This window comes from Sprattus sprattus (assembly GCF_963457725.1).
Source record: "Sprattus sprattus genome assembly, chromosome: 2".
NCBI lineage: Eukaryota > Metazoa > Chordata > Actinopteri > Clupeiformes > Clupeidae > Sprattus > Sprattus sprattus.
In genome coordinates, this window is record NC_137921.1 from 42,781,857 (window position 1) to 42,907,480 (window position 125,624).

Here is a 125,624-nt window from a genome sequence, read left to right on the forward strand (position 1 = left end):
TTCTCAGCTCCTTCAAGGCTCCTTCAGGGGAGGAACTTACTAAAACTGGTGTTAAAGCAGAAGTGTGGGAGAAGGTATCACCAGCAGCTTCCAAAAGCTCACTTAATGATGCCAGCCTTTCAGATAAGACTGCTTTGGATGCTCAGAAGTCAGGTAGTGACACTGCTGTTGTAGCGCCACCTGAATCAGCTGAGCAAAGAGTTGCTTACGTAAGGACACCCAGCAAAGATGAAATCAGGGCAGAGGTTTCACAAGTGAGAATCAGATCCCCAAGATTGTCTCCTCAGCATTCAAGTGGAGATGTCTCTGAAAAAGCTTCTGCAGAGCACCTTCAGGTGTCAACTTCTGTCCTGGTCTTAACCCCTAAGGTGTCACCAGTAGATGTTTCGGAACCGTTACTGAAACTTGAGAAGGTGCCCTCAGAGACAGCATCAGATGTAGTTAAATGTTCTAGCAACATTAACCTGGAGAAGAAATCATCTGAAAAGACAACAAATGGGGCATCCTCAACTATTACACCAAGTGGTAAGTGCATTTTTGCCCCACTGAAGTCAATCCACTGACAGTTTTATGTAAAGTTGAATCCACAGATAGTTTGAGGTGCAGTTTACCAAAATCTTGCCAGTTTCAGTGAAGGTGTGATTTGACATACAGTTTACCTTTTAAGCAATTTCATTACTAAATAAACTTTTTGTTTCAGAAAACTCAAATGAAACTCCATTTGATGGCAAAGTTGAAGTAAAAATTGCATCAGCACAATCAAGTTTAGAAAGAATTCAGTGCAGTTACATTTCAAAAGCAGTTGAAGTGGCAGAAATGCCTATTCCTGTGGTGTTAATTCACAAGGCTCCTTCTGGGGAGGAACTTACTGAAACTGGCGTTAAAACAGAAGTGTGGGAGAAGGTATCACCAGCAGCTTCCAAAAGCTCATTTAATGATGTAAGCCTCTCAGATACGAATGCTTTGGATGCTCAGAAGTCAGGAAGTGACACTGCTGTTGTAGCGCTACCTGAATCTGCAGAGAAAACAGTTGCTTATATAAGGACACCCAGCAAAGATGAAATCAGGGCAGAAGTTTCACAAGTGAGAATCAGATCCCCAAGATTGTCTCCTCAGCATTCAAGTGGAGATGTCTCTGAAAAAGCTTCTGCAGAGCACCTTCAGGTGTCAACTTCTGTCCTGGTCTTAACCCCCAAAGTGTCAACAGAAGATTTTTCTGAACCGTTGCTGAATCTTGAGAAGGTACCTTCAGAGACAACATCAGATGTAGTTAAATGTTCAAACAACATTAACCTGGAGAGGAACTCATCTGAAATGACAACAAACGGGGCATCCTCAACTATTACAACAAGTGGTAAGTGCATTGTTGCCCCACTGAAGTCAATACACTGACAGTTTTAGGTAAAGTTGAATCCACAGACAATTTGATGTGCAGTTTACGAAAATCTTGCCAGTTTCAGTGAAGGTGTGATTTGATATACAGTTTACCTTTTTAGCCATTTAATTACCATTAACATAATCTTTTTGTTTCAGAAAACTCAAATGAAACTCCATTTGATGACAAAGTTGAAGTACAAATTGCATCAGCACACTCAAGTTTAGAAAGAATTCAGTGCAGTTACATTTCAAAGGCAGTTGAAGTGGCAGAAATGCCTATTCCTGTGGTGATAATTCACAAGGCTCCTTCTGGGGAGGAACTTACTGAAACTGGCGTTAAAACAGAAGTGTGGGAGAAGGTATCACCAGCAGCTTCCAAAACCTCATTTAATGATGTAAGCCTCTCAGATATGAATGCTTTGGATGCTCAGAAGTCAGGAAGTGACACTGCTGTTGTAGCACCACCTGAATCTGCAGAGAAAACAGTTGCTTATATAAGGACACCCAGCAAAGATGAAATAAGTGCAGAAGTTTCACAAGTGAGAATCAGATCCCCAAGATTGTCTCCTCAGCATTCAAGTGGAGATGTCTCTGAAAAATCTTCTGTAGAGCACCTTCAGGTGTCAACACTTGTCCTGGTCTTAACCCCCAAAGTGTCAACAGAAGATGTTTCTGAACCGTTGCTGAATCTTGAGAAGGTGCCTTCAGAGACAACATCAGATGTAGTTAAATGTTCAAGCAACATTAACCTGGAGAGGAAACCATCTGAAATGGCAACAAACGGGGCATCCTCAACTTTTACAACAAGTGGTAAGTGCATTGTTGCCCCACTGAAGTCAATCCACTGACAGTTTTAGGTAAAGTTTACAAAAATCTTGCCAGTTTCAGTGAAGGTGTGATTTGATATACAGTTTACCTTTTTAGCCATTTAATTACCATTAACATAATCTTTTTGTTTCAGAAAACTCAAATGAAACTCCATTTGATGACAAAGTTGAAGTACAAATTGCATCAGCACAATCAAGTTTAGAAAGAATTCAGTGCAGTTACATTTCAAAGTCAGTTGAAGTGGCAGAAATGACTCTTCCTTTGGTGATAATTCACAAGGCTCCTTCTGGGGAGGAACTTACTGAAACTGGCGTTAAAACAGAAGTGTGGGAGAAGGTATCACCAGCAGCTTCCAAAAGCTCACTTAATGATGTCAGCCTTTCAGATACGAATGCTTTGGATGCTCAGAAGTCAGGAAGTGACACTGCTGTTGTATTACCACCTGAGTCAGCTGAGCAAAGAGTTGCTTACATAAGGACACCCAGCAAAGATGAAATCAGGGCAGAAGTTTCACAAGTGAGAATCAGATCCCTAAGATTGTCTCCTCAGCATTCAAGTGGAGATGTCTCTGAAAAAGATTCTGCAGAGCACCTTCAGGTGTCAACTCCTTGCCTGGTCTTAACCCCCAAAGTGTCAACAGAAGATGTTTCTGAACCGTTGCTGAATCTTGAGAAGGTGCCTTCAGAGACAACATCAGATGTAATTAAATGTTCAAGCAACATTAACCTGGAGAGGAAACCATCTGAAATGACAACAAATGGGGCATCCTCAACTATAACACCAAGTGGTAAGTGCATTGTTGCCCCACTGAAGTCAATCCACTGACGGTTTTATGTAAAGTTAAATCCACAGACAGTTTGAGGTGCAGTTTACAAACATCTTGCCAGTTTCAGTGAAGGTGTGATTTGATATAATGTACACTTTACTTTTTTAGCCATTTAATCACCATTTACATACTATTTCTTTTTCAGAAAACTCAAATGAAACTCCATTTGATGACATAGCTGACGTTAAAATTGCATCGGCACAATCAACTTCAGAAATAATTCAGTGCAGTTACATTTCAGAGGCAGTTGAAGTGGCAGAAATGACTCTTCCTGTGGTGATAATTCACAAGGCACCTTCTTGGGAGGAACTTACTGAAACTGGTGTTAAAACAGGAGTGTTGGAGATGGTATCACCAATAGCTTCCAAAAGCTCACTTATTGATGCCAGCCTTTCAGACACTAATGCTTTGGCAATGCTAAGCAATACAGAGGTAGAAAGGCTGTCTGATACAGCTGTGCTCAATGTTTCCGCAAGTGAGGATGCGCACGATACATCTGCAATGCTGAATGACACTTATGAGCAGACAGGACTGAATGAAGAATGGAATTATGCTAATCAAAAACCTGATGCTGAACAAGCAGCTCAAATTATGTCTGCGGTCGAGACATTAAGTGCAGAAGACTTTGTAGAGATAGAAACGGCTCTTTCAATAGAAGGAATGGGATCTCCCAAACTATCTCACAAAACATCCCCGGCATCAAGTGAAGCATTTCTTCACCTAGATCCATCACAAGGTTTCAGTGTGGTCAGGAGTCCCTCTGCTACCCTTCTGATACCAACAGATCATCTAAAACAAGCTAAAATATCTTGTAAGGAGATGCTGGCACAGGGAACTCCATTTTCAAAGGAAAGCATTCCATCACCAGGATTGTCCCCTATGGTCTCTGAAATTATAGGTATCTGGTGTGGTAAGTATTTTTCTTGTCTGTCCAATTGTACAGTCACTGCATGCATGAATTATCCACACAGTCATGTTTTACACATTATTTACTCTGCTTTGATGAACAACCAGTGTAAGTTATCATGTGTGTACATTCATTAATTGGTATCCCTTTCCCAATATAAAAGCTGATTTATCTCAAGAGCAGCTGGATGAAACTGATGAACCACTGGAAGACATATCTATTTCACGTTCTAAAACAACACGTGTGGCAGGTATTTGATAACAAACCATCCAAGAGCATCACTGTGTAAAGATTAAAAAGCCTGTAGCACAGTGGTAGTTGTAGTTGGGGTAGAGCTAGTTGGCTAACTGTGTTTTATTAGAACATGTTATGAAGCAGCATGGCTGTTCTCGTTGCTGTTTTTAAAAGAAGGCACAGATTTGTCGTGTGGCTCTTGCCAGGTCAATGTTGAATTTGATTTAATGTTTGACACTCAACAGGTTCATTGGATTTGGACTTGGAATCTGAGGCTGACATTTATGAAGTAATATCAGTAGAGGAACTGCATCAACAAGCAATGTCTTCGCCCACAAAATGCTTAAGGAGTGACTGTGCTGAGCGTGTAGCAGACACCATACCTGCTGGAACAAGAGTATCTGTCACAGCCTTAGCAGAACCTTCTGCCAGAATACTAAGTAAAGAGAGTACTGGCGTGACACCATCACTATCAAGGCAGAAAATCACATCTCCTAGATTGTCTCCTAAATCATCCTATGTTCTCCGTAAGTAAACATGTTAGGTTGACCCTGGATGAAAGTGTATTAATTAATTCATTAAAGCTTGATTCATTTTTTAAATATTTATTTTCCTGTCCCTAGAGAGTTCATCCCCTCATGCACAACCTGCCAGATCTCCGTCACCAAAAACAACTTTAAGAGGCCATTCTAAACCTCAAGTCATCTTTAGCTCGGAAGCTTTCCATGGTCAAGAAATTGTGGACATCAGAGCAATGACTTCCTCAGAGAGACTGGAATCTCCTCGGTTGTCACCAAAGCCATCTTCTGTCACAGGTGAGTGGACCAGAACCTGCCACTGGTAGCCAACCAATGCTTGTTTTTTTAAGTGTGTTTTGTCAAATCTTTGCTGGTCTTGATTTCTTTCTTCAGTTGAATGGGCAACACAAACCTCCAGATTATCACTCCCGAGGATTGATAAAGCCACACAGATGTCTAGAACTTCACTCTTTTCAATCAGTCAAGCCTCCCAGACATCAAGAACATTGCTACCGGTAGTTAAACAAGAATCAAGACCATTGCTTCCTTCTATTGACCAGGAGACTCAGATATCCTTGATGTTGCCAAAGGGCATCCATATGGGAACTCAGATGTCAAGAACATCAGTGGCATCATCTGACCAGGGCTCACAGATGTCATCAGTTAATCTGCAGGATCAGGGCACACAGATGATTACTCCTTCTGGGATGTCAGTAACTGATAAAACACTTGATCCAAAGAGGTCTCAAGTGATTTGCCAATCCTCATCAGTTGGTAATCATGGTGCGTCTGTCTGACTTAGACTTCAATTTTAGTTAAATTGTTTTGAACATTTGTGACTAAAAGTTTTATACTGCTGCATACCTGCTTGTATGAGGTAGTGTTTTAAAGAATATTTAATATACATACAATAACCCAACTGCATAATGGGATTCACATACCTGTGATAAATTCTTCTGTTTTAGATGATGAAAAACAAACTGAACATGATATCAGTCATGGAGGTCTTTTGGCTAACGTGGCTGAAGAACCTGAAAAGGATAAGATGTGGACTCTCTACCACTTAAGGCAAAAGACAGACGAAGGGCTGTTCTCTGGACAAGTACTATCTGGACCTCCATTCAATGGAGAGGCCTACATCCAAAACTTTGGGCCAGGGGCTGTGCTTCTAGCGGAGCGACCTAAACGGAGAACGAAATCACTTTCAGCTCCCATTAAGGGGAGGCTAGTTTCAGCCAGTGCTTTTAAGCCTGGGCAGAGGCCGTCCTCCCTCGGACCCAGTGAGATGGTCATCCGGCCCCCTCATCCACCAAGTAGGTCCTCCTCAAATCTGCCAGACTATGTGTTGGTGGTGGACACTGAGGATGTAAATCGGGAACATTTCTCTAATGCAGCAGGAACAAGCCATCCTTGTCCCAAGGCTTTCCATTCGAAGAGCTAACTTTACTGGTGACCAACTTCAGCCTGGCATTGACAGTGATCATACATTTTCATATGCTTAGAGGCTTTGAAATAAACACCATTGAACTAGTTTCAATAAATAGTATGTTCATTGAAAATGCAATTGTCAGTGAGATTTTCTACTCACTTCAGACAGTAACAGTACTGTACCAACAGTTTTAATGTTGACAGATGGACAGATCCTCAAAACATGCTGGGTTTAATTGCGGAAGGTATCATATTGCCAACATTTTTTAAATCATATATTACCACATATACCATTATCATTGATCAGTGAAAGGACTTGAATACATTTTCTGTCTGGGAGTTATGAAAGAGTCTTCAAATTGTTAAATGGTTTATTAAGTGATGTGTACATGAAGACAGTCCATATTCACAAACATGCCAAACAAATATAAAGACAAGACCTTAGACATCTCCCAATATCTGTACATAAAGTAGAAGGTGGACTTCATAAACATATTCATGGGTCGCCAGTAACATTATGTATATCAGCAGACCAATGGTGACTTAAACTTATTGTGGTTAAAAGGCAAGACCATTTCCAAACTAGAGTAATTTCTATCTGGCTTTTTTCTACATTTGTTCAGTAGGTCACTTTAAGGGTAAGCCGTTTCCACTCATACTCTCTCCATTACAAACAGACACTCATATCTAGGCAGCACAACACAAATATGTACTTTATGTACAGAAAAGACAAAGTACTGACTATCTGAGGTTAGTAAATTACAGACTCACATTTTCACACTTTTTACAAAGTAAAGTGACATGATACATTTTACTTAGCAACAGCTTTAGCAAAAACGTAACCTCTAGTTTGAAATACTGGGCCCTTTATTGTTAATAAGTAATCTGTGTAGGGCCAAAGTAAGGCAAATCTACAGATCCACGGTGTTACTTAGTTTCTTTCCTTAAATAAAAGATGACCACGTTCAAATCCTTATCAACACCTTGGTGCAACTGCCATTCATCAAAGAAAAGTGTTGTTCGGTGTCCATAAATTACATGATAAAGGACAGAAATACATGAATATGAACACAGAAATACAACTCAGAGGAAAGCAAAGACCACTAAAACGAAGAAAAGGCGGATGTTCCTAAACATTCGTGAAGCCATGTATCAAGAGATTATTCCTGCACATGTCCGAGAGCACTAATCTGGCCACATGGTGGTGACAGACTCATTATAAAGTGAAAGCAGCTTTCAAACACAGACGCTCTGACTGCATCCCAGAACGAACTGGGATAACCCCAGCACTTGAGAGGATGAACCTCGAGGTCTGTTTGCATATACTAAGTGTTTTTCCAGAAATAGATACGTAGCGTAGAGCTGTAGCATTGAGTGAGAATAACAACTCAAGATCTTGTCTCAAGTCTTGCTGACTAAAGTCCCAAACAAAACCACAACCCTGATGACATTAACCCTGCTCACTTGCCACAGTCTTCTAAAGGCTGGTAGAACACTCCCAGAAGCGTTCAATGTTTTACTCCCCTGATGTAATAATTGTGCTGCATTTTAAACAGCATTTGGAATGGCTTGGAAAGATTGTTTCTGCTTAACAGGATATTGCTATTTTCGAGTACAGTACAGTTTTTTATATAATCGTATAACTGTAAGGCCATTGGATGCATGCATTTTTAAGTCACAATCCTCATCTTTGTCATATAAAAAAAAAACTAACGAAAAAAGTAAAACAAAAGTCCAAACACTGGGTCAGGAAACAGCCACAGCAACATGATAGCCGGATAAAAAGTTAAATATGGGACATCTGAGGATTGCTTTCACAATGCTGCTGTTATTTCCATACACAACAACATCTATTGGAGAGCAGCACGGACAGGTTTGGAATGTTATGGGGTACGTCAAAATCACTGTGCCTTGCATGCACAGTTCCCCAGCTAGGACGAACAAACAAGACACAGAATACAAACAGAATTTGAGGACACACCTTGGAGTCTGTGTTTGTTAGTAAATGTCAGGCATCTGGCTGTAGTTTCTGTCCCAGTAACCACTGGAGAAGATCCAGTCCTGAGCTCCGTTATGGGGATTCGGACTCTGTTGGAACCATCTGTTGACAGAAAGGGCCAAACATGTAAGAATCCAAACTAACACATAAGGCCCCATCACAGCTGTCACCAAATGATGCTTTTACAGTATATCATCATAGCTTTTTGATGTCACTTAAGTGTACATGTTGACCATTAGATGGCGCTATTGTTTTAGCTGAACAGGAGTAGATCAGAGTAGAGCCTTTTGCTCATTCTATCAGGTGCAAATATGATACACACCTCCACAAACCATGTGGACTGTACATCAATGTATATGTGTAAGCATTATTTTAAAGGATCATGTAGAATTGTGTGGAAAAATCCTGTAAATTGATGCATTGATGTTTCTGTAACTTCTAAGAAACTGAGAGCATTAGTCGATGATGCAGTAAAACAAATGTTTTAACGTCTTTTGTGACTGAAGCAGTGGTCAGCATTTTATTTGAAAACCTGGAGAGGAGCTTTCCATTCTCACTTAAACTTCATTCAAAGACTACCATCACTAGCTCAATGGAAGCATGCCCAGACCAGGAAGCAGAGAGGCAGAGGGAAAGAGAGAGAGAGAGAGAGTCAAACCTGGGACCGAGGGGCGGGCCTCTGTGTTCGCCACGGCGAGTGGGAGGCAGGGCAAGCAGATAGACGGCGAGAGAGAAAACCAGAGATGAGCTTTCAGTTGAATGAAATGCAGGTTCCACATACCAACTTTATGACATTAGTAAGCATGAAACGATGGCCCTCGGGCGTGCCACCACAGCTGAAGGCTGGTAATAGCATAGCAATGGTCTCTTAACTTCCCCGGCCGTTGGTATCCACAGCTCAAGAGATGAACATTGCATGACACTAATCACAGCTAATTTTGCAATTAAATGAAAGTTTCAACATGTCGCCATCTTGTATTCAGACATGGGTGATCAGGGTTTTGTCTTTATCATTATCTCAACAGCAGGTTCACTTTCCAAGCACAGATAATGCAGGACATTTTGTTGCAATAAAACTTGTTGCAATAAATCTGCACTGATGAATAATTAACTAATAAATAACACTTATTTCAAGTAGTCCAAAAATAAATTGTCTAAATCTGAGTACAAGAGACGGACACTTGTTGAGGTCTGCTTTGTTTTTGCTGTAGGGTAGAGGGATGGGGCACTCACTTAGTCTTCCATTCCTCGTTTGTCGGGGAGCGTTTCTTACGGGCTACCCTCTGTTTCTCCTCTAACCTCTTCTTCTCCTCACTTGCCAAGTCTGTGATGAGGAAAATTGATTGTTTAGGATGACCTTGACCCAAAAATCTGAAAACTTTCAGCATTTTGGAATAAAGCAGCGCGATTGGAACAGCATTGCTGACAGCCCTAAAGAGACAAGGTTAACATTTTTGGGGAAAATGGGTTTTTAAGCCCACACCACCTGTAATTAAAAGTTGCATTAATTCAAGAGTGTACAGAAGCCCAAACAATCCAAATAATAATATCAAGCAGCCCGTAGCTTGACTGTTCTCTCCCTTGTATGTCACTTTGGACAAAGGCACCTGCTAAATCACTAAATGTAAATGTAAAATTAAGTGCAGAATAAAACAGCAGAAGCCAACCAATGTCTCCTTTTTCCATGGCCCGTATGTCTGGTCTCAGTCTGCAGTCAGTCTTGGGGATAACTTCCTCAATCTCCTTATCCAACTCATTCAGCTGCATGGCAAACGTAGTGAAGCTGTACATCTGCAAGCCAGACAGAAAGACAGAATGTGTGAGAAAACAGAGAAGATGCAATGTGTGTTATAGAACCAGGAAAAACTGACAGCCTTTACAGGCTTGTGTCAAAATAAATGTCCACTCTGTGCAAGGATACCTCTGTGTCTATTTTTAATCAACCTCATGATGGATTAGATAGCGGATAGGTTATCTTTTACATTTGTAATTGAATATATTGGGAAAAAATAGACAACAGTGAAGGCTATATTAACCCCCTTGAAGCTTGTTTTTGATCAGAGGAACTGGATGGATTGGATATGTTATTCATTCAGCTCACCAGTAATGGAATAACTTCATAAAACAAGCTTATACCACATTTTCAGTAAATATTTTCTAGTTCTAGCGCCCTCCTTGACAGGAGCCCAAGGAGTCCATCAGCAGAGCAAAAGCACCTCTCTTCCCTTTTGTTGCCATTTGATAACACGCAGAATATAACCCCTCCTATCCCATGTGCCTGTAGAATGGCAGGACCATGTCATAGTGTGAAACTGCTGCGGGTGGTCTAGGTTGAGAGTGACCTCTGGCTGACCTCTGTGGAGTTGGGAGGCCTGGCTGCTATCCTCCAGAGGAGCTGGCTGCCAGGGATCACCTCCACAGTGTCATTCTCAGGTAACGGGCCGGCATCAGACTCCCCTCCTCCGCCCGGGCACTGAGGGGACAGTGGGACACAGGTCAAAGGTCACCCAGCACTAAAACCTTGGGTTCAGTTTAGTTGCTATTCCTTGCTAGCCAAAAATCATTATGATATTAATATTGAAACAGCAGTCAAAAACACACCGATCTATTGCTCTTTTCCTCTGCAGCCTTCTTGTCATTAGTCTTATGGGCTTCAAATGCTGCAGGGTCCACTGTGTACAAGCATTCTGTCCACTTTCCATACAGCATACACAGCTTCTTTTTACTGCATTGAACATAATTACACAGCTTCTTTTCACTGCATTCAACATAATAACATAGCTTCTTTTTACTGCATTAAACATAATTTGGTGCATAATCAACCAAAAACATGAAAATGGCCAAATACAAACACATTTTTTTAATTTAACAGAAAATGGTTAAAGAATATGAAAAAACGGATGAAATGGTAGAATGAATAAGGGAAGTTGTGGGAGGACATGTCATGTGCTACACAGTTGCTCCACAGATTTCCAAACTCAGTCAGCCAGTCAGTCATGACGTACCTTTTGTCTAAGATGTAGCCTTCAACCTTGTGCAACTCTTTACCAAAGAGTCCACAAGGTTTGAAATTTAGATGACATCTTTCCCCAGTTCTGCGAAAACATTGCAAACCTTCAACTTATCACATTATTTCATAAGTTACTTAATTATTATTATTATTAAAATTGCTATTTAAATCTGGTGGTACAAAGTAGCCTTGAGAAAGAAACATGTCAAATGAAACAAATTCGAAATCGAGCAGCACTCTTCAATATTTTGTGTAGTATTTGCAGATAACTGTATATTTGGAAGAAAACATCCTCAGGGCAAAATCCAACTCCCAGACATAAAATCAAACAACATAATTTGTTAAAACTGCCACAATAAAAACACAACACAAACGAAGTTAAGATTTTGGTAAAGTAGTATGACTCACTGGTGGTTGATTATCTCCATAGTACCATACTGCTCGATCCACAGCTGACCCACGATGATGTTGTGCACACAACACGTGGGGTTTGTCCATGTGAAGGCTTCATTAGATCTGTGAGAAGGCACGCGTATGCGTTTGTTTACTTACTCAACAGACAGGTTGTGAGGGAAATGTGGTGGTACAGAGATGTTTGACGATGTTTATGACAGAAGAACACTGAACAATCTGTTCTAAATTACACATAGTGCAAATGCAGGGCATGTTTCAAAATTAATGTGAGCGTTACATTTTCTGTTCTAAATTGCAGTTTTACTATTTCGACTACACAGCATTTTTGTAAGTTGACTTAATTTCTGTTGTCTTACATTTCCTGCTTTTTAATTGTGGTTTGTTCATTTGCAAATCTAACTTTGTGTTTGTGTATATCATAATAATAATAATACTACTACTACTACTACTACTACTAATAATAATAATAATAATAATAATAATAATTGCGGTCATTATTATTATCATTAGTGTGCAATATGAAGGACTATTAATATGTCTGCTTACTTGGGAAGCTCTAGGGTGATGATGCCTTTGGGCTCAGCCTCCACACTCTTGCCCCAGAACTTCAGCTTGGGGTAGATGGAGCCGTGGAACACAAAGTCGTTCTTGAGCCCCTCTGCATGGAAGGCACTCACTGGAGGGTGGTGGCTCACCTGCTCCGAGACCAGTCTGAATCCCAGGTCCTCTCTGTGAGGAGGTGGGAGAAAGAGAGAGAGATGAAGAACAAGAGAGAAGAACGAAAAAAAAGTGTCACAGGCGGGGGACAGGAGGATGATGAGAAAGAATAAAAAGCAAGAAGTCGACCAAGAACAAATAAACAACCAAAAACCCAATCTGCAATGAAAATACAAGTGAGTGACAGTGGCTGCTCTTACCTGACTAGCTCATAGGTCTCCCCTAGCAGGGGGTTGAATGGTTTCCCTGTCCTCTCCCACTGAGAGGCCACAGCAGACACAGCAAACGCTGCCACACACTGCATCAAACCAGGACGTCAAAACACACACAGCAGAGATCAGACGTTCAACTGAGAGATTGGTCTTTAAATGAGGCATTCACACAAAATGCTGCCATTCCAACATAGCAGAGTGATATCTGAAGAATTTAAAATATGGTGGCAAAAAGAATACATTGCTGAACCTGTGTATGATGCTTTGAAAAGGCAATGTGAGCTGTCTAGATATACACACTACCCCAATTTACCCTAGTTATATCTTTCTCACCATTTGTTTTTACATGACTCAATATAAGAGGTATAGCCACGCCTCAAACCCAGCCTGGGAATAATGGAATTGAAAATGACGAAAAAAGAGTTAGTGCAGTTTTAAGACAAAGGAGCCTTCGGAGTGTTCTCTCCTCACCTTCATTCTCTCGATGGAGTCTGTGGAGACGTTGGCTTGGTGAATAAGGTACGTGTGCTCCATGTACTCGGACAGCCTCTGAAGGAAGCTGAGGGGCTCATTAAAGATGACGGGCATCGTGATCTTAGACAGCTCCTGAAGGTGGCAAGAGAGAGACGGATGGAGAGAGATGGACAGTCAGAGATAGAGAGAAGGAACAGAGAGAAAGAAAGGACAAAGGGAGAAGAGATGGAGAGAAAGAGAGAGAGCTTGAGTCCAATCAGCACCGGCCTTCTGACGTGTCCTATATGAACATAAGTGTGAGCGTTTCAAATTTGAAATTAGAGAGCTATCCCAATGGAATCTCACCATTCCAATGCACTTCCGCAGAATACTCCAGATGCTGAAGTCATTTCTGGAGAACATGGGTGCTGGCAAAGTTGTTCTGCAGAAAAACGTGCACCGCACACACACACACGCACACGCACACACACACACACACACGCACACACACAAAAACAAACACATGCATATATGTTCAAACACAAATACAGGGGATTGGTCACAGAAGCTACTCATAGAGACTTTAGAAATGGCAGAAAGAAAACAACTGTCTGTGAGCCCATCCCACATTGGCGACAGAAAGCCCATTTAATAGACTATTTACTGAAGGAGAGGAGTTCCTGTGGTTCACCACAACGCTCTCTTAAGTGTTAGCAGTTGTCTAGACAGCATCCTTGGTCCGACAGGTAAAAGGATGCTTTATCTCTTATTCAGATGAACCATGCCTCTAGTCAGATCACGTTCAGGTAAGGGGCCCATGGGATCCTGCTCTTTTAACTCAGGGCAATCATCGTAAGCACATGCAGTTCTGCTATGCACACTTGCAGCAGTGTTGGTGTCAGGGGAAAGGTCAGAGGTCAGAGTTGGAAGGTCAGTTTGGAAGTACTGATGTTCATTTCTACAGTGCAACTGTCTACAACTATTGTCTCAAAAGGCGCTTCAAGTGACATTGTTGGGGAAAAACTGCCATCTTAAAACAGAACTTTTAGCATAGGCCAACTTTTAAGGGGGACGATTAGATAAAGAGAGAAACTCAAAGAGAAAGAATTAAAGCTCAAATCAAATGGCAGCTAAGAATATCTGGCATGATTGTCTAGACTTTAGATTTCAGAATGTCCAGGTGCCACTGTATTGCATGGGCCTTTCTCGGTCAGTCAAGCTACGTAGGCAACAGTACTGAAGTGGAGGATTATCATAGATTTTTTTCATTATCATTGATTTATTTGGCTCCATGCAATAGCCCTACACTTCTAATTACTGAATGACACATCTTTATGCTGAAACTTATTTTAGGGAAAATACTGGTTGCATAGTATTTCATTATGACTGAAATGCATCTAAATGTAATAGCTTTGCTAAGTTATACTCAAAATGTGTAAAGCCTTTGATTCCAAGGTTTTATAAAACAAAAGAAGAGTGGCCAGCAGTACAGAATTAATACTTTTCATGAAACTGCTCCAGCCATCAATCACTCAGTAACAGACTCTAAGCATGTCAGTCAACACAGGGTGCTTTCACAGTTCAAATTACGGCGTTACACGGTAAGCTCATCAATCTTTAAGCTCACCGTTTCATTGTTAGACCCTCCTCTGCCTGATCCAGCCTAAATTATTCACTCGCAAGATTTGAATAGCAACAACAATGCCGCCAGGGGTGCAGATGCTGTTTAACAATCAAGCTCAGACTTAAAGAGTTGGGGGAAAAAGATCAATTAGACTTGTGAATAATAGATTGCGAGTTTAGCCTAGCCAAAACCTGTAACTCGTGACTAAACAGGCCATTAAAGTTGGTTTTCCACTGTACACCACACACCACTGAGAGCAAAAGCAGGGTTTTAGTACAGTCATTGTGTGTGAGCAAGTTAAGGAATGTGTGTTGCATGCACGAGTGTGTGGCGTGAAGCACTGTGACGCACTTTACCTGTGCTTCTTCACGCCATTTGGCCTGGCCTCCTCCTCGTCCTCCTCATCACCACGGCGATCCTCCTGCGACATTCTGGTGACGGGGCGGCTGCGAGTACTGCGGAAGAGTTCAGAGCGTTCCTCCTCTTCCCCGCTGATGTCCTCCTCTTCGTCGACGGAGCGGCTGGCCAGTGTCTCGAAGCCGCTCAACGAGCGCTCGGACTCGGAGTCTAGTAGGGGAGAGGCGCAGTGGCATGTGTTTAGAGGGATGGGGTGTCCTTGGCTGCATCCAACACCTTTGGAAACCTGAGCGGGGTATCGCGTGGCATTTAAAGGGCGCTCGCACCACGCATTTTTCTGGGTTAAAGTCTTGGATGCAGACCTGCTGGTCACTATTAGGTAATATCAAGCTTTTTCACACAACTTTAAAGCAGATCGACGGGTCCTCCATTTAGTAGATGCTAGGTCTGTCTCTCGTATTGGGAAGTCTGACTTCACCATCTGACAACAACAGCCTGTCATTGAACCTGTCATTACTATTGCAATGTGAGGACATGCTGTCCAAATACTGGGAAATAACTGAAGACTATACACTACAGTGCTGTGTACCCTCTGCAAAACTAACATAAAAACTGATCTCATCACAATATAAAGGCCAGCAATGAATGGCAGTTCACATATTTCCTAGTATAGTTCTCAGTGTAACCATCATCATCTCTGTCTCCCTGATAGATCCCCCTGTGTGCTTATAGTAATCTTCCTAACCAGCACAATCATGACAAATACAACCCAGATGTGCTCCATCAAAACATCCCCCATCCTTGACCCGTCGAACCCACAATGCCACCACCACAGCCACCCATTCTCACCAGAGAGGGCGTCATAAAACTCGTCTTCACTGAGGGCACTGCGCTGTGACGAGCCCTTGTGGACGGACTGCTCCAGCTCATGGTGCTCTGTGGCCAGAGTCTGTAGAGCCTCCGATAGAATCTTATTCTTCTCCACTTCATGGACCAGCTTCTGGCTCCGTGCCTAGCATATGTGCGGACACACACACACACACAATAATTGGCATAGGGTAAGAGATGGGATGCAACAGGTAAAACACGATAACTTTTATCAAACTTTCAAATCTGTAATGGATGACTTTTGGGAACCAGATAATAGTGATCTAGTCTACTTGCCAAATATTCAAGATGATTTTCTGATAGCACATGAGGTCTTAAAATTATATCATATCAACAAAGTTTGCCGAGTTGGACTAACAGAAACACTGGAACATAAACATTCACACACACACAATGAAATAGAGTCAAAGACAAACACACAGACACATTCACATACACACTTGTACAAACCTACACACATACAAATGAGACTGAGGAAAAGTCTAAAGGCCAGTGCATCAAATGTCCACAGTCATCCAATACCACCTGCTATGGGGGAAGATCATGTGACAGCGATGAATAGGGAAATGAGCCAGCGACACACACATAAACAGCCTGCTGAACTACAAGGCCTGCCGCGGGCCAAAACGCAACGGCCTCATGACCCCCCGCCCCCGCCAGTGACCATGGCCTCGTCAAACATCACTTAACACTCTCCGAGCTTAAAGGTGCCTAACATGCTACAGACATTTCCCTGTCTGCTCCCAGCCAACACCACTTTGTAACTCTGCCCATGGTGTTTGCTTGCAGACGCCACAACACAGCTGTCTTTTAATGACAAAGTGTGATGATTGATGTTTATCCTTTTACTGTTCTGTTAACTACAGTGAGAAAATAACGTTATCTGGTTTAGACTACTGAGGAAACATCCATAAATATGCTCTGTTTGCTGACAAACAAACTAAGGAAAGATAGCATTGTTTATGTTTTTTGCAAACTGAACTGGCAATTAAGAAATCCTTCCCCAACTAAAGAAGTTATGAGTGCTTTCCCATATGTACACGAGATTGTGCCACATACCCCTTCCTGTTTGGAGAAGAGATTGACGCACTGCTGCAGGGCGGTACACGTCTCGTTGGAGAGCTCGCAAACGTCCCTTACTTTTTGCACCATGTCCACAGGAAGCCCTAGGGAAAACAAAAGCACCCCGTCAGTCGATGGGCCGCTCGGCTCTTGAATTTCCTGAAGATGTCACCAGAGAGTCGCCAATGACAGCATGCTGCTTATTAAAAGATAAACCATCACTTAACAGATAAACGATGATGCTTTTTTGCTTCACTTGTTCTGCAGTGCAGAGTGATCATTGTTCATCCTGGGTTCTGTTTGGGCACTGATGCACTGATGCGCAAAGCAAGATAATTCCACTGAGTGGCTCACTGATATACGCTTTTAATATCCAATGCAAAACACTGCCATACACTCATGTTTGACTATTAATAAAATATTATTTGCATACAAACAGATATGATGAACTCCCATCTTATATGGTGATAGCAATGATCTACATATTCTCTTGCTTGTAGTCAGCAAGTGCTTGTCAGTGCAGTACAACATGAGTTATCCAACTAAATGTCAGTGTCCAGAGAGAGAAAAGACTATCATCCACCCCCCTGGTGGCACTTTGCTGTGTAAGTCCTTCTCTTTCGAAAACTAAATGTAATACAGGGTTCTTCTAGCAAGGGGATGAATAGATAACGGCAAATCTGTAATTTCCAGGTTAATGTCCCTTTAGCAATGCAATGAGAAAAAGAGAGATGAAATGGGCAAGCAGAGATAAGTGTTAATATTCACCTGTTCACTAATTTTCAGTTTTTGTTTCAAGAGTCATTGTTTTTTTGGTGAGTGTGAAGCTGGATAATTTGTCACCACTTAAATAATAGTAGACACTGTACCGATGATGTAATGTTTTTGCACCAGCTATATATGTGTTCATGGCATGCTCTGGTAATTCAATTGCAAAGAAAAAAATATATTTAAGGCCCGGAGCTAATGGTGGTGCGGTCTACTCGAGCTTAAATGAAGAGGTTGACAGTGCGTACCATAACAGGTCTCTCAAAGGTCTACTAAGATAACTTTGGTGCAAATCAACCAAGCTTTTGTTTACATTCCCACTGGGAACACAGCTAGCTACCTGTTTTCCAAAACCCTTTAGAAAACTGCATGGCTATTAGTACAAAAAGACCAGAACCCAATGTTAGCATCTAGTGACATATTATACTTTTTACCGCCTTCTGGCCAAATAAACAGGACGCCATTAACAGGTTAACAAAATGGGATGTACTTAGATTTTGGCTCCATCTTGCACTTAATATCAACAACGCTGGAAATAATATGACATTGTTAAGAACCATTATATACAGCATTTGACAGGGATTTATGTGTGTGCACACACATTATTTTCAAGCTCAGTCCTAAATTAAGTAAAACATTCCAGATCCTTGTCACTAAATATAATAATAGTTGTATTACTTATTTCTCATTGTTGTTTTTACTGTTTTTTTTTACGTAATATTTTGTTGGTCGTTTGCTAAATACCTTTACTATGACTATAAAAGTCACCTGATAAATCAACAGAACATCCTACTTGTTAGATTTATACCACAGGGCCAGAGTTGTTGTATCATAAGTGGAAGTCCCTTAACTCTCAAAAGACAGCCATTTCCCCTTCAAAGACATAAATTGACATAAGCTGTGTTTTTTCTCCTTCAGAGCTACACACTTTGACCTGTCAGTGTTACCTCCAGGCATGGGGAGTACCTGCCACTGAGATAGGATCATATTTCTACCTTTGAAAAATACTGAAAACACATTCAGGTCACTATGACAGACTGATGTGACACACACACACATATATATATATATAAAAACAAACTTTCATGTCTCATTATTCCCTGGGAAATTTTTCAGTTGTCAAATATCATAATACAGTTTCTCCCAGACTGATCCCCAAGCCCCTGACTGACAGTATCCCGGAGCTGCCACTCCACATTTTTCCACTGGCTTTACTGTGGTCTGGAAGGATTCCGCTGAACCTTTGTTTGGTTTGGTGCATTGCCAATGGATGTTGATAAAAATGACACCAAAATTGATGGGATGAGTTCGTAGCTATTAGATTTTAACAGACAGATAAGCAGAGCAAGACAGTAGATCAGAGTTCATGAACCTGTGGGTGTGAAGACCCAAAACATCCCCTTCCTCATCAAGAGAGGTCTTTGTATTTTTATGCTTGTTTATTTTTTTTTCAATACACATTTCTGATACAATTAAAAAACAAATCAAATTATTTGTCCCCGCTCAATCTCTTTGACTGCACACCATACTGTCAGTGAAAGATTTGAAATAACACATCACCATTCTCATCACCTATACTCATCTCGACTTGTTGATTTGATGGGGGGCACCAGACTGCCAGCCCAGCAAAAGCTAAACATTTACAAAATATAAATGCTCATTGTAAAATGAATTAATGATTATAGCTTCAGGCAGTACTTTACGGGACCGTAATGAAGGATACTGACACTTATCAAACAAATAAATTACACTGTTGTTGTTGTTGTTTCCTCAGATTCATGCCTTAAAGCATGTCTTTCTACATCTCATGGCCATCAGTTGAAAATATGCTTTAAAAAACTGACTATCGAGTGCTATGCAATCATACTCTGAAAATGGCCACTCTGTCTGCTTCTCATCAGTCAAAAACATTCTCCCCCAAGATGGCATGTGTGTGCCCTGTTCTCACACTGAGTTAAAGAGTGGAAAGGGGATTGGGAGGGTTTAGGTGGAGGTCAGAGAGGTCAGAGGGGTAGTGGTGACTTCATGACCACATTTAAGCTTGTGCTAACCTTTTGTTTTAGTTTGGCATTAAACATGATCTACTCATTGCCTAATAAACATTGCCTGGGGAGGGAAGGGAGCCAACAGTAGAGTGAGGATAGTGGATAGTGAATTGTCTTACTTTCAGCCAGCCCATTCTCTTTCACCATAGAGAGGAAGGTTAGCACCTCTGTCTCCAGCCTCTTATGATATGTCTCAGCTCTCTGTGAAGGAGGAGAAAGAGAGAAAGAGAGACAGAGAAAGAGAGAGAGGCAGAAAGGGTATGTTCACAGGTTCCTCTTTTGTTTTCATGGTATCAAACACAAACACACACAAACATACACACACACATGTTTTCATTTCACTATTTTCAGTAGCCTCTTGTTCATAACCTGTCAGCTGCTGAGAATGCTGAGAGAGGCTGTCAATCACACCTCACAACAACAAACATTAGCACAGACTCCTGAGTAGATAAGGGCAACCTGAGCCAGGCCAAAATCTTGTCAGTCTGAATCAGTGGAGGCTGACACATTCCCTGGGGAGACTTGGCTCTGTAAACCCAAAATCAAAGCCAGGATGATAAATGAGCAATCAGACAGCCTTTTCAGGGATGAACGGGACTATACAGATGTCTAGGTGGGAATTACAGCGGTCTCGCAGCACGGCAAGAAGAACTGTGCTCCTCAAATTCTCAGAGCGCAGCCAGCTAAAAAATCTGATCAAGCCATGCACCGTAACGCTGCCATTTATAATCAGAGAGAGAGAGAGATAAAAAATAACAATGACCGGCTTTAAAGGAAAACGACACCACGATGCAACTCAGAATCTCAATATGGCCTTCTTTTGTGTCTCTTTCCCCAGTTGGAGGGGGTACTGACATTTAGCTGTGCTCTGTAGACTGGGAAAAGTGACTGACAAGGAGTGAGTATGCAATTGAGACAGAGAATGGGAGAGTGACAAACAAAGAGGGAGAGGAGCAGAGGAGGGGGTGGGGGTGAACAGAGTGTGCCTGCTGCTTACCTGCAGTGAGTCGTTGAGATCGATCAGGGACACAACCTCTTCCTCCTCCTCCTCCTCGCAGGCCTGCTCCTGGGTGTGGTAGTGCGTGCTGTAAGCGGCATGCTCCTCCATTGCATTAAGCCACCGCTGTGGAGAGTGTGCGCGCACACACACACACAAACACACACACACACACACAAAGAGTTGGTCAGTCTGGGACAACTTAATGAGACTCTAAGCCAGTGTTTGTAGGCACACACTTCACTTATACACACATAAGCTCTCATATACAGCCGCGGAAAAAATTAAGAGACCACTTCAAAATTATCAGTTTCTCTGGTTTTACTATTTATTGGTATGTGTTAAAGTAAAATGTACATTTTTGTTTTATTCTATAACCTACTGGCAACATTCCTACCAAATTTCAAATAAAAATATTGTCATTTAGATCATTTATTTGCAGAAAAATGACAATTGGTCAAAATAGCAAAAAAGATGCAGTGTCTTCAGATCTCGAATAATGCAAAGAAAACAAGCTCATATTCATTTTTAAGCTACACAATACTAATGCTTTAACTTAGGAAGAGTTCAGAAATCAATATTTGGTGGAATAACCTTGATTTAAAATCACAACTTTCATGTGTCTTGGCATGCTCTCCACCAGTCTTTCACATTGCCGTTGGGTGACTTTATGCTACTCCTGGCGCAAGAATTCAAGCAGCTCGGCTTCTTTTCATGGCTTGTGACCATCCATCTTCCTCTTGATCACATTTCAGAGTTTTTTTTATGGGATTCAGGTCTCGAAATTGGGCTGGCCATGACAGGGTCCTGATCTGGTGATACTCCATCCACACCTTTACTGGCCTGGCTGTGTGGCATGGAGCATTGCCCTGCTGGAAAAAACACTTCTCAGAGTTGGGGAACATTGTCAGAGCAAAAGGAAGCAAGTTTTTCTCCTGGGACAACGTTGTACTTTGCCTGGCTGAGGTTTGTAAAAGACCATAAGGATTGAACCAAAGCGGACTGGAGGGTCTCCTAGTTCGTCTTCTCTGATGAGTCCAATTTTCAGCTTTGCCCAACACATGGTCGTCTGATGGTTAGACGGAGACCTGGAGAGGCCTACAAGCCACAGAGTCTTGCACCTACTGTGAAATTGGACTCATCAGAGAAGACGAACTAGGAGACCCTCCAGTCCGCTTTGGTTCAATCCTTATGGTCTTTTACAAACCTCAGCCAGGCAAAGTACAACGTTGTCCCGGAAGAAAAACTTGCTTCCTTTTGCTCTGACAATGTTCCCCAACTCTGAGAAGTGTTTTTTCCAGCAGGGCAATGCTCCATGCCACACAGCCAGGCCAGTAAAGGTGTGGATGGAGTATCACCAGATCAGGACCCTGTCATGGCCAGCCCAATTTCGAGACCTGAATCCCATAAAAAAAACTCTGAAATGTGATCAAGAGGAAGATGGATGGTCACAAGCCATGAAAAGAAGCCGAGCTGCTTGAATTCTTGCGCCAGGAGTAGCATTAAGTCACCCAACGGCAATGTGAAAGACTGGTGGAGAGCATGCCAAGACACATGAAAGTTGTGATTTTAAATCAAGGTTATTCCACCAAATATTGATTACTGAACTCTTCCTAAGTTAAAGCATTAGTATTGTGTAGTTTAAAAATGAATATGAGCTTGTTTTCTTTGCATTATTCGAGATCTGAAGACACTGCATCTTTTTTGCTATTTTGACCAATTGTCTTTTTTCTGCAAATAAATGATCTAAATGACAATATTTTTATTTGAAATTTGGTAGGAATGTTGCCAGTAGGTTATAGAATAAAACAAAAATGTACATTTTACTTTAACACATACCAATAAATAGTAAAACCAGAGAAACTGATAATTTTGAAGTGGTCTCTTAATTTTTTCTGCGGCTGTATATGGTGGAGTGTGAAGTCTTAGGGGAAGATCTTTGTTTTTGAGATGGGCAGTCACACACACACACACACACACACACACACACACACACACACACACACACACACACACACACACACACACACACACACACTGTGGATTGCTTGCACACATTCCACTCCTTCCACCGATGGACATGATGAGACCCATGTGAGTGTCCTTTTTCAAAGTTCCTCCAGCAGTGCTGATCACATTTCCTCAATCACCCAACTCAATCACATCAAAGTCAACAGCCAGTACTCCAGTAGTGTGTATGTTTGTCTTTGTATGCGTGTTTGTGTGTGTGAGCAAGAGAGAGTGTGTGTGTGTGTGTGTTTGTGCATAGTGTATTCATGAGCGTGTATGGAGGGTAACTATCTGTCTGGTCGATCTAGGCAACACCATTTTAAGTCATATGGTCTCATTAACAGGCAACTTAAGGGGGGTAAAGTCACATTCTATTTGACACATAAACATCAATAAAACTCCATCCCCCCACCAAACAAATGCTCACACACAAAAAATGTTAAATGTCGCAAGCAGACAGGCTCTCTTGGCATTCCTAATCATTTCTCACTGCAACTACTTAAACATTGTGCAGGTAACCGTGGTAACAAGCATTTTCTCACTTTTCTGGTTGCTTCTGGGTTGTGCTTTGGAAGCACTTTAAAATGATGGAGACTGTCATCAAAACACTTCACGGTAAAGTAGCAGGTATCCTTGGCTTTGATCTAAATGAGAGAGAAAAAAAACATTACAAATAATACAATGAAGTACCAATAATGCAACTGATTCCATTTTTACATATAGAACACAATATAATAAATAAATATCACTTTAGCTGGCAAAATCTAGACAACCAGCTAGACCAATTTTCCTTTCCTCTGGATAGTATCTGGTAGTGTAAAAATAAGATAACAAATCATGATTAGAACAGATGATGCTCACATTTCCCAGTCAATCGGTTTATGGATTAACCACGCAAATTAGTTAATCCCAACTGACACATTAGAAAACTTTCCACAAGAACTAAAACCATGCCTTAACCTCTCTATTGTCTAGAAACAATTCTCACCCATTTTTATATTCTCTCACCAACTTTCTATAACATAGATCGATAGATAGAATCCTTTATTGATCCCCAAAGGGAAATAACATACTGAGTAAATCAATGCACTGGTCAAAATATTCTACTACGGCTTCTTGGACTGTGCTATATTTCACCTCAACAGCATAATGTTTGGAATGAATTGTTAAATTAGTGCAACCCCCACCCTCCCCAAAAAAACCTCATGAATAAACCTACCATGCAATGGGCTTGTGTTAAGGGCTTGCAGCCTTGCCTATTGTGTGAGGTTTTTGCATCTGACCTTGACAGAGGTAAAACTGTGAGTAAAAAATTCAAACTACTACATATACACAAGCATATAATACAAAACTAGATACTACACAAGCATTTAATAAAGGTTAAATCTATGATCGGTATTCGTCCAATAAAAACCATGTAGTGGGATAAATCTACAACCAACCAATCATGAGCATATGAAAGAAACGTGTATGTTTGAATATTAAACGCACATTTTGTTTGCATTGTACATTTTAGGCTCGTGGCACATAAAGTGCATTTATCAATACTATTATGGTGCTATTAATGGTGCTTAAAGAATGAACAAAAACGCAAGCATTGAAAGTGCTTTCCAATACACAAAAACCTGATCAGATCCGGCATAAATAAAATACATACTGTTTGGGATACCATGACAACACTCCATCCTGAAGAACCACCCAATAGCTACGCCACCCAAAGAAACGAGAGCTCTGCACGAACCAGCGGGACAGAGAGGAGAGTTGCTTTCACTTTTGGAATTTCACATGAGATTTTGTGAGAAAATTATATGGCAGGAGAGCGGCTATGAGCTACTACAGGAGATCTGTGAAAAATGTAATGATACCACAGATATGTGGTAACAAATATTTTTCACAAAAATCTGCTTCACCATGACTCCACTAAAAATGTGAATAATAATAATAATAATAATAATAATAATTTAAACGAATTTGCATATTTCGCTCTTCTTTAAAAGCCTACAGTAATGCAGCCACCGGGTGAAACTCTTACCTTTAAAAGCATCCCTTCAAACATTTGAATATGTCGCGTCATGCCCTGAAAGATGCCAAGTGCAAAGAGAGGTTAATTAATAATTTGCCACCTAACGGTACTGTTGATGGAACACAGTCTATTTTGTGATTAAACTATGATTACAGTCTGCAAAATGAACAAGTCGAGAGTAAACATGAATCTCATTAAAAGGGAACAGGTCTAAATGCAGCTTTAGCATAAGTTTGACAGAGAAGAGGCTACACAAGAGGCAATAATTACAAACTGCCTCTATTTCCTTTAATAAGGTCAGACAACTTGGCTAATGGGGGCTTGATAAAATTGAAGCATTTCCACTACAGCACGTAAATACTGACTTTTTTCCTGTTGCCCTCCAAGATCTGTCTCATCTCTTGATCACTGACGAGGTCAAACACAGTTTGATCTGTCAGAAACAAACAAACAAACAAACAACATAAACTCAGCAACAAACTGACTGCACTGACTTCTCACTGTGCACTGTAATTTGTCAAACAATATGTGGATAAAGTGACAACTGGATCAACATTGACAATACATGCTATGGTAATGTGACTGCTTTTAACAACAGAGGGTGTCATTCCTTCAGTCACACCTACACAGATTATGTTCTAAATTGCCACAAGTTGTCAAAGTTGTCAAAATGTCCATCTTTCATCATGTCCATGATATCAAATGTAAACAATCCCCTCCTGTTTATTCTACTGATCCAACCCTAGCATATAGATGTATGGAAATTTTAGATTATGATTCATGGGCCTATTTACCATTTTTGTTCTTGAGGTTGGGGTTGGCTCCACTCTGCAAAAGCCGCAGGGCACACTGCTTTTCCCCACGGTAAGCTGAACAGTGCAGGGGCGTGTTACCAAGCAAGTCTGTGCAATCAATGTCAGGTGGCTTCTTCCTGTTCAACTGAAACGAGAGGTTAGGGGTTGATAAATAGCATGTCATTGTAAAGAAATGTCATGGGAAAAATGTTTTCACGTGAGTGTTTCAGTTTGACAGTATATTCAAGGAGTGTGGTATCCATGATGACATGTGCAAAACATGTCTCTCATAGCAGACGCCATCCATTGTGATAGACAGTTTCATTGCCGGACGACAAACTGGAACAACTAGTGTAACGCACCTATTATATGAGAAAAGCTGCGCTTAAATGCCCTTCACAGAGCGGAGGGTGTGGCAACAAGGGGTTAATTCACACACTAGCCTTAACCTGGAGTGAATGTTCTCGAGCATGACTGTTGCCATGGTGAGAGATTTAAGAGCAATACATACTGTGGGATTTGAAAAGCATGCTCTAAAGCCTCAAGCATTTCAGAAAGAGAGATTAGCCCCGAGATAAACTGCAACACAGTTTATGTACACATACACACATTGCTCAATGACTTAAAGGCAGTTGTAAGAAACCTCACAAGTGACTTTGTAAAAACAATTATCTGTGTGACCATTCATGATATTTTTAACAGTGTAGTTTGATTTCCTGACTTCAATAAATATCAGTTATGGTAGCCCATAGTGCTGAGGACACAAGTTTTGACAAATAAAAACTATTATCTCATGAGTGAGTGTCTGCAAGACAGAGCAGCGAGTCTGAAAGGTGTAGTAAGTGCACAGCATGTGACCTCACCAGTTGGATTAGCCCAGACAAGGCCCCCTCTCTCGCTGCATCCAAGAGCTGCTCTTCCAGTTTTCTCTCCTCCGTCCTCTCCGCAGCTGAGACAAAAACAAACATATCAGGGAGAGTTCATCTGGGGATTGTTATCACTTTTAAAAAAACAAGAATAGCAAAGCTTATCTGTCTTATAGGTACTCACAAATGACACAACAGACAGCAATTTACATAACGGCTCCTACAATAAAATACAATGGTCTGATAAAACTAAGTGTTAAATTGGAGCTAACATCAGATGTACGTACTGAGACTGGCTAGGCAATGGAGATTTGACACAAGCTAATTGCTGCTCTCTCTCAGTCACTACATGTATAGCTAACACAGTGAAGGCGTCTGATTGTATACTGCAAATCTCCATAATTACAGCTTTAGTAACAAAAAGACCAAGCCATAAAGACCAACGGTTAGACATGAAATGATTTAAGACATGCAAATCAACAGCATACCATCATCCTCATGACAGTGTCCTTAAAAAAATGTGAGTTGGAAAATAGTTTGATCAAATTTCTTATGAACAGTTAAATTATGTTCACCTCGCAGTATATTAACTGTGTGCTGGATGATGACTAATGATGATGTGCAAGCTGACTGTTTCAGCTCTTCCTACCACTTTTTATGCTGCTTGAGAGAGTGTATCTCCTCAAATAGACGAGCTTTCTGCATGAGGTTATCTAGACTCAAGACTCAACACCCAAACATATCCCTGCTTTACCTTCCAACATGCTTTTGACCTCCTCATTCTGGGTGACGTCTTTGGGAATCTGAGCAGTCCCATTGATGATCGTAGGACAAGCATTGTACTTTAACAATAACATCACCACCTCCTATAAAGACAAACCAAAATCCATCAGTGAAAGACCCCATGAGATAAGGATACGATTTCAAAGGGAAATCGGAATGCATGGTGATACCACACTACCTTCCTCCCGGTAAAGGCTGCTTTGTGAAGAGGGGAGTCTCCAACATTGTTGGGCAAATCTACTTCGGCTCCCGCCTAAATAAACAAAAACACTCCAATTATAACCACATCACCAATGGCCACTAAATACATGTTGCCTCAACTCAACTGTTGTTCAAATTACTGTACACACCCTCAACAGTTCCTCCACCACATCTTTGTGTCCAAAGTAGCAGGCCAGATGAAGAGGTGTCCAGCCCAGGTTGGCCTTGCTCTTCCCTACAAGCATGATAAGCACATGGTGGTACAGGTGTCCATACTGACACAAGGATCGGCTTCAAAATAAAATATGTGACATTTACTGAGACATACTTATAGAGACAAACTGAACTTGAGTCAAACAATTGATGTCATATTATTTAATTACAGTTATTTTATTTATCTCCTCTCAGCAAGAAAGGAGCAAGCCATGCTCTTCTCTATTGTGCCAAAACAGAAAACTCAACACACATGTTTGAATATTACATTATGTCTCTCACATGAAAGGGTGAAAGAACATTTACGGGATTTTCTCTTAACACTAGAAGAATTGCCAACATTTTTGTCTGATCACAAATAAAGCCAGACCTTTGCAATTGATGTCAATCTTGGCCTCCTCCTTGATCTTGGACATGAGGAGTCGCTGAATGCCTTGCAGGTTCCCATTCCTGGCATCTCGGAGGAACTGTTCCTCTGGGTCCACCTCCTCCATCGCTCTGAAGAGGAGAACACCAATGAGCACACACATCGGTGAACAATAACTGCCATGACAAGCAATTACAATAATTAAAGTCATAAGACACAGAACAGAAGTCATGGCTACTCCAAACCACCTAGATGCCTTGGTCACATGAGTTTCTTTTTTTTTGCTGTTTTGGTATGACATGCTGGACTGATTTGTGAGATTACTGTCAGAACATATCGTGTTCTCCGTAGAATCTACGCAGTTAAAGTCCCAATTTCCTTCTGTCTGTACTGCCACAACAATAATAAAACCATCACTTCAAATAGCAAACATGAGGAACAGGCTGTCCTCCTAGTTACACAAAATATCTGTGAATTGCTGGATAAAAACACAACTCACAGATAGCAAAGATACAAACGACAGCTCTCATTTACTGTATCCCACAACATTGCAGTCCCCACTTTTCCAGTTATTTGACCAGGAGGACATCAGCATACATGAGGGGAAAAGTCATTTAGATATCTGTTAAAATCGGTCTTGGATGTGTTGCTAATCTAGCTGAAATGAGGAACCTCATGCCAGAGACCAGCAAACACAGAGCTGGCTTTGTGAGGCCTCATGAAGTTTGACTGGAATGTTGGTGGCGATCTTCCAAGGAACAACCTGGTATGGAGTAGATTATGTAGGCAAATATTATGTGGCTGTAGATGCACTTGTTCAGTAAAATTCAATTAAGTGTCAAATCTTTACAAACATCTGTCAGTCTTAGACAAAACGCCGTCAGAAAAACCTCTGTCATTCGCAGACAAATCGCCCTCAAATCAAACAACGTCAGTTTGAGTCTGAGATCTGAGGATGACTAGAAGTTCATTTTAGGACATGGTGGAGTTTGTTTGTATTATCCATGGCAACCGGAGGACTAGATATGAGTTTACCTTACACGAGTGAAATAGTTTGCATAAAACAACTATATCGTATTATATCATAAGTAAGTTTTCTTGCTGTACCAGATTACAGAAACACCACAGCGGTATTCACTGTAAAAGCTGCTACTTTAGCTAATTCAGAAAGCTAGTCAACAGCTCCCTCATATAGCTCTGACAACTTTTTTTCTGACAAAGTTTTGTCTGAGGATGACAGAGGTTTTTCTGACGGCGTTTGGTTTGAGATCGTTTTGTCTGAGACTGACAGGAGACATAAGCCGTTTCGCCTGAGTCTCACGACTTTTGGTCTGAGACCTGACGCCTTTTTGTTTGAGTCTGACACTTGAGTCTGAGATCTGAGGATGTCCTAAAATGAATTCCATACTGCTGTTTACTTCTCATCTTCTGTTCTGTCTCAAATACAATGTGAAACCAGAATAGATATTCCCAATGCACTAATGCTTTTAGTAACAGGTTTGCCCTGTTCTCAACACTTTGATCTGTGTTGATGGACACTATTTTGTGTCAAGCCTCTGTGGTACAAAGACTAGTATAGTTCCCACCCTCAAGGAAACATTAATTCAAATAACATTCATTTTCTGGGTTTTAATCAGCGGTTCCTATGAGGCGAACTAGAAGTAAGTAGTTCCTGCACTCAATCTTTATTTGGTCATGATGACTTTAAAAAAAAGGGTTAGATAGTAAATGAAACAACAGCAAAAACCACAAAGCATTGTGGTATGCGTGCAAGTCCTCTAAGGGGGGAAATCCTTACAGCATCTTGTGACCACTTTCAGCAGCCAAGTGCTTTCAGGAAGTTGTGAAAATATTCATAATAAACACCCCTCACATGATTCCTTATTCTCATATGAAGAAATACTGAGAGAGACCCAGTTAGTTTTGATAAAGCGGACAGACAGACAACTCTATTGTCAACAAACACACAATTTTACTTTGACTTTCAAGTTATGTCAATACACCACCAGTTCCATTTGTTTATAATTAGACCATTTTGTTCTACAATGCTTTTGGAGCTACCTTGCATAAAGCAGGCAAATAAGAGCCTACGACTAAAGGTTAGGTCTTAGCCTGGTGACATTTAGATGTTCCTTTTGATGGGTTAAAGTTAAAGTACATAACATATATAAATTAAGAAACCAACTTTATACGACACGCCCACCATACAATGTGTAATCTTGTGTGATATATAGGCCTAATCAATAAAGAAAAGGCTGCTGAAATTTTGTTTTGAAAACAGATTACAAATGACGTTTCAAAAACGTGGAGCCCAGAAAACTTCTTCAAGCTTATTCAGTTCCCAACAAACCCATTTACGTAGATAACAGGTAAATAGTGCACCGATAGGCTACAAAAGCCGGGTTCGACCCATAATTACAAAACCCAAAATAGAGTAAAGTCACAATGTGTCTTACATAAAACAGTAGCGTTGATGACACAAGCATTGTCCGCACATCCCTTACTATCCTCAACACCCAGCGAGAGAAAGTGGCTCCAATCGAAACTTCCATGAGTCACTGCACAAGGGAGGGTGAGTGACTAACAACTCACTTTCTATGTGGGATAGGCTACGTCTGGTGACAGCACCCAGTTTGGCATTTACGTTGCATTCACGGGTGGACTTACCATTCACAACAGCATGTCACTGACGTTTGACAGATACGAAGCGCTCAGTTCATGTCAGTCGAAGGACCAGCTGGCTTCGCTGTCTGGAGAGTGGAGGGGGAACTTGCTCCCTCCCTCTTGGGTCAGCATGTGATGTCCTAAGCCACGCAGTCTGTTCCTGTTTATTAAAAAAATAGAGTGGACGGCCACTCTAAATCAGGTTTCACAATTACCAAAGCCACATTCCAAAGGTAGCTTTGAGTAACGGTCTATCAAGGCGTGATCTCTGGAAACGACGATTTAATCAATCAGCCAAAATGTCTGAATAAACCCTCGATAGAGAACAGGCCAGTAGGTTTATCTTCGTGCACGCGCATATTTCAATTACAAGCCTGGGATGGACTGCAAGTTCACGAGAACTCGGATCAAATCAGACACGGAGTGCACTCGTTATTATGCAAACAAACAAATAAATAAATGTAATAATAGTTAGACGACTGAAAGTTCATGCAAAGCTCACACAAAACGTAACATGTTTGAGAATGATGCAAAACTATGATTTGTCAAGTCACACAAAATGAAAAATCAGCTGGCTCTAAACCACATTACGTTGCAAATGGGAAGACAACAATTTGAGGCATTTTAGTTGTTAACGCGCTAGCAAAACAGTGCCCCGGAAGTAAAATGTGCACGCGCACTCGAGAGTAAACGATTGGAAAAGTTTGTTATTGGTTAGAATTAGAAAACGTCATGGTTATCTTTCTGTTTATTGGTTAAGGGGCGGGGCCATACGTAACACACATGATAGCCACTGTGTGTGTTAACAACACATGCACTATGACTTACTTCTGTTGATAACTGTCAGTTGACATTTTGTATTTATTAGCTGTTGATGGCTAGAAGTACTTTCTGTCCTTTGAGTTCAGGCATTTGCTTGGTTAGAGTAGCAGAAACGGACACTGTAAATCGATTGATTAAAACTGCTGGCGGAGGCTGGTGTCACCACAGTTTGCATGAAAGCAACGTGGACTCTTCCAGCTTTCTTTACAGCATGAATCGGTAATCAGTTAGCACAACCATGGCTTATCAGGATATGGGCGATCTGCAGTCTCAGGTATGCTACTAGTGCAGCTACAGAAAAAAGTACTTAAGATAGACGGAATGATATGAATAAAGCTAATGTTATGTGACGTCTAAACTTTTAGAGAGATCTCGTCATACATACGACCGAAATAGCTAGCCAATGTAGTTAACTAACGTCATGTCTCATTTTATTACTTTAGAAATTGTTTGTAGCCTGCTGTGCATTATTCATCAACATGTCAATACGAAACGTAACAGCTTGCAAACACCTAGGCTATTAAGTGGCAGCGACATAACGTCGCCTCCTGTGTAAGAGAGTGTTAGCAAGGAATTACTGCTCTAAGTCAAATAACGTGTATGTGATTCACTGCAGCCAGAACCAAAACCTTGCCATCAAAGTTGTTCATTGATTTTCACTATTCTTTGTGTTCTGTTCAGGTTGATGAGATTGAAGCTCTGTCATCCATATATGGTGACGAATGGTGTGTGATTGATGAAGCTTCAAGAATATTTTGCATCAAAATATCTGACAGTTCAGACCATCCAAAATGGACGGCTTGTTTACAGGTAAGGCTTGTCTTCAGGGGCCGGTATTTCAAAATGATCCAACAGGATTAATCCTCCTGGATTGGATTAAATCCTGATCAGATCCTAAAAACGGGTATTTCAAAGCAAATCTGATCCTGAAGATTCAGATTCAGATTTGGGAATCCAATCCTGCCTTTGATCTGGATTAAACACTGCTGTTGAGTATTTCAAAACTTTAGCGGGAAATCTGGATCAGTTTGATCCTAAAAATCAGGATTACCCTGATCCCACCTCAGAGGTGGATTTGAGGGAGATTACATGTAAATGTTTAAACAGCGTAAGTGTAACTGCTCCTAAAGTTCTTTGTTTGATACAGTGGCTACACTTTACTGCTGTTTGATCAATGTTTATTTATTTGCACGTTCCTTTTTTTCCAGCAAACACAGGGAAAGTTTGAATATGAATGCCTTATTTAAGTAACAGTTTTTTGTTAAATTATACCCACTGATAAAAGCCTCCACTGAAAATCAGTCAAATGTATTTATTAACATGCATTCAGCACACACAATTAAATTTCATAGCCAAAGCTCAAAAGGTTATGCCATTTACAGCAGGTCTGTGTTAACTGCCTGACTTGTCTTTCCACAAACATCTGTAAAGTAAAGCAAATATTAAGGTTTTAAGGCTGTCCCTTTTGTTGACAACTGTTTCCTAAAAATATATGTACAACACATTTTAAAATCTACACACAATGCCTTGATGCATTAGAATGTGGTCTGTGGACCGCGACATACAGACGCTAGCCTATTTACCAACTGTTTAGCTCCTTAACACAGGAGTCAATGGAGCAGCGTTAGCTCGTATTAGCGCGAACTCTGCTTAATTAGAGATCGCCGAGCTCTTCTTTCAACTTTGTGCTGATTTACGTAATTGGATAACTCAATATAATGATTGCATTTCATCTAGTCTAAGGACGCATCAACACTGACCAAGATTATACTTTAATTTAGTGACAAAAGTTGTGTTAGCTTCTCCTTTTTCTGCTAAAAAGTTCGGTCCATTTCCTGTTTCCTGTCTGTGATCCAGGGGGCGGGACGGATTTGGACATCCCAATCTGCCGGTATCAGGATCACTCTGATCCAATCCAGCAAAGTTTTGAAATACCGGGATAGATCAGGTTGATCCGTGGCTGAGGACAGGGGGATTTGGTTATCCGGATCATTCTGATCTGGATTACAAGTTTTGAAATACCGGCCCCAGGTGATCAGTATATCTGTTGTAAAAGTAACAGTATTGGTTCAGGTTGTACTGTATTTGTCTTTTAGACGATTCTACCTCCAGATTACCCAAGCAGAGCACCACCTTTATATCAAATAAAGTAAGTTTGAATTAAATAAGTTCCCTGTCGTAATGAAAATGATATGGGATAGTATTTGTGTCATTTCATTTATTTTTCACCCAGAATAATAAAACACCCTTGCAGATGAATGTTGTAGAGCATAAAGAAAGTTTTAGGGAGCTTACTCATTAGCACGTTAGGCATACCATGGTATGTCTGTAGTATATAGGCTATATTCAGGGAATGTGCTTTGAATGTGCTGTAAAATGAAGGGTGGGCTGAATTTGATGGACAAAGTGGAGATGTCTGTTCTATTTGCAGAGACTGTGTCTAGTTTGTACAGATGGGGCACTCATACTGGTCAGCAGCATCCACTCAGCAGTTAAAATACAAACAACAACAAAAATGTGCCCACACTGGGCAATGGACAAAGCTTCTTTCCCAGATAGCAAGCATATATTGGTCCACCGGTGGATTTTGATCGGCACCCTACAGGTGGTTTGCCACTCCTGGGCCGCTGTCAGACCACCATCATCTTTAGTTTAACTCGGCATGGATATTAAGAAAATAACATGAAATGTTAGCAATTTCTGGAATTACTCTATTTAAAATATCAGCTGCTCAACAGAAGTTAATGGCACTAGATGAATCTCAAGGTGAAACATATTTGGCATGGCAAATTAAAGACTTATGTTAATGAAGAAGTATAAATTAATAAGAAAAAAAATATTGTAAAGCAAGTGGCAAAACGGTGGGCCGTTTGTAAGTCACCAGTGAATCGCCCAGAAACCGATGAGCAAAAGGCCAGTGGCCTGCCAACTTGTACTCCCAGTGGGCCGATAGGGGACCACTAGCCTTTTGCTATCTGCGTTTGCACACTATCACCTTGTTCAGGAAGTTGACAAGCAAACTTAATAACAGTCTTGCCTTATAGGGAAACTAAAGCAGTAGGCTGTACACTGTGGATCTTTAGATAGCCTTGTCATTGTTCATAGCTATTGCAGTTATTGAAATCGGAAACTGTACGATCACTGTTTATTTGTACTGCATTATATAATTCAGCTGGTAAGCATGCCACTCCTTGCAGAGAGTGACCTCAATACCATCGTCACCACAGAGCACAAGCTAGGCTGATGCTCAGGGGCCGGTATTTCAAAACTTGTAATCCAGATCAGAATGATCCGGATAACCAAATCCCCCTGTCCTCAGCCACGGATCAACCTGATCTATCCCGGTATTTCAAAACTTTGCTGGATTGGATCAGAGTGATCCTGATACCGGCAGATTGGGATGTCCAAATCCGTCCCGCCCCCTGGATCACAGACAGGAAACAGGAAATGGACCGAACTTTTTAGCAGAAAAAGGAGAAGCTAACACAACTTTTGTCACTAAATTAAAGTATAATCTTGGTCAGTGTTGATGCGTCCTTAGACTAGATGAAATGCAATCATTATATTGAGTTATCCAATTACGTAAATCAGCACAAAGTTGAAAGAAGAGCTCGGCGATCTCTAATTAAGCAGAGTTCGCGCTAATACGAGCTAACGCTGCTCCATTGACTCCTGTGTTAAGGAGCTAAACAGTTGGTAAATAGGCTAGCGTCTGTATGTCGCGGTCCACAGACCACATTCTAATGCATCAAGGCATTGTGTGTAGATTTTAAAATGTGTTGTACATATATTTTTAGGAAACAGTTGTCAACAAAAGGGACAGCCTTAAAACCTTAATATTTGCTTTACTTTACAGATGTTTGTGGAAAGACAAGTCAGGCAGTTAACACAGACCTGCTGTAAATGGCATAACCTTTTGAGCTTTGGCTATGAAATTTAATTGTGTGTGCTGAATGCATGTTAATAAATACATTTGACTGATTTTCAGTGGAGGCTTTTATCAGTGGGTATAATTTAACAAAAAACTGTTACTTAAATAAGGCATTCATATTCAAACTTTCCCTGTGTTTGCTGGAAAAAAAGGAACGTGCAAATAAATAAACATTGATCAAACAGCAGTAAAGTGTAGCCACTGTATCAAACAAAGAACTTTAGGAGCAGTTACACTTACGCTGTTTAAACATTTACATGTAATCTCCCTCAAATCCACCTCTGAGGTGGGATCAGGGTAATCCTGATTTTTAGGATCAAACTGATCCAGATTTCCCGCTAAAGTTTTGAAATACTCAACAGCAGTGTTTAATCCAGATCAAAGGCAGGATTGGATTCCCAAATCTGAATCTGAATCTTCAGGATCAGATTTGCTTTGAAATACCCGTTTTTAGGATCTGATCAGGATTTAATCCAATCCAGGAGGATTAATCCTGTTGGATCATTTTGAAATACCGGCCCCAGATGTCTTTGAACTATCGGTGTCCCGAGCTGTCTTTTATTAACACACCTATCCCTTACCAATGGATACTACTGTGGTTTACCAGATTGGCATGTTTGGCAGTTGGAGGAAATAGGAGCTGAAAGAAACCATTGTTAACATAAATCATCTGCTAATGAACCTGTTGCCTCTGACATTTATAAATCCTCACTTCATCAGTGAATTTAAATGCACAGGTGGTGCTTGTCACCAGAGGATCCATACTCACAGCATTTGTTGTTGTCCAAGTTCATTATGGTACTGCACCATTGCCATTGTGTACTCTATATTCTGTATTGCCTCATTTGTATTCAGCTGTGGGTTCAAAACTTAAGGTTGTCAGGGCAACTTGAACAGAAACACCAAATACAGCTGCAATAAATGTAATTTAATAATAGGCGAATAAACTAATTTCCATCAACCTTAGTTTTATTATACCCTATGGGAATCAGGAATTAATTCACCCGCTTCCAGCAAATAAATGTCTTATTCAGTCCATGCCTGTTTTAGTTAGTCTTACATGCCTTGATGTTTTTGTATTTTTCCCCTAACTAAAAACATTGAGACAAAAGTGGCATGTATTATTATATTCTAAAATACCTCTATAACAACATGAGAGTAAAAGGAATGTATTTAAATTAAATCTAAACATACTCTTGCACAAAACTCCATATTCCCCACAGGGAATAACGTACTTCTAAAGGTTAAAAGATTGATTATAAAGCGTTTCCACTCGGGATGTCCTATTTGAATGGTCAACATTCGTATTGAAGTTGGATGGAAACCCAGTTACTGATAGGCATCTGTGTTAGACAAGTTCAGGTGCACGTATCTTTAAATTTAAATTTGGTGTTTTGCATATTTTTCAGTGCTGGGTGGTTGAGAGGTCCAGAAAGAACGGAACTGTCAAACAGTCTAGAAGAGATTTATTTGTGAGTATACCCAATGTAATACTGTTATCTAGACACAAAGTTTGGCAGAAGGGTTAAGCGGTTGACAATTGCAAAAGGCTTTTGGCAGGATTATACAGTATATTCTATGAATCCCACATCCATCTATCTATTTGACAATGAGGTCTATTATCTTAGTGGATTTTGTCCAAGTGGGTTTCTCACGCTTGGAAAAAGACTGGTAAATACCAACTAGCGGCTTACAATGGCATGTATAGCTATAACAAATGTACAGCTGCAGACACCTACATAATGTAAATTAATTTATGTTAAATCAGGGAGAATGCTGGGGAGAGTATCCTCTATCTTTGGGTGGAGAAAATTCGGGAATTTCTTGTGGAGAAGTCTCAAAGCTCAGATTTGGGTAAGAGGCCAATATTTGCAAAATGGCATTACCGGATCCCACCCCCCCCCCCCCCACACACACACACACACACACACAGTGTTTGAGGTTCTATTACCAAGGCAGAGATGACTGAGTGAAGTGCACTTTATATTTGCCAGTGGTTTCCTGGTCTGAACACTATTTTTCTGCTCATCATGCTTTGTTTCTCTGTGTTGAATGGATTCCCTACAAGGTCAGCATTGTGTGTCATTTGTCATACACTAGGTGGCTTTACTGAAACTAAACAGCTGCTCTGTAAAGATAGGGAGCTGGGAGATACACAAACCAGCGCTTGCAGTAAATTAAATATGCAATTAGTCCTATTCATGGTGATGCCTTTTATAAACCTCTAAACAGTAGCACAAAATGGAGAACTACATACAGTGCCACTTGAAAGTATGTGAACCCCTTGAGCACTTAAGCGTTTTCTGTTGTTTTACCATGATTTTTCATTTTTTTATCACCAATTTTCCATAGATGAAATGTCAGGTTTATGTTTATCATTTGCATGTACTTGTTTAGAAGAAATTGTTTGAGAAGCTGAAAAACTACATGAAACATGGAATTAGTCCATTTCAAAAGTAAGTGAACCCCCAGCTGAATTGATAAAGTCAAGCAGGTAACAGATTCAGTGAAACTTATTTGGGTGAATAATTAGTCAATTGAGCAAACCGATCATCTGAGACATCCTTAGGGAAAGGTTTGGGCAACACAGATTAAAAGAGAGAGGAAACCAACCAAACTACTGTAGTGCCAAGGTGTACCCACACAGATCAACAATGCCGAGAGGAAACGAGATATCCGAGAACATCAGAAAGAAGGTACTGACAGCCCATCAGTCTTGGGAAAGCTATAAGACCATCTCCAAAAGATTCCAGCTCCATCCATCCATCCAAGACAAATAATTTTGAAATGGAGGGCATTCAACATGACCGCATCTCTGCCTAGAAGTGGACGCCCATCAAGACCATCACCAAGAAGCACCAGAAGAAGAATAAATCAGGTAAAAGTCAACCCACACATCACCTCTAAAGAGTTTCGGACCTCTCTGGCAGCATCTGGGGTAAATGTACATGGGTCTACAATCAGACGAAAATTGTTGGTTTTGATCGTGACAAAATAATTCTATCTCGGACTCATCTGTTTAAAGAAGGGACTTCCAGAAGGCCTTTGGTTTATCCAAGTGCTCTCGGGCAAAGTTGAAACGGGCAGTTTTGTTCTTTCTTGAGAGCAGAGGCTTCCTTCTAGCAACTCGATCATGAATGTCATGTCTATTCAATTTTCGTCTGATTGTAGAACCATGTACATTTACCCCAGATGCTGCCAGAGAGGTCTGAAACTCTTTAGAGGTGATGTGTGGGTTGACTTTTACCTGATTTATTCTTCTTCTGGTGCTTCTTGGTGATGGTCTTGATGGGCGTCCACTTCTAGGCAGAGATGCGGTCATGTTGAATGCCCTCCATTTCTAAATTATTTGTCTTGGATGGATGGATGGAGCTGGAATCTTTTGGAGATGGTCTTATAGCTTTCCCAAGACTGATGGGCTGTCAGAACCTTCTTCCTGATGTTCTCGGATATCTCGTTTCCTTTCGGCATTGTTGATCTGTGTGGGTACACCTTGGCACTACAGTAGTTTGGTTGGTTTCCTCCCTCTTTTAATCTGTGTTGCCCAAACCTTTCCCTAAGGATGTCTCAGATGATCGGTTTGCTTAATTGACTAATTAAGCACCCAAATAAGTTTCAGTGAATCTGTTACCTGCTTGACTTTACCAATTCAGCTGGGGGTTCACTTACTTTTGAAATGGACTAATTCCATGTTTCATGTAGTCTTTTGGCTACTCAAACAATTCCCTCTAAAAAAAGTACATGCAAATGATAAACATAAACCTGACATTCCTTCTATGGAAAATTGGTGATGAAAAAAATGAAAAATCATGGTAAAACAACAGAAAACTCCTAAGTGGTCAAGGGGTTCACATACTTTAAAGTGGCACTGTATATTACTTTCACAAGTAGGCATTGTGACTATTTATATATCTTAATGCTTAATAATATAAAATTGTCTTGCTAGCTCTAAGGCACTTTAGTTTGTTTTGTCAAGGGTACATAGCAGGGTCTCAGAACAGTTCCCTTGTGTCATGGGCTAGAAGAACCAGGCACTGCAATTCAAATATATCCATTGACAACCTGTCACAACTGTGATATTGCGGTGCCACAAAATATGCAATGTTTATGAGAAGCATGCATACCAATTTGGCCAGAATCTTTCAGAGGTCCTGTTACCCCTGCACACATCATTTGTTCTCTGACACTACTGATCTGCTGCACTGCTTTTGCTTTGAAAGTCATGGTAGTCTGGCGGCGTCCTCGGTTTTGAACAAAAGTCTTTTGATCTGGCCGGTTTTATGAAATGCAATTATGTGTAAAGCATCCTGTGGAAATATAGATGGATGGTGCCTCGGACCAGTTTTCTTTCATTTGTTTGTTCGTCTGCTGAAGCAAGACCCTGGGGAAAGATACAATCGCTACCCAAGAAAACCTCCATTACTGACACGAAATCTTGTTTGGAGTTCTTATTGGAGACTAAAAGATTACATTGTATTGATGACGGGCTCAAAATTGATCCGGGGAGCTTGCGCCTCTGTGTGTTTATCTCAGGTCTGTGTGGACAAGGACCTCTTTCATGAGAGAGGCTCCATTTAATATACCTGGTCTTCAGTACTCATGCTTTATTCTTTTTTCTTCTCATCATCTTCTCAGACAAATATTCCTGGGTCTTTTCTCCGTTTCCAAATTAGTGTCTGATGTAGATAATACAGAGCCTAGAAACGACTTTCAAATAGTGAGATGTTATCATGCTACCTTGCTATCTTATAATTCTGTGACATTATTATGTATGGGTATTTATGTGAGTCTGTATTTCACATAAATAAGGCCCTGATTTATTACAAATAATTACAGGTTTGCATCTCTTGTCTGTTTTAATGGGGAAGTCCGCTTGCAATTCCAGACGTGTTGTCCAAGTGCAAAGTACAAAACACATTCTTCACAATGCCTCTTAGTAGTATTTTTCCCTAAACCTTGAAGTAATTAGAAAAAATCTGACATTGTTTTTTTAAAAATGAATGTGATGACCAGCTAGGTATTAATGTGAGACACATTGTTAACTCGAGGCTAATCTCATTGTGGTAAGCCTGATCATGTAACACTTTTCATCATCTGTCCTTTTTGTTAAAGTAACATTATGCAACAATTTTATCTTCAAATAACAGCTTCAATATGATTTTGGCGGTACACTGACTTGTAATACGGAGAATGACATTTGAGCCACCGCAAGAGTACGCTTGGTATTGCATATATATACGTAACTTTGGTGACAAGTCAAGAGACCTTTTGCCAAAACTACCTAATGCTTTATGGCACCACCGCGGGCAACAACATCTAGACCCATTCGCAGCTGTAAACTTAACCAAGGGGGTAACCAAGCAAGAGATCAAACAAGTTTCCAAGCAAGTCAGATGCCGAGCTGGCCTTCTCCCTGTTTGACTAGTCAGTAAAAACGTATTAGCTGCCTTGTGTTGTGCTTGCTTGATGTTTGACTGGTGTTACACTACAAACTCCACATTCAAACCCTTAGAAAACAATGTATATGGGCTGAAAACGTGGGCACTATTTCAGCAAAATGTGTGGTTGTGTTAGCGTTTATCTCAGATGTCACAATAAATCTTGTGATATTACAGTCTACATGCCTCTTTGGCTTTGGCTTAAATATCCTTCAGCTTGGCAACAAATACATGTGTACACTGTCCATTAGGCAAACTCATATTGCGCGATTTGTATTTACGACAGTGGTGTAAAAGTGAGCTACAGGGGGAACTCGGCAGCAAAAAAATACCAATTCTTGCAGAATGGGGCTTTAAATTTACAAGAATATCCACGTAACCATCTACAATGTCCTCTTGTAGCTATTGCTAAACAATGTAGGTCATCATATGTATTTGCCACATGAAGTCATGATGCTGTGTTGAAGTTTATGTAATGTGTCTGGCCTCATGACTGTTGAATTGTCTTTTAACAAAGGTTGTCTCCCGATTTCCATGTTTTAGGTTTCACTTGTTCCACAGTATTTGTCAACATAATGTGCCATCCGTTAGACTGCACATTCATAGCAGCACTCTTTATGCGAAATCTTGGTAAGTGGGGGCCTACATTACTGTAAATGTTTGTTTTGTATAGCATAAAAGGTGCTCCAGTTTTACAGGTTATAAGGTGTTTGTTGAACAATGTGATTGTTGATCGACATGCAGTACAGTTTTGGCAAGGCGCGTGTGTGCAGAATTGGATGGGTTTACCACTCTTTGTGTATTTATTTATGGAGTGTTGTTTGTGTTGAGTGTTGAGGAAAATGGAAAAAGAAAATAATGTGACTGAAAATGCAGAGGCGGACTAGTCCTGTAGAATTGTCCAAAATCGATGTGTATGTGAACGGCACAGCAATCCAGACAATGAGGTAATGCAAGAAAGTTAGAATATCTATTCCTCTACTGCAGCATTGACAGACACCAACTACAGTGCTTAGGGTGAGGGGGGACATTGAGTGCAAAAAGCCTCTACTATACAAGATACAGATTAACAGATGGTGTCAGCAAAAAGTTAGGGTGGTGGAAAATGTGAGTGCACGGCAGGGTTTCTGGAGAAGTTGTCAAAGTTTTCGATATTGATTTGATTGATTGTGATGGTATTGTCCAGTATGACAAACAAACGTGGGGCTACACTTATGAATGTGATTGTCAAGTGCATGGTTGCATATTGGGTAACAAAGAATAACAATACAGTTTGCTGCTTCAGTGTCTTTAGATATTTTTGTCAGATGTTACTATGGAAGACTGAAGTATAATTACAATCGTTTAATAAGTGTCACTGGCTTTTATTGGCAATTACATGAAGTAAATGCAAAAAGTCAATATGTGCAGTTTTGACCCTTCTTTTTCAAGACCTCTGCAATCCGCCCTGGCATGCTGTCAATTAACTTCTGGGCCACATCCTGACTGATGGCAGCCCATTCTTGGAGTTTGTCAGAAATAGTTTTTTTTTGTTTGTCCACCTGCCTCTTGAGGATTGACCACAAGTTCTTAATGGGATTAAGGTCTGGGGAGTTTCCTGGCCAATGGACCCAAAATATCAATGTTTTGTTCCCCGAGCCACTTAGTTATCCCTTTTCTTATGGCAAGGTGCTCCATCATGCTGGGAAAGGCATTGTTCATCACCAAACTGTTCCTGGATGGTTGGGAGAAGTTGCTCTCAGTTGCTCTCAGTTAATCCCATTGAGAACTTGTGGTCAATCCTCAAAAGGCGGGTGGACAAACAAAAAAAACTATTTCTGACAAACTCCAAGCATTGATTATGCAAGAATGGGCCGCCATCAGTCAGGATGTGGCCCATAAGTTAATTGACAGCATGCCAGGGCAAGCTTTGTGAAAATGGATCGATTTTACAATTTTAGAATGGGTTGAAACAGTTTTCACTGCCAAAGTCATTAGCTGCATAAGTATGCAGTGTTTGCATGTATGTGTATGACACTTTCTCAAAGAATTTTCTCAGCTGCTGATTTTTGACTGGTACCAAAATACTATGCAGATTCAGGCAGAACCTATAATAAAATTATCTCGGTTATAGATATAACCTCGGTTCCCTGAGTTAGGGACCAGATGTGATAGACGGGAAATGACCTGTGCATTGACCAATCAAAGTACTTTCTATTCACGCCGGAAGGCCGAATTGCGGCAAATCACCACCCTGAGCCCGCCCCCTCAGGTGTCTATATATTGAAGGTGAATATGCCGCCCTGCCTCTGAAGACTCTGAGCCTTTGAGCCTCCAGAATAACACATGCACTGTGCACGCAACCATATCACATCTGGTCCCTAACTCAGGGAACCGAGGTTATATCTATAACCGAGATGTTCCCTATCGCAGTCGGGACTTGTGATTGATGCGATGTGATTGATGGGACCGTGTCTAATCCCGCGTGTCTAATCCCGCGTGCCACAGTGTCGGCCAATATATGTATACACACGCCAAATAATAAAGGTGTGGCGAGAGCTCCAGCTTGCAGCTTTGCAAATGTCATCCACTGTCATACCCTTAAACAGGGCCCAGGATGACGAAACCCCACAAGTAGAATGCGCACGAAGCTTCTCCGGGGGTTCCAATGACAAACTTGTATAGGACAAAGTGATAGCCTCCACCAGCCACCGGGAGAGGCTCGACTTTGCCAGGGGTTTGCCTTTGGCGCTTGCACAAAAGCATACGAATAATTGATCCGATTGCCTGAATAAACCAGTGCGCTCTACATAAATGCGTAGATCGCGCACTGGGCAGAGTTTGTGCAAGCGCTCCTCCTCCGCTGATGCGAAAGGAGGGGGCGAGAATACGGCCAACTCAATGACCTGGTTACGAAACGGAGTTGTCACTACTTTGGGTGTGTATGCTGCGTTAGGCCGCAATACTACCCTGTCCCCGGCAATCGAAAACTGAATGCACGACGGGCTGACAGACAGAGCTTGCATGTCACCGACGCGCTTCGCTGACACCAGTGCCAAGAGCAGCGCAGTCTTCCAAGAAGCAAACTTCAAGTCCACCGTTTCTAGAGGCTCGAACGGAGGACCCGTGAGCGCTCGTAACACCACTAGCAAATCCCAAGAAGGCAATAGGTGCCTGACAGGCACTCTAAGGCGCCTTATTCCAGCCATAAAGCGCGAAGCCAATGGATGATTACCCAGAGATTTGCCGTTAATGCCAATATGGCAGGCGGAAATAGCTGCTAAATACACTTTGATAGTAGAAGCAGCTTTTCCTTCATCAAACAATTGTTGCAAGAATTCCAAGATGATGCCCAAGGCGCAATCAATAGGGTCGTGCTGACGCGCAGCGCACCATCGCTCGAACATCCGCCACTTGAGCGTATACTCTCTGGCGGAGTCGAGTTTCAATGACAGATACCACGCCTGGAATGGACGCGCCTGAAGCATCCCGAGGGGGCTTGCCACTGCTGCGGCTGCGATCAAACCCAAGAGCTTCTGACAGCGAAGGGATGAAACCTTCTGTCCTAGTCTGAACATCTGCACGCAATCTCTGATAGCCTCTATTCGTGCTGGCGACAGACACAATGTCATTGAAACAGAGTTTACTGTCATGCCCAGGAAAGGCACCGTCTGCTGAGGACGCAGCAAGCTTTTCTCCTTGTTCAGAACAAATCCGAGGCGGTACAGGTGTGCTACCACAAGATGGCACTCCCGCACCGCCTCCGCTTCTGAGCGAGAAGCAAGAAGCCAATCGTCCAGGTAGTTGAATAAGCGAATGCCTATTTTTCTCAATGGAGCGATGGCAGCTTCTACGCACTTCGTGAATACTCTCGGAGCTAGGGAGAGACCGAATGGAAGTGCGTGGAACTGGTATGCTACTCCGCCGAATGCGAATCTCAGATACCTGCTGTGTCTGGGATGAATTGGAACATGGAAGTAAGCATCCTGGAGATCTAACGTGATCAGCCAATCGTTTGGCTTTATGAACTGAATCAGCCGGCGTGGAGTTAACATTTTGAACTTCAGCGGCATGAGATACTTGTTCAGTATACGTAGATCTAATATAGGGCGATAATTCCCGTCCTTTTTGGGGACGAGGAAATATTTGCTGTAATGTCCCGAGTTTGCATTCTCTGGCGACACTACGCTTATAGCCCTTTTCAAGAGTAACGCATCTATCTCCTATTGAAGGAAATGTGCGCGATCTCGCGGCACCCGTGATTGAATTACACTCGTGAACCTGGGCGGAGGCCTGGCGAACTGAAGAGTGTAACCCTGTAAAATCGTTTTCAGCACCCAGGGCGAGACTGCGCATGCGCGCCACCTCAAAACGCAGTCTGCCAGCCTGGGGCTTATATTGAATTTGTCGGCTACTAAGCGCTCATCACCAATCTGTCTAAACCTTGATCTGACCCCACTCCTATAGAGGAGGGTGAGATCTGGGGTTTCCCCCTCTTGGTTTGAATAAAAAATTGGTTTTGCGAATGCAACGGGTGCATCGCGGGAGGGGAAAAGCAAGCTTGTCTTGTGTCTGCGCCTCACGGGACAGTGTCGAGAACATGGGAATGTAGTGCTTGTGGGAACATTTTTGTCGTGCTGGACATGGGGTTTACATGAGCGCATCTGGCGACTGAACCGAGGCATCCATGACTGAAAAGCCTCGCGGCTCTTCTGCTCAGCCTCGAACTTCTCGTTCATGGCCCCCACCGCGTCTCCGAACATGCCTTTGACACTGACTGGAGCGTCAAGGAGTGGTGCTTTCTGCGATGAGCACCTGGTGAGGCGGAGAGACAAATCTGTTGCTCTCCGTAACTCCTCCACCGTCTCGTCTTCCCCCAGACGAGCTGCAAGCTCCGTGAGGAGCTTGGCTTGATAGCGATGGAGCAGCGCCGGCGTGTTCGAAGAACAGGCGGCTGCCCCGCAGCCAAGTAAGCCTTCTCGGCCATTATTCACGGGACCGTGTCTAATCCCGCGTGCCACAGTGTCAGCCAATATATGTATACACACGCCAACTCAGTCGCCTCGCCCTCATAGAGTGTGCTTATAACGGGGAAGGATTCAATATAAGAGAAAACGGGACCACTGATCCCATGCTTATGAATACTTATACCCATCTGCGCCATCCGCCTTTAATCCATAAAGGGAGACGGCCATACAGATAATAAAACATTGCATGTTGCATATGATCACAGATCACTCGCCTGCAACACGCTCTGCAGAAAACCAGGCTCCGCCACATCCATCATGTAGTAATTAATAAAGGTGTGGCGAGAGCTCCAGCTTGCAGCTTTGCAAATGTCATCCACTGACATACCCTTAAACAGGTCCCAGGATGACGAAACCCCACAAGTAGAATGCGCACGAAGCTTCTCCGGGGGTTCCAATGACAAACTTGTATAGAACAAAGTGATGGCCTCCACCAGCCACCGGGAGAGGCTCGACTTTGCCAGGGGTTTGCCTTTGGCGCTTGCACCAAAGCATACGAATAATTGATCCGATTGCCTGAATAAACCAGTGCGCTCTACATAAATGCGTAGAGCGCGCACTGGGCAGAGTTTGTGCAAGCGCTCCTCCTCCACTGATGCGAAAGGAGGGGGCGAGAATACGGCCAATTCAATGACCTGGTTACGAAACAGAGTTTTCACTACTTTGGGTGTGTATGCTGCGTTAGGCCGCAATACTACCCTGTCCCCGGCAATCGAAAACTGAATGCACAACGCGCTTCGCTGACACCAGTGCCAAGAGCAGCGCAGTCTTCCAAGAAGCAAACTTCAAGTCCACCGTTTCTAGAGGCTCGAACGGAGGACCCGTGAGCGCTCGTAACACCACTAGCAAATCCCAAGAAGGCAATAGGTGCCTGACAGGCACTCTAAGGCGCCTTATTCCAGCCATAAAGCGCGAAGCCAATGGATGATTACCCGGAGATTTGCCGTTAATGCCAATATGGTCCAGGAGCCAGGCCCTGAGCTGCCACAGCTCCAGCCTGGGGTGCCAAACCATCCCGCGAGCCTGTGAGAGGAGATCCCTGCGCAGAGGCCAACCATGGCCGATTGAGCCAATGGGGCGCCACTAATATCAACTCCAAGCCCTCCTCTTCCACTTTGCGGATTACCTGATGTAGCAGAGGAATCGGAGGGAATGCGTAAAGGCGCATGTCGGGCCATTGTTGGCTCAACGCGTCTACGCCTAACGGAGGGTTGTCGCCCCCCCCAGCGAAAACCACAGAGGGCAGCAGGCGTTTTCTCTGTTCGCGAACAGATCCACCTGTGCCCTGTAAAACCGAAGCCAAATCTGGTCGATCACCTGACGGTGAAGGCACCAGTCTGCCGCTTGAGGGTTGCCCCTCGACAGAAGGTCGGCTCCGTAATTGAGACGGCCTGGTATATGCACTGCCCTGAGAGAGCGAATGCGCTTCGCTGCCCACAGGAGTAGTCGGCTCGCCCAATGATAAAGCGCAGGGGAGAGCACCCCTCCTTGGCGATTTATGTATGCCATGGTGGACATGTTGTATGTTCTGACGAGAACGTGACGCCCGCCCAGAATGTGAATGAAGTGTCGAAGCGCTAGGAACACCGTTCGCAGTTCCAACACATTTATATGTGACATGGCTTGCGTTGATGACCAGAGCCCGTTTACAGAATATCCTTCGCATATCGCACCCCAGCCTGTAGTGGAGGCGTCTGTGGTGACGATAACGCGGCTCACTACTGCACCGAGCGGAGCCGCTTCCGAGAGGAAATGCGGGGATCGCCATACGGCCAAGGCCTGCCAGCATCTGCGATCCACCGTGATCAAGCGAAACTTGTCTCTGGCGGAGTCGAGTTTCAATGACAGATACCACGCCTGGAATGGACGCGCCTGAAGCATACCGAGGGGGCGTGCCACTGCTGCGGCTGCCATCAAACCCAAGAGCTTCTGACAGCGAAGGGATGAAACCTTCTGTCCTAGTCTGAACATCTGCACGCAATCTCTGATAGCCTCTATTCGTGCTGGCGACAGACAAGTCATTGAAATAGAGTTTACTGTCATGCCCAGGAAAGGCACCGTCTGCTGAGGACGCAGCAAGCTTTTCTCCTTGTTCAGAACAAATCCGAGGCGGTACAGGTGTGCTACCACAAGATGGCACTCCCGCACCGCCTCCGCTTCTGAGCGAGAAGCGAGAAGCCAATCGTCCAGGTAGTTGAATAAGCGAATGCCTATTTTTCTCTCTATTTTTTGGCGACTTTCCCAGGTGGTGGCGGGCACACCACCTCCCCACCCTTTCGCTTCAGGGGGCGGCGAACATCAGGGCACCTGTGGTCTGCCTCGTCCCCTCGTACCACGTCGTGTGGGTTTATGCGTGGCCCCGGAGCTTGTCTGTGCCGCTGGCTGCTGCTGCTGTTGCTGCTGTGGCTTAGCAGGCTGGGCTGGTGGCCGGAACGGGTTCTTGTTCCAGCCACGGCGCGCGGCCACCTTAGCTGGAGGAGCTGGGGATTGGAACCCACTCCGCTTCACGCCATAGTACTCTCCCTCCAACAATGCAGAACGCACGCTGGGCGGAGGGGGGAGGGGGAGACCAGGCCGGCTCGCCGCCCTCACCGCTACCTCGTGTAGCTGGTGAACCAGGTTCCTGGAGAGTGCCGTGGGCTTCGTAGCCCTCGGCGCGTCACCCATCACCATGTCTGTGTCCTCGTCCGAGTCGACCTCGAACGAATCATCCAACAGACTCCCTCCTCCGGCGTTGACGTCCAACTCATTGAGCTGGACGTCGAGCTCAGACAACGGCTCGGCGGCCTCCGCAGTCACCGCAGGCTTCGCCCCCGGATGCAGGTCCTCTCTCTCTCATAGAGAGAGGCGCTTCGTGGCCCGTGCCATCGTCATGGCGGCACAGAGCGCACATGCCGGAGGGATATCTCCGGACAACGCCGCCTCAGCGTGTCCCCTGCCGAGGCACAGCGTACAGCGGCGATGCCGGTCACCCTTCTCCCTGGCATGACCACAGTCAGGATAGACTCTGGACATCTTGAATCTGCAAAAGAGACACAATTAGCAAGAGCTAGTCAACGTAGCACGTTTTAAGCAATAGTGAACTAGCAAGTCGAAGACGAGCGTGGACACCAGCTGGACCGCAACTTGCTTAAGCGTAAAATATCCTTGCAGCACTCAGAGCTAGTAAGGAAAAATCCAACTCACCAACTCGAAAGAGTAATAAGCACACAAAGATAGAAAGGATACGCAAGCGTGAGAGAGTTCTTTGTCGATAGATCCGTAACCTCAAAGGCGAAGGGTCGAAAAGAGGCAGGGCGGCATATTCACCTTCAATATATAGACACCTGAGGGGTCGGGCTCAGGGTGGTGATTTGCCGCAATTCGGCCTTCCGGCGTGAATAGAAAGTACTTCGATTGGTCAATGAACAGGTAATTTCCCGTCAATCACATCGCAGTCCCGACTGCGATAGGGAACAATAGTTATTCATCATCTACCAACGGTGCGGTGAGCTGTCATGTTGCTTGAACACAGCGGGCAGTGCATTTGACAAGGGTCTAGGTGGTTATTCAATTAAGAGGATGAAAATAAATGGAGTACAAAGATATTAGCCTGCATGATTACTGTAATAAAATCAACTGAATGGCAAGGAAATTGTGAAAAACATGACAACAGAAAGAGTGGACTGAAAGTACAAAGAATAAAAAATGGACAATGTCTGGAGATTCTTTTGAAGTGTCTCATTTTGCACACACAAAGGGCGCATTGCAGGCAGAGAAAGACTTACCTGGAAATGCATTTTTAATTGTTTTGTTTATATTGTTTCATGCATTTTGAATGGCAGCTTGAAGATCCCAGCTCATACGTTATGTATGTTGGACTGTAATAATCACAGTGGATAAAAGCGATATTAGTTTCCACTGTTTACCTATCTATACACTCATATGCTGTGTGAAAAATGACAATACTTTGAGCAGCTCTCTTGAATGGTAACTCAGTTTGTTTTCAGACCAACCCTGATTTCACAACACAAACTCTGCCCACTGTTCCATACAGATGGCTCTTTGCTGGCTGATGTGCTTTCAGCAGTTGAGCCGGCTGTTCGTGGATCTGTGCTGGTAGCCATAATGTCCCACAGCAGCAGGGATCTGTGGTGTCCGGGCTCGGTGCTGTGCACTTGTGGCCCCACTCCAGCATGCTCCCTGGCCTTGTGGTGTGTAGCCACACCCTCCCACTGAAATCCATTTACAAATGTTTTCGATGGTGTGATGCCAATTTTTCTATGAAGTGGCTCCAACATGGTGCCATAATAACTCAGGCAGGATTACAGCAAAACTGTTCTGGCCTTCTTGTGTGTGTGTGTGTGTGTGTGTGTGTGTGTGTGTGTGTGTGTGTGTGTGTGTGTGTGGGGGGGGGGGGGGGGGGGGGTTTATGTCAAGCCATATTACTTTTAGTACTGTGATGCAGTATGTTCAGAAGTGTTATTGTGTCGTCAACATGTATTCCCCCTAGCCAAGCTTTGATAAGCCAGGCTCTAGTGGCGATAATCCTTTGTCAAGTTCTCTGTGAGCCTCAGCCTTATAATCAATCAGAGAAGCCACAAGTCATGAATGGATCACCAGGATGTCTGTTTAGTTTTTCAACACGCAAATGGAACAGGGGGGGATGAGAGATTCAAGTGTATAAAACCATGGCTAGCCCTAGCTTGATCAGCAGATTTTGCAATTAAATGGATTTTTTGGAAGAAGTGATGCTTTTGACAGAGATAAGGATACTGTACACATTATGTCTAGGGAACAGAAGAGTTTTTTCTGTGGTACCACTATCAGGCCCGTAGAGATTACCCCCACAGCCCCCACACCGCCGGGGGGCCTCGCAAGGGTGGGGGGCCTCGCGTGGCCCCCACCAAAAAAAATAATAAAAATGTACATTACATGGGATGCACACTATGGTCTTATGGTCTCGTCGTTGTTTCCAAAGTTGATACAGAAATAAAGAAAAAGATATATATAATTGAACTTTCTTTTTTAGCCAGGTTAGTGACAACATAGGTCAGAAGCAGGGGCGTAACTATAGGAGGTGCTGCACCTGGGCCGGTGGGGTGCCCAAAGACATACATACGTCTTTTGTCGGGGCCCCCTCAAATACTGCGTCAAATTGTTGACTCACAGATATGCTTGTGTTGAAAGCTAACTGTTTATATTATATTGGCAGTGTCTAATGCTATATGGGCCATTCTACCGAATTGGTGCAGTCATGTCGGAAATATTTAGATTTTTTAAATGTTTTATTCCCAAAACTTTGTCCGTATGTATATTGTACCATATCTAAAGTACACTTATCTAGTAAAAGAACAGTCCATATTTATATTGTATTTTCAGAATGTGTTGGAATGTTTTTCCTTCTCTGAAGAGTATTTTTACAACATTTTCTTGAAGGTTTTAACAATGATATCCATTAAAATGAAATTTTTACCAAATTTCCAAGTTCAATTTATTCAATTCATCAAAATCTAAGTGCAATATTTCTTTGTAAAATGCAAAATACTGATCATATTGATTCCAGAGTTGTTGATTGATGAAATTGAACATACATTTATCCAATCAGTATCATAACATTTTAGTTGATTACTCAATATACTTAATTTTTTACAAAACATCCAGTGTTTCGGTAGTGCTTCACTGTTTCGGTAGTGACTGCACTGTTGGATGGATGTTCATTTCTCTCCCAAAATCTTCCATAAGGTGCTCTGGGCCGCCCTTTAGTCCACACAACACATTTATTTAAAAATGACGGGATTGAACTACTTACCATTTCATTTTGTCACTACCGAAATCATCAGGTCACTACCAAATGTTTCGGTAGTGACTGTTTCGGTAGTGACTGTTTCGGTAGTGACAATTCTAGCTAACTTTAAGCATAAATAAAGAATTCTAGCAAACACGTGGCTAGCAAACAAATCTTTTAAGAGGTGTACACACATACAAACATAAGATTTTGCATAAAACCCCAAAAGGTTTACTTAATTGAAGAAAACATGGGTTTCGGTAGTGACAATTCTCAAGGTTACACGTCGATTTTCATACTTTGGAACACATTTATATCAAAACTATGGAATTTAGCTACTTACCATTCAACCATGAGGGACAGGGATGCAGTGTCACTGCATGGTCAAAAATGCTGGGTTGTGGCTAAAACACAGGCTCAGCCAATGGACTAAAACTCTTGTGTTTCTGTAGTGACATGAAAACTGGGGACATGATTTTTTGAGTATAGTTTATTTATTTAAAAATGAAACTCACAATAAATCTAAATATTCCAAGTTCTGTTTAAACCCAATCAGAAAGATCTTTGAAATTAGATAATTGAAAAATATCTAAAAAAATGTTAGTGTTATTTACAGCCATTGAAATTTAGATGTCAGGGTTGGGGACAGCTAATTCCCAATAGAAGTACCCTATAAATGATGATTTTGTATATATTTAGCTTATCACTATCTCATTTAATGCATTGGGTTTATATAGACCATAACATTTTCTTAGTAAATATCTATGCCTAAATACCTAATTGTTTTGTAAATAGTTTTTATTGTTGAGGGACTGCACTTTACACGAATTCGATAGAATGGCCCATATATTCTCTTAAAAGGCAAACTTATCTCCATCATGGTTTTTATAACTTGTTGGGGAAAGGTAGCAATTTATAACAAAATCATATGCTTATCCGACATACACTATAGAAACTATCAAAAAACTATTCAATGAAATGAATAAGTTCTTATTTTCTCTTATTTTAGTGATAAGAAATGATGATTGCTGGGTAATATGTATGTTGTTGTCCAATTGTCAAGTCTCTATTTGATCATGTGACAATACAATACGCTATAGTCTAACCAATTCGAAGGTCAACTAGTCGCCAGCCTACAACTAGCAGCAATGCAGCAGTGCAGCAGTTTGGCTGGAATCAGCATCGCTGCCCTCAGTGGTGTGTCAGCAACCGGTAATCAACAGGAAACCTATGGCTATTGTGGTAGATATACATTTCAAGATAGCCTACAATCATTATTAATCACTATTATTACAGTGCATGAAATGCCCTGTATTGTTATTCCTAGGCTTCTTCTTCTTCTTCTTCTTCTTCTTCTTGTTACCTTTTTCTGCGATTAATTCAGCCCGAACCGCTTAACGTAGAAACTTCATTCAAACTTTGTCGCGTAGGTCTTGTAAAGGACACTTATGCTATGTATTTTTCACTTTTCTAAACTTTATACTTTTTAAGATATTAAATAAAAACGAATCGAAATTTTCCCATTGACTTACATTGGGCCATTATGACATCATGATAGGGTCTTTAAACTGGCTTGCACCTGTGCTTCACTGACAGCTGTGCCAAATCAAAGGAACCTTTTCTCTGTCCCTCTCAATTTAACTGTAACTAGGAACATTAAGACACTTTCCATTCTCTACTTTTTTTCTCTCCATCTTTCTCTCTATCCCTCTCAGTCTACTTTCTCTCACACTCAATCTCTGTTCTTCACTCCATTTTTATCTCCTTTTTTCAATATTTTCACTCTCTTTTTCTCTTTCACTCTTCTTTCCTTCTTCCACTCATCTTTTCTTCTTCCACTCTTCTTTCCTTCTTTCACTTTTCTTTCCTTTCTTCACTCTCCTTTCTTCTTTCCTTCTTTCACTCTTCTTTCCTTTTCTTCTTTCCTTCTTCAACTATTATTTCCTTCTTTCACTCTTCTTTCCTTTCTTCACTCTTCTTTCTTTTCTTCTTCCACTCTTCTTTCTTTTCTTCTTTCACTCTTCTTTCCTTCATCCTCTCTTCTCTCCTTTCTTCACTCTTCTATCCTTTCTTCGTTCCTTCTTCCACTCTTCTTTCCTTTCTTCTTTCCTTCTTCTTTCTTTTCTTCTTCCTTTCCTAACTTTTGCATTTCATGCACTGGTATTTCCTTCAGGAAATGCATTTTCTAGTTATTACTTGTTACTTACTTAAGAAATGTTCCCATTGAGAGTCAAACAACACTCAGTTCATTGTGTACACATCCATCACTTTTGATATATGTCAGGTTGATTAATTAAACACTATTTATATCGATAACCAACGTTTCCGTTACGGTACTGACCACTATTGTACTGTATTCCACTTAGAGCTGTCTGATTTCTTGGTCCAGCATGGGTTGCAATCTCGTCCTTAATAACATTGTGGAGTAGAGGCTTTTAAAAATCTGATAATGATACAACGGCTGATATTCATTTTTAATGGAAACACATAATATAAAGATTTTCTCCAAGATATCGCATAGGGATTGAAGATCAATGATCTTAATGGGACATAATATGGTTTAAATAATTATTTGGCTGCCTAAAGACAATAAGAAATGTATAGACAAAACAATTATAAAGTAATAAGTACTGGAAGGCCTATAATTTTATTTTACCAAGCGTATTTAACCATGCGTTAACTTCCTTAGAGTAAACACTGTTGAAACGCAAGAAACTGAACTGAAACGAGGGGGCAAGATGTTTGAGTTAGCTCTCACTGTTATGTAGCTGTTATGTTACTTGTTTTAATATGCTCACGTTAATTTTGCATACATATAATTACAGTATGTGCAATAATTTGCTATATACCAAGTAGGCCACCACAAATGGCTAGCGGTGCAACGGACGTATGCAACGATGGAATTCTGTGTGTTGGTCAACAGCAGCAAAACCTGGTTGAAAAAAACTGCCCCAGCCAATTTTTTTAGGTTGCTAGCTTGTATGCCATACTGCATTGCCCAACAACCCAATTTGGTTCCCAAATGTTTCATAGCAGATCTCTCTTTGACAATAAGTCAATCGTTAATATTTTATAGGTTAAACATTTTTGATTTTGTTTAGATCAGAACTGATGTTTATAACGGATCTGGCCGGAACAAATACAGTTTTATGATTGGCTATCGATCGTTCCATTCTTTGCATTGTTTCATTTCTATAGGCTAAACAGTAGGGCCTGACCATATTGTATTGTATTGTATAGTACAAACTAGGCTATAACAGGCTAGTTAAAGGCTACTATGCTGTGAGAGCACTGCCATACTTAATTTGCCCAGAAGTTATTTAAAAAAAATGTTTGCCCTCAACTCCTCACAACTCAGACTCCAATGTATTGTGCAGTGGCCAGCTGAGATTCAGTTCTAGGAACAAAGCGTTCCGCTGAAGTTGCAATGCCCCCTTTGGTGGGCAAACTATGCAATGACAATACTGGCAATTTAGTTGAAGGATCCTTTACTTTGAAAATATATATCAACCATTATAAACGCTGATACCGATACATCGACAATGAACACGTTCATTTATCGGTCAGGCTCTAGTGTGGAGAGCACTCCAATGCTATGCGCACATAGTGATGAACGCAGTGGTGGTCCGTCAGGGCCTTCAAGGCCTTCTCTGCTGGCCTAAACATCATCAGAAAATAAATGTAATAGAATACATTTAATTTTAATATTTTCTTTTCATAAATATGTATTAAATTATTCCCCATAGTCCATTATCTTCATTTCATAGCTTCCAGCGTTGTTAATTTATGTTAGAGCTTTCATCCAATCATATTTCAGCTATCATGTGTTGCCACGCTCCAAGAAATCTTCCCCGAGAACAGAAATCTTCCCTGAGGCCTTCAGAATTGACATTGAAGGCCCGTGTACATCTGATTGGTTATCGCAACTGGCTGTTTCAGTTCATTTAAGTTGAATGAACTGAAACAGACAGTTGTGACAACCAATCAGATTTCGAGTTGGCGACACTGGGCCTTCTAGAAGGCCCGGAAGATTTCTTTCCTCGCGTTGAACGTGACACGTAAACGTCCTTTGATTGGATACTGAGGCAGACCGGTGCAGTGCTTCAGTGCTCAGTTTAGCTGGCTAATGCGAAAACGACGTACATCGGTTTCAATGCTTATTATGCTAGTTGTTTCAATTGGTAAGACTAAATATAATTACATTAACCAACTCAAATAAACTATTTTACACCAACTTGATAATTCCAGTTTTTGATACAATTACAACGCCATTTTCAAGACGGAACTTTCAAGAAAAACTGGATATCGTGAGGATGGGAAGTTTAATGAAACTGCTTTGCAGGTGGGACAATGCGATGTTTAGTGGACAAACGTGTTAAAGCTCACATAGGCTACTTTCGGTGGACTTAATAAAACTTTGTAGACTAATCCCTGAAAATCGCCTTTTATTTTTAAGTTGTGACAGTAATATCCAAGCGATCATATAACTGAGAGTTTACTACTCTTAATGTATTGTTAATGCGGTTGTATTGATTTTAAATGCTCCGGAAATATTAATAAAGTCTGTTGTACTCGACTATGTTAAGGTGATGCAATGCTCACTTATACTGCCTTTCTGTATAAATATAATGGTTCGAGAGCCATGGCGTCGTAATGATGGTATTAGGAGGTGGATTCACTCAGTTTAACATCGTGTAGGACATCGCTGAAGGCCTAGTCGTGAAATGCACGGACCGCCACTGGATGAACGGCATGTTGCACTTTACCTACAACCAATCACTTTTGAAAGGCTCGAAAATAATATGCCTTTCCTATTCAGTCCTTTTTCAGGATTTTACAGGTCTATTAAAAAGTAAGGGAACAAGGTATGTACCGGAGCAACGGTGGTTGAGAGGGTAGAGGAGTCGTCCTTGAGCAAGACACCAAGGGCCGTATTCACAAAGAATCTTAGGGCTAAAAGTAGCTCATAAGTGGCGAATTTAGGAGAAACTCCTAAAAATAATGGGCGTGTCAGTCTTAAATGTAGGACTCCTAATTTTTTTTACTAAGAGCAATTCACAAAATATTTTATCCCTAAAAGTAGCACCTAAGTCTAGGACAGCTTAAAACTCCTCATGAGGACTCCTAAATCACTAAGACCTATTCACAAAAAATTGTAAGATGGCTGCAGCCGACTTGGAATTGATAAAAGACATTGCTTAAACCGTGAAGGTATTAATATTGTCGTAGAATTAGCGCGGGATGCAATGACTCCTTTAAACAACGATGTGTCCCGAAGTGAAATGTTTGGAAACATAAAGATAGCCTTATTTGGCTTCGCGGAAAACGCAAATGACGACACTGGGAATCATCAGTCAGCCGTTTAATTCATCAAACTATCAACGCACTGTAGACCCCACATCATCCAACAGTTTATCCAGTTGCTTTTGGACAATCGCCTATTAGGCCTACACAATATCAAAGTAAATTCCATGGCGATCGCAGGAATGTCCAGTGACGGGACACACATTACAATAATTCGTCCACCGTGGCCTGGATGTACCGATGACTCGTGCATTTCAACGGAGAGCGGTCGCAGGTTTTTGAGAACTTACCAGCTGGATGCCGCTGGGGTGACAGTGGCTATTGGTCCTGGGACCAGTAGGCTTTCGCCTAGGCTACGGTTCTCGTTTGTTTCGCTTTGATCAATTAAGATTTGAGGGCTTGAAGGGACGTATGTGCTGATATTTGAAGTGGTCAAGGGCTGGAAATATAATAGCCTAACAGTTTGCTGGGTGCTTTAATTATTACTGCCTTGATTACATGCAATTGCCATATTATATATTGATCGCTTTCTAATTATCTTATCGTGCAAAGTGTCATTCCCGTTGGATGCACAAACTTGTCATCATGCGTGTGCATTCTGCTAACTGCACTGTCCATAACTATTTAATATGACTTAATTTGAAGCCTAGGTTATTCTCTTATTTTCAGTTGATATAGTGGGATTGTTAGAGGGACGTCACGAATGAGTTTTTAATGAGAGAGCCTGTCAACAACCAATCACCGTCCTCACCCCTTCTAAACTTGTGCATGAGAATGGACGTCATCCATGGCAACGGAGTTTTTATCTTAAGCTTAGGCGTTGGTATTATCCTTAGTATGAGTAGGTCTCAGAGCCGTTGTGAATCACTTTTAAGAAATTACTCCTACGTAAAAGGTTTTAGCGCGAGTTAGGAGCACTCCTAGTGGTAGGATAAAAGGCTTTGTGAATACGGCCCCAAACCCCTAACCGTTCCCGATGCGCAGGTTGGCAACTTAGATTGTAGCCGCTGCCATCAAGGGTATGAATGGGTAGATGTCTGTGGCATTAATGTGTTAAGCGCTTTGAGTGCTCTCTGATTAGAAAAGCGCTGTATAAATGCAGTCCATTACCCCTTACTATGACTGGATTGTCAGGATTGTTTGTTCCAAATACAGTTCATATTTATATTGTTTCTGCATCTCTCATAAAGGGCCTGATTTACTAACAGGATTGCGCCCATTTCAGGCGTAAAATAGCGGTCGTTAACATAAAACGGTATTTACTAAGGGGGCGCATTTGAGTAGAGACGCATATTAACGCTTTGTGGGTGTGAACATGCAAACAGGTGGGATGGCACGGAAACGTGGGTGGTTACGTGGGCATTAAGCGCAATTTAATGGGAGGAGAGAAGGTAAGCGCGCCTAATGATGTATTGTGTGGTATTAACTAAAACTGCCTGGCGAGCGCACGTCTCTGATTTGCGGGCTAATTCTCCGCCTCATAAAAGCACGTCTTAACCAGGAAGCGCATTTCCATTGAGTCTGAAAACGTGAGTGGATGAATGTCCAGGTCATATGTGATGCCAACATGACCATTACTTACGTGGTAGTGGTCTGTCCATGACAGTTTTATCTTCCGGAATAGTGCCATCTATTCATGATTGAGCAACGGTGATTTTGGAGAGGCCTGGCTACTTGGTAAATGTATTTGTTTCAGTGGGGATATATTGTAGTGAACCCATGTCCCTTGTAGAACGTATTAATCTCGCCATGTACATATCTATATTGTTATAATAGACAGTTTATGCATTAATGCCACATATAGCATATTATTTATAATCGTGTTCTTTTAAACATCTCGCTGTAGGTGATGGCGGGCAGAACAACAATATAACCCATTGAATCAGGTTCAGTGATTGAGCGAACGTGAACCAATATATCTATCTCCTCTTCGCTGAACCTTAGTTTTTTCTTCTTCGAATCTCCATGCTGGCAGTAACTTGCAGGCAATTTCTCCCGTCTTTTAACGGTGCGCAAAATAATGATTGCCCAGCGCGGATTTGGTTTGATAAATATCACGAAAAATGCGGGGAAACACTGTGCGTTAATGTGTGCCTGGCAAAGGCGCAGATTAAGCTGCGGTCACAAATCGCAATGTTAGTAAATCAGGCGGAGTAAGCACAGAGTGCCCAGCGCGGATCTGGTTTGATAAATACCACGGAAAATGTGCAAAAACACAGTGCGTTAATGTGCGACTGCAGATTAAGCTGCGGTCGCAATGTTAGTAAATTAGGCCCTAAGTGTCTGGCCATGAAACACAGCCTGTAGACAATTTTTTACCAAGTTAATTTGTGTTTATGTTCTTTTGAAACTTTGTAAAAGTTTAAGGAAGCACACACACTTAACTTAAAAAAAAAAACATGCAACCTTTTTAAGGGAACCACTGAGCTGTTCAATCATAAAAACAATTTAGCTGAAAAATTGAGCTGAAAAATTAAGGATGTTTTTATTTATTTATTAGTGTGCTTGCCCGAAGGGAAGCACAGTATTGTTATCGTCAAGTTTTCTTTATTAGTGTGCTTGCCCGAAGGGAAGCACAGTATTGTTATCGTCAAGTTTTCTTTATTTATTTATTAGTGTGCTTGTCCGAAGGGAAGCACAGTATTGTTCTTCATAAGTTTTCTTTATTTATTCTCCCCGTTTTTCTTGCAGCTAACTACGCCTCACCCGATTGAGATAGAGACACCGTTCAAACACTGAAACGTCCGGCCCGATCCGGTGCAACCTGCTATATCTTTTCGTGGCGGTACTCCTTGCCACTCCTTTTTTATTCCTCTTTCTTCATCCCCTTTTTCCCCCATAGACTTGCATGGCAGAACTAAGGGGCATTATGACATCATAATAGGCTCATTAAACTGGCTTGCACCTGTGCTTCACTGACACCTGCGCCAAGGAACCTATTCTCTCTGTTCCTCTCCATTCAACTGTATAACTAGGAATATTAAGAGACACCTTCCATCCAGGGCTCTACAGTGCGAGTATTTCACTCGCATAAATAGGTACGTGCGAACTTGAAAAACTTGTATTCCCACTACCGTAACGTTAGCTATCCTAGCTGTGTTAAGCAGTGCTATCCTAGCTGTGTTAAGCAGCTGTAATATCTGAGTACTGGGCTAAAGGCTAACTAACACTACGTAACGGGAGTATCCACTGGCAGTTTCAGCTAGCCGTAACGGGGGATCATTTTCCTTAATTCAAGTTGTGAAGTAAACCTGTGAAGTAATTCATGAATTTAGTTGTGTGAATATAGTGAGCTAAGGCTTGTATTCCTACTACGGTAACGTGAGCTATCCTAGCTGTACGGGGCTATGCAAAAGTAGCTTATACTGAAAGAATGGTTAACTTGTTAGCTCACCAGTTTATTTTGTTGCTAATGTGGTTGGAGAGGATTAAGCGTGACCGATAGCGTGAGTTAACATTAACCCGTGTCCTGGGAGTAATGATTCATGAGAGACCTTGAATCATTAGGTTAACTGAAAAACGTTTGAGGATGTACCTGGACACAGCGTAGCTGTTGTAGTGTGCTCAGTTTTTGAAAACTAGACTGAAACTAAGAAGGATAACTATGACTAAATGTGACTCAAACTTATATGCACTGAATCTAAAATAGCTGCTGAATCTAAAAGACTGAATCTAAAATGGCTGCCAAAATGAACACTGAGATGTATTCATTTTGGCAGCTATTTTAGATTCAGTCTTAAGACAAAAATGCATATTAGTTTTAGTCACATTTAGTCATAGTTATCCTTCTTAGTTTCAGAAGAGGTTTTTCATGGTTGCTAGCTCTAATCAGATGTACTAACTAAGAGACTAACTTTTTATGCCAACGAACACCAATAACTAGAACTAATTTGACAGACTATAAACCAATGTGATACACGTGCTCTAGCTATACAGTAAAAGTGTTGCTTACGTTAGATACTAACTAGACCTACAGTCTCTAACTGCATTAAGTCTAACAAGCTATATCTTACAATAAACTTTTAAGTAAAGCTGGCTATGTAAGATACTACTAATAACAATTGATAAGAGGTCAACCAAAGCGTTGTATGAACAAATGCAGTAATTTGATCAATTTACCAGCTAAATTGCTTTGGAATAACTGAACATGAATGGGGTTAAACGTTGGAAAATACAATGTTTGTAACTATAGGTCGCAAATGAGTATGACATGCTTTGCTTCCGGGTAAAAAAAAACCTGCTGTGCTCCTAAATTTCTTTTGTGTGCTCCTAAATGTTTTCATCTAGGAGCACATGTGCTCCTTGGGAAAAACCTTAGCGTAGAGCCCTGCAAATACTCTACTTTTTTTCTCTCTCCTTCTTTCTCGCTATCCCTCTCACTCTACTTTCTCTCACACTCCATCTCTCTGCTTCACTTTTTTTTCTCCTTCTTTCAATATTTTCCCTCTTCACTCTCTCTTTACTGTCTTTATCCAGAGCCACTCTTGTTCACTCTTTCCACTCTTCTTTCTTTCTTCCACTCTTCTTTCTTTTCTTCTTCCACTCTTCTTTACTTTCTTCACTCTTCTAGGAGACTAGGAGGGGAAGAGACTAATTCCAAGGCACTTGTTCTCTCTGTCATTGCCGCAACAGAGCAAGCACACTCTCGCAGTTCGTTCACGAAACGCATTCTAGTTTATTTATTTATTCTCCCCGTTTTTCTTGCAGCTAACTACTCCTCGCCCGATTGAGATAGAGACGCCATTCAAACACCGAAACGTCCGGCCTGATCCGGTGCAACCTGCTATGACTTTTCGTGGCGGTACTCCTTGCCACTCCTTTTTTATTCCTCTTTTTCATCACCTTTTTCTCTCATTGACTAACATGGTGGAAGGTTGAGCCATTGTGACGTCACACACTCTAGCCAACTGAAATGAGATCAGTTGAGATAGGAGAAGGCGAAGCTCTCTTAAATGCCATAAAAATCATGCTAATCGAAAACCACCATCAAGCTTTATATCTCTTAAATGCCATAAAAATCATGTAAATCGAAAACCACCATTAAGCTTTATATCATGATACAGTAGTAGTAATAGCTAGCGAGTTGTTTACGTTCACAACCCACAGACAGTTCAAAAGGCCCGACAACAGTCACCAAAGAAAACCTAGATACTATTGATACAATCGTGAATAGAGGGATGATAGCTAGCGAGTAGAGATGCTCCGATCAGCATTTTTGGGGCCGATCACCGATTACCGATCACCAAAATCATGATCTGCCGATTGCCGATCACTGCCGATCACAGAATGGCAGGGTAGGCTAATGGTAATCTTTTATCTATAATCTAGGGAATATTGCACTAGGGTCCTTTATTCTGAAACAGTGAAACAGGAAGTAAACGACTCCACTTAGATGTAAACTTACCGGCACTTCTAGCTGCCCATGACATGTTGGATTATTGTCATTTCACTGCCGTTATTCATTAAAGCAAGTGAACAAATGGAATGTTGTTCTTATCTATAATCTAGCAGATTTCGCACGGTGTTATAAAGGCTGCTGCTATCAACCAGCGGTTAGTCCGTTTCATGTCAACAGTAGGTACACTATAGATAGTAGTTCATGTAGGGTTTAATCATTCACTGTTTCATGATTATTATTGTTTAGATCATTTAGTTATTCCGCTATTTCAAATGGTTACCGTTATTAACACTCAAATGGAATGTTCACCGTAACGCAGCACGGAGTTAAAGGGACAGATCCACCTTCATGTTACAGCCGTAATATATTCAGATTCATATCTATATGTCTTGTTATTTAGCATTCCTGTAGAAACCACGGTCATCAGTCATTCATATTCATCCTACCAATTCATGTCTTGCGAGTGTGTGTGTCGAAAATAAATACCGTTCTTCTTTTCATCATTGGAACTTTGACATTATTTGTTCTTACCGGACAATCTGTAACGATTGGCTATTATAGCTTTCATACGGATCCCTATGGGATCCGTTCAGCACAACATCCCCCTATTTTATGTGCACAATTTGTAGAAATTAAACTTAAAAAAATTCCAGATGGGAGAACTCATTTTGCTTGCCATTGCCAAGCTCTGCTCTGCTGTTGAGTGACCGTTTGCCGCGCACGCAGGTTGAAAAGTCGCGCAATTAATTTACGTCACGTGATCGGATTTTTGATCAGTGCTTTTCACCGATCACAGATCAAGCAATTTTTACCAATATCTGCCGATCATGATCGGTTCCCGATCGATCGGAGCATCACTACTAGCGAGCTATTTAGCCTTCACCCAGGCTCAGGTTTATTTTGCTAGGTATCTCCGATATCATTCAGGAAAAGTGGTTCGGGAACTACGTGTGCAGTAGTTGGCTTTACCAACTCAAGAAAACACCTGAACGAGTGGTTAGATAGAGAGTGCAAAATATTAAAACGAATGTAGTGGCAACAGTTTCAGGTACAGTTTATACACCCGCTCTAACAGTGTTAACCAGTATGTGAGTAACGTGGGTTTTATTAAAGCATAGCGTGTGTAATGTGTAGCTATTTCATTCCGTTTGTTAACCTCTCCGGCTGTCTGTATACCAGCAGCAGAGCGAAGCATTTTACTCCCCTGCCATCTCGGAATGAAATAGCTTCACAATACACACGCTATGTGTAACACTTGTGGTCATACAATATAGTTGAAACACTTGTTTACTTACTTTCTTGGATCTGGGCTATCAGAAGATCTCTGTTCTTTTCAGATGCGCAGTCAAATCACCACAACAGGGTTTTATAATTATAAGATTTTAGTGACAAATTATTATTTACACATACTGTATACAAGGCTCAAATCTGTCAACATTTAGAAAATGTAAAATAAAAACATTCATCAAAATAACTCAATATCAGAACCTTAAATCAACCTCAAACTCTTTATTAATTCCTATTTGTTCTTATTTAACTCTATTATAACCTATTTGCTTCCTATTTATATCTATTTGCTTCTTATTTATCTCTATTTTATAATCTATTTGCTTCTTACTTATCTCTATTTTATAATCTTTACAAGAGTTAAATGTAGTTATCTTTTAATATAAATTATGTATAGCATTTAATAAATAGTTAATAAATACATAAATAAATAATTTAATGATCTAGATTAATCATATATAAATACTAATAAATACGGTTTATCTCATTTAAATGATCACACAAATCTTAACCTTACTTCTTAACCTAAATTCACAACCTAACACAATTATACAGGCTATACATTTATAGTAAATAGCATTGAGCATAAATAAATAATTTCATTTACAATTAATACATTCAAATATCCAATCGATGTTCAATGTTCAAAGTTCAAAGTATCAGAGTTCATTGGGTTTCTTCTTAAATTAAAAACATATAGTCTTACGGTTGGTCTTCAGCTACGCAGCTAGCAACTGTCACTTGTGTCTAGTTCGGTGGGAAGCTCGCCATCCAGTTGTCGTTCCAGTTCGGGTATTTAGTCAGTCAGTTAGTCAGTCAAAATCCAGTAATCATTACTCCAGGAGGACAATCCTCGTCTCGATCAAGGTACGGTATTCAAACCAAAAAATCATTGAAGAAACATCCAGCAGATCCTGATCTCGTTTGCTGTAGCTAGCTGGCTAGGCTACACGTTAGCGATCCGTTATCAAAACATCAATCATAAATTAAAACTTAAACTGTAAACTTTCAATAACCTTGTATAAAATAATAAAACGTCAAAATATCATTGAACTGATTCTTCTCATTACTAATGTCATCAAAACGCTAACTTCTTGTTAGTTTAAAAAGTTGAACCGTTGGAAAAGTGACCGTAGCCTCTGAAACCGTATTTTTCTCTGTTAGTCTCAACGTCTTTTTTCTTCTTTCAAAATAAAAGCTGCGCGAGCTATTAGGCACGCGCTACGTCCTGCAGAGGGCGCTCCAACATTACATTTAATTTAATTCATTACAATATACTAAATTCCTATACTAAATTCATAAAGTACTTATAAATATCCGTCCAATACAAAATGCTTATTATTAGACTATTGTTCACTATTTATTCATATTTACAGAATCTAAAATATTATAGTTAACCTTGGTTACATCCTCCCCCTCTGAATATATGCAAGTCCCTTTGCGTTCTACAAGGCTGCATTGTTATGGGGTAGGCATGTTCGGAATTTATCAAGTCTGGGAGTGATTCTACAATAGCTGTACTTAAACCTTGGAAGAGGGACTTAACTATTGTCACTAAGGGATTCCCAAGTTCTGGGTAAGTTAGCATTCTTGGTTGTTCTCTGTGTCTGGAAGACCTTCTTGGTGGAGGCTCTTCTTGTTCACGGTTCTGATCATGTGTTGTTTCCGTACTAGCCAACTGTTCTTGTATCTCTTCTTCTTGACTCGTGCTTGGGTCATCCAAGGTAGGTTCTGAATTTGTGCCGTCAGATGGGTTCTGACTAGGTGTATCCACAGTTGCTATTTCCTCCACAGGTTGCACTTCTGGACTGACAGGTAAGCCCGTTTCTCCAGTGGACTCTTCAGGAGCAAAAGGTGAGTTGCTTTCCATGGTAGGAGTGTTCACAGGTAAGTGATTCAGGTTTCTCTGGGGTTCCAAAACTTCTCTGGTTTGGGTGATCGTGTCTGCTGGAACAGTACTGGGTTTGGGTCCTGTGACTCTCAGATCAATGTGCTGTGCACAAGGTTCTTTTCTTTTCACATGTTCAATCTCAATTGTATGAGGTCTGAAGAAATAAGGAACATCATCCTCTGAATCAGTGGACTCTTCCTCTTGGAGTTCTGAGTTTACATCTTTATCTTGATTATTCCTCTGAGTACTCCAAGTTATACGTGGTCGGACTGGGACTGATTCTTCTTGTGCTTCTTCTTCAAGAGGTAGGAAATTGCAAGGTAAAAGTAAATCTCTGTGCAGTGTTCGCATTGGTCCAGATTGGTTCTCAGGACACACTCCATAGACAGGGAGGTCACCGGCTTGGCTTACTACCACATAGATGGTTTGCTCCCATTTGTCAGCGAGTTTGTGTTTCCCACGTAAACGTAGGTTCCTTACTAATACCCGGTCTCCTTCTTTCAAATGTGAAGCAGTCACATGTTTGTCAAATCTTGTCTTGTTATATCCGGCCCTTTTCTTTGAGTGTTCAGCTGCGATTTTGAAGCTTTCTTCAAGATGAGATTTCAAGTTCTGCACATACTGTGAATGTGATGTCTGTTCTTTGTCTCTCAAGGGCAGTCCAAATGCTAGATCGACCGGCAGTCTTGGTTCACGGCCAAACATGAGCTCATACGGACTAAACCCGGTTGTGTCGTTTTTTGTACAGTTGTAGGCGTGTACAAGTGGTTTCACAAACTCTCGCCAGCGACTTTTGCTTTTGTTCTCCAGGGTCAAGAGTGTTCTATTGAACCGCTCAACCGGGTTTCCTCTGGGGTGGTAGGGCGTAGTCCGTATCTTTTTAATTCCGGCAATCTCACACAACTCTTTTATCAAGCGGGACTCAAAGTCAGGACCTTGGTCGCTGTGTAGACGCTCTGGGTAGCCATAATGAGAGATGAAGTGTTCCCAAAGGCTTTTTGCGACAGTTCTTGCTGTTTGATTAGATGTAGGGATCGCTAGGGCATACTTGGTGAAGTGATCTGTGATCACTAATATGTCCTTTGTGTTACTCTGATCTGGTTCAACTGAGAGAAAATCCATGCAGACAAGTTGTAAGGGTCGGGAGGTTGTTATATTCACCAACGGTGCTGCTTTCTCAGGTAAAGACTTTCTTCTCACACACCGCCCGCAGGTCTTAACTTTGTGTTCGACATCTGCAGCCATCTTGGGCCAATAGAATCGCCTCCTCACAAGGTCCAGGGTGCGGTCTATTCCCATGTGACCAAAGTCATCATGTAAGTTCTTCATGACATCGCCTTGGTGCTGCTCTGGCAAGACAAGTTGATATGTAATCTGTCCTCCAGTTGTCCTCTTTCTGTAAAGGACGTCATCCTGCATGCTCAAGCGGTCCAGTTCTCTGAGTAGAAAAGGCAACCTCGGGACTGCATCTCTCACCGATCTACAGGGCTTCTCTCCAGTCTTTAGCTGACGTATGACTTCTCGGATGCAGGGGTCGGTCTCTTGGAATTTCACAAGGTCAGAGTTCGACAGATGTGACACAACGGGAAGTCCTCCACACTGATCCTCATCCACGTAACTGTCGGGAATGGCGTTTATGTCTGTAGTCAGAGACCCGACAAATGCGCTAGCAGGTGCTGTCATTTGGACAAGGCGGCTTTCACAGATAGCTCTCACGACATCTGAGGTGACTTCTTCACCACACAGGTGACTTTCACTGAACTTCCATATCCGCTCACGTTCTTTCTGGGATGTGAGATCATCAAAGAGCTCTCCATGTGGCCGTCTTGACAGCCCATCGGCATCATTGTTCTGCTTTCCAGCTCTGTACAGCAGCTTGAAGTTATAGGTGGATAAAGCAGCTAGCCACCTGTAACTGGTTGCATCTAATCTGGCTGTGGACAGCACGTATGTTAGTGGATTGCTGTCAGTGACTACTGTAAAGGAGCTTCCATATAGATAGTCTTGAAATTTCTCAGTAACTGCCCATTTAAGGGCTAAGAACTCTAGTTTATGGGCAGGGTATCTTGATTCACTACGAGAGAGACCCCTACTCGCATAGGCTACGACTCTCAGGTGCCCATCTTGCTCTTGATAAAGGGCGGCCCCTAAACCAGTAGTACTAGCATCTGTATTGACTCTATAGGGTAGCTGGGGGTTAGCAAATGCTAAGACTGGAGCAGATGTTAGCTCTTCAATCATTAATTCAAAGGCTTGCTGGCAAGCTATCATCCACCTGCTGCCGAACGGCTCTTTTGGATTGTGGTATTGACCTCTGTTCTTCACGTTCAAGTTCTTCCTGGTAGGTGGGTAGCCAGACGTCAATTCATTCAGAGGCTTTACTTTGCGTGAAAAATCCTTAATGAATCGTCTAAAATAGCCAATGAATCCAAGGAAGGACCTGAGTTCTTTCAAGTTAGTCGGGACCGGCCAAGTTTTAACAGCGACTATTTTGTCTGGATCTGTTTTGACTCCTTCACTAGAAACTATGTGGCCAAGATACTTGACTGAGGTCTGGGCAAAGACACATTTCTCTGGCGCTAGTTTCAGGCCATAATCTCTAAGCCTATTCAGGACTCTGAATAATTTCTCCTCGTGTTCTTCTAAATCTTTCGAGAAAACAATGATGTCATCCAGAAAGACGAGGACTTCTTTCAAATTCAGGCCTGCCATGCATTTCTTAATGAACAGGCCTGCCATGCATTTCTTAATGAAAAGTTGGAAAGTGCTGGGCGCGTTAGTGACTCCTTGAGGCATCCTGTTGAATTCATAGAATCCGAACGGGCAAACAAAGGCAGTCTTTGGCTTGTCAGCCTCTTCAACTTCTATCTGGTAATAACCTGATTTCAGGTCGAGCACGGAGAACCATTTCGAACCACTCAATGCCATGAAGGTGTCCTCAATATTCGGAAGAGCATAAGCATCTTTCACTGTTCTTAGATTTAATTTGCGATAGTCTATGCACAGTCGAATGTCTCCGTTCTTTTTCCGTACTACAACAATTGGAGATGAGAAAGGAGATTCAGATTCTCTGATGACTCCGGTGTCTAATAATTCTTGGATATGCTTTCGAACACCTTCTCGATCTTCAGGGTGTACAGGTCGACATCGATGTTTAAATGGTGTCTCATCAGTCAAATTGATTCTGTGTTTAACTTTGTCAGTGCATCCAAAGTCTATGTGATGCTGAGAGAATACACTACTCATGGTCTGCAGCTTTTGAGTCAATCTCTCCTTCCACTCAGAAGTAATCGGAGAGTCTCCAAAATTGAATTCTGGCATAACAGCCTTGCTATCGGCATGACTGGAGGCCGTAAGAGATGGTTCTTTGGAAATCACAGACTGGATTGCGTTCAACTCAGCAATAATGCATCTAGGGGGGATGGTGATATCATGGTCTGCTGTATTGGTTATCATTACAGGTAAGTGAAAGGGTTTTTTGTTTTCAGTAGTCACTATGCATGACCTCACGATCAATCCCCCTGGCAAAGGAGATGTTGGATGTTCAAGAATGGCCCATTTGTCAGTGTGCAGCTCTTTGACAGTGACTGACGCACTCAAGACCAGACTCTGTCCAGCTGGGATTGTTTTGGGGTTCTTGTCAGGTAGTCTTTCAAGTCCAATGTTTCCCTCTGTGAATTGTTTCTGACGTATTTGCAATATTTTCAAAACATCTCTGTAGCCAGACTGATGGGGAGTATACGGGACATTTTGCATTTCAGAGCAGTCTTTGTACAGTGCATCTAATGTGTTCATGCCAATTAGTATATCAGCTTGTGAGTTGGATGGAAGTTCTGGAATGATCAAGGCTAAAGTTGGGACTTCCATGTCTACTCCAACAAAGTTCTTGGGAAACGCAATGGTGACCTCTATGTATCCTAAATAAGGGACGGCTTGTCCATTAGCTCCCTCAACGTTCAAAAGATTGTTCAACGAATGAATGGGTTGTTCTGATAGATGTTGGTCATAATAGGATTTAGGGATAGTGGTGACCTGAGATCCCGTATCTAGTAAACAGGTGCATTTTTCTCCAGCTATTCTGATATCGGCAGTGCACTTTGTGCCGACCAACCCCTTGGGTATTGTTGTGGCTTGTGATGTGAATCTTGAGTTATCTTGTTGCATTCGAATTTGGCATTTGGAACGTTGTCTTCTAAAAGTAGCCCCTGTTCGTCCCGCAACAGAGACTTGTTTCAGTTTAAATCGCTGGAAACATTCTGAGACTCCCATTCAGGCTGCCTCTTCTGCAACTGTTTCCTCTTGTCAGCCACTAATGTAGGATTGGGGTCATCATTGCAAGATGTTGCTATATGTCCATCTTCGCCGCATTTAAAGCAGTACCATGGTCTAGGCTTGACAGTGTGCTGCTTGTTTGTGACTTTAAATTTGGATTCTGCTTCAGCTTTAGTGTCATTCTTCTCTTTTTGTGGCTTGAAATAGCTGGGCTTTGGTCTGGATGTATGCTTTTCCCCAGCTAGAGTGGCAAGCTGGCTTTGAAGTTCTGCAACTTGTTTAGTCAGTTTAGCAGTTACTGAACTAAGCTGGCTAACATCATCTTCTTTGCAAGAGTATGATATTTGGGACTTAACAGCAGCATGTTGCTTGACACCGCCTAGATGTTGTTTCATTCGTGTGGCTTTAGAATCAGTCTTGTTTTCTCTAGTGCGTAACAGTGCCAACAGTTCTGTGAATGAGGGTGGGTCTTGTTTTTTCTGTTCTAATTGCAGTTCTGTGATTAATGTGTCGTCCCAGCATCCCCTGCAGAATTGTTTCAAGCAATGCTTGTTGACATCAGAAGGTTGCACTCCGCCACGTTTCATGGTGAGGTTCAATGCCACTTGAAGTCGCTGTATGTATTCTGACGGCTTTTCACCAGTGTTCTGGAAGATGCTCATGAACTTTGCAAATAGCTCGTCTCCATCCTCCATAGTGGAGAAGGCGGAATCTAGTAATTTCACATAGTCTGCTGGTGGAGAACCTGGGCTGACTGATTTAATGATGTCAGAGGCTGGTGAGTAAAGACTGTCGCATATCCTCCTCACTCTTTGCAGATCAGACACAGCTGGGTCTTGTAAGAGGAGTTCTACACTTGCACGCCAGGTATCATAATCGACCTCATTAGATGGACGGGGAGTTCTACCTGAGAAGGTTCTGAGTCTTAGTGGTACATGGCTATGAGTCATTAAGTCATTGTTGCGTACAATGTGTACCACTACGACTTTTAGAACGTCTGGGGGGCTTAGATCATTTCTGGAGAGAGGCGGGCTTACTGGGGCTCTCATTCTTGGCAAAGCATTTCGAGATGTCCTTGGTGAAATTGAGGTTGTGACTATGTCATGTGTAGCTTCAGCCTCTTCATCAGTGTCTGAATCAATGTTCTCAGTAGTGAGGGTCTTACTAATCTGTGTTAACATGTCTCTCAAGACTTCTGCATAGCCTTTTCCGCCACTCTTTGCTATAGCTTTGATTTCATCCAGGTAAGTTTGGGTTGCATCTTTTCCAGCTTCCTGTGTGTATACACTGGCTAAAGCTACTACAGTATATGTCACTGTGGGATCACTGCCGAATTCTTGGGTATGAGGTAAGCCTAAGAGGGACTGCAGGTCAAGTACAGCTTTCCCAGACTTGTATTCTAATATTAGGGATTTCCCTGACACTGAATTGGGGTCATTAAAACAGATAAGCCTGTTAACTGCACGCAAGTATGACTTCATCTTGATCTGTTTCTGTTATTCCGCTAATTAAAACGGCATTAGAGACTTTTACATCATTTTTCTGGATAACTTCCATCTTTTAGTTCTAAGTTTTGAGTGAGTTTTAGTCAAAACAAAAGTTATTTCTTTAAAATAATTTTTGTCAATATTTTTGCTGCGCTCCTGGCTGCTAGCTCGTCAAGCTGTAACACTTGTGGTCATACAATAAAGTTGAAACACTTGTTTACTTACTTTCTTGGATCTGGGCTATCAGAAGATCTCTGTTCTTTTCAGGTGCGCAGTCAAATCACCACAACAGGGTTTTATAATTATAAGATTTTAGTGACAAATTATTATTTACACATAATCAAAATAACTCAATATCAGAACCTTAAATCAACCTCAAACTCTTTATTAATTCCTATTTGTTCTTATTTTACTCTATTATAACCTATTTGCTTCCTATTTATATCTATTTTATAATCTATTTGCTTCTTATTTATCTCTATTTTATAATCTATTTGCTTCTTACTTATCTCTATTTTATAATCTTTACAAGAGTTAAATGTAGTTATCTTTTAATATAAATGATGTATAGCATTTAATAAATAGTTAATAAATACATAAATAAATAATTTAATGATCTAGATTAATCATATATAAATACTAATAAATACGGTTTATCTCATTTAAATGATCACACAAATCTTAACCTTACTTCTTAACCTAAATTCACAACCTAACACAATTATACAGGCTATACATTTATAGTAAATAGCATTGAGCATAAATAAATAATTTCATTTACAATTAATACATTCAAATATCCAATCGATGTTCAATGTTCAAAGTTCAAAGTATCAGAGTTCATTGGGTTTCTTCTTAAATTAAAAACATATAGTCTTACGGTTGGTCTTCAGCTACGCAGCTAGCAACTGTCACTTGTGTCTAGTTCGGTGGGAAGCTCGCCATCCAGTTGTCGTTCCAGTTCGGGTATTTAGTCAGTCAGTTAGTCAGTCAAAATCCAGTAATCATTACTCCAGGAGGACAATCCTCGTCTCGATCAAGGTACGGTATTCAAACCAAAAAATCATTGAAGAAACATCCAGCAGATCCTGATCTCGTTTGCTGTAGCTAGCTGGCTAGGCTACACGTTAGCGATCCGTTATCAAAACATCAATCATAAATTAAAACTTAAACTGTAAACTTTCAATAACCTTGTATAAAATAATAAAACGTCAAAATATCATTGAACTGATTCTTCTCATTACTAATGTCATCAAAACGCTAACTTCTTGTTAGTTTAAAAAGTTGAACCGTTGGAAAAGTGACCGTAGCCTCTGAAACCGTATTTTTCTCTGTTAGTCTCAACGTCTTTTTTCTTCTTTCAAAATAAAAGCTGCGCGAGCTATTAGGCACGCGCTACGTCCTGCAGAGGGCGCTCCAACATTACATTTAATTTAATTCATTACAATATACTAAATTCCTATACTAAATTCATAAAGTACTTATAAATATCTGTCCAATACAAAATGCTTATTATTAGACTATTGTTCACTATTTATTCATATTTACAGAATCTAAAATATTATAGTTAACCTTGGTTGCATATGCTTTAATAAAACTCACGTTTTACGAGACACCAACAGAGGCACAACCGACAAGTCTTACCATTGAAGATCTTTGACGTTCGTTCTGAAACTACATCCAGCCATCCAGGTTAATCCATGTTGTTGTGGAGAACGGCGGTTGCATCAATCATATTTCATTAAAACTTCACACTCCTTACATTGGACATATCCAACAGCCTAATTAGAATCTGAATTGTCTACTAAGCAGAAATATCTCCATACAGTAGATTTCCCCTCGTTTAGTATCATTTTGAACTCTCCAGATGACTGTATTGCCCCCGCTCGTCAAGTGAAAATCCCCCTCCTTCTTGGGGACAGCAATGGCTAGCAAGACCTAGCATAACTGTCATTCACATCCAATGGTAATGCTACATAGCTAGGTATGCTAATTGTCGGTATCCATTGTTAACTCGTTAATACTCATGTCACTAGCTAACGTTAGCTAACTGGGCAGTTGTTATTATCATTGACACCACTTTCAACTGTCAAAACTATCCGTCTAACTAAATCTGTTGGTTATGAGATTTCACAGCATTTCATATATATTGTTGCAGAGATGTTTCCTTTTACCAAAGGGCTAGCAAGACCTAGCATAACTGTCATTCACATCCAATGGTAATGCTACCTAGCTAAGTATGCTAACTGTCAGTATCAATTGTTAACTCGTTAATACTCATGTCACTAGCTAACGTTAGCTAACTGGGCAGTTGTTATTATCATTGACACCACTTTCAACTGTCAAAACTATCCGTCTAGCTAAATCTGTTGGTTATGACATTTCACAGCATTTCATATATATTGTTGCAGAGATGTGTCCTTTTACCAAGATAACAATTTCAACAATTCACTTAGCTCAGTAAGTCAGTATAACGAAACTCTGGAACTATTATGACCATGACACCTGAAATGTTTGTGCTTAGTAAATATGCAAGTTTCATAATACATCTGATTTCCACCATAGAGAGACAATAAATATATTTACATTTGAAGCACAGACAAGATTTATTGCATCCGCAACCAATACAAAATCAAAACAAGCCCATGTCTCCCTCACGCGACCTTTGGAGGAATAATTACACCCCATAAGAGATAATGTCACTTGGAGCCTAATTTAAGACTAGACCCTTTCACAATAAACAAGCAAACAAACAAACAAAAACAGAACAACAAAGATACCCTCATATGTCTAAACGTCAGTGGAGCCAAAATATAATGGTTGAGCTTGGTTGCTTGCTAAAATATATTGGTTGAAAACAAAAAGGTCTATTCAGTGTCACTGCAGATGGTTACACTGGAAGGCTGGCAGATTCATCCTACAACCTGCATTCAACGTTGTACTGAACACAGAAAACACAGTACTATACAGATTTTGTTCTCAGATATCAGTCAGTGAGGCCCCTCAACAACATATGCGCACTCGGCCACTGCAGTTGCTTGTGCTAGATGGCCGCAACAGAGCAAGCACACTCTCGCAGTTCGTTCACGAAACGCATTCTAGTTTGTTATGCTGGCGTTTCAACACACCTCGGACTGGTATTTTCACTGCCTGGTATTTTTATGCAATGTGGCTGGTATTTTTATGCACATGTGCTTCAGACACATTCATCATCTGTGCTGTGTTCAGGTTAATTGGTTGCTTTCCAGAGTACTTGATTACCATCTGTCTGTTTGAGAGTGGAGAGAAAGTTTTTTTTAGGACAAACCATCTTGAATGGACTCTGCAGCTTCCAGCTATTGTAATTATGTGATGGTGCAAACAATATACCTGCTGTTGCTTTTGGTGCCATTTTTAATCACTTATTGTCCCTTTTTACCTGGCAGAAGTTCCAGGTGAATAAAATGCATTCTCATGTATACCGCACCCAAGTATTGGCCACATGGCTGTGGGAGTTTTATGAAAATGGTGGTGGTGTTGGTAGTAGTAGTAGTAGTACACTCTGTCTTTGTTAACGAATACATACATATATATATTTTTATAATGCAGTTATTAACACAAAGGTTTGTATTCTGTAGTGCGGTATGAGTCATAGATAGATGTGTCAGTACTTCCTGTGTGTATCCAAATATTCCTGAAGAGTCTGTTAAATGCCTATAGGCTAGCATCCCACAATTGAATTGCATCTCTGACATCACACAAATTAATGCAAGGCAATGTTAATAATAAGGTACACTTTGGTGGTAGTGGTACCTTAGTATTTTGTGGTTACCCTCAATCTAAAGCCCACTGTTAATATTTTAGTGGTATGATTTTAGTGAACAGTCAAATGTATACAGTATACCCCCCCATTACTCCCTAGGTTTAAGAACTTGTGGCAACTGTAACCTCTGATGTCACTTTGGCCCTACATGTTTTTTGTTTTTGTTATTTAACATTAATTACCTCCACAGAGTGGGAAGATCTGCATGTCCTGTTATTAAAGGGAGGGAAAATATCGTTCCCTCTGGGACATAATTATGGTAATGATATTCCAGAGCCTGGTCGAGGGGCACACTCCTGTCAGGAAGATCAAACGAGGTTTTACCCAGGCTTAGTCATTAATATTTCAACAGGAGGTTTCTGGAAGCAAAAAGAGTTCAGCATGTTGAGCTGAAGTCATTAAAGGTCACCAGGGGGAGTAGGAGTGGCTGGGCAGTGACAAGTTTGAATTTACAAGTAATTCCTTGTCTTGTTTGTCTCACTCTGATACATGGGTGGGCTTATTAAGAAACATACAGAGATACATCAAACAATGTCACATAGGTACAATATATAGCTAAAATCCTGACCCCCTTTCATATGCTCTGCCTCTCATCTCACTAGCTTTTATTTTCTGCTACATGAGCTTTAAAGGAATGTGCCGTTCTGGTAAGCATTGTGTCTTTCATGCATAATGAAAATTGTTTATGACACAATTGACAATCAAGATGGGAATCCACCCTTTTGTAATCTCTATTCATGGGCATTTTATACAAAATGTTCTCTAACCATGAAATTCACTGTGCCATTGATTTGACATGAGTGTAGCTTCAACCATCGGTGCTGATAGAGTAGTCTTGAGCAGAGAGTCCTCTCATGCAGCCCTCTCAGCCTGAGACTGTTAGCAGAGTGGTTATTGTAAGGGTAAGTGGGTATGATCTTGAGACAGCGGACCAGGCAGAATTCTATCACACTCTAGACTCTCACTGACTTAGCAGACGCACAGCAGGCAGCAGCGATAGTTAACCTTTCCTCATCAGTATGCATTATAGCGTCATTTCACATTATCTAATGGTCTGCCAGCACGCATTTACTGGAAGGGGGTTAATTGCAATGTTCAATGGAATGAATAAAATCTCAGTTATGCTGGTTGGTCACTCAACTAAATGACAACACTTGGCCATTCTACTCCATTGCCCCAAGCCCAAAGGAAATGACAGAGGCTTGGTCCTTAGTGTGTCTGGCCCATTAAGTAAACCTTGAAACTGTAAAATGTTCAGGGTATAACTCCCCTCCAGTGTCATTTTCTTCCCCTTTTCTAGTGCCTCGGGGTTGCTTCCATTTCACAGTGTGCCTGTTCTGGCAGATCCCATATGCATGCTTTTCAAATTACTGTGGAAAGGCCTTGAATGCTGTTTTTTATTTTTTTACTTCAAAGTGTGAATAGGTTTGGCAGTTGTGAAATCTATGCTGCCGGTGTACATAGGTTTACATATGATAGGTGTACATATGATGAGTTTGACGTGTGTGTGTGTGTGTGTTTGTGTTTGTATTTTCTGTTGCAGTGGAGGAGTCTGAGCTGAGAAAAACCATGGTAACAGAGGAGGAGGATGTTGCGGATGAAGATTACAGTGTGCTGAAGAACACAGAACAAGCTCATCTTTTTGTAGACCAATTTGGGGGTATGTTACTGTAATTTCAGCTCAGGCGTGTCTGTCTCAGTGTATTTATTTAAGAAACCCTAAATTGAAAATCTGTCATCTAATCTGAGTGTACAATTTAGTCTAATAAGAACAATGGGTTATCTGACCAATTGTAAGCAAATACAGAATATATCCACCTAATCTTTTGGGATTATGATGGTGGTATACAGCTGTCTTTCTTCTGTCTACCTAAACGCTAACAGTTTGCACAGATGCAGACCAACATTGGCATGGTTACCATTTCAAGCTCAATGAAATGGTGTTGTAATTGGACACAAAATGCAAGGTCTTGTGCCCTCCACCAGCTGGTGCCACTAACTGAGTTAAAGGACGCAAGACCATGTGGTTTAATGTTTTACAGTAGAGTTCCTCGCCGGGCCATTATCTGTTGTTTCATTCTCCCATGTTTTGGTTCTGTACTGTTTTGGTGAAAATTATATTAAGTCATAATAAAATAGAATAGAAACGCTCTCCCTTGTTTGATTAGTATTAAACTTGAGTTCAGTTTCCCCCAAAAATTGAGTCTTAGTGTTGTCTTTGGTCTGAGCTCTGGCAGCGAGTCTCTGTAGTATGTGCATAATCTTCCAGGTAACCCCATGCCAAATGCACTCTGCACTAAGTGTTGGGTGTGATGCCAAAGTAGACACAGGTGTTCTCCAAACCTCCCAGAGGTGGTCAAGGCTGGACCGGTGACTGGAACTCCAATCCCTGGAGTTATGGGACAGTGGTCACCTCCTGTTGTGGCTACGCTAAAGAGAGAAGCACTCAGAGGCCAGTGAAGGTGCCTGGAACATCCATGACAACTGGCACTGTAATCCATGACATCTGGCACTGTAATCCTAGGGAGGTGCACCCAGGAAAGCAATGATCGACAGACACAGCTGTTGGTCACTTCCTTACCTGACAGGTGCATAATATCCACTACAACACTCTGCACCACTTCTTAGCAACAGCCATACAAAGAAGACGAGGCGGGTGAGAAACGTTCAGTGGGCTGCATCCTCCCCATCCACTTTGCAGGGTCAGAAAAGGGCCATTTTTATGTTGACAGAGTGGGACCAGAGAGCTCTGTCTAGTCTGTGTGCATTGCCCATTTGCCAGGGGACAGGAAAAATAGGGTTGCCTTTTCAGGTTGGGCACAGCTATGTTTTCCATCCACAGTTACGGTGGTTAAAATGGTTCTTGTGTTTAAAAGTTAAGGTGGGGACTGACTGCTAAACATTTGGCATGTGGGTGGATGCTGTTGGGGGATATTCTGATGTAAAGTGAAGATGACACATAATGCTGCCTAGGGTTAGCAAATTATACAGTAGCAAGTTTCTGCATAATCAGATGCATGGGGTTTGTACAGATTTATTGAGATTGGAATGTGTGTGTGTGTGTCCAGATGAAGAGTTGCCTGAAATTAAACACGGTGAATCCATCACAGACAGAAGGAGCACCTTTCAGCCTCACCTAGCTTTGGTGGTCAGCCCAAAACAGGTATGTGAGACTCCTCAGACATCCGCTATTACATCAGTTCTCGCTGTCGCCTCGACAGGGTGACAAGAGAAAGCATTGTTGTCCAGGCATCATCCACAGGCTTCACAAAATCAGTTATACAGTCATGATGGAAACCAAGCGAATCGCACACAGTTTGACAAAAAGGCTCTAACAAATTGCTCCTTGAAATGTTATTTGGTAATCAGCTGCCAAAATGCTTTTGAGAAGCGGCAGCTGTTCTAGAGTGTTGGTGGGTATATCATCTAGAGCTCCGTTAAGCATCCTGAATGCGACCACTCATTCTCCCTCTTTGTGGCCTCTCGTTTTAATCTCCTTTTTGTCTATGTCACTCCCACTGACACACTTAACCACAGCCTGACAACTATTTCAGCATCTCAAGGCAGACAAACTTTGCTCATCTAAATGTAAAGCATAGAATGAGTCACTCAATCCCTCAATTACTCACATGCCCCCATCATCATGTCATTGTCTAGGATTGTCTAGCTGACACTGATAGAAGCTTGCCAACACACATACTGGTGTCTTTTGGTAGTATAGCTGGCAATGTCTTGCTGTGAAAGCTTTTCTTCCATTGTTGGGTTCCAGCCCGGAACGCAGAATTACATTGTGCATATTCTTGATGGCTAGTGGGAAATACACATGTGTTTATCTGTCCTTATCTGTGGAAATGCGCTTCCTGGTTAAGACGTGCTTTTATGAGGCGGAGAATTAGCCTGCAAATCAGAGATGTGCGCTCGCCGGGCAGTTTAGTAAATACCACGCAGTTCATCATTAGGCTCACTCCTCCCATTAAATAGCGCTTCACGCCTACGTTACCACCCACGTTTCCGAACCATCCCACCTGTTTGCAGGTACACACCCTCAAAGCGTTAATATGCGACTCTACTCAAATGCGCCCCCTTAGTAAATACCGTTTTATGTTTACGACCGCTATTTTACGCCAGAAATGGGCACAATCCTGTTAGTAAATCAGGCCCTCATACAGAGTAAAAGGGCGTGAAAATCTGTGGTTTTCCTCTAAACTAGCAGATACTATTTACGAGCGCAACTTGGCTTGGGCTAAGGCAAGGACAACAGGTTCTACCGCTGATTGGCTGGTTTTTAAACAACTAAGAAACAAATGTTCCTCTTTTATCAAAAAAGCCATATCAGATATTATTTGTCTGTCACTACTGAAAATCTTAATGACCCTAGGAGATTTTGGAAAATCTTGGAAAATTTGGATTTTGGAAAATCTGAGCAAGAACTCTCAAGCTGTACCGACCTGTGTTATGAAAGATTCGGTTGCTGTCTATGACAAAATGGAGATACTTGTTTTAACAAGCATTTTATATCTTCTGGTTCTCTGTTTGACTCTGCTTGCTCTGTCCTGACATTCCATTGTATACTAGTCAGTCCTTTAATTTCATACCATTCTCTGTTCAGGAAGTTCATAAAGCCCTAAAAACATTTGATCCTAGAAAACCCTCAGGACCTGATTTTATTGATCCTTACTTTTTGCAATTGGCGGCTGATTTTCTAGCAGGGCCTCTTGCTTATCTTTTTAACCTTACACTGGAGAATAAGGAAATTCCTAGGATATGGAAATCTACTTTTGTTATCCCTTTATTAAAAGGGGGTGTTTCAGCTATTTTAATCGACTATAGGCCAATATCTAATTTATCGGTACTTGCTAAAACTGTTGAAACTCTTGTGAGTGTTCAATTAAAGGAGTTTCTTTACACAATGGACATTTTGTCTATCACACCTACTCTCTATCAGGTTTTAGGAAAAAAACATAGGACCATCACAGCTGCACTGATGGTGGTAAATGACATTTCTGTTGCACTGGACTGGACAGTTGATCATGATGTTTTAAAACTTAGACTTTTAAACGTAGGACTCTCGGAGCAAGCAGTCGCTTGGTTCTTGAACTACCTTAGTAATAGGTCTCAGTGCATTAAACATGATATCTATGTTCTGATTTTGCATCTATCTACAAGGGTGTTCCACAGGGATATGTATTAGGTCCACTTTTATTCACTATTTATATTAATAATCTGGTTCAAATTTGCAAATTTTCATTTTTATGCTGATGACACTGTTATATACTGCTGTGCGTCAACTCTTGCAAAGGCCACTGAATACTTGCAGAATGCTTTTATTGGTTTCCAAAATACCTAACTTCAGCTGAAAACTCGTCCTTAATGCAGATACAACTAAATGTATGTTGTTTACCAACACTAGGAACAGGCCCAAAAATATCACTTCTGTTATCACTCTTGAGGAAAGTGATATAGAGATTGTAAACTCTTTTAAATACCTGGGTATTTTGATTGATGACTCCCTCACTTTTAAGCAACAGGTTCTCTGCCTGGTGAAAAAGCTGAGGCTAAACTGGGTTTTTATTTTTAAAATAAGTTGTACTTTTCGTTTAATGTAGAAAAGAAACTTGTTGCCGCCACTTTTTTATCTGTGCTAGATTATGTTGACCTGTTGTACATGCACACCTCTTGTGCTTTCATAAGCTTGACACAGCATACCATGCTTCCTTGAGGTTCATTACAAACTGTAAAGCTCTGACTCACCTCTGTAGGATGGCCTTCTCTGGCCACTCGTAGGCTCTGTCACTGGTTTTCCTTTAGATATAAGGCAATTCTTGGTCTGCTCCCATACTACCTATGTGTCCTAATCAAGCAGAAAAGTGCGGGCAAATACTCTTTGCGTACGCAGGACTGTTTTATGCTAACTGTCCCAAATGCCCCTACGGAAATAGGAAAGAGGGCTTTTGTTTATTCTGCTCCCTCGGCATGGAATATGTTGCAAAAGGTCTTGAAACTAAATTATCTCATCTCACTTAAAGGCACCCAGTGCAACTTTCGAGGCAAATATAAACATTCAATTTCTAGTCTTTTTTACACGTAGTAAGTTTCAATAACTTGAAAGATGAGACGTCATTGTGTTGTGAGAACTGATAGAAAATCGTAAACAACAACAATCTTTATTTATTGGTGCCACCAATAAATAAAGCAGGATTCCCGTCTGCAATTCTCAGAGTTTTTCGATGAATCCCGAACGCTTCCGGAGATTCTAACACGCAAGGCAGTGCTGTCTGTCCTAAGGTATTTGCTGAATGTTACACAATGATATTCCGCAAATGTGGCCCATGCATTGAATACAGTTGTTAGTACTTTCATGCCTGTAATTGAATACAGTTGTTAGTACTTACAAAATTAATTATTATTATTATTATTATTATTACCTGTCCAACAGCACACATGCAAGTTTGCTGTCCCTCTGCACCCTGAGCTTCTCGCTTAGCTTCCTCCATTCGTCAAATGTGTCGCCCAAGAGCACACGACACCCATATGCTTCTTATGAAACTTCTGTTTTTTCTGTGGTGTCGTGAAAACACGAGGTCGACCACGCTTTCTCTTCGTCTTCGTCTGGGAACAACTTAGATCCGCCATCATAAACTAGAACCATGCGCTCGCAAATAGTGAACTCCTAAATGTTGTCTTCTTTTGTGCTTCTGTCTGTAACTATGTTTGTATGTATGTTGCTGCCTGTATTTGCCAGGTCTCCCTTGAAAAAGAGATTCTTCTCCTGGTTAAATTTCATTTTTTTTATTTTTTAAAGATCGTTGAAGATCTCAGTGTGCAGAGCTGGTGTGAGTCATGTTGATTTACAGAATGTGCACATATGTAAGGGGAAGAGGACGTAGCCTATACCATCTGTGATGACACCCATATGCTTCAAAAGATGTTGCTGAGCATCCTATGTGTGCTGTACTTATAACATGTGAGCAGAAACGCGGTGCAATTATACTTCTAATACTTGTATAGAGCAGCGGAAAGAGATTACTTATTTCTAGTCTCTCAGACATTATGTTTAATGATTTTCTAAAATTGTATTAGAAGAAAATTCCACTTGCTTTCACCTTATTTGTTTTGGCATTGACCCTGGAAACCTCTGTAGCCTTTTTTTGTTTGGTGTCAAACTCTATCTGCAAATGGGAGCTTGTGTTCCCTGGCAAAACTCTTTAAATCCTGCATGATAAAGTGGTGTCTAATACCACCTTTGGAACACTGAAATTAAACTGCATTGCTGGTCTTCGCTGTGTCAGAGCTTAAGGGAGATGGATGACTGTGGCTTATTTAACTCTCTGACTCAGAAGAGTGCTATGCCTGTTTAGTGGACTAGTAGCTAATGCCATAAACGCACTCTTTCACTGGCTCACAGGCTCATAATGGCTAGCTGAAAGCCAAAAGGACACTTTGCAGGCGTAACGATCTGTTGAGGTCCTGTAATCATTCTACTGTTTTGACAAGCAAATTCCCTCTGTTGAACTGGCTTGTTAATGTTTTGAGGTCGATGTAATTTGTGCAGGATTGCTGTTTGACTTTGAAAAAGGGAAATTGCTTTGGATTCTTCGCTGTGTCAACAAATAGACCGTGACACGGTGATTCCCAGAATAGCTGCGGCTACAGACCAGTAGCTTAACTCATCCTTTGTCACAGTTGCTCACGAGGGAACAGACGGGGCAGGGGGCTACATTTCAAGCAGAGGGCCTTGGGCGGCTCAAGGTGTGAAGGGCACATCATATCATCTTCACCTTTTACTCCTGATAGTGCACTGTGCCTTCTGGTCTAGTTTGACAGGAGTGACAAAGAGGAGATGAAGCTCAGATTCTAATAAGAAGAAGAGAACTGTAAAACTGCACTCTTGATGCCCACCGTTTAAATGTGTTTATTGAGCGGCATGCCCTGTGTGCACTACATAATTAAACACTTGTTTGATGACATTAAAGTAACATTATGTAACAATTCTACCTTAAATTAACAGCTTAATTGTAGGAAATTACTGCGCTATGTAGGATTTCTGGACTTGCTTTCTGACACTAGTCACTATCGGAACCGCTTTGTCACCCCATCAGCCTAAATTAAACTGGAAAAATGTCAAAAAAGGGAAAGAGGAGGCTTTGGCTGCTTGATGGTTGGTTGTCAGGTTTTTTTTTTTTATGTGTGTGTGTGTACCAGAGGTAATCTTTCCCTCTGTGTTTCACTCTGCGTTGTGTAGTTTTTAAGAAGGCCACAGCCACCGACCTGATATTTATACGTTTATTTCTGTTTCCTGACACGTAAAAATGAAGGAAAGAAAATCAAACACACAGAAGCCAGCCAGTCGCTCAGCTCCTCTGTCACATACATCCGTGGAAAGAGAGCTCACACACATACGCTTGCAGAAAATACACAGGTGTAAAACGTGACCCACCTGACACATAAAAATTAAGAAAACTAGACGCAACGCAAAGCGTTACAAAATATGACCGCCGAACTGTTCAGTAGGTTTTGGCACAGAATGAGTCATGGTTGTCAGTGTGTTTGTGTTTTTATGTGTTTTGTGTGTGTAAATTGGTTTGTGTTTCATTTTAATGTATCAAAGGAATTATTTGTGCATGCGTACATATGTCTACTGCGTGTGTATGTGTGCATACGAATGTCTACTGTGTATGTGTGTGTATCTGTTGCAGTTTTGACCATGCATTATGGTGCAGTTTTGACCATGTCAGCCAGAGATACCTGCAATTACATCACCTCATGTTTGCTTTTTTCATTTTTAAGTAGGTGGCGCTATACATAAAAGGAGTGGTTATAGGATGGGTTGACATGGCCCCTTTAGACAAACATACAAAAAACATGTGGCCCTCCTAAGCCCTACAGTTCTCGGGATATTCGTAGAAAACTGTGTCAGCCCACCTACAGGCCAGTTGGTGTACAGTCACATAAAAAAAAAACATTGTATGGCCCCCCATGGACAAAATTGCACGAAACTTGGCATGCATTCAGAGGGTCTCATAATGATCCACCACTTTCAATTTCGTGCACTTTCGACAATATATGCATAAGTTATAAGCAATGTTCCCTTTAATTTTTTTCAGCACTGAGCAAATATTTTTTATTCTGAGCGCACATTTCAGCACTGTGAGCAATTCGTAAACCACGCGACCTGACGAAAATTACCACGAGCCTGCGTCAGCCATAGGTTTCCAGAGAGATGACAGCAAATGCATCAATATGTCTACAAGGTTGATATTTATTCAATATCATTTATAATGGCTGGACTTTGGTACATTTTAATAATGGTGTTTTACCAGTCAGTTTAGTTGAACTTAAAGGATCTTTGGTTGAAAATAAATAAGGTTTAGGGAGGTTATGACTGGTTCACTGGTTATGAATGATAATTATATATATATATATAATTCATGCTCCTGAGCCTTCTGCCGTAAACCGTTTGTGTTTGCGCATGCGGACTCACATCAGGCAGCGGCGGACTCACATCAGGCAGGGTCCTCACATTTGGCAGCGACAGCAGCTATGATACACAGCACGAGAATGTAATACAAGCGGCAATGGCGGAAATGTTTCACGTGCGTGCAAAGGTTCAGCTCCGGACAGCGACCATGCGCCTGCCCATAACCAGACAATACATCCAACATGCAACAAGTATTTATTCCATATGCATAATAAATGAAAACAAACAACTATGCATTGACAATATTGTCTCGGATCACAACATCATAACTTACATTACATTAATAGTAAAACTCATAACATAGGCTACAAGTGCAGCCGCAACGAGAAGTGCGAACAGCTTGTTTGAATGATTAAAAACAAACAAAAAAAAATCACCAGAGTTGTTTTACAGTAGGCTAGGACAATGCGTCTGTTGCTGTGGTTAAGTGCAAATGAGTCCATGATCTTCTGGATCTTCTGGACATCCAGAATCGTATTACGCTCTGAAGACTCTAGTTCTGCATAAAACAAAGACGTATCGACAATCGACTGGAACTTCAGCGACAAACTTTTTTTTGGTAGGTTAGCAGGACTCGTTCTTTTTTATGAGCTAAAGATTGTGTAGATGCCAGACAGTGGAACGGGTTGAAACGAAAACAGTGTTCACCTTACGGCCTACTCCCCCCTCTTGTCCCCTCTCTCTCTCTCACACACACACACAGCACAGGGCAAACGGGGTACAGGCGCAGTACAAACACGCAAGCATGGATTGTATTGGAACAGAATGCATACGTTACGTATGAACCTTTATAGTTTTTCTCAGTCGCCTTGGTACATTTCTCAAATCATCCTCGACATTTGCAAAACAGTGCTTAAATGCTAGAGGGGCTTAACTGGGGCTACACATTTTTTTGCCGGGGCTATAGCACCCCTTAGCCCCGGTGTAGCACCGTCGCTGATCCTACCTGTGTCAGTTTGGACTATTTCATCTAGCCGCTCATGTTTAAACGTTAGGCAGACTTTTTTCTGGGGCACCTGCTCTGCCTTTCTTTTCGCCAGGGTAGCCTATAACTGCTGGAGCAGAGCCCGGCAAGAGAGCTAAAGGAAATTTTGTATGTAAACATTCTAACGCACAACCGGCTTGGTTGTCAGACATGTCAATATTTAAAATGTGTATTACCTAGTCTAGCCTACATCCCCTTTGATGCTCAGATTTTTAAACCCTAAAAAAAAAAATCGTTTATGCGGTCTAAAAAAAATGTGCGCGGTCTGAAAAATGTATTGCGCGGCCTCTTCGACTGGCCTGCGCGGTCACGCACGCGTAGCTTAGAGGGAACATTGGTTATAAGTGACTGGAGTTGTGAAGAGTGCATAGTTTGAGGGTCTGCCACGCCCACACCCTTCAAACTTTGTAAAATACTCTCATTACTTTTAATTCCCCATTGCTGAAGAGTAACCTGACCACGTTTGAAGGCATTACCATTAAATCTGTAGGAGGAGTTCAATCACATGCGAGGTGTGGAAAAAGTGAAGTTTCCAACCAACAGGTGGCGCTATAGGTGATATCAGTCAGGCATATGTACACGTTCGGGCCGGATCCAGCATCCACCCTAAGACATTGTCTCTGCATGCCCCCCCGTGAACGGAATCCCACGAAACTTAACGTGCATTCAGAAGGTGTCAAAATGATCCCACACCTCTGATTTCGTGCAGTTCTTACCTTGTCAACTTACAATTAAATGTTTTACAACACTCCATTTTTGCTTTTTCATTTGTAACTAGGTGGCGCTATACATGCAATAAGTGGTAGTGGAATGGTTGACGTGGCCTCTTAAGACCAACATACAAAAAAAATGTGGTCCTCCTAAGCCCTACGGTTTTCGACTTATTCACAGAAAACTGAATCGCCCCACCCTCTTTAAAAGGGGTCCAGTCCGACGGGAGTGCAACGGATCAAAACGAAAATCAGTGGTTCCTCGCTAATCTAGTAAGGCTACATGCCCACCAAATTTCGTGCACCCCGGCGCGGCGGTCATAATAAAATCAATCACACAGAAGCCAGCCAGTCGCTTAGCTCCTGTTAACACAGATCGAAAAGCCACTTAAAATACTATTAACAAAACCAGCTCTAACCTATCGCCACATGTAGGCTAATTAACTTTGTAAGCCTGTGTTTATAGGACGTCTACCTACCTCTGTCACATACATCAGTGGGAAGAGACAGAGGTAAGGAAGAACACAGAGATAACTACTTTATCACGCCCACTTCAAAACTCTTAACAAACTCGGAAACCAATTATCTGCACCTTGACCGTGCATCAGAATTAACCCCTGAAGGGAGGGAAATCTAGGGAAGCGTATTTAACCCTGTTACATGTACATGTGTGTGCATATGTATGTGTGTGTGTTTGTATTATCAAAGCCTGCTAAGGAGTGGCTCCGAGTATGCATTTGTGCAAGCCAAATAAAGCCAAGAGAGATCAAAAGTGATGGGATGGGATTTTGTCTTAAAAGCAAACAGTGGTACATTAGGAATATTAGAAAGAAAAGCATTGTGAATTCATAGCAACAAGCAAAGCACTTTGAATTCCTGCTTCCTGGGTGACTTTTCACACCAGGCAGGCAATCCCAGGCGACTGCAAAAAAGTACTAACCATTGATTGATGTTGGTTTGATTGTCTACTGCAGAGACACCTTTCCATTAGCATGTGGTAAAAGCATCCTTCGACCTGAGCCTGCTGGGCTCTGATAGAGAGCTGAATATTAATGCAAAGTCCTTTTTTGCTTTGTGTGATTTTTTTTGTTGTTGCTTTTCATGTTTTTCAGGTTCGACTGGTTCTGGACAAGCTGTATGAAAACAAAAAGATAGCCAGTGCCACACATAACATTTATGCATACCGGTATGTTATTATGTTTTCACTCCAGGCTACAGGCATGGGCACCTCTTTCCTTCACAATTTTTTATGATTGTCGTTGAATCACAGTGGTTTAGTCTGATTTGGTGTATTTTTTTTTTTCTACATTATAGTATTTACTGTACAAGATAGTGGTTTTTGCAGGGGGGTGGGGGAGAGTTTGTAAATATATACAACCCAAATTTAGAAAAAGTGGGTACGGTATGAAAAATACAAATAAATAAAGAAAGCAGTGATTTCTACATTAACCTTGACTTCATTGCAGACAGAAATTGAAATGTTTTAAAACAATGTTTCTTGAATTCCCGGGTTTCGGCACCAAAATGTTGTGTAATGGAAGCTTCTAATGATGATCAAACGTTTCTCTTTTTGATACAGAATACTTTACTATCCAATATGAAACAATATTTACAAAGAAGAAGAATTTCGAATTAAATAGGTTCTCGACTGGCAATTTCACTTCATTGATTTATTACTAAAACTAACAAGAACATTCACACATCACTTCCTGCACTTGAGAATAAAGGTATCTCCTTTCAAATTAAAACACCTTCAGATAATAGCAAATTACCATCAATGACAGATAAGGATTCTTCCATATTTAAGCAATAAGCCCCAAGAGGCCGTGGTTTGCGCTAATTTTAGAACAGGTAAGGGGAGTTGTTAGGCACGACACGAAGGGAAGTGCCTAAAACCCCCTTACCTGTTCTAAAATGTGTGTGTGTGTTCCTCTGGGCTGAGGAGGATGGGCTGTAATTCAGTGGATGGCACAAGTGTGTCATCTGGGACAGATTAACCAGCAGGTGATGCTGACATTCAGAGCATGCCTGCTTGATCCATCCCTGCCTAATTAATATGTGCATATACCAAGGCCATACAGACACAAAATGAAGCCTTAATATACAGGTTTCACCGGATGAGTTTGAATGAGCAAAACCTGTTAAAGAATATAATTAGCATTTTCATGCTATTTGTTGGAGCCATCAGCAGAGGCTGATATGATTGGGAGGAAGTCTTTGTTCCTCCAGTCATCATCTTCCAGCAGCTCTGATTATGGGAGTTTAATAATCAAGTGCTGATTAAGACAAGAACAAAGTATAAAACAGGGAGACCTTTTCAAGCAGATGTCTGAAGGACGGTCTAGTAAATGCAGAGCACTGATGAATGGGCTTTGCATGGGCTGGACCTTTGCAACTGTGGCTTGTGCTCTCACACATACAGTGACCATTCATGCACAGATGTGTGTAATCAACGTTTCACAGTCAGGGTCAAAAGGCTCAAAATTAAACCCTCTTGAAAGTTCATTAATTGCGTGGTTTTTCATGTGTCATTTAATGCACTCTGTTGAAGGATAAAAAACTTTAAAAATTTTGTCATTGATAACTCTGCATATACAACTGTATGTCCATGACAGCGTTCAACAATTATTTGAATGTCAAGTTGTTGATATCGTTGAACATGTGTAATTCGTTTTTAATACTTTAATGTTGATTTGATTGATTGATACACAGTGAAACATTTTAGTTGGATTGGACATTTTACTGTTGGTTTGTCTAAACACAACAAGGATAAAGAAAGATACCTAAAATATGGTGAATTGTTCACATTAAGTCTCAGAAACTTTATTCAATAATTAGTTTTATATCAGTAAACTGATGCATGCTAAATGTGTCATGCAGTTATTCTATGACCACTGCTACGGTACCAATGATACATCATCTTCTTTCTAACCTTGATGTTTATATTTAAAACTCAAAACTAAACTGTTCACTGTTTACTATATTCAATCTCTTAACTCACTTTACTCACAAATAAAATGTTACCTCAATTCCCTGCAGAAGATTTGCACATCTTCATATATTGCAGCTTTGTGTAGTCTGTGTTGGAGTGGACATCTGAAACAAATGTAGTTTCTTGCCATCAGTATAAGTAAGAGTTAATGAATAGTAATACAATTCTCCATTTGTGCACATTATTTGAAAACTTTAGTCGTTAAGTTTACACAGATTTTTCAACTATCAGTTATTATTGTATCTGGAAGTTTGTAGGCTGTTATTAAGTTTGATGCATATCTGAGGTAGTTCCTCTACTTCAGTGGTTCCCAAACTTTTTACAGGCCCGTACCCCTTCAGACATTCAATCTCCAGCTATATACCTCCTCCCCCCGTTTTTTTTCTTCATGTTTGTAACCACCGCCACGCCCCCTTCCCCACATATTCAGCCTATAACACTTGAAACTGTGAAATTGTCAGGGTAGGTCCCTAACCTACCTGTATAGGGCCAATGATTTTCCATTTAAAAAAGTGTTTTCCTTTACACATTTTGGTGAATTCCGTGTATTCCATTTCGGCTCATTTTGTTCACCCTGAGGTAGATTGATGGCTTAAAATTAGAGAATAATATGTGCCACAAGTGACCCAAACCTTCTAAGATTGTTGTTTGCCAGCCATCAACAGAACAGAAGACTAAAAAAACATTATTTATAGGCGATTGGGAAGATGAACGATTAAATGTGACCGGCTGTAGCGGAGGTGTGTGCGTCAACCGTTGAACAGGGGGGCGTGGCCAAAACGGAGTTCAGCACAGATGAGACATTTTCTCAGTAGTTTTGTTTTTTAATTAAAGTTTGTTCATCGTTGCGATCATTGTTGTGATCATTGTTGTATTTATTTGGAATAAATACAGCCTTAAGAAATACAGGGGAATTGGGGGATTTTGATGCAGAAAATGATGTTTCCGTCTGAAAGTTGCAATTCCATTTCAAAGGGTACATTCCGAATTCCGTTATCTCAGAAAATCATTGGCCCTATACCTGTAGCTAATTTTGGCAATGTAATTGTTTTGCAGAATATGAGTATACATTAGTATTTTTGGCAATTTGACTTGGCTATTCAGACTATTTAAGATTTCATGTCTATTTATAGCTCAGTTTGAAAATGTAATGGGCTTTTTCACTTTTAAAACGCAAATCAAATGTTCTCCCCGCTTACCCCCGAACCACTTTGCGTACCCCAGTTAAGGAACCGAGGCTCTACTTAATAAATTCAACCGGTTAAGCTATTTTACAGATTAATGTCGAATTTATGTTTGACAGAATTTTGGCCTATAAATACCCTTTTGCAAACACCCGCTATTGCTGTTCAAATGATGTGAATACTGATACAGATATTACAGAATATTCAAGTTTGCTCCAGTTTTCTGCTGACAATAAAGTGTTGCTAATATGCTTTGATCAAGTGGTGTATTTTTTAAATGAAACATACATTTGAGGGTGTAAAATTGAAGGTTTTCAATTGTCCAGGTGCTGCTAATTCTAGTCATTAATAATATTCGTACAGTTATTAAACATAATCATACATGTGGGTAATCTCCAATTTTCCCTGCTCATGAAACTGCCCAGGCTCTCATGCTCTTCTACAAGGTCATTCATGCACACTCACAAGCATCTATCTCAATCCCCTTTTGTTTTGTGTAGGATATACTGTGAGGACCGAAACACCTACCTGCAAGACTGTGAGGATGATGGTGAGACTGCTGCTGGTGGAAGACTGCTTCATCTTTTACAGGTACAGTGTGTGTGTGTGTGTGTGTGTGTGTGTGTGTGTGTGTGTGTGTGTGTGTGTGTGTGTGTGTGTGTGTGTGTGTGTGTGTGTGTGTGTGTGTGTGTGTGTGTGTGTGTGTGTGTGTGTGTGTGTGTGTGTGTGTGTGTGTGTGTGGTGTTTTTGCTCACTCTGCTTTGGCACAATGGATGGGCTTGTGTTGATTTGTGAAACTGTGTGCACGTGTGCGTGTAATAGAAAGAGAGAGGGTTGTTTCGGCATTTCAAGAGAAGCATTATACCAAAATACCTTTTGCCACCGATAATTTAGCATCGTGTCAAAGCTGAGAGGCATAAAACTGTATTCCTTCTCTCAGAAGTTAATTAACTGGGCTAAAATGAATGTGTGAATGCTTGTGTGGATTAAAGTGTCATCTACGGTCCTTTTGTCATACCTCCATGCATCTCTCTCTCTCTCTCTATGGGCTCTAATTTCAGAAGGCAACAAGCTTTGTGTGTGATGAAATGATAGTCTGCAAATGGCACAACCTCAAAGGGAGAAGTAGAGATGAAGTGTTATTTTGCATGTGTACACTCATATTCAAGTCCAGAGCAAAATGAATGGCCCTCATTCTCGACAGCAGTTGGGAAGACTTTCAGAAGGATTTCAGAAGGAACTCCACTTCGATGGATTTAGGAAAACATTTGCCATTCTCCATAGTTTTTTCTTCTGTGCTTTCTTCTGAACTTCAGACGACTTTCAGAACGCGAAATAGCAGTCGTAACTCTGCCGGAATCTTCTCAAATGCGATTCCACGGGCCATCTTGTGGTTATTTGAGGAATCGCGTTGAGGAATGACATTTGAAAAAACTCTGTATTACAGTAAAAGGGTTAACGGTTGAATTTGTGAGAACCCGTTGGTGATTGCGTTCACGTCAACTCTACAGACATCCTCGGATTAAAATAATTATGATAATAATAAATACGAGAATATTTGTATCATTAACAATTACGTTTCACATTTATAGTCATAATTCTACGAGGTAGTATTTATTGTTACACTAGGTCTATATGGCTCGTAGCTTGACTGTTCTCTCCCTTGTACGTCACTTTGGACAAAGGCCGTGTCTGCTAAGTGACTGAATGTGAATGACATGAACACTGCAAATGTAAGTAAATAAATAAATAAACACTAAACCCAATCTCTAAGAACTAAGGCATGAATTTATTGCATTTTATACTACTACTCGTGGCCAGTCTTCACCCCTATGGTGGCCATTTAGAACGACAGGACTAACTGCAATTTTTACTCCTACTCGGGACCGGTCTTCACACCTATGGTGACTATTTTTCGATTTAAAAAAAAAAAGTGACTACTTAAATGTGTTTTACGGACTTTGGACGTTCAACGTAATACAATATCTCCACCTTATTAATGAACACCTGTTACGAGGTGGATTCGGGAGATTGACGAAAGCACACGTTTCTAAAATTGCGTCTCCTAATAAGGAGCTGGCAGGGCGTGTATGTATGCAAATCCACTTTCACGAGAACGCGCATCAATCTAAGAAACTAATCGGAAGGAACCCAGCTGAGAAGACTTCGGCTGCTTATGAACACATTTTCAAGCGTGCGGGAATGCAGCGGAAGCGTTTCTCTTACGTTGTTTATGCGAAGTCGTGTAAGAAACATTTCTGAAGAATTACAGAAAAAGATCGAGAATGAGGGCCAATGATCCCAAATATTGAATAAACCAAGCAAATATTCAAATAATAAGAAACTGAAAGATGTCTTATTTCAGAATCTACCTTGATTAATTCCCATTCTGCCCAAGTTCAACCAGCTGACCTTGAAGCCATAGGACAGAGGGGTGTGTGATGATCAAAAGTGAATGACAGGGAAGCAAATGTATCATCTACTTTATCCCTTTGTAATAATTGGGTTGCAATCTAAATCAATCTAAAAACATTTTACACAGAATAAATAGGCCATAAAGATATATTTGATTATGCAATGATTTACAGGGAATGTATACTAACCATCTGACCTGGCTTTCCAGGTTTCTGTCCTCCTACATCATATAGACGTTATAAATATTACTATAGGCCACCTATATGATGATGGCAATTATTGCACGACACTATCACTGTTACATAAAAACAGCTTCATGTGTTTTGTGCCTCTTATTCTGTTACATAAAAACAGCTTCATGTGTTTTGTGCCTCTTATTCTAGCAACGTTACTAGACAGGGCCTCGTTTCCCGAACGCGCACTTAGCCTAAAAAGCACTTGAAATCGTTCGTAAGAGGAATCCTACGTTGCAGACGGGTTTCCCGACGCAGCACTTAGCTTAAGTGTATCTTTCCTTGAGAAGAATTCTACGTGTGGTCAGGACCAGTAGTAACTTCACACTTAGCGATTTAATCCACCAGGGGCGTCGTTCGACCGTCGTTCGGAAGAAAGGGGAATTAAAAAAAAAAAACATGGCTACTTGAAGCGAGGAATATTTTACATTAATAAAGCTATCTACACAACTTTTTATATGTTTATAATGACTCGGTTTGATCTGAAATGTGCTACGCGACCAATGGAGAGTATGTAGGTCTTAACTGAAGCTTTCAAACAGTAGTTTTATGGCACAATTAGCGCTTATGCCACCACTCCATTGGCTTATATGGTAGCTTTCTAGCTAGATGGTTGTATACATATATATTTGCAACCATGTTTTCTTCATTGAAACTTTTTTTAAATCGCTAGTTTCATAGCTCATACAGTCACGCATGACGTACGCTTCAACCCCCTCGACACCTTATCCAGGGGTGTCGTTCGGCCTATTGTAGAAGAAATCCAAACGATGTTTCTGTGTATAGCACATCATGAGAATGTCATTGTTTCACCTGCCTATTCCCATCAAAATAGAAATAAAGAATATTGAGTATTTGAAAATAAAGATTAGGCTATACAAAACTAGTGCAGTGCCCGTAGGAATTATGCATTCTGTAGTGTTAGCAGACGTAGAGCTGTTGGGTAGTGTAATGGCAAGACATATTTGCACTCCACATAGGTACAGGTTACACTGAAGTATTATTGTGATGCATGTTTCCTTTTCATTAAGAAATGTGTTAATGGTAGCCTTTTTGGAGAGTTACCAACAAATAAAGTTTGAGATTATGTAGTGGATGCAGTTGAATATACTGTAGATGTCAACGTTGCTGTCTAAACTATAAACTAAATGTCATAAAGAAAGACATTATTTAAAATGAAGTTATGGTTGAAATAGGATCACTTCTTTATTGTAAGGGTAAGTGTAGGGTAAGAATGGTCATGCAGTTGGACTCAAATGTAGGTTAATTTTATTGAATGTATGTAGCCTACTGTAGATGTCAACGTTGCTGTCTAAACTATAAACTAAATGTCATAAAGAAAGACATTATTTAAAATGAAGTTATGGTTGAAATAGGATCACTTCTTTATTGTAAGGGTAAGTGTAGGGTAAGAATGGTCATGCAGTTGGACTCAAATGTAGGTTAATTTTATTGAATGTATGTAGCCTACTGTACTGTATGACTTCGATGATGCTATCTTTGACAGCCCACTCTCAGACAGATCGTAATAAATGTCCTTACAATGGGAACACAGTTTAAATAGGCTACTCTGCTGGAGATGGCGTTACTATCCCCGCCCCGAATTCAGTGCACATTGCACGTTCGATGCACGCATAGGCTAGCTAATTTCACAGCAATTAACGTAAACAGGTTAACCTGACGTAAACAGCTCCTAAGAGCTACTTAAGAACTCATGCACGTTGCGCTCGTGCACCTGACTTTAAGTTGATGGTTGGGAAACGCACGTACATAGAAAGTGTTACTTAGTCTACGATGTCGCGAAAATCCACGTAGGCCGTTAAGATACGTCGTTATCGGGAAACGAGGCCCAGGCCCGTTGTGAAATGTCAGCTTGTATGTTCAATGGCAAGTTTCAGTAGCCCATGTTGGCAACAAAATATTTCAATTAAATAAAAAAATATATATATTTTACAGAGCTATCCCATTTCAAGACAGAGAAATTGCACTCCTTCTCACGTTAAGCCTGTCTTAAATAGACCGGCAAATGGTAGAAGGATGTGTTTACAAGTGGTTTAAACTGAGGGAGCACTTTGCTATAAAACACAATGGAGTGGTCAATTTTATGCTGTCAAACTGTCTAGAGATAAGATGCGCCTGCCAGATGTTGAAAACCAAGATGCAGGTTACATTTCCAAAAAAGGAAATGACAGAACGCCTTCCTCTAATCAACATCCTTGCAACGCCTACCTTTGTGATCAAACACCCAAATGAGCAGTCCGCCCTCGAGGGCGCTTAGGTCTGTGCAAATGTTTTGAAATGATCAATTGATTGTGCCCTAGTAATCAAAATAGCTTTATGTGATGCTCTTTGTTGTGTCTAGAACCCACAGTGTGCATCTATCAAATTAAGGCCCTTTATCTCCATCTGTTAGTCACCCCGGAAAGGAGTTATGCAAAGTAATGAGCAAAGGAAAATGAAAGCATTTTAATCAAAGCCAGTCTGTCAGGCAGTCTTGAGATTGTTATTTTTATTTATTATTTCAGTTATGCCCTCCACATTCCTTGCCGGGGTTTGCTCTATCAGCACATAGGGATCAGAAATGCCTTGAGAAACCCACTGTCGTTCCCTTTTCGTGTGATTCTGATAACTGTACATCTGTGTAGATTGGAGGGAGCCATGCGAGTCTGCTTTTGCAGCTTGATGCTTTGGTTCATTTGCTTACGTCTACAGTGTAATGTTATCTCAGAATAAGAGGTGACTTATTTAGTTCAGTAAAGCATTACTGATCTCAGGATGGTTCACCTTTGTCTTGGAAAACTGTTAAAACCATTTTTTATCTTTCACTTTTGAAATGTCTTTCTTTCCTTTCCTTTCCTTTCCTTCCCTTCCTATGTTCTCTCTCTCTTTCCCTCCTTCTATTCCCAACTTCCTTCCCCATTTATTTTGGGCTAAGCTGAATTAATTGAATGTGGCTTGAATGCTGTGGCACGTGTTCTGCTAGAGAACAGACAATTCCCATTGAAGTGCGCTCCTTCAGAAACAAGATGAAAACAGGCAGATGTCACAGACCCCCCCCCCCCCCCCACAGCCTCTGCACTGGCACACTTCCAGACACGCCCCCCTCCCCACCCACAACATGACATGTCTGTCATCCCATTTCCCATGAGGCTTTGCTCCGACCATTTTACATCAATTTATGAATAAAAAAGCAAATTAAATCGCTAGCCAATTTATATTTGTGGTCATGAAAGTTATGTAACTTCTGAATAAAAAGAATTAGATCAAGATAGGAGGCTTAACAAAAATCAGTAGGCTGGATTAATGAGAGTGAGTTCGAGACACACCATAAGTGAGATGTAAAGTGACAACAAGTGTTATATGTATTGGTTGGAGATCGCGTGTGGATCACGTGGGACAATGATGTCATCAGGTTGCGTGAATCCGTGCACACGAACACTAGCCCCCGTACCGATTCAAATCTACTCACTTTCTACCCCCGATTCGGATCGTTGCGGATACGGTGTGCGGATAGAGAGTGTTCTTCTAAATGATAGGGCTATCTGTATTATGAACAGCTCGGACGCAGACAAACTAGGCTTCGTATAAACAGCACTTCAGACTGATTCATTTGTAGCTGTTATTCTCAGTGTGACGCACTAACCATTCCCCCCATTTTATGTTTTCATCAACAGTATGCAGCTGCATCACACAAGGACATTTTTACTTATGGGTTTGTTCAGTAGGTAGTGTGTGTGTGTGTGTGTGTGTGTTCTTGTATCCTCTTGACCATTTGATATTCCTTTGCTTTCTTTTTAGATTCTGGATGTTCAGAATGTGATGGTCGTGGTTACTCGCTGGTATGGGGGCATTCTGCTGGGGCCGGATCGGTTTAAGCACATCAACAACAGAGCCAGAAACATCCTGGTCCAGGAGGGCTACACTGAGTGTCCGGTAAGGGCAGAGTGGTTCATCAGGCCTGTCAGTCATATTCAGCTAATTGCTTATTTGCATGAGTGTGAGGGCCAAGGGGACTGGCATTTGCATCATTCACTATTTCAGTGAAATTTAAGAGGACTGTAGGAGAATCTAACAGAGAATCTGGGCCCAAGTTTAATAGCAGAAACTAGGCAAAAAATTGCCTATTTCTCCTGGGCTGGGTTTTAATCTAAATTTGAAAGTCCTTGGAGGAGTGGGTTTAGGATATAGGCATGGCAGCATGTTCTTCTCTGACAGGAAAAATGTGCATACGCCAATCACAAACCATCAGTGGACAATTCTGATTTATCTCTGACAAATACATATCACATTCTCTTTATTTATGCCTACCCATTTCTGCATTAGCAAGAAACCAGGAGCGAACCTGTGTTGTTTGGTTTATGCAATTAATCTCTCTGGGATTATTTTGAATGAAATACACTGGCAGGCTTTAAAAAAAAAAAGTGTCAGGTGCAAATTCATCAACATACAGATAACTATAACTATAATCTCCCATATCTGATTCACTCCCCATTCTCGTAGGATAACGGACACTGCTACTCTTGCTTTTCATGGGTTCTTACCACACCTGAACACAGTGTCTGGGATATCCCAGAGAGGTGTCCATAGGCTATATTGACACTCATAGCCCCACATCATGAATACGAATGAAGACATTTATATGTCCACTCTCTTCCAATGAACCATAATATGCTGTTGCAGTAGACCATTCTATCACCTCAACACCGCATATGTATCCTTTTGGGGAAAGGAGTGAAAGTAACAAGCTAATTAAACCCAGGTTTGCATCTTAAAACGTATAGAAAACCAAGCAGACCACTTCTGCTCCCACAAGTCACACTACAGTACAGTGAGTGCTAGAAACATTTAACATTTAAGCAGAAATATTTCATTTCAGGACTTAGCTCCAAAGTTAATTGGCTTAATTTAGATGGTTATATTGAATGTATATCACATTGTATGAATGTTAAGCCTACAATTTCAATGCTAGGCCTACATAAATTGTCCAGAATTACTTTGTTCACTGGATAGGCAATATTGATCACGACAAAAATAGCTTGTTGTAGAGTCTAAGTAATCAAAACTGTTTTCTTTCTTTTTCTCAGGCTCAAAATCACACACCCTGATTAACAATCTAAGTGGGTTCAAAGGCATGTGTCTCTTGGGCATTCTAAAACATGTCTGTCAAGCTACACTTATGTGTCACCAAATTGAATTCTGTTGAAAAATAGCACAACGGTGTATTCTTTGGAAAAGCGATCTTAGCTAACTCTGTCCAGAACCCACAGCAATATTGCCATCATCATGCATTTTGATATTCTCTGACGCCTTCAGTTTACAGGGATTGCTCAGATTGGTCAGCTTTAACCAAACCTTTGATTTATTAATGTTGGCCTTGTTCTGCCCACTTTGTGCCTTTGACCTCACCTTTAACTCTTCCTTTGAAGTGTCCGAATGAACAATGCATCTTTAGTGTCTACCAGTCATTTTGCCCTCATACCAGGAGCCCAAATGTTAAAGAGAGCTCCGTGCTGCAGGCAAATAAGCAATGTTTTCTTTAGTGAACCACAATTTGTGTCCTTTGAAAGCTCTTTTTCTCTAGGTTGTAAAGAGAGATAATGGAAAATAGACAGTGTGACTTCTGGAGTGGCGCAGACTCGATTGTTTATTATTTATGCCTGTTCATTTCTATGCAAATGAGAATGTGCAGGATTGTCATGGTAACAGGGCCCAGTTAGGATATTTGTCACTGAACACCTTGTATCTTCACTGTACATGTAATGTTTGGACTCTGGCAAACCACTCACAAAACAAAACCTGAAAGCCATGCTTGTTTTAACACATGGCTTGTGTGCAATTATATGGAGGTTGCCGAGGACAGAGTTAAGTTTTTGCTCAACAATAAGCCCAGAGTATAAACGCTTGCAGCTGGAAGCAGTTAGACACGTCAGCCTGTTGTGCTGTGAAGACCCAGGTCTGTGCTGTCGTTTATTAACATGATAATGAATGGCGCGAGCACTTGGGTAGGTCTAGGCCCTTTGGAGGTTCATATTCAAATTATGCACAAGGGCTAGCTCAGATTATGGGGGTCCTGGCAGCTGACGTGTTGGTTGTGGGGGCAACATTTCACGAGGGACGATGATCAATCCAGGAAATACAAAACGTGAAGTGTGCGTTTTTAATAGAGGCTTAAATAAGCGCCAGTTTTCACACTGATTATGCACTGTGTTACCTAAACAGCCCTTCTCTGCTTCAAGCCGGACTTTATGCAATGCTAAAGGGTCCGCTCTTAGGTAAACACAGGGCTGGCTGTCCGGCAGTCCTTTGAAGTACCCAAGATAAACAGTCACTCTTGGGCTGTTGCCACCTTCTTATTTAGACTAGGTCTTTTCAGTCATTGCTGGCAGCTAAAGAGGAGAATGTTTTGTCGACGATCTTGGTATGAGAGAGCTTCAGGAGGACACTTCAGCCCTTTTTAACAAATTCATCTCAAATCTGTGATGACGCATTGATATAGATGAATTACCTAGCTTCAGAGTAGCAGATCAAGTACAAAAATAAGTAGTAAACCACAAAAAACATGAATAAGACTAAGCTGGTTTGAAATAGGTTTACCTATCTAGGTAAGATATTCTATTACAGTGCATGAAAGTAATCATCAAATCATTACATTTTCAAAGTAATCAGAAGGCCACAATTGCCACGTTCTGGTTCCTGAAGAAGAGACAACAATACATCATCAACTGAAAGTTTAACAAGAGATTGATTGTCTTTGTTACGACTGCAGCTGTCAGTTTTCATTAATCAATATTGAGCCAACAGAAAGCACTCTTTGAAGTGAGGAGCCCCTGCATGATTATGTTTTAGAACCAATGATGATATACCCCTTGACATACCCTTGCTGCAGCATGAGAGCTAAACCTGCCAGCCGTGAAATGAAAACTAGATCTATGGCATAACTGTGCGTAATATGACTGCCGCATAATGTGAGAGAAGTGAAATAACAAGATATTAACCATTTCGAGAAAAGTGTGATTTCTATGATTACCTTGGTGGTAATGATAGACTTAATATTTTTATATTAATATTATATTATATATCTTATTCTGAGTCAAGTTTGGAGGAGCTATAGTTTGTGGATGTAGCAGCTGTACACTGCTAGGGTGTGAAGCAGTACCTGTGAGTTACATTCTGCAGTTCTGCGACCTGTGTAGTGAATATGAGGAGGAGTGGGACTTTATAACAGATATACAGTACTGTGCAAAAGTTTTAGGCAGGTGTGAAAAAATGCTATGAACTAAGAATGCTTTGAAAAATGTAAACAATAAATGTTTATTTTGTATCCATTTATATGGTAAGACTGAGCAAAGCAGCAAGACACAACGTAGTTATACTGCATCAGAAGGGTCTCTCCCAGACAAAGATTTCAAAGCAGACAGGGGTTTCAAAATGTGCAGTTCAAGCTCTTTTGAAGAAGACGTTGAGGATCGTAGACGCAGTGGTCAGCCAAGGAAACTTAATGCAGCTGATGAAAAACACATCAAGCTTATTTACCTTCAAAATCGGAAGATTTCAAGCAGTGGCATCAGCTCAGAACTGGCAGAAACCAGTGGTACCCAGGTACAGACATTTACTGTCCGGGGAAGTCTGGCCAGAAGTGGTCTTCATGGAAGAGTTGCAGCCAAAAAGCTCTACCCCGACAAGGAAACAAGGCCAAGTGACTGAACTAAGCACGAAAACATAGAAACTGGGGTGCAGAAACATGGCAGAAGGTGCTCTGGACTGATGAGTCAAAATTAGAAATATTTGGCTGTAGAAAAAGGCAGTTTGTTCGCCGAAGGGCTGGAGAGAGGTACAATAATGAGAGTCTGCAGGCAACAGTGAAGCATGGTAGAGGTTCCTTTCCAGTTTGGGGCTGCATTTCTGCATGTGGAGTTGGAGATTTGGTCAGGATGAATGGTGTCCTCAATGCTGAGAAATACAGGCAGATACTAATCCATCATGCAATGCCATCAGGGAGGCGTATGATTGGCACCAAATGTATTCTGCAGCAGGAACATAACCCCAAACATACAACCAATGTCATTAACAACTATCTTCAGCTTAAAGAAGAACAGAAAGTCCTGCAAGTGATGGTATGACCCCCACAGAGCCCTGATCTCTACATCATCGAGTCTGTCTGGGTTTACATGAAGAGACAGAAGAATTTTAGGAAGCCTACATCCACAGAAGATCTGTGGTTAGTTCTCCAAGATGTTTGGAACAATTTACCAGACGAGTTCCTTCAAAAACTGTGCGCAAGTGTATCTGGAAGAATTTATGCTATTTTGAAGGCAAAGGGTGGTCACACCAAATATTGATTTAATTTAGAATTTTCTTCTGTTACTTCACTGCATTTTGTTAATTTATGAAGAATTGATGAAAATAAACTGTTAACACTTCCATTTTTGAAAGAATTCTTAGTTTACAGCATTTTTTCACACCTGCCTAAAACTTTTGCACAGTACTGTATTCTTGTGCTAAAGATGAGCATACCTTTAAATGTTTATGTACTATACATACGTAAGTAACAATATGAGCATCATTGTATAAAGGAACTTGGCATTTATTTACAAAGTTTTGAAAATTAAGCATTTACTGTATATAGAAAATGTAGGATTATTAGTTTAAGAATATATTTTAATACAGCACTAAATGTGGGCTAAATGTTACATATTGGCATACAGGTATTGGCACTTCATAAGGGTATACACTATCATAAGAATTGGTTTAATAAAAATAGCCACTCATTGCCGACCATCTGAGTCCAAGCAGAGGTATGAACTGGCCCAAGTAGCGAATGATTGAATGATTTGACCACTTCAACAGGTGAAAGAGGACCATTTGAATTTTTCATTAAACATACTATGCCTTTGTCTCTCCTCCAGTGTGTGTACGCTCTTTTCCCTTGTTTGCAGAATGATATTTTCAATCTGTTCTATATCAACAAGCCTCAATTAACAGATGAGGTTGTGAGTTGTTAAAAGACCAACTCTGCTAACAGTAACCTGGAAGGAACTTTGGCTTTTTCTTAATGTTTATATAGCGTTCTAAAAATGAACAACCGCTGGTTTACGCACCTAATGTTAGCTGAAACAAACTAAAAAGGGAAAGGAGTCAAAATGCGAACACTTTAATAATGTAAATTTTGGACAATAGAAAACCTGCCTCTGTAAGACATTTTTTTCCCAACTCTAACATTGGTGAGATGGATTGTGACCTCATTAAATCAATTAGACAGTTTCACTGAGGAGAGCCATGCTATTGCTACACAGCATGACAACAGCTGCCGCTGTTCAGACTAACAATTGTGTCTGTGCACAGAACTCTCTTTAGCTTTATTATCAAGGCCGATTGATGTAGTCACATCCTCCAATTCCCTGTAGTTACCAATTAAATATCTGCAACATGAAAGTGACACGAACAAATCTGTCTTTGTGATAGTAAAGATAGAAAGCATGTAACACCCCCCCACCCCAAACACTTTGCCACCCTGAAATTGCTCCTGTTCTAGATACAGAGACGAGATACAGAAAAACATACCTCCATCAGGCTGATCAGCCCAAGCTCCAACATGTTGGGTCGTCTGATTGTCAGCCTGCATGCTATATTATGCCACCATGTGCTGGCATGTTGGTCCCCAGCATGAGTTGTGCGCCAGGACCATTTTGCTGTTGCTTGCCCACCACCACCACCACCAAGAAATACCCACTCCTAAATGTTGGCTTAATGAGATTTAATATGCACATGTGGCCAGCACAGCACAGTGAGATAGGCAGAAGTCTTACTGCGACTTACAGTGTCATCATGCTGCAGTGACACAGGTAGGCTATTTGGCAAGCAAAAGGTCATGGAAAGCAGAAGAGCAGACAGGTTAGAGCAGACAGGTAAGAGCAGGTGTTACACAGCGCTTGGCTCTGTGAAGGGGAGCCCTAAAAGCACCATTAGTCTAGAATTACAGTGTGTAGAGAGCCAAGCAGTACTTCAGTCTGAGCTGATTGTAGGGGTTATTTAAGTCACAAAACGCTACAGATCTCCTCACTGAGGAATATGTTCCTGTCCAGCCCCAACACATCAGAGAGAGAGAAAAACGCTTCTGCGTGAAATTTCAATAACAGTAGGATAATACAACCAAATGTCATTACAGTATTGTAATCACTTCCACATGAAAACGCTTTGTCTTTCAATGTTTCAAAGTTTTAAAAAAATCAATTGAGGTAGAAAATGAATTGTTGAATCATGGGATACATTCAGCAGCCCATGCCAGAGGATACGTCATTAAATATTGCGGCATATACTATTCTTTAAAAAGACAAAAACACCTATGTCCCATTCAAATGGATTTAGTAAGTACCCGGATAAAGCCTCACATCCTTTTTACTAGAAGAAAGAAACCGGATATTTAATTAGGATTAATATTGTAAGCATGGTTGTGGTATAAACTCTAATCTCAAAAACCAGCCAAAAAAGGTGTTATGCTGTTATATCCACATAAAAGGTTTTAAGAACTATAATTTATATGCTGCTGAGTACGTGACATTTGCTCAGCACAGACCGACGCCAAGGAGTGGAGTTGAGTGGAGTCGCTGATGAAGTCACGTGGCCTCAGCTCACGCTCCTCACTTCTGCCTGTTAACCGGTTTGCTCTCTCCTTTCTCCCCCAGGATGAAGCAGCGAAAGGTGGAGGGAAGAGCAAAAAGCCCAGAGGCAAGAAGACAAAGTGAAGAGGAGGAAAGCGGAGGATTCTGACAACACAAAAGGAGGAAAAGAGACGGATGGAAAGACAGACAGATAATAAGTCAGACAGACAGACAGATAAACAGTCAGACAGACAGTCAGATGTAGGAGGTCTGCGAGGGGGAGACAGATGCAAAATAACAGGAAGACTGAGAGTTAGATTGTCACCGGATTGAAGGACGTCACTGATGCCTTAATGAAAAGAATGCAGTCAAAACCTATTAGGCTGTGGATCTGTGCTAATGGCTGGCTGCCCTTAACCACATGACGACAGATTTGTGATACTCCTCTAGGTTTTGTCTTCTCTCTGTGGTTAGAATGTATCAGTACATTAACCACATTAAGACTCATCAAGTGTTCTTAGAATAGATAGAATTATTACATGTGCAATTGTGGAAACACGAATTGAATGCCAATTTGATACATTATCATAACAGTATCAATAACTGTTTAGATACATAAAGTTTCTTTATAATATTATGTAATTTCATGACGAAATTATCATTCTTTTTTTTTTTTTTGTAGAATGTGTTCTGTCAAGGGCTATTTTGTTATTATAAAAAAAAGACAAATCCTCATTATATACAGTGTGTGAATGTCAGACGTGTTAATTCCTTACTGTCAAAATGTTGAGACCCTTTCCCTTGTAAGACCTGTGTTCCGCAAAAAAAAAAAAAAAAACACTGACCTGACACCTGACAACACAATTTATGTCAAGGACAACCTTTGCCTTATCAAGACAGCTCAAATATACAGCTCATGCCAATTACAAATTTGATATTATTTAATTAGTTACTGATTGGCTGGGTTTCTGACTCACATTCTGTCTCCCTGTCTCTTTCATTTTGTCAAACAGATGATTTTGTAAGCCTTGCTCCAGACGCTTCCTCACATAGTGCCATCTTCCTCCAGCCAAAAGCCCTCAAATAAATATTCCACAGCTGATCCCTCATGAAATATAAAATCTTCTTCCCTAGAAAATCTTACTCCAGTGCCTGGTTTTATTGACATGATATAATCCACCACAGCCACACTGGCACCCACTACCTGTTGTGAAAAACACATTCTGACTCATCACTGGTCTCTCAACCACCTTGGTGATTTAGTTTACTGCATTTGACTTCAGACCTGTCCTTTTCTTTCCAGGATTTTCTCTTTTTTGGCCAGCATGGGTTTCCTGTCTTTTGTATTCTTTCTCTTTGTCGCTAGAAATTGAATCTTTCTCGCATCTCATCTCCTTCATCTTTGTAACACTCTCTAGTTGTGTCCCTCATCCACTCCATCTCCCCCTTCTTCCCTCCCTACCTTTTTTAAACCCTCTAACCATCTCAATATCCCCCTTCCATTTCTCTTCTAGTGTTCTTTTTTTTCTCGCTCAACACTTTTTCTATTCCTTCTCTCCTGCCACCTTGCCCCCCCGCATATGCACCTACAGCTGATGAATACTAATTCTCATTTTTCAGTGGAGCTCCTCTCACTGCTGCAGCTTTAACTCCCTCATCTTCTCCAAGGGCATCTTCACCATGTTTATTTCGCTGCTGATTGTTGTGTCTCACTCCTACATTGCCAGTGGAGCGAGGTGCCCTTCTGCATTTAGATGTTACTCACCCTTGTATAACATCAGGAGGAATCTTTAGTGTTGGATCATTGCAGATGTTAAGGATCTGATTAAATGCCGCGTTAAACTTTCGCCTATGTTTGTTGGAGAATTTAATCACTGTTTCTGAACAGCTATGCTTAGTATGTGAGGATCGCTCAACCTGAAATCATTGTTCAACAGGCGTGTTCATGACCTGTCAAGTTGGCTCTTTATCTGTTAATAGTAATGATTTAGGTGGATGTATAAAAGGCATTCAGTGCTGGGAGTGCATCTTTATCACAGGACTCATGCACAGCAAGCAAACAACCGCTTATTCCAGTTTTTATTTTCTAATCCTTGACTTAAGACAAAAGAAAAAGGTAGAAGGTCTCCCTTTCAGCCAGTGGTGTATCATTATTTATGTTGTATTCTTGTGGCTTGTAAGTATTTATAAAGATTCCCCAAAGCCTGTCAGCATACCACGTGATTTCAGAGACATCTCTCACTGATTGCACGCCCAGCTTCCACTTTTCATGTACTTCTTTGCTCTTTATTTCCCTTTTCTTCTGCCTCTGACTCGCAGTACACAACAGTATTTTTTGAGACATAATAAGGGCTGCTGGTTTGGGTTCAATGTGTATCTCCTGACAGAGGTTACAGGCCACAAAGCAGCTTCAAAATATCTCCAACATCCACTAAAAGCTTTTGTTAATGAAAAAATGTCCAAATCCCACTTCTGTACCGCTAAAATATTTTTGAATAGAAGATAGTAAACTTGACCCTGTTGTGTTGAGAGAGTGAACTTCATGACAAAGTAATTTCTTGCCTCTGACTGCAAAGAACCCAACCTCTTTGCTAAAAGCCATAAAGCCCCCCCCCCCCCCCCCCCATGAAAAAAACAACCTACGTTCACGCACTCCAATGCCTTTTGTGCAAATTTGAATAGCATTTCATCAAGCTATTTATTCAAAGGCGGTACAACCACAGATTACTGATATCAGGGCATTATATGCATCAAAATGGGACCCTTGGGATTAAATGAAAAGACTGCCCAGCAGGGAAGGGCACGTTGTTTTTGGCCCCTCTGATGAGGCTTCATGAATTTTCAGGACCTGTTCACCCAAACATGGGATCCAGACTCTTCATTTGAAGATCAAAGATTAGGGGAGGAGGGAAGTGCCTTTCTGTTTAAGTGTCTCTCTGGCCTGTTATCTCCGAGGAACTGGCCAGCCGGAGGGTCAAATTAATTCAGCCCTGTTGCACTGGCAATGGGTTTGTTCAAGCACTTGGCAATGGCAGCTGCCCAAAAGCAATCGAGATATTGAAAGGGTCCTTAAATTACTTCAATATTAATCAAAGGTTCCTTTTAACTGACCGCCTCTTTTGGTTTTGGTTTACATCAGGTTTTTAGGGGTACTAGGTCACAGAAACAAGGGATAGCACTCATAGAAATAGTGTTTATTGTCTTTCAGAAATTGTCTTTGTCTGTCAAAATTCTTCATCATCATAAACATCTTCATTATTATATTACTTGTTCAATATTATTGTTTGTTAATCTTATTTTGTTCTTGAATTACAATATTCTTGCTTTTCAAGATATTGTGTCTATGAAAAACTGATTTTAAAAAGCAGTCATTTCATGCATAATTTATCGTGACAGACAGAGGTAGGCGAGTTGATATTGTGGATGTGAGGAGAGCCTGTCTCAATCCCCACATCTGTCCATTTAGGATACCTGACAGTCTCTCTGTCAATCAGGCACCCATCAGACATCCGCCCCCCCCCCCCCCGACACTTACATTCGTCATGGCTCTTGCCTGGTGACAGCTGTGTGTCCCGTACATTGGGCCAAACACTTATCTGTTGCATCACCATTACACATACCCAAATACCCCTTAGGTGCAGCTGTGGGCGAGTACATATTGGTTAGAGTCTTTGTTGGAAGGGAAAAAAAGGTGGTAATTACTGCCCTCACAATAGCCAGCTTGAGTGCTGATGATACTCTGATGCGAGGGAAAGGGTTGGAAGTGCAATATGCTGTCGCACAGGCCCTGGCGAATCACACCAGAGGCTGAGAAGATGACCAAGTTGACATGCTCACGTCAGAGCAAAGAAAAAAAAGAAGGGAGAATTATTTGAGAGAGCCTGGAGACATACAGTGTTCACTGCCGGATGTGAAAACAAATTCGGTCTGCATTCTGCATCCTATTGTGAGTGGTCTTGTCCTAGCACTTGTCCTATTCCTATTTTTTTTATTTTTAAGTGCCTGCCTGGTTTTGCCCAATGCATGCATTCCCTGATATAACACCAACATTGAGATGAGTGAAGAATGGCATTCATGAACATTTTAATTCCAATGACCCCTTGGAAAGAAAGAAAAAGCCTGCCTTTAAAGGTACATTTCTGTGTGTCTTACGAAACGACGCAGATGGTCACTCTTCTACTTTTCCGTGCAAGTCAGATGGATATGAATGACTTATGAATTACGTCAATCAAAACAACAAACTGACACTCTGTGACACTAATATGTCGGTTTCATACATGTGTATGTTGTTAGAAAAAGCGTTGTTTTTCTCTTTGCTGTATAGGGCTACGTGTTTTCCACTTACATTGGTTTGGCTACTTTATGAATGAATTTTTACCAACAGTGTGGCCCTTAATAGGCTACATCTATGATGAAATATACGTTTAACGACTATTTGGTTCTTGGTAATGTTCAGTCATTAAGGAGAATTACGTACGATAGTTGAATGTAATTGCCAATATGAAGTTTGTAGCCTACAACTCTGTCCAGTGAGTTCCCATTAGCCTAATTTATTCTTGTGACTAGGTCAGCAGGCAAACTTCACGTGAGATGACACAACACGAGAATCCAGCAGGTGCAACAGGTACACTCACTCGCAAGGATAGTTTTCGCCTCGCATTTGTCTTAAATACGATTCTTATCGTTCGTCATATTAGTCCGCCTATAAGAACGAGTGCCGCGACTGTCATCAGTTGGGTTTCAGCTACGCATTTAAGTGCTACGTGTTCAGGTTGCTGCACTGAATCTCACAAAAATGAACATCAGACCAGCGTCTGAGAACCTATTTTAAAACAACAATGTTAAGGATAACAGTACAGGATTGCTCATCATATAGACATTTTGGTATTCTGTTGCGTGCGTTTTTTCAAAAATGTGTTTTTTATCGAGTGGTACGCATGTGAGCGGTGGTGTGACAATCAAACTTGGGAAGACGGTCAGTAATGTCTTCAGTTAATAAACCAAGATTACTGTCTTGATGACCACAATGGGATCCGATATAAATGACCATAACGCAAGCTGGAACTTCACTTCAGGTTACTCTACAGCAGACGGAAGCGAGAATGCTACTGCGCTCTCGGGATACATTTTGGTGATCCTGGCTCTCTTAATGGTAACTCTTATAGTTGTAGTGGTGGGTGGCAATGCGCTCGTTATACTTGCTTTTATTGTGGATAAGAGTCTTAGAAATCAAAGCAATTTCTTCTTTTTGAACCTGGCCATCTCTGATTTCCTTGTTGGTAAGTCAAATTCTCATTATTATATTGAATCAAATGTCAGACAACAAAAGGGACATATTTTGTAAAGTGTTTATTCCTTTTTAAACATTTAGATGTAAAAATGTTTCAATTACTGTAAGATATAATACAGGTGGAAAATGTTATATAACATTTACAATTTATATATCATAATGGTTAACTGTTGCAAGCTTACCGGGATCAAGGGATCAAGAGATAATGATATGGTTGGTATTTGGCTAGTATTATATATAGTAACCAATTATTAAATAAATTAACCCTCCTAATACACTGCAGAATTCCTGTGTTCCTGCTAATTAATTATTGAGATGCATTTTTTCTTTTGCCCCTTCCAAAACTGCACATAGTGAAATTGAGTTTCAGTAGCCTTCTTCCTGCCATTGAAAGCATAGCTGAAGTATTATTCCATGGCTCCTTCTCTGCTACAAAACCTCTCACGTTACTGCTAATGGAAGTGCGCAATGTTTTAATGATGACTGAGGGAAAGAGAGCATTCAAAGCATATTCCATCTCTTGATAGACCTGACACCTAACCAATAAGTATATACTACCTTGCAAGAGGGCAGCATGAGTGTACTGTCATTCAGCGAGGTGTACAGATTAGAGGAAGGGACTGGCTGACACTTGGGTATTGTGAAATGAAATACTCAGCCAGTTAGCTTAAAGGGAAGATAAAGAGGTGCTCTCCTTGCCATGTCTGTTTTGATTTGATTTGATATTTTATGTGGAATGTGGTTTGCAATGAATAATTTACACTTACAGTGCGTATGACACCTTAAAAAAAAGGTAAAAGGCATATAAGTATCAAAACTATACATAAAACATAGTACTTTGAAGTCATGTTTAAATCAGAAGATTGAAAAATTAAGTTTGTACGGAGTTTCAACGTGTGGTTTTCGCGACTCTTATCGTAAAACAGTTGCCGGCTTACCTGAAATCTGTCAGGTGGTCCCGTGACGTCAGCGTTGGTAGACTTCATTCTAGAACTAGTGATGGAGGGTGAAGAAGTCTGCAATTTCGAGCAAGTTTCTGTCACAGACTCGAGCGAAGATTCAGAAATTGAGGAAGACTATGATCCGGATCAGTTAGTACACGAGATTGTGGCCATTGAGCCGTACCGATTCGAGCCCTATCTGGATGACGAGCCAGCAGAAGAGACGGACAATGTCCAGAGGCGGAGTGGCCATCGGGACGACCGGGAAATATCCCGGTCGTCCCGGTAGGCCAATGAGCTCACGAGAAGCAGCCTGAAGACTGCACGCAGCCGTGGACAGTTCATGAGCGGCCCATTGAGTTAAAATAATTGTCAATCAAATTTTATTCCCGTGATAATCGCCATGTTCTCCGATGACTGAATGTGGTGGTAGTCCAACCAATATATATAACACTACTTGTCGCTCTACTTCTCACCTATGGTAATTGTGATCTCACTTCTCACTTTCATTAATCCAGCCTACTGATTTTTGTTTCACCTCTTATCTAGATCTAATTCTTTTTATTCAGACGTTATATAACTTTCATGACCACAAATATAAATTGGCCAGCGATTTAAATAGTTTTTTTTGTTAAAAAATTCATGTAGAATGGTCGAAGCAAAGCCTCATGGGAAATGGTACCTGCGTATCGCTCTGCCTTTGTACAGTGAACGTAACTTGGGCCGGTTGGGCTCGTTGTGAGATGGTGGTCCCGTGCAGACAAAATTGCCCCGTTGGATTTTTGTGTCCCACTCCGCCCCTGACAATGTGCATGTGGATGGGGCGCACGGAAACGCGGTAGACGAAATTTCTGAGAGATATGCAGAGACTGCAAAACACAGAATGGTAAGGACGACTTTGACCTTGTTAACAGTGACCAAGTTCAAAAGAGTCCCGACGTTGCCGTCATTTCCACTTTATAACGCGGGGCGGAAGTGAGACACTTGGGAAGTTGGTAGCTCAGTGGCGCGGAATTCAAATGTTAATTTTAACAATTTATTTATTTTAAGTAAACATATATATCGATTGTGTTATACCTCCTTTGTTTTATTTATTTTAAAAATGTTGTATTGAGGTGTCATATGCACTTTAAACTGGCATTATATGGTACAATACCATGCAAAGGTTTTTTGGCATTTGTGAAAAAATGCTGTAATGTAAGGATGCTTTTGACATAAAATAATGACATTGATAGTTTGTACCTATCAAATAACAAGATACAAACTGCATTAAACAAAAAAACAAAAAAATAAAAATAAAATCAATATTTGGTGCACCCTCAAAACAGCATCAGTATTCCTATAGGCAAACTTGAACAGTTCTTTAAGGTACTTGGCAGGTATTGGCGGAGGTCTGTGCTCTCTGAGTGCCCATCTAGTTTATAGTGTGTCCTGCCCCCAGGTTTGAATTGATTGAGGGCAACACCCTATGGGCTGTTTGACCTGCATTTATGCCACTGAGTACCATAAAAATGTGCATTTAATGAGATTTTCTGAAGCCACGTGGAGATCCTTTGGGACGAAAGAACTCTTCATCACGTGGTTCTTACTGGAACCTTTTACAGCTTTTTCAGATGAGGGGAGCTGATAAATTCTATAGGGTTGTGTCCTTTTTCTCTGAGGTTGTATGGTGCCCTGCATTCTAACCCCTCTCCTCGCAGGGGTGTTCTGCATTCCTGTGTACATCCCGTACGTCCTTACTGGGCATTGGATGCTCGGCCGTGGGCTGTGCAAGCTGTGGCTGGTGATGGATTATCTCCTCTGCACAGCCTCCGTCTTCAACATCGTCCTCATTAGCTATGATCGCTTCCTGTCTGTCACCAGAGCGGTGAGTGTAGCACAAGCAAACAAAAAACACACGCAAGCACACAAAAACACAAACAAATAAATAACAGAAATACAGCACACAAATCTTTAAAATGGCAGGGAATAGATGAGATCTGTCCAATTCACTGAGATTAAGTGCAGCTGTGTTCACGGCATGCCCACTGTCAACAAAACAGGAAATGATCTCTTCTACAAGGTGCTTGACTGCCAATGTGTGTCAGTTGAGTCTACCTGTGTCAGATCAATAGCATCAGACTGTGGCAGGGGTGCGACCACCATCTGATACACTCCACAGATAAAATGTCTTGTGACCACAGGGGATGCAAGTTAGGCTTTGCACCTTCCTTGATGACCTTTAAAACCCGTTGGGGGAAATGTTAAGGCCACATAGGAATCAATCGATCAGGTTTTTTGTGAAATTGCCCATTGCCACATTCATTTAAATACTGCTTTATTGATTGTCTGAATCTATTCTTTAGAGATAAAATAGAGTCTTATTATGTTACTAAAATGGTGCCATAGCACCCTTTATCCTGAAATAACCAAGTGGGAGGGAAACTAATAAGTTTGAGAAATGAAGTTCACAGGATCAGATCTAGCTCACAAAGACACAGCATCAACAATGCCTTACTTTCACCCAGCATTGAGCTTTTTATCACCAGGCCTGATGTGTGAAAACACACTGAGAAAGAATTATTAAAAATAAATATTGATTTTGTTCTTGAAACATTCTTGAAGCAATACAAAGCAGACCATAAAATATCATGCATGGTAGAGTAGTTGACTCACTCAATGGTCCTGAAAACATGGCAATCTATATAGATTACAAAGCTCCTTGGAAAGGGGAGGATGTTGCCAAGAACTTTCATCTCAAGCTTTTACTGATGCTTGTCAAGGTTTTGCTGAACATATGATGCTGCAAGTATTGTGAAGGCTATTATCACATCCTGAATTTATGAAAGCCGATTTCTCTCTTTCACTCTCTCTGCCTATCTGCTCTCTCTCTCTCTCTCTCTCTCTCTCTCTCTCTACTCAGTGGAGTGTAGAATGATCCTTGAAGACATCTTTAGACCACCAAGACTTCATTGTCCATCTGTATTTAAACGATGAATGTGCAAAGCAGAGGAGCACTTTTACCTAAAAAAAATATAACTTGAGTTATTAATATCTCATCAGAGTCAGAGTATGTATTCTCCTTAAAGGTTGATGTTATAGCGGCATCTAAAATTATAGACAATTTTTTGGAATCAGAATGAGGACATGAAAACGAAACGTGACCCCAAGAAGGCTCCATAGAAAAGGAACTTTGTTGCCTGGAGTGTTTTACAGCTAGACCTTGAGCTCTTTTAAAAGGAGTCATGCTCTGAGTCACTCACTGTAAATGTTTTTTTCCTTCAGACTTTGTACTATAAAGCTAGGACTGCATTTGGTTTGTACGTCTGTGTGTAAAATAACATGGTGTTGTAATCAGTGCTTCCTGTGACAGGATACCTCTACTTTCAAGTAGTGATACCACTACTTTCAAAACATGATAAAAAGAAAAAAAAAGTAAAGATTGTTGAAATCATTTGAAATGGAAATTCAGAAACCCATAGTGATATAATACACACCATATTGTGTTTTAATGAATGTGTATGGACTACTGCTCTTGTGCTCCATTATGACTGTTTGGCTGTAAAATCGATGCCTGTAAAATAGAGGCAGTAAAATGTCTTTTAACACTGGGCACTCATGCCAGCTGACAGATGTCATTGATATGTAATTGTTTCTTTCCATTAAAATGGAGTAAATAAAGACGGAATTGTATATTTCCCAAACCTGTGGCAATAATCTAAAAATGAAATTCCAATAATCACAACAATGTGTTGAGCAAAATAGCCAGACCATTAATTGACCCCAAACTGAAATCATGCAAGGTGCATGATGAACAGCTCAGTCAGACATTGGCAGAGTTGGCAAGCTCTTGTCCTTGTCCAGTTGGCAGATATGACACATGCACTACATTTGCTCCAGTCAACTATACAGGCGTTTGAGTATATCAGACTTCCAACCCATTTCAACCAATTTAAATTTCTTTGTTTACATTTAAAATTTTAAGCCCTACTGTAAATTTCTCCTCCAGGTGCGTTATAGAGCTCAGCAGGGCATGACCAATCAGGCGGTGGGGAAGATGCTGATGGTTTGGTTGCTGGCCTTCCTCCTGTATGGCCCTGCCATCATCTTTTGGGAGCTGGTGGCAGGCAAGAGTATCGTTCCAGCGGACCAGTGCTTTGCCGAGTTTTACTGCACCTGGTACTTCCTGCTCAGCGCGTCCACCTTTGAGTTCTTCACGCCCCTGGTGTCAGTGGCCTTCTTCAACTTTAGCATCTACCTAAACATCCACCGCAGGGAGAAAAACAGGGGCAGGGCCTCTGACAAGGGGAGAGGGGAGCTGGACGAGGAGCGCAGGTGGAGGGACTTTGGTGGGGGGTCATCGGCCGTGTTCTTCATCAAAACGTGCAAAGTGTCGTCCAGTGAGCCGGCGGCCGTCTCTGCAGTGATCGAGGAGGACGAGGAGATGACGTCGCCGTCCAGCGGCGAGCCTAGCAGCACCCAGTCAGTGGGCTTCTCCATGAGGAAGACGAGAGGCAAGAGGAAAATCACCGGGGGTTGGACACTCGCCTGCTCGGGCGCTGCACAGAGTAATTCAGCCTCCTCAGGTGCCCCTTCGAGGGGTGGGGGACAATCGCGACTGTCACGCGACAAAAAAATTGCAAAGTCGCTGGCGGTGATTGTGTGCGTTTTTGCCGTGTGCTGGGCCCCCTACACGCTGCTCATGATCATCCGCGCGGCCTGCAGTGGCACCTGCGTGGAGCAGCACTGGTACGAGGTGACCTTCTGGCTCCTGTGGATTAACTCTGCCATCAACCCCTTCCTGTACCCGCTGTGCCACAGCAGCTTCCGCAGAGCCTTCGCCAAGATTCTCTGCCCCAAGCGCCAATCCATCCAGCCACATGCGGTTATCCATTCCAGCCAATGACACCCATTTTTACTTATGAGATTTTCAAGACGTTATTGCAAAAACATCTTTTCTAAATTTCCCAGGAGGGCTGAGATTGTACAAATTGTATTTTTTTTTCATAGATTGATGTGCTGCAGTTTGATCTGACTTCTTACTGGGAGCCCTTTTATAAATGTTTCACTTGAAGGCTACAACGACACAACAACAACAACGACAAAGAACCTCGAGAGACAGGAGTATTGAATACCTGATATCTGAATACAAGTTGAATACACCCAGTTTGTCAAAATTGAGTGCAATGGGATTCAAAGAAAGCAGTGACTATAATTACGTTCAATGGCTGATCAGTATCTGTCTATGGGGTAACATCTTGGCTACTGGTATTTGGGAATCAATGATCACCAACGTGATTTTTACCACAATAATAACAATGGTGCTGGACCATTAGAAGGCACTATTTTCTCTTCTGTCCTCGGTCAGTTGGCAGCACAACATACTGTATAATGAGCATGAATCACAGTCCTTTCAGCATGGACTGATGGCGTGAAAAGAAAAACAAAGGCAAGCTGTTATACCGTTCATGGAAATCATATGAAGCTTTTCCATAGTAAGTGCATCGTGATTTACAAAATAAATCATCTTTCACAATGACAACTACTTAGTGTAAAACACAGACCTAGACTATTAGCATTCTCAAAAAGACATAGTTTTACAGTTGAATGCTATAGCTGGTATTTAATTTAAGTTTGTGAAACAAAAGTCATGATGGATATTTTGATGTACTGTTTATATGTTTATGGAGTCAACGTAAATCAAAAATAATAAATATACTGAACAGTGAATGTTTTTCTTCTGGTGTTAACTGTCAAATTGTATTGACTTGATTACAGTAAACACTCAAAACATCTCGCAACATGTTAAATTAAACTGTGTATATATTCATGGCCCTTAACATATACCATTAAGTAATATGCGTACGTGCTTGGAGAGATGTATTATTCTTTATAGCCTCCTGGATAGGACACTACAGTGTAAATGTCAGGGGGGGCAGTGTGGTGGAACACGTGATAAAAAGAAAACGTAGGGAATCAGCACTCAGAATATTGACTTTATACAGACTTGTTGCTATGACTGCATTTTCTGAAAAAAAATATTTTGTGGGCACAGGACATCGTAAAACAAAACCTTCAAAATGAACTGTGTGGGAGATAAACAAGTGTATTTATATAAAAAATAATCATGTGAACTCTGTGAACTGCATACAAATATGATTGAGCTGACAGGTGACAAGAGTAGCGCAACCAGATCTTGGTTGGCGTGGTAGTGTGGGTATTTATGGATTTGGCTATTACGGCTCCTTGCATCAGAATAACTAGGGTGAGGACTGCTGTACATGCAGCACTGGAGAAGGAATCAGGTCTTCCTCATCGGCGATAGGTTGTTGCCTAAGGTTAGTAACAGTCAGTGCCCCAGATACCCTACACCCCCCCCCCCCCCCCCCCACTTCAGAGGCAACAGAAGAAATTAGCTTTCATCCTTTCCTTCAGTATCTGTCTCCCAAAGTAGTAAAAGAAGACAATTCCACTGGACATTCATAAAGCCACCCATTACCATAAGGTTACCTGTTTCTGCTACTGTCTGGGAAACAAGAAGACCTGCACCTATTTAAGGATCAGTTTGTGATGTATGGTAGGGGACTATTTAATGATCCGATTGTGATGTATGGTAGGGGCCTATTTAATGATCAGTTTGTGATGTATGCTTGGGGCTATTATGTGTTAAAGACAGCCGAGGAAAAACCACATCAGGGTCTACAGGTAAGGAGAAGATTAGGTAGAAACAGGAAGATGGCATTGAGGGGACCAATAAACAAGAAGCCAGGAAAAGAGTAAATGTAAATGTAAGTAAATGATGCTGCTAATTAAACTGGTAGTATTTTTTGGCCCTGAGATTTCTACACCTTGCGGCCACTTGGCACTGCCCGGCAGATTTAGCAGCCGATGGATATTGAGTACTACCCTGCACTTATGTATAAAGCTTCAATCTTAACATACTAAAATGAGAGAGAGAGCACTCTGGAAGAATTTGAGAGACTACTATAAAATGTACCATTTATTTATAATTATGTATAAATATGTGTATACATACATTTATGAGTACAATTCACATCTTTGATTTATTATATAAACTACTGACAAGATATCTCTCTAATTGCCATTATGCAATGTATTTGCAGTAAATAACAACTGGTATAAAAAAAAAAAAGATCCATTGTCTCAGACCTTGAATAATGCAAACAAAACAAGTTCATATTCTTTTTTAAACAAAAGAAAACTAATGTTCAGAAAACAATATTTGGTAGAATAACCCTGCCTTTTAATCACAGCTTTCATGCATCTTGGCATGCTCTCCACCAGTATGTCACACTGCTGTTGGGTGTCTTTATGCCACTCCTGGAGCACACATTCAAGCAGCTCGGTTTTGTTTGATGGCTTGTGATCATCCATCTTCCTCTTAATCACCTTTCCAGAGGTTTTCAATGGGGTTCAGGTCTGGAGATTGGGCAGGCCATGACAGGGTCTTGATCTGGTGGTCCTCCATCCACCTGGCCTGATTGTATGGCAAGGGTCATTGTCCTGCTGACAATCCTTTGAGTTGGGGAACATTGTCAGAGCAGGAGAAAGCAAGAAGAAAGTTTCCTTCCAGGATAACCTTCTACATGACTTGATTCATGCGTCCTTCACAAGGACAAATCTGCTCGATTCCAGCTTTGCTGAAGGACCCCCAGATCATCACCGATCCTTGTTAGTAGTTTATAGAATAAAACATAAAATGTTAATTTTACTCAAACACATAAATAGTTGAACCTGCGAAACTGATATTTTCTCTTGTTTTTTTCCAGAGCTGTATGTGGTGTATTTAGTTGTATTTTCTCTTTAATGAACTATTCCTATAAAGCCATATCTGCATTAGATAGAAGAAGGAGGAAGCATGCATGGAGGATAATACAAAGCAGGGGGAAAGTTTTGGTGATATTTATGATTACTACAGGGATTTTGTGGCTTTTATGAGTGTGCTGCAGGCACACCCTGACTCTGATGGTCTACATAGATGAGTATCTAAATCACATTGATGACTTATTTTGATACAAAATATCCACTATTAACATCACAAAGCATCAACAAGTGTGAAATGACGCCATCATAGCAGTTTAAATTCAACTCTGGTATGCCATAAGAGTGTTTCAGCACTACAATAAAGACTGGTTACACACACAAGTGTGAATCTTAACACCATTTTGTGGTTACTTTACATTACGTTATTTACATTACTTTTTTTTTACGCTGTAATTTGAACTGTGCAGGTTGAGATATTCCTTTAATATATTTGAATGGCTAGTTGTTTATGGGAAAAATATGTCAACAACTCATTTCATTAGAATACAACGTCATAAAAAGAAAGATAACAAATGGTGTACAGTATCATGAATTGTTTTTTATTTGTTTTCGTTGCAGCTATTTTCACTGTTTTCATTTGCAGCTATTAAGCTGTTCCCTGTATAACAATTCCAGTGGCCTAGAAAATGGCTTTTTATGCAATGCCTCTTGTGACAGAAATAGCTCAGGACAGACTATTTGGCTCCAACTAGTTTGAAACTCAGCAGCTGTTGATAGTGAAATAGTGCATGGAGATGACTATTTCCTCTCCTGAAAGACAGAGGGTCATGGTCTTACAGTAATATTCCTGGAAAACATTATTTCACAAGGTGCAAGAAGTATCACTGGCCAAACATGCAGGCACATTGGCCGGGATAATCCGAAACACAAACTTTCCATGGAGAGATTTGGTTTCAGATGTTTGATAGGGTCTTGTGGATTAGCAGGATCAGACATCTGTAGTTTCCCTGCAGGATATATTGGAGGCACACTGTCAGGAACGGTAAGTGGTGAGAAAATTATTTTTGGACACCAGTTAGAAGACAAATGTTTTGCACAGTTTAACCATGGTTCATCAGAAATCAATTTCCTGGAACCATCTTATTCTGTCCAACAACCCCCCAAAAGACAAGTCAAGCCATTGTAAGGAATGACCTCATAAAACACATGTTTTCTTTTAGATCAGACTGACTAAAAATGGATGTATTACAGATAAAGAAAGAACTATTTGTTATCACACTGCAGGCCCAATGCCTTAAAACATACCACTGGCTGTGTTTCTGGGTTCCAATTATTGATAACTCTGCAGTGACTCCAGGTGGAAGTAGGGAGGTTGTGGGGTAGTTAAGATATGAGAAAATTTGGCCTAAAATCCAAAAAGATATGATAAATAACACACAATCCTAAATATTTATATTTAGTTGCCACTTTGCTGGCGTGGGACTAAGGGGTTAGCAGTGTTTAACCTCTCTTAATCCCCCACATAAATGATGGAGTATTTTTTTTTTAATCCATGCCACATAGACTAACCTATCTTATGTCTAAAGCAAAGTGTTGAGAGAACTCTTGTCTGACCTATGTCAACAACCACCAACTTCCTGTTTTTAGACTACAGTGTCTATTGTTTGTCCTTGTCAAGACTAAACCATGACCGACTGCAGCTGGCCCTCTCAGGCTCTATCAATACAATCGCTGTTAAATCCCACCATCATCAATCCAGTGGTGACACCTCACTGTCAGAGATAAGCAAAAGATCAATATCTACCTGACTCACAAATTCAGAGGGGCTGAAAAAGCAATCATATTTTCTGTGCCAGCTACAGTTCATTCTCCTCCTCTCGGCAGTTCTCTGTGTACCAGACACGATACTGAGTCATCCATTATCACAACAGAAAACACAGGAACACATTCTCAAAATTGATGGCAGGAGAGAACAGGACGTAATTTAGAGTCTGCAGTCAAATGTCTTCTGTAGACTGTAAAATTACAGCCTTGTGTCATCAGACAAGAATGCTTTGTACAGTCACAGTGTGCGTATGAATGCGACATCTCAAGAAAGAACGACACAACGACATGGGTGGTGCTGTATAAACTGGTCATCAAACCTGAAAAAAAAGAGGGGTGAACATAAACCATTATGGATATCACAAATTATGTTAAAGGGCTGCTTTAGCAATGTACATATGAGTAAATTTAAATGCGATTGCATTTATTATTTTATTGGAGATACGCTGTAGTTTCTAGAAAATAGAAAAGAAAAAATTATGAAATTACATTATCATGCAAGTAGTGCTCTCTAGTGCTTGAATGGTATAACTACAATTTGTAAGGAGGTCTTTTTTCTTGCCTAGTAATATTTTCGTCACTTACTGCCTCGCTCATGTACACACATTCCAATAAATAGCCGGTGGTGGTTTACTTACACCTTTCCAGTCCAGTTACTGTATGAGCAAATCACAGCTAAAGAGGGCTAACTTTCCAAAAAGGATTTTGATTTATGTTCACCCCTCTTTTTTTTTCAGGTTAGAACTGTAGGTACATTACCCTTTTAAAATTCACAATCTCCCTGCTACTCACAACCACACAGCAGTTCCCCTCTGGCAACCTAGATATCTGTGCACTAATGATTTAGTGTTTACGCTCACCAGCCTCCAGACAGAATTTTCAAGCCTCTTCGTGCTGTTTAAAAGACCACAGCAGGAGGAAAAGGAGAACAATACCTGACCTTATTTTCCACATGTTAGTTGTCCACTTTCTACTTCTCCAAGTGTTTTGTCAGTTTCTGAGAGTTAATGTGGGCAAGGTAAGTAATTTTCTCCTACTGAACAATGGTGGGGAAATGGGCAAATTAATATGGCCCAGTACATTTTAAAAATATTAACCGAACATAGAAGAAAAAAAAAAGCAAACCTGAACTAGGAACATATTGGGCATGCTCTTCTGCTGTTCTGAAATGTATTGGCAACTTTTGAGGATGCATAGTTTTCGGACCATCCAATGGCAAATAAAAAATAGGAGGATAGCAGTGAAAATGAGAATAACATAAAATGTTCAGCCAAAGGTAAGGGAAAACTTTTTAAAAGGTTAGTGTATTTATTATGCAAAGATGTCTTCCTTAACTCATCATAAACAGGGACGGAAAGGTGATTGTTTAGATAACCCGACAAGGGACTGTGTTACCCAATTAGACTTATACTTATGATAAAGTTGACAAACACCTTGGATGTATATGTGAATGTTTTCTGTCACTACACAGCTAGATAAGGGTGGGGAAGGGCTGGGTCATGTCTAAGCTGCTAGATGTCATACATTTTAGCTCTATAAAAAAGCTAGGTAAATATGGGTTAAAGCACAAAAAAAAACACAAAAAAATTTGGATTATTATGCAGCTCTCCACTTGGGTTAAATAAGCGCTATCCACTTAAGTATTGTAACCTACACAATCATATAAAACAAGTTAGACAGAAAAACTTCAGGCAAGGATTTGTAAATTGGAATTTTTTTTTTTTTTTTATATTAAAAAAAATTATCTTATCAACCAAAGATTTCGCGACCCCCCTGCAGTACCTCCGCGGACCCCCTAGGGGTCGCGGACCCCCTGTTGAAGACCCCTGGCTTAAAGGATTCCATTGTATTGGCGTTTTGAGGTTGCTGGTTTAAGTGCTCTTACTCAATACTGGACCGATAACGATTGTTAAGGGTCCCTAGTACATTTTTGGACCCAAAAAGATCTAAAAATTTCAGTTTCAAAACTGAACCTGATTCAATGTGTGCGCTGCTATATTGTTGTTCTGCCCGCCATCACCTACAGCGAGATGTTTAAAAGAACACGATTATAAAGAATATGCTATCGGTGGCATTAATGCATAAACTGTCAGGGCCGGTGAGGCCAGGTAAAAGAAGTGAACTCAACAGCAGACAAAGGAACGTTAGAGGAGTATTTAATGAGGAGCAGCAGGCAACAGAAAAGTCAAAAGGGAATGCAAAAATCCAAACCTCACAGCAGAGGTACAGGTAAGGTTCAGGCAAAATCCAGTCGTCAAAAACAGGCAGAGAGGTTGGTACACAGGTAGGCAAAAACACAGGCAGTGGTACAAAAGGGACTTGACTTGACTTGACTCACGTGGTATTACAAAAGAGGTTAGCAACAGATAGGCAGATGGGCAAAAGTCTCCAAAACACTAGGCAAAGAACAGAGTCCAAAAACAGGCATGGGTCGAGAACAGGCTTGGTTGATAGTCCAGTGGTAGTCTCTCCAACAAGGCTCAGGATAACGACGCGACAATCTGACACTGAATGTCAGTCCTGGTGTGCTTTTAAAGCCGTGCAAACGAGAGGAGTGGAGTCAGGTGTGGCAGAGCATTCACCAGTGATTGGGTGCCTCGCTTGTCAGTTAGGAGACAGGGCAGAGGGAAAACCTGGCACGGAGCACCTGGAACAGCACTGATACAGATCACAGAGGGCGTGAACCAGGACGGGCCGTGACAGTACCCCCCCTCCTACGAACGCCACCAGGCGTCCAAGCCAGGGCCTCCGGATACTGCTGGTGGAAGTCGGTGATCAGGGAGCGGTCAACTATCAACCTAGCCGGGATCCAGCTGCGCTCCTCTGGGCCATAGCCCCGCCAGTCAACAAGGTACTGGAGTCCCCTGCCTCGACGACGGACCTTCAGGAGCCTTCTTACTGTGAAGACCTCACCACCGTCAACAAACCTGGGAGGAGGAGGGGGTTTGGAGGGAGGGGATAGGGGGCTAGAGACAAGAGGCTTGACTTGGGAGACATGAAACGAGGGGTTAATGCGACGCATTGGCAGAGGTAAGGCAAGTCTGTCTTAGCAAGGGTTGATTACCTTTGTGATTGAGAATGGTCCGATGAACCTGGCGTTTAGCTTGCGGCATGGAGACTTGAGAGGTAGATTGTGTGTGGAGAGCATTACCCTCTGACCCACCTTGTACGCAGGGGCTGCAGACCGATGCCTATCTGCCTGTTTCTTAAAGGCATCTGAGGTGCGCAAGAGCTGGGTCCTGGCCTGAGACCAAATCCTCTTGCAGCGGCGCACGAACGCTTGAGCAGAGGGAACTGCAACCTCCTCCTCGTGGGAGGGAAAAAGGGGGGGCTGATATCCCAGGCAGCAGTGGAATGGGGAGAGACCAGTGGCAGAGGTGGGAAGAGAGTTGTGCGCATATTCCACCCAGGGTAAGGTCTTGCTCCAAGAGGCAGGGTTCTTGGACGTCATGCACCTAAGAGCCACCTCCTTCTGGTTAGCCCGCTCAGTCTGTCCATTCGTCTGAGGATGGAAACCTGAAGACAAACTGGGAGTGGCACCAATTAATCCACAAAAGGCTTTCCAAAACTGCGCAGAGAACTGTGGTCCACGATCAGACACAATATCCGTAGGAAGACCATGCAGACGGAAAACATGAAGGACCATCAGCTCAGCAGTCTGTATAGCAGAGGGTAATTTAGGTAAGGGGATGAAGTGAGCAGCCTTTGAAAAGCGATCTACCAGTCAAAATGCACAAGTTGCCATCAGAATTGGGGAGACCTGTGACAAAGTCAATGGCTATGTGTGACCAGGGGCGGTGAGGGACCGGAAGGGGTCTTAGGAGTCCAGCCGGAGGCCGGTTACCTGACTTGTTCCTGGTACAGACTTCACATGCTGCCACAAACGACTGGACATCCCTCCTCATCAACGGCCACCTAAAGCGCTGTCTGATCAATGCCAGGGTTCGAGAAGCCCCAGGATGGCAGGCAATTCTTGAACTGTGCCCCCATTCCAACACCTGTGGGCGAACTGAGAGGGGCACAAAGAGACAGTTATTTGATTCCTTGACTGGACCGGGTTCCTGATCCTGAGCCTCCCGAACCAGGGCCTCGATCTTCAGCTGAGCAGCTCCAACAAGGCACCGAGCAGGAAGGATGGTCTCTGGAGGGGCTGGGTCCTGAGCGGAGGAGAACTGCCTAGAAAGAGCATCTGGCTTGGCATTTCTAGATCCAGGGCGAAACGAGAGGGAAAAATTAAAACGAGAGAAAAAGAGACTCCACCTGGCTTGGCGTGCATTCAGGCGTTTGGCAGTCCGGAGGTATTCTAGATTCTTGTGGTCTGTCCACACAAGAAAAGGAGTACTAGTCCCCTCCAGCCAGTGTCTCCACTCCTCCAAGGCCAGCTTGACCGCCAACAGCTCCCGATCACCTATGTCATAGTTTCTCTCTGCTGGAGAGAGACGGTGGGAAAAAAAAGAACAGGGGTGCATCTTATTGTCCTTGGGTGATCTCTGTGACAAAATGGCCCCTACTCCAGACGCCGAGGCATCAGCCTCAACCACAAACTGGAGGGAGGGATCAGGGATGGTGAGTATGGGGGCAGAGGTGAATCTCTGCTTGAGGACAGAAAAGGCCTTTTCTGCTCGCTCATTCCACTGGAAAGGGGTCTTCGTGGAGGTGAGTGCGGTGAGAGGGCCAGCCACGGAACTGTAATCTCTTATAAACCGCCTGTAAAAATTAGCAAAGCCTAGGAACTGTTGGAGACCCCGTCTGGAGAAGGGAGTAGCCCAGTCAACCACCGCCTTCAGTTTAGAAGGATCCATCTGGACCTGGGAGGGAGAGACAATGAAGCCCAGAAAAGACACAGATCTTTTGTGAAATTCGCATTTCTCTGCCTTGACAAAAAGTTTGTTCTCCAACAGCCGCTGGAGAACCTGCTTGACATGGAGCCTATGGGCCTGAAGGGAATTGGGAAAAAAAATAAAAATCAAAATATCATCAAGGTAAACAAATACAAAAACATTCAAAAAATCACGCAGGACATCATTGATCAGGGCTTGAAAGACAGCTGGCGCGTTTGACAAACCAAACGGGACCACGAGGTACTCATAGTGGCCTGTAGGGGTGTTAAATGCCGTCTTCCACTCATCCCCCTCCCTCATCCTCACAAGGTGGTAGGCATTTCTTAAGTCCAGCTTGGTAAAAATCTGCGCCCCCTGGAGCAATTCAAACGCAGTCGACATAAGGGGCAGAGGGTACCTATTTTTAACAGTGATGTCGTTTAGCCCACGGTAGTCGATACAGGGGCGGAGGGATCCATCCTTCTTCCCAACGAAAAAGAAACCGGCGCCAGCGGGAGACGAGGATGGGCGAATTATTCCAGCCGTCAGTGATTCAGAGATGTATTTTGTCATGGCCTCCCTCTCTGAGGGGGAGAGGGAGTAAAGTCTGCCCCTGGGGGGTGAGGTACCAGGGAGAAGCTCTATAGGACAGTCATATGGCCTATGAGGTGGTAGAGAGACGGCATGAGACTTACTAAACACTGGTTTGAGGTCCAAATACTCATGAGGAACATTTGAGAGGTCAGGGAAACACTCAGTCGCTTGGGGAAGAGAGACAGGCGTGAAGGCAGACTTGAGGCATGAGGACAGGCAAAACGGGCTCCACCCCAAAATGGTGTTGTTGGACCAATTAACATGAGGGTTATGCAGGGACAACCAAGGGAATCCTAGAACGATAGAAACATGAGGGTTTTCCATAACAAAAGACAATTACTTCAGAATGGTTACCTGAAATTCTTAAAGAAACAGGGGCCGTTCTTTGGGTGATGGGATTCAAAGGGCTGCCGTCAAGGGTAAATAAGGGAATTCCGAGTCCTTTGGCAGTCTTTGAACATATTAAATTCTTGTCAGAACCAGAGTCAATGAGGGCCTGCAGGGTATGTGACTGGTCTCCATGAATTAGTGAAACGGTGAGGTAGGAGCGCCGGCTAGGGGAATGGCTAGGGGAATGATACTGGGCTGTGCCCGCCAGGCCCCCTACTTGCGCTGGTGGGCAGCTCCTTTTAAAGGACACAACTGACAAAAATGGCCCACCTCTCCACAATAGAAGCATGCCTTAGAGTCTCTTCTGCGTTGACGTTCCTCAGGGGTAACCTGTGCTCTGTCAACCTGCATGGGCTCAGGAGGAGCAGTAGGTAATGGAGGGAGCTGACTCACTCTAAGAAGGGCCTTGGTCTTCT

At 41.4% G+C, this 125,624-nt stretch overlaps 3 protein-coding genes across 5 annotated transcripts; 2 read left to right on the top strand and 1 right to left on the bottom strand.

The window, feature by feature from the left end:
- Nucleotides 1–6,565: 6,565 nt before the first annotated feature.
- On the bottom strand, nucleotides 6,566–30,677 carry osbpl1a (oxysterol binding protein-like 1A). 2 transcript variants are annotated; one of them, XM_080833464.1, is made up of 29 exons: nucleotides 30,589–30,677; nucleotides 27,925–28,052; nucleotides 27,491–27,576; nucleotides 27,319–27,393; nucleotides 27,112–27,223; nucleotides 26,355–26,440; nucleotides 25,492–25,636; nucleotides 25,063–25,130; nucleotides 24,707–24,751; nucleotides 24,332–24,405; nucleotides 23,894–23,957; nucleotides 23,217–23,318; nucleotides 20,665–20,790; nucleotides 19,787–19,868; nucleotides 16,852–16,958; nucleotides 15,754–15,916; nucleotides 14,904–15,114; nucleotides 13,290–13,365; nucleotides 12,942–13,076; nucleotides 12,459–12,556; nucleotides 12,088–12,270; nucleotides 11,536–11,643; nucleotides 11,123–11,212; nucleotides 10,719–10,842; nucleotides 10,471–10,590; nucleotides 9,785–9,908; nucleotides 9,351–9,441; nucleotides 8,776–8,796; nucleotides 6,566–8,219 (listed from the first exon to the last, which is right to left on the bottom strand). In XM_080833464.1, the coding sequence occupies exons 2-29, from the start codon at nucleotides 28,046–28,048 to the stop codon at nucleotides 8,117–8,119; spliced, it is 2,943 nt and encodes a 980-aa protein (XP_080689590.1). In that variant the 5' UTR covers nucleotides 28,049–28,052; nucleotides 30,589–30,677; the 3' UTR covers nucleotides 6,566–8,116. The 2 variants fall into 2 exon arrangements, with proteins under 2 accessions (XP_080689590.1, XP_080689589.1); XM_080833463.1 differs by lacking the exon at nucleotides 30,589–30,677 and adding an exon at nucleotides 30,378–30,450.
- A 754-nt stretch (nucleotides 30,678–31,431) lies between these two features.
- On the top strand, nucleotides 31,432–104,323 carry impact (impact RWD domain protein). 2 transcript variants are annotated; one of them, XM_080832329.1, is made up of 11 exons: nucleotides 31,432–31,681; nucleotides 32,089–32,217; nucleotides 33,504–33,556; nucleotides 36,748–36,810; nucleotides 37,107–37,192; nucleotides 76,534–76,650; nucleotides 78,059–78,153; nucleotides 87,276–87,349; nucleotides 90,840–90,930; nucleotides 96,786–96,920; nucleotides 103,670–104,323. In XM_080832329.1, the coding sequence occupies exons 1-11, from the start codon at nucleotides 31,646–31,648 to the stop codon at nucleotides 103,727–103,729; spliced, it is 939 nt and encodes a 312-aa protein (XP_080688455.1). In that variant the 5' UTR covers nucleotides 31,432–31,645; the 3' UTR covers nucleotides 103,730–104,323. The 2 variants fall into 2 exon arrangements, with proteins under 2 accessions (XP_080688455.1, XP_080688456.1); XM_080832330.1 differs by lacking the exon at nucleotides 33,504–33,556.
- Nucleotides 104,324–108,302: 3,979 nt separating this feature from the next.
- Nucleotides 108,303–115,598, top strand: LOC308361329 (histamine H3 receptor). Its single transcript, XM_080833640.1, has 3 exons — nucleotides 108,303–108,864; nucleotides 111,517–111,683; nucleotides 113,805–115,598. Exons 1-3 carry the CDS (start codon nucleotides 108,603–108,605, stop codon nucleotides 114,699–114,701), a joined length of 1,326 nt encoding a protein of 441 aa, XP_080689766.1. The 5' UTR covers nucleotides 108,303–108,602; the 3' UTR covers nucleotides 114,702–115,598.
- The last annotated feature ends 10,026 nt before the right edge of the window (nucleotides 115,599–125,624 follow it).

Excerpts from the sequence above, each read along its gene's own strand:
- impact (XM_080832329.1), top strand. The coding sequence starts at position 31,646 with ATGGCTTATCAGGATATGGGCGATCTGCAGTCTCAG. Across the intron at positions 36,811-37,106 it reads AGTCTAGAAGAGATTTATTT|GGAGAATGCTGGGGAGAGTA; the intron begins GTGAGTATACCC and ends ATGTTAAATCAG. Across the intron at positions 90,931-96,785 it reads GACTGCTTCATCTTTTACAG|ATTCTGGATGTTCAGAATGT; the intron begins GTACAGTGTGTG and ends CTTTCTTTTTAG.
- osbpl1a (XM_080833463.1), bottom strand. The coding sequence starts at position 30,418 with ATGTGCGGACAATGCTTGTGTCATCAACGCTACTGTTTTAT. Across the intron at positions 20,791-23,216 it reads ACCCAGAAGCAACCAGAAAA|CGGTGGCTTAATGCAATGGA; the intron begins GTGAGAAAATGC and ends CACTCTCCACAG. Across the intron at positions 13,366-14,903 it reads AATGGCGTGAAGAAGCACAG|AACAACTTTGCCAGCACCCA; the intron begins GTAAAGTGCGTC and ends GTTTTTCTGCAG.
- LOC308361329 (XM_080833640.1), top strand. The coding sequence starts at position 108,603 with ATGACCACAATGGGATCCGATATAAATGACCATAACGCAAGCTGGAAC. Across the intron at positions 108,865-111,516 it reads CATCTCTGATTTCCTTGTTG|GGGTGTTCTGCATTCCTGTG; the intron begins GTAAGTCAAATT and ends CTCTCCTCGCAG. Across the intron at positions 111,684-113,804 it reads TCCTGTCTGTCACCAGAGCG|GTGCGTTATAGAGCTCAGCA; the intron begins GTGAGTGTAGCA and ends TTTCTCCTCCAG.